The sequence below is a fragment of the Melospiza georgiana genome, chromosome 33 (genome assembly GCF_028018845.1).
Source record: "Melospiza georgiana isolate bMelGeo1 chromosome 33, bMelGeo1.pri, whole genome shotgun sequence".
Classification (NCBI taxonomy): domain Eukaryota; kingdom Metazoa; phylum Chordata; class Aves; order Passeriformes; family Passerellidae; genus Melospiza; species Melospiza georgiana.
In genome coordinates, this window is record NC_080462.1 from 1 (window position 1) to 116,884 (window position 116,884).

Here is a 116,884-nt window from a genome sequence, read left to right on the forward strand (position 1 = left end):
AGCTGGACATCACTGTTATGAGATTTATAGTCCTTGCAATTAAAAGGGGGACATGCATCTGGGGAGCTGGACCCCACCAGAGGGGATACATCCTGAGAAAAATTAAATCACAATAGTGTATAGAATTGCAATGTAAAAATCAGGAATAGAAACTGCTGATGAGTAAAAAAATTGGAATAGAAATTGCTGAGGAAGCTCATGAGTACCCCTATAAATACCTGTAAGCCTCAACTATCGGTGTGCAGAGGGAAAACTTCCCCCACTGTACCCAGCACTGGATTGCTCGTACTTTACCATATTAATTAATAAATTGATTGCTGCTTGAGTATTGGCCTAGTCAAGCTTCTTATTGATAACACTTCTGCCTGGAACATCACTTTCTGAGGATGGCACTAATTCACCAATTCCTCAGCTCATGGCGCCGTGCTGGGCCGGGCTCTCACAGGAAGGCTCTGCAGAGGAGCAGCAGGTGTGTCTCGGCACCACAAGGAGCTCTGGCCACGCCAGCAGCCTGCCCAGGTGCACGGGGGATGTGTAAAGCACTGGGGAAGCAGTGAAGGAGAAGGAGCAGGGCTAAATTCCTCAAGAATCATGTGCACAGAACGCCAGGGCCTCCCTTCCTGCACTCAGGCCTCCCTGCTTCACTCATTCCCCAAAGAGTCAAACAAGACGTGTCCCGATCTCCCTGGTGCAAAGCCAGCAGCACAAGAAACCTTCTGGTGTTTCCAGCCCTGCAGGAAGCCCCCAGAGCTCCCCTGTGCCTGTGTCTATCAGGCAGAGAACCTCTGGTGGGAGAAAGGCCTCAGGACCCTGCTCTGGACAGATTTTGCTCCTCACACACACGTGGAGCAGCAGCTGGGTCTGTTTGTTGTGTTCAGTGCTGCCCTGGACGTGGAGCTGTCGGATGATTCCTTCCCCCCAGAAGATTTTGGCATCGTCTCTGGCATGCTCAGCGTCAAGTGGGACAGGATTGCTCCTTATCTTTTCATGTTTGGAAATTTCTGCCAACTCTCTCTCTTGCCCCTGAGCATCCTGCAGCTTCATCCTGTCTTCGTTTGCTGTCCCTGAAATTCCTTCCAGAGCCTGGACAGGGTGCCAGATCCAAACCCCTGCTCTTCTGGATGGTGCAGTGTAGAAACAAAGTTCCTTGCAGACAGGAGCAGGTGCTGGGGTGGTTGCTGTGCCTGTGGAGGAGCAGCTGGGTCAGCCTTGGCTGGCTCTGGCTGTCTGTGACCACGAGCACTCACTCAGATCTGTCAGCAGCACTGACTTTTTCACCTGGCTCCTGCTTGCTCTTCCCCATCTCCTCCCTTTTCTTCCTGCAATGCAGCAGTGTTCCTTGACATCCAACTCCCAGAGCCAGCAACGTGTCCCACACCGTGGTTCTGCGGCCTCTCAAGGCTGGGTACTTCAACTTCACCTCTGCCACCATCACGTACCTGGCACAGGAGGGTGCGCAGGTGGTGGTAAGTGCCTGATTTGTGGGATCCCTGCATGTGGGGGTGTTCACAGGGGTCTGAGGAGGAGGGACTGTTGACTCCATGTTTCAGAAGGCTGGATTTATTATTTTATTATATATATTATATTAAAGTATACTAAAAGAATAGAAGGAAGGATTTCATCAGAAGGCTGGCTAAGAATAGAAAATGAAGGAATGAATAACAAAGGTTTGTGTCTTGGACAGAGAGTCTGAGCCAGCTGACTGTGATTGACCATTAATTAGAAACAACCACATGAGACCAATCCCAGATGCACCTGTTGCATTCCACAGCAGCAGATAACCATTGTTCACATTTTGTTCCTGAGGCCTCCCAGCTTCTCAGGAGGAAAATCCTAAGGAAAGGATTTTTCATAAAACGTGTCTGTGACACCTGCAGACACACCTGACTGTGCTGCCAGAGCTGCATGGTCGAGGTGATGCATGTCTGTGTTGCTCTCAGCCTGCCCAGCTCTGGAGTGAGCAGGAAAGGTGGCAAAGTCTTTCCCCTGCCTTTTCCAGGTTGGCTTCACCAGTGCTCCTGGGCAGGGAGGAATCCTGGCTCAGCGTGACTTCGACAGGAGGTTCTCCCCTCACTTTGTGAGTACCTTTCCATGGACAATGGAAAAGTGCAGCAGGCAGCTGCAGCCCAGTGTGGTGGCTTCCTGCTTGCACATGGGGTGTGTGGCTTGGCCTGCAGTCACCTGGAGAGCTCAGAGGGAGCTGGAGTTGGTTCCTGTCAGTTCTGCAGAGAACTGTCACAGAAGCGGCTGAGTTTCCATCCCAGCTCCCTGTGTGAAGGAGCTGCACTGTGGCATTTGAGGCAGAAATTCTGAGAGCAGAATCTTAGAAGCTCCTGGGCTGGAAGGGACCCACAAGGACTGTGGAGTCCAACTCCTGGCCCTGCAGAGACAACCCCAGGAATGCCAACCATGTGCCTGTCAGCCCTATCCAAACTGCTTGGGCTCGTGTCAAGCTCGGTGCTGTGGCCACTTTCCTGGGGAGCCTCTTGCAGTGCCTGGGGGAGCATCCTGTGGGAGAAAGAGCCTTTTCTGAATATCCAGCCTTTAATGCTGCCTGTCCTGACACAGCTGTGTGTGCTCCCTTGGGTCCTGTCATGGTCACTGAGGGCAGATGTCAGCACCTGCCCCTGTGCTTCCCCATGTGAGGAAGCTACAGACAGTGTGAGGTCTCTCCTGCCTCTCCTCCTCTGACCTCATTGCTCTAAGATTCCCCTGGTCTGGGTTGTTTTGACTTTTCCTTTAACAATTTCTCCCTCTAGCTGGACTGGGCAGCGTTTGGCGTGATGACCCTGCCCTCCATCGGGATCCCTCTGCTGCTCTGGTACTCGAGCAAGAGGAAGTATGACACCCCCAAGAGCAAAAAGAACTGAGCAGAGCCCAATGCCAGCAGCAGCAGCAGCAGCCCAGAGCTCGGGAAAGGACACCCCCAAACCCCCAAGAAGAGCAGCTGGGTTGGGATCCATCCCCTGCCAGGTGCTGCCTGCCTGGTGCTTCAGCCCTCTGGGCAAAGGATTCGGTGGCTGCAGCAGCAGCTGTGAGGTGTCCTCTGTGTTCTAATGGAGAAACAGCAAAGAGAACAAGCAGAAGTCCCAAACTGCCTTGTCCAGCCCCTCTCTCGTGTGCAGCTGCAGCAATCTGAGCAGTGCAGTGTGCTGGTGCCCAGAGGGGCCTGTCTGTGGGGCTCTGCCCCCTGTGCTGCCTTCAGCACCCATTTGCCTGCTGCAGTTTTCTGCAGGGTGTCATATCTCAGCGTCCCCTCCAGGTGCTGCCTGCCCTGTGGGACAGATATTGCTCTGGTGACGCCACAAACCTGATTTGATCGAGGATGTCACAGCTGCTGCTTTCGATGCTGTTCTCTGAGCCACCAGCCTGCCCAGGTCCATGGTGGCCTTGTAAAGCCACGAGGGTGGAGTGCAGGGAGGAGGATCAGGGATAAATTCCCCAAGAATCAGGTGCACAGGCTGGGAAACTCTCCCTGCGCTGGGGATGCTCTGCTTACCTACACCCACCCACAGCCCCCTCCCCACGACAGGCTGCAGCTTTCTGCTGACACTGGATCAGGACATGTCCTGACCTCCCTGGTGCAAAGGCAGTAACAAAACAACCCTGCTGGCATTTCCAGCACTGCAGGAAGCTTTCCCTGCGCCCTTGTTCCTCAGGCACCTCCCTCTGGTGGGAAAAGGGCCCCAGGGCCCTCTTCTGTTCGCATTTTCCCCTTGCACACACCCAGATGAGCAGCCCACGGGCACCAGTGCAGGGCCCTCTCACTGCTGTGTGTGCTGGGAAAACCCTTTCACTGGAGGTCCCAGGCTGTGCCAGCACCTCTTCCTACAGCCACTTTCTTCTTTCCCTGCTGCTTCAGGCAGAAGTTCTCCAAGCTGCAGACAATGAAATGCGGGACAGAAGTCCAATCCCTGTTGGCCACTGAGGCCACTAAACCATTCTCTCTCCCCTCTCACCCAACCTCACTGTGTGGTTTGCTGCAGCCAGGGCAGCTCCTGGCAGTCTTGAAGCACTGATTCCACACCTGTCCTGGCTCTTAGAACCTCAGACCCTTTTCTGTGGAGCAAGAGCATTTTTGGGAACTGTTTCATTCCCCCCCAGTGAGCCCCTGTCTTGGTGCTGCTGGTCAGTATGTGATGGCTTTCAGGCCAGAAGAAATCCCACAGCTCCATTGCCACCAACACAACTGTGTTCTGGAATACTCTGCCTTGGGTAAAGGAGCGGGGAAGCCACACAGAAAGGGTTCCAAGAGGGTTCTGTGGTTGCTGGCTGGGTCTGAGAGCAAAGAAAGATAGGATTTTTGGCATGGGGGTTATGGGGACAAGATGGAGGAATCTGGGCGTGTCCAGCCTTTCTTCTTCTTCTCCATTTTCTGCAGTGATGTTGGCACTTTGAGATTGGTTTAGAGTAGAAGTGCACTGTCTAACATAGGTGATAGGTATTGGGAATTAAGTGTAAATTTGTTATATTTAGAATATAAGCTCACTGTCTAACATAGGTGATGGGTATTGGGAATTAAGTGTAAATATGTTGTACCCTTAGTTTGTAGCATAAAAGGACAACACAGAGAGTGCCTGTGGCTGCCTTGCTGAGCAGATCTCAGCTGGGCAGAAAGAAAATTTTGTAGATAAGAATTAATAAACAACCTCAAGACTGAAAAGTGAAGAGTCCAGACTTGTTCTTCATTTGCACGGGCCGAAGCAGAGGCATCCTGCACATCTCAGGGCAGCAATTATCAACACAACCCGAGACTCCTGTGTGTAGTTTTGACTTTGGTTGGAAAGAGACCCCAGTGCAGCACATCTTCCAAACGTGGCTGGCATTGATTCTGCATTAATGGTCTCATATCCAGTGTGTGTGTCCCAGCAGCATCTCTCTTGGCCAAGTGCAGATGTCTCTCCTAACTGTGTAACACAAAAACCCTTAATCAGGATAAAACTGTGTATTTTGGGGGAGAAAATTTATTGGTAGCAGTTTACAGCTGTGCAAGTTCATTTAATGCAAAAGGACAATCAAAACTTCTGTCATAGGAGCATTTTTACTGGGTGTGTATAACCACACACACCTCTCTCCTCAGGATAAAGTGAATTACTGAGATTTGTTCCTCATTTTACTCTTTAAGGTTTTACACTTCAGTTCCAGTTTTACTGTCCAAGCAAGAGTGGTGTGCAGCAGCAGTGCAAGGACTGGAGCTGCTGGGGGTGGGGATACCTCCCCTTGTTCTTGCAGGGGAGGAGTTTCTTAATTTTGAATGGGATTGTTAAAAATAACAATCTGCTGGTCAGAGCTGTTTCCCTTGTTTTGTGCCTCTTTGGGAGGCTGGGGTGAGATTATGTCTGTTGGGACGTCTGAATGTCAGAGTGGGAGGTGGGCAATGAAAGAGCAGGGGTGAGGAGGATGAGGGGATGTCCACCCCCAAAAGGTGCCTGTGGTGGTTTCAACAACAAATGAGGAGCTCAGCTCCAAACAAGCCACTGTCCTTCCCCTCCTGCTGTCAAGGGAGGGACAGTAAATCAGAGATGATTACTTAAAAATAACAATTTATTAAAGAATAAAATCATAAAGCAATGGAATGAGACATACACGACGGAAAGAAATTTGTACAGAAATAAAGGAAAATGTTTTAACCAGCAAAAATCAAGGTGTTTAATAGTTCCCTTGTAACAAAGAGAAAATGGCTGCTGCTTTCCTTAGCAGCTCTTGTGGCCCAGGAGGACAGAGGGTGGTGGTGAGGCTCTCTTGGCTTTTCCTCCCTGGAATTAAAAAACTGTGGTGTCAGGGGCTTGTGGAGTAATTCTGATGGTGGATGGGAGGTGCTGGCATTGCCTGGTGAGCTCCAGAGCTGCAGCATCAGTTTCCCTGCTCCCTCTCAGTGACAGCAGCAGAGTTTTGGCACTTCCCTGCCTCTTCCTGCCCTTTCTGCAGCAGCTGGGCTCTCCCTCAGCTGGGTTGGACTCAGCTGGGTTTGGGCTCTTCTGCTCTTGGGGCAGGAAGGAATTCCCAGTGGGGGAAGCCAGGCCCTGAAAAATGCACCCCTGGCCCCACAGGAAGATCTTTCTGTCCTTGCTCCTCTTCTCTGGGAGTAATTCTTGGATGTAATGAATTTTGGAGGCAGTATCTAAATTTCAGGGGTGGTTACCTCACAGAGAATGAATCTGGCTTTTGTCTGCGAGCAATCCTTGGGTGTATGGAATTTTGGAGGTGGAATCCAGTTTTGGCTATGGGCTCCTGAATGATAATGACACCATAGGAAGTTTTCCTGTGATAAGTGGAAGTTTCAGACCAGCCCTGACTTAGCCTCAGATTTTGGTTTAAACAGTTTAAATTTAAGGGATCACTCTGGACTGCAAATTCTAACAATGGCAAATCAGATCTATTTATAAAAATTAGTTATTTATCACACAGACAAGAGACAACAGATGAAAGATCCTAATCAGAATTACTTACTACACAGTAGAAAACTAAAGACCTACTAGTAGATTATAGCATAATATAAAACAGTGCACTATATCAAGGTAACTGTATTAAAGCTAGCAGAAGAAATAGTATTGATTAGGAGGCAAATGTAACTTACCACCAAAATGGCAATAATGCACAGAGATTCCTTCACTTAACCCCTGGGGAGTAATTGTGAAGCAGGTGTCTGTACTCACAAGAGAAACTCCACACATTTCCATGGAAATGCATAGAAGATTTGTGAAAGTTTGGCGTGGCTTTTAGAGTTTGTAAAGTGAGGTGTCTGTCAGCCAAAAATCTGACTTACATTGCCAGATCTCACTTCAACAGTAAGATATTTATTGGCATTTGGGGGATGCCAGAGCATTGTACCAGAATAACTCCAGACAAAACAGCTTTTGACAGTCCTGTTTCAGTTATCTGACTGTTAACAAACAATAAATTGTTTGTTAGCCCTTGTGGGAAGGTCGGACGCCCTGCTATGGAAGGAAATGATGTAGGCCTGAAGTTTCATGTTGTCCTAGGTTGCAAGGCAATGTGTATTCTATTTGCCACCTGTTAGTGGTGGGGCAGTTATCTTCTGTTCATTGGGCAGGTTTCTTTATCTCTTCCACAAACCAATCCTCCCTACAGGGACACATCTGCTGTTAATGGGCCAGTGAGTGTCACTGCATGGCTGATAAAAATTACAGCATCCCATGGGGAGATGCTCTGCCCAGAGGGAGGAGCCAAGCATTCCCAACTGCATATAACCTGAGATTTTGGGTCACCAGCACAGCCTTTCCACTGGATTCCCAGAGGAGGAGCTGCCTTTTCCTCTGGATCTTTAGAGGAAGACTGCACCTTTCTACAGGATCCCTGCTCCAGCAGAGCCACCCCTGACACTGCAGGAGGGCTGCAGCCACAATTCCAATGGGACTGCTGCCAACAGCCTGACCCACAGGGTGTCAGGTTGGGTTCTGACTCTGGCAGTGTTGGTTTGGTTTACTGCATTGGGGTTTTTTTTATTTATTTTCTTCCCTAATAAAGAACTTGTCTTGGTTTGGAAAGACAGGAGTCTGCTAAGGAAGGCAGGAGCCTCCCCTGAAATGGAGAATGTAAACCCTCCCCAACCGTCCAAATTGCTATAAATTTTAAATTAAGGGGCTCTCAGGCAAAAATATGGGAACAGGAAATAACAGTTCTCTAATAGGGAAGAAAAATAAAAGGACAAAATAAACAATGCAATGCCCTAGAACAACACTGCCAGAGTCAGAACCCAACCTGACACCCTGTGGGGTGTTGGTGGCAGTCCCATTGGAATTGTGGCTGCAGCCCTCCTGCAGTGTCAGGTATGGTTCTGTTGGAGCAAGGGGGATCTGTAGAGAAGGATGTATTCTTCCTCTGAAGATCCAGTGGAAGAAGAGACAGCTGCTGTTCCTCTGGGGAATCCTGTGGAGAAAGCCGTGTTGGTGTCTCAAAAACCTCAGGATTATATCTGGGTAGCAATGCTTGGCTCCTCCCTCTGGGCTCACATCTCCCAATGGGATGCTGTAGTTCTTATCAGCCATGCAGTGACATTCAATAGCTGTTATCAGCAGATGTCCCCTCCTGAGGGAGGTGTGAATGTGGTCACTCAAAGACAGAGATAAGGCAAACTGCCCACTTGACAAAGATAATCTGCCATACAGATGGTAATGGAAAACATCTTGCATTGCAATCTGGAACAGAACTGTTATTCCCTGCTCCCATATCTTTGCCTGAGAGCCCCCCTTAATTCCAATTTTATAACAATTTGGAGGGAGGGGTTTCACAGTTTCCAGTTCAGGGGAGGCTCCTGCCTTCCTTAGCAGACACCTGTCTGTTCAAACCAAGACACAGGTGTAGATGAGAAGCAGCCCAGGGGAGGCCAAGGCCAGCCAGACCCATCTGTCCTGGCAGCCTTCACCTGGGAGCACTTCTTGCATGTGTTGCATTTTGGAGGTGGAACCAAAATTTCAGCCGTGATCTCCTGGACAAGAATGGCAGTTCTTTTCCACAGGAAGTGAAGCACATAGCCCCAGTGTTGCAGGGCCAGATGAGAGGAAGCCCAGAAGAGATTAATGCCAGGCAGACCAGTCTGTCCTGGCAGCTTTTGTCTGGGAGCAATCCTTGGATGTACTTCTCGTTTGCTTTGTCTTGTGAACCCAACCTCTGACTTACCTTGCACACCCATCCCCTCTGTCCTGACCTGTCTACTGCTTTCATTCCTGGCCTTCTCCTGCAAGGCTTGCCCCTCCTTGGATTTGCCTTCCCATGCCTACCCCAACCTTGCATTTCTTTGAGGACCCCTCTGTGTTCTTCCCTTGCCCTTCCTCCACTCCACTGCCTTGCACTGCCTTGCTCACCCCTCTCCCAGGCTTGACAAGAAAAGGGCTCTTGCAGGTTTTACTCCTGTCCCTGTTCCACATTGGTTGTTTTTCTGGGGGAAGAGGGAGTTCTGTAAATCCAGAAAGTCCTTTGCTGTTTGTTTTTCATTTCTTCTCCTTCCCCACCACATTGTCAGAAGAAATGGACTTCTCCATCCTGTCTTTGTTCCCTGGGCTATGTGGTCTTCTACAGAGGCTGCCATGCTGGGTGAGGGGGCTTCCCTGCCACACTGTCCTTGGACAAGGGACAAAGTCCAGTCCATCTTGGAGAGGGGTTTCTCTGACAATTTTGTTTTCATTGTTTCTGGGGAACTGTTTCAGTCCTTGCTTTAGAGCCTTTGTATTTTTTGTTATTGCTTTTTCCTTATTAATTGATGCTTTGTTTTTTAGTAAACTGTTTTGTTTTTTTTTTTTACTTTTATCTTCTCACATTTGCCTCTCCTTCTGTTGAAAGGGGAGTGCTTAAAACTCAAGGAGAGGGTGGCTTGTTTCCCAGGCTCCACCCCATAAATAGTCTTAAACTAAGACAAATTTGGTGCACAGCTAAAGGGGCTTGAGAGAGAAAATTACAAAATATATAACAATATTGTCCAAAACATTTGTGTATTGGGTACAGAACTCCCTGCTCACTGTGCTTCTGGTTATATGGATAACCAGACTAACTTTGTGTATGTGTTTGTACCTCTAGAGCCATTTGCCCACCATGGTGGATGTCCTTTTTCAGATCAGGGAGAGAGAGAAACCAAGGTTGCTTTGCGGATACACTCTGTGATATCCATTTATGGAAAGTCAACATCAGTGGCAAGGAAGATCACTTTGGGTGTGTTTTCACTGTTGTTTGCCTGTCCTGGTCTGGGGCGCTGCTTCTGGGGGTTTATTAATGATTGCACCCAGCCTACTGGGAGAACAGGAGAGGATGATTTTCCCCAGCCTTTCACCTCCTTCTCCCCTTGCAGGTCTGACACATCACTTTTTGAGAATGTTGACTTCCCTCAGGATGTTAAAAGACACCATAATTTGTTGCTTCTTGTGGAGCAAATACAAGTTTCCACACATAAGGGGCAAAGTCCAAGAAAGCCTCTTTTCCTGGCAGACATTTATCTATGTGAGATGCAGCTGAAAACTTTTTGGTTCAGAATCTGACTACAAGAGTGACAAAATGTGATGGTACATAGATGTGAGAAGGAAAGTGCATGGCACTGGTGTGTCTTGACAGAAGCAGTGTGCTCTGTGGCTCCTGTGCTGGCTCACTGTCCTGTGTGAGGAGTAGATGGGCATTTCACCCTCTGGGAGAATGAAAATGTGTGATGTTACACAGAATGAAGAAGGAGCTTGCAGAGCACCATGGCTGTGCCTTGGACCACGCCAAGGACCATTGCAGTGTCCTTGTGCGTGGCTGCCACTCAGCTGCCTGCCCCATCCAAGTTATCAGTGCCAGGGGGAAGGTCTACCACAGCTGCCTGTGCTGATAAATATTCCTAACTCAGCCCTGTGTGGAAACAATTCCATTTGGCTTTAGGCTCTGGGATCCAGGGAAGGTGGTGGTTGGGGTAGCCAGGAAGGGCACAGGAGGATGAGCACGACGGGTGCTCCCTGCCTGAGCCCAGGAGCAGCAGGGGTGTGCAGCCCTGGTCTGGAAGCTGGGGCAGGAGTGTCCAGCAGAAGGAACCAAAGAGCTGCTCACACCTTTTTCAGCAGCAAAGCATATTGTGATGAGCGAGCCCAGCAATGCATAAGCTAAAAATGAATGTGGCTGACAGTCTCATGCTACAAAAGGCCAATCCCACATTTTCACAGAGAGGATTTCTAGCACACCCCCCTAAGGTGTGGGAGTAGATCTTTCCCATGACTGGGGATGCCCCCCAAGGTTACACCTCAAGGCTCAGTAAGAGATTTGCCCACATTTGCTGATGGAGGTGAGGAACATCAATCTCTGCTTAAAAACTGAGGTTTTCTCTAGCTTTAATGAAATTGCTTCAATATTGTTTCAAAAATAGAGCATTATGCCAGAAGTTACAGCTACCTGTCCTGTGTACTAGATAATTCTGACTAAGTTCTCTTTGTCTAAGCAGCATCAATATTGTAATAGAATTCAAGAAATTATTTTATTTGTATAAATATATTTGGTTAGCCATCCTTAATCCCACAAGACAAAGTTGTATAAAGGTAGGGTTACATCTGTGTTCCTTTAGAGATAAACCTTTGACCGCATCTGGGCCTGGGACTGGATTTAGCCACACCCAGGCTCCTCTATGAGGAGTTTAGAAAGCCAGGGCATCATTTCTGCACCTTGTGACACAAGCTGAGGGCTTCTCTAATAAATTTTGTCTGAAGCTCCCATCCTGCCTGTGACAAAGAGGGAGGTAGTTCATCAGTAATCAGTGTTAGAAAGTTACTCAGTGTGGAGCAGTCACTCTCAAATTCAAGGCAAGCTGCCCTGGATATCTAAGTGAAAGCTTCCATGCTAGCTGCTCCACAGTCACAACTCTGAAAAATACCAATAGGTTAGTTACAGTTAAAACCTACACACAGTTTTTATACTGTACTTGCAGAAACATATTCAAGGTGTGTGTTTGCTGTGTGGCCTACAAAGCACAAGGAGCCAGCTTGTGATAAAGGAGGAAAAGTGGAGTGTCATCTCTGCCCAGTTAGACATTCAGTTTTGCCCCAGTTCCTGCAGCTAATACTGCTCTAGGCTCAGGAACTGGATGTGGGATAATTGCCCACAATGATTGAAGGGCTGTGAATTCTGCTTTTACAGACTGAACTTCATATTTGGTTTGTGACACCAATGACGGGGTTCCAGTGCTATCCCCCCTAAATGAAGCACAGGAAATCATCAAAGATACCTAAAATGCAGGAACTTGATAATATGGCACTAACAGAGGATGTAGAAGGGGAGAATGCAGAGTGCAGGACCCTACTGCATTGTCAGGGGTTGTTATGTAAATGGTCATTTCTAGATTAATAGGTTGCAGTCCCAGCACAGAATTCATTGGTGTAAGCAATTCCACTTATTCTAACTTTTTGGAAAAGACATCATCTGAAAGAATTTCAGTCCTCACCATGTTTTATACTGGAGATACAGTCACAGTATTTCAGCCTGTAATTCTCTCTGTTTCTTGCAAAGCCCAAATTACAGCTTTAATTCATTTTTCCATTGGGTTATAATGTATAGCAGAGCTTAGTAATATCTTGGACCAAAATCCTAGAGATTTTTTCTGACTCTTCAGCCCAGTTGTCTGCCACAACCCCTGTAAGATTTTATCACCTAGAATTGTTACTTTCAATTCAAAAGGGTTTCCTTGCCTAAGAGTGTGTAATTTGGCTTGCTCAATCCAAACTTTTTTGCAGGCATCAGAGGCTTCTTCTTCTTTCTTTGTCCACTGCCAAACAACTTTCTTCCTGGTCCATTTCTGCTGTTACAGCATTTACCACAGTGTCTTGCTGTGAGGTGAAGGGGGGTTGAAAGAGAAGAATTTTAGTGTATAAGCACTGAGTTATGTAAATGATTAAACATTTTTGCTGTTAAGTTCCTATTTATTTCTGATCATGGGACGATAACTTGCACAAGATCGTTCCACATTTGTTTCCCTGTCACACATCAGCTAAGTCTTCAGTTTCGCCAGATGATTTTCATTCACCACCCGCACAGCTGGTTCCAAAATTAGAGCCCAAATTTCCCATAAGGTACTTGCTAGGACACCTCTAGTACTGGTAGCACTGTGGTGCCTGGTGTAATCAAGTCTTCAATGAAACAGGCACCTCTCTCAAAAGCTGTATTTTGATATTTGTAGTTACTGCTGCCCCATCCAGACTAGATGCTGTAATTAGAGCGTGAGCCATCCCCGTCTGCTGCAGGGAACTAAAACCTCCTGGAACATCAGCTTCTGAGGGATGGCACTGATTCATCAATGCTGTTAGAACTGCTGCCCTTGATACAGCATGGGAGTGGCAAAGTCCTGCCAAACAGGACCCCTGACCCCACTTTGTCCCTGAGCACATCCCCCCTACAGCTGATCCTTACTGCCTATAGGACTTAATAGATTTTTGCACCAATTAATAAGTGAACAGACACAGCCCCACTATTCCAAGCTCACAAAATCTATTATCAGTTTGTCTTCTCCTCTCTTCTGCTGATAGATCTCCAAAAATTACATGTGTAAGTGCACCCCTCCATCCAGGAGATCCCTCCATTTGTATTAGAGGTTGTGCTTCTACCACCTTCCTTCCTGCTAAATCTGGCTGAAGCTCAGCCTTGGAGTCTGAGGACTCACTCAAGACTTTTCCATCCCATTCCTCAGGATCCTGTGAATACGATTGGGAAATGGAAATCTTATTTTTCTCATATCTGTGCCTTTGCTTGTGAGCAATATGTGGCACCACATTTTGCTGTTCTACGCTGCACTGCTGCTCATAGCAGCACTGTGCTGGAGTTTAGATCTTGTGTGATTGTCTTTGCATCTTGTAAAGTCCTGACTTCCTCTTCCAACTCTCACATTGCTCTGCAAGGCTGTAACTTCATGGTCCAAAGCTCTAAGAAGCAGCTAGCAGCCATCTCCACCTGCCCACTGACTTGCAAGAAGGCTTTGATGCCCTTCAAGAGGGCACACACACAGTAAATATTCGTGCTCTGGATCTTTAAGAAGAGACAAAGGAAGTTTCAGCCCCTGGCTACAGCTAATCCATACCTTATCCACAACTTTGGATTGTGGTGTTTATGGGAGATGTGGATCTTTGAAGTGCATCAAAGTAGGTGACTGGCACCTGAGGATTCACCTGAAGATGGATGGATGGATGGATGGATGGATGGATGGATGGATGGATGGATGGATGGATGGATGGATGGATGGATGATGGATGGATGGATGATGGATGGATGGATGATGGATGGATGGATGATGGATGGATGATGGATGGATGGATGATGGATGGATGGATGGATGCAGGGATGGATGGATGGATGGATGGATGATGGATGGATGATGGATGGATGGATGGATGGATGGATGGATGGATGGATGGATGATGGATGGATGGAGGGATGGATGGATGGATGATGGATGGATGGATGATGGATGGATGGATGGATGGATGGATGGATGGATGGATGGATGGATGATGGATGGATGGATGGATGGATGATGGATGGATGGATGGATGGATGGATGGATGGATGGATGGATGGATGGATGCAGGGATGGATGCAGGGATGGATGCAGGGATGGATGGATGGATGATGGATGGATGGATGGAAGGAATTACTGGATTGGCAAGTGCACTGTTGTTCCTTTTTCATATTGCTTCTGCAAAGGTGTAGATTCATCAGTGTAACTGATCAGTGGGATCAATCTTCATGTAAATCACAAGGAAACACTGGGCAGTGGGCCTTGATCAATCAGTGGGATGGGAGCAGTGTAAATAAAGGGCCAAAACTTTTTACTGTGGAAGAAAAAAGAATGGTGTTAGAGAAGGAGAAAGAAGAGGGATGGGGTGGAGATTCAGGGGTCTTTGCCTGAATTGCTATCTGTTGACAGAAAGGGGTCATTATAAGAGGTAAATGTTATGATGGTGGAGGATTTTGACAGTGAGGGAAGGGGACCAGGGGAAAATATCAGGGCATGCCCAGTTGCAACTCTGGTTCCAGTAAAGCTGGGGAATGGAGCCACATCTTCAGAAGTAACTGGCTGCAAGGGCCTGCTGAGGAAAGTTCCAGTACAGATTGTTGGGGCAGCAGGAAAATGAGCTTTGTGACCACTCCGACCACCCATGGCATGTATAGTTGGTGACACTAAAACCAACTAGTCCATTTCTCTATCCATTTCTATATATGCCATCAATGACCCCTTCCCTTGCTGGAATGAGATATATTTTTTAACTTAAATGCACAAAACCTTAAATCTTTTCTGAGAATACCATGGAGCTTCACATTCCACCTGAGACAGGCTGGAAAGCTCAGATCTGCCTGTTAGTGTGTAAACCATCAGAGGACATTGGAGAAAGTGTTCTGGATGCCATTTGAAATACAGTGATCTGCATGGGCCATGGAAAATGAGGTAAAGCAAAGAGAAAAAGCTCAGAACCAGAAGTTAAACCCTTAAGAATAAATAAATATCCTATAAAGACAGAAGCACAAAAAGGTCTGGAACCATGGACAAACACATTATTACCATTTGGCATACTCAGACAATGTCAATCTGAGTTTTAGATGCCTTCCTCCAGGTTTCAAAGAAGCCTCATTCTCAAGAGTGCAGATTAGTACAAGTTTAAGAGCAATCAAACATACATAGATATACACCCAAGCATACTAAATCCCTATGGTTTGTTAACCTCTGTGCTGGAAACAAACTCTTATTTTACTGTTTTGGCCTTAAAGGATATTTTCTCTTGTATCCCAATAGATGAGCAAAGCCAAACAATCTTTGCCTATGAATGAGAGAATCCTGTGGCTGGAAGAAAGATGCAGTGGGAAAGGATGCAGCGTTCCCTCAAGGATTCAAAAAATAAGTCTACTTTATTTGCTGGTTTTGGCAAAAGAAGGAGAGAAATGGAAAAAAAGTAACGGTGTTCTTTTACAGTGTGTAGGTGACATCCTAATCGAGGCTGACAAGGAACAAACCTGTTTGAGAGTGACCTGCTTGAAAGCCTACAGAACTTTTGGGACTTGCTGAAATTTCCAGAAAAAAAGGTAAGATTAATACCTTAGCTTTAAGGTACCAAAGGGACAATGAGCTCTGGGTGAAGGAAAAAAATAGTGATATTCCAAATTACAGCTCCTAGGACTAAAAGGAAACTATCAGGGGTTTTGTTAGTGGCAGGATTTTGCCCCATACAAGTTCTGTATGGGGCAAATAGCCATAACTTGTATGGACTAATAGCCATAACAGTATGGACTAATAGCCAATCCTTTTTATTTTTCAATCAAAGGTCCTGAAGAATTCCTGGAATGGCCCCGACAATGTTGCACCAGTTTTAACACCATAAAGGATGCTCATGGAAGCACTGGCTTAAGGCCTTCCAGAAACAACTAAACTCTTCATGATGTGTGTAGAAAAGGCAACAAGTAGCTTTTGTTGTGTGTGACACAGCTTCTTGGAAGTTGGGAAAGGCCAGTGGCCTCCTTCTCCAAGCAACTGGATGGTCAGCATGCTTCTGGGCCATAGCAGCCAGCACCCTAAAGATGCAGGAGGCACAGAAATTCACTTTGGGATGATCACTCACTGTGCTGGTCCCACGTGCCATTGCTGCCTGTTCGGAATCCAGAGGGACATCACTGGATCTCTCTAAGCTGACTGGCAAAATACCAAGCTGTGCTAATGGACCAGGGAGAGAAGTAGTCATGTGTGTGATATCAACCTCAAATGAAGCCATTTTGCTCCCTACTGAGAAGCAAGAACCTTTTCAATGTGACTGGCTGTACACTGTGGAGCAGTCAAGATGCCAAGATTTAAGGGATGAACCTTTACAGGAACCAGGTAAAAACTGTATGTGGATGGCAGCAGATTTGTGGATACAGGTAAGTTAGCCCTGGTGGGATGGAAGAGATCAGTGGTATCTCTGAGGGTCTGTGTCAAGGACTCCCAGGACGGCATTGACCCACAGAGCATCACCCTGTGCCCACAAGTCTCCTGCCCGCCACCAATTCTTGGGCATCCAGCTGCCTGACCTGTGGAGCAGCCGGGTTTCAGCACCTGCATCACACCCAGCTGCAAAGGCAGGAGCCCCCACAGCCTGGGGACCCCCTCCCCAGAAAATTCCCCCCTGACATCCCCATTTTCCGCAGGGCTGTATTGCAGCGACTGCTACAAAACCCTGAACAACACCTGCTCCGTCTGCATGGCCCCCCTGAGCTACCCGGACTCTGGGGATGAGGAGCTGTGAGCAGAGGGGTGCTGGGAGCCCACCCGAGCCTGGGGGGCTGCAGGGGGTGTGGGAGGGGGGGCTGCAGCCCAGCCCTGCCCTCTGTGCCCCCACAGGGACTCGAGTGAGGAGGAGACAGCAGGGCTGGGGGTGGTTGTGTGAGGGCGGCGGCTGCTGCAGTGCACTAAGGACATCATCAGGGGCTGGAGGGTCCCCTGCAGAACAGCTGCCCAGCTGTGAGCCCAGCTGTGAGCCCAGCTGGAGGAGGTGGAAAAGAGTGAGGAGAGGGATGTGGGCAGCAGTGGGGTCAACAAGAGCAGATTGCTCTGCGGGTGAGGGCTGGCTGTGGGGTGGCAATGCCCCTAGTGCTCCCCAGCACTGGGAATGCTGGATGCCAGCGCTGCACTCCAATCTCCCAGGAAGACTTCAGCTACCATCAGCAGGCCAAAAACAGTGAAAGAGAGGGCAAGGGCCCAGCGACAGCAGGACAGTGCCATGGGGCAGCAAAACCTCGGGTCCAGGTGCTGGGGTGTGCCTGGAGCCAGCCCCACCAGTGCAGCAGAAGCTGAGAGCCACTGGGTGGGGAAGGGCTGGTGAATAAACCACCTGGTCCTCAAGGCACCTGAATCCTGCTACTCTGAGCTGGCATCCACCATTCCATGGTGTTCCTGACCTTGTGATACCCCTGCTCCTTGCTGCCCCGGCTCCATCCCTGCTGTGACCCCAGCATCTCAATGTCCCCAGCCCCATCTCCACACCCACTGTGCCTGCAGCCCCTACACATCCCTGTCCCCAGCCTTTATGGTGTCCCCAATCCCACCCCTGTGGTGCCCCCAGCCCCATGGTGCCCCCCACCCCTCGGTGTCCCCCTCCCCACACACGGTGCCCACTCCCCATCCCCATCCCCAGCCCCACAGTGCCCCCAGCCCCGAGCTCTTCCAGGGCAGAAATGCAGAACATGCAGAATGGACAGACAGCTGGACGCGGGGGAAGTCCCTGCTTCTCCGTTTATTACCAAGCAGCCTTCGTTTAAAAAAAAAAAAAAAAAAAAAACAAAAACAAAAACAAAAACAAAACACAGACATACAGACAGGCAGAGGCGGCCCGGCGGGGCGGGGGCCGCCCGCCCATGGTTTTTGTTTGGTTCCTGACACCAGAGAGGTTCAAGTAGCCGAAAAAGGTTCAAGTTCACCATAAGGCACTTTAAAGCCATGACGGGAGCAGAGCCCCCCCGGCCCCATCACCCCTGCGGGCACCCCATGGCACACGTGGGGGCCGGGCAGCGCTGGTGGTTGGCAGCGGAGGGGCTGTGGGGGGGAATATATTACATCATCTTTTTTTAAATATAGATAAAACTCTTATTTGTAGACAAATAGTGCCGGTCCCCTCCACCCCCGGGGAGGCTGCGCCCTGCGGGGGGCATGTGCAAAGGACAGAGGGGTGACCGTGGGGGCCCGGCCACCCCAGGGAAAGGAAGGGGGTCCCACAGGGCCGGGGGGATTTCGGAAGGGGAAAAGGGTCCGGGGGGGGGCCGGGGCTGCCCCACACCCGGGTGGGCTCACCCGAATAGTGCAACCAAGAGAAAGCAGCCGGGAGTGCAGGGGCGAGGGGGGCTCGCCGGGGGGGGGGCTGCTCGGAGTGGGGAGGTGGGGACAAGCTATGCACAGCGTAGGGCAGTGCCCCCCTCCACTGGGGAGGATCGGGGGGCTCTCCCCACCTGGGGGGGGGCCTTGGTCCATGGGTGCCCCTGCCCGGTCCTGGCACCCACGAGGGGTTTGGTGGGGGGGACATCCAAGTCCCGATCCCCCCATCATCACCCGCCCTGGGCATGACCAGGTGGGCCCGGGCACGGTGGTGTGGGGGGGGGTGATAGGGGCCCCCCACCCCCTTGTGCAAATCGGCCGAGGGGATTTTCCCCCTTTGCATAACTAGGAATGAACCGTGACGGGAAAAACAGGAACAGAAACCCCAGTGGGCACGGCACAGCTCGGCATGGAACGCCACGACACCTGCCGCCGCCGCATCGCCCCTACGCCGTCTCCACCGGCACGGTGCCGTCCGGCTGCGGCCCTTCCTCACCCTCCTGCTCCTCCTCCTCCTCCTCGGGCTGCCCTGGAGCCCAGTAGCGGGCAATGGAGAGGCGCAGCCCCTCCAGGCGCCCGTTGGAGAGGTCGAGGCCTGCGGGCCCGGTGGGCGGCGGGGCCGGCTCGTCGCGGCGGCGGCGGCGCGTCCGCACCTCCAGGCAGTTCTGGCCCTTGAGGTGCCGCTGGAGGTGGTCGTCCTTGGCGAAGGCCTTGTGGCAGAGGTAGCACTCGTAGGGCCGGGCGCCCGTGTGCAGGTGCATGTGGTTCTTCAGGTCGTAGCTGTGCAGGAAGCGGGCGCTGCAGTGCTGGCAGGAGTAGGGCCGCTCACCCGTGTGCTTCCGCATGTGGATCTTCAGTTTGTCGTTCCTGGAGGTGGGACAGACAGGGAGACATTGGCGTTGAGGAGCCAACATGGCATCCAACCACCAGGGGGAGGGGAATGGTGCTGGAATCCCGAGAGCAGGGGGGCTCTGTGGGACACAGGGCTCTGGGTGCTCTGTGGGCACAGGGCTCTGGATGTTCCTCAGGGCTCTGGATGCTCTGTGGGGTGCAGGGCTCTGGGTGCTCTGTGGGGCACAGGGCTCTGGGTGCTCTGTAGGCACAGGGCTCTGGGTGCTCTGTGGGACACAGGGCTTTGGAGGCTCTGTGAGGCACAGGGCTCTGGAGGCTCCGTGGGCACAGGGCTGTGGGTGCTCTGGGGGGCACAGGGCTCTGGATGCTCTGTGGGCAACAGGGCTCTGGATGCTCTGTGGGGCGCAGGGCTCTGGGTGCTCTGCAGGGCACAGGGCTCTGGGTGCTCTGTGGGCAACAGGGCTCTGGATGCTCTGTGGGCACAGGGCTGTGCAAGGCACAGGGCTCTGGGTGCTCTGTGGGGCACAGGGCTCTGGAGGCTCTGTGGGCACAGGGCTCTGGATGCTCTGTGGGGCACAGGGCTCTGGGTGCTCTGTGGGCACAGGACTCTGGGCACTCTGTGGGGCACAGGGCTGTGCAAGCTCTGTGGGGTGCAGGGCTCTGGGCACTCTGCGGGGCACAGGGCTCTGGGTGCTCTGTGGGGCACAAGGCTCTGGGCACTCTGCGGGGCACAGGGCTCTGGGTGCTCTGTGGGGCACAGGGCTCTGGATGCTCTGTGGGGTGCAGGGCTCTGGGTGCCCTGTGGGGCACAGGGCTCTGGAGGCTCTGTGGGGCACAGGGCTGTGCAAGGCACAGGGCTCTGGGTGCTCTGTGGGGCTCAGGGCTCTGGAGGCTCTGTGGGCACAGGGCTCTGGATGCTCTGTGGGGCACAGGGCTCTGGGTGCTCTGTGGGGCACAAGGCTCTGGGCACTCTGTGGGGCACAGGGCTCTGGATGCTCTGTGGGGCACAGGGCTCTGGGTGCTCTGCGGGGCACAGGGCTCTGGGTGCTCTGCAAGGCACAGGGCTCTGGGTGCTCTGTGGGGCACAGGGCTCTGGGTGCTCTGTGGGGCACAGGGCTCTGGATGCTCTGTGGGGCACAAGGACCATTGCACGGCTGCATGGCTGGCTGCTGGCAGGGGGGATGCTGTCCCAGGCTGCTCTGGCAGTGCTTACATAGAGCAGAAGACTCCCCTGGGCCTGCACCACAACCATGAGAGACGAGGTGCTATGGGTGCCATCAGGTATCAGGCCTTGTGTGATCTGGCAGCACTCACAGAGCGCAGAACACCCCATTGACCTGACTTCACCAGCAGCTACGGCAGAGGGACAGCACCAGGGATGCTCCTGGGTGCCTCAGGAGATGCTGCTGGCTACCCCAGGCTGGTCTGGCAGTGCTTACGTTGTGCAGAAGACTCCCCTGGACCTGCACCACAATCGTGTCAGGGCTGACAGATGAGGTGCAATGGGTGCCTTGGGTGATCTGGCAGCACTCACAGAGTGCAGAACACTCCACTGACCCGACTTCACCAGCAGCTACAGCAGAGGGACACCACCAGGGATGCTCCTGGGTACCTCAGGTCAGCCCAGCAGCGCTCATGAGGTGCAGAAGACCCCACAACCCCACTGCACCACAACAGAACTTACAGGGGGTGCCATGGAGGATGCCACTGGGTACCTGTGTTGGTGTCCAGAGCACTCACGGGATGCAGAAGACGCTCTGAATGTGCACCCCACTGGCAGCACTGGCAGAGGGGTGCTGTGCAGTGTGCCATCAGTTTGATCTGGCAGCACTCAGGGGATGCAGAAAACCCCATGAACCATGCCAGGCCTGTCGCCAGTCCCTGGTAGGACTGGCACAGGGTGGGGGTGCCATAGGGGATGTCATTTGGCACATGTCAGGCAGGGAGAGCCCATCCAGCAGCACTCAAGGGATGCAGAAAACCCCATTAACCCTGTGGCCAGGCCCTGGTAGGACTGGCACAGGGTGGGGGTGCCATAGGGAATGTCATTTGGCACATGTCAGGCAGGGAGAGCCCGTCCAGCAGCACTCAGGGGATGCAGAAAACCCCATGAACCATGCCAGGCCTGTCGCCAGTCCCTGGTAGGACTGGCACAGGGGGGTGGTGCCATAGGGGATGTCATTTGGCACATGTCAGATGGGGAGAGCCCGTCCAGCAGCACTCAGGAGATGCAGAAAACCCCATTAACCCTGTGGCCAGGCCCTGGTAGGACTGGCACAGGGGGGTGGTGCCATAGGGGATGTCATTTGGCACATGTCAGATGGGGAGAGCCCGTCCAGCAGCACTCAGGGGATGCAGAAAACCCCTGGTAGGACTGGCACGGGATGGAGGTGCCATAGGGGATGCCCTTTGGCACACCTCAGGTGGGCAGAGCCCATCCAGGGGCACTCACCGTGTGAACCGGACCCCGCAGACCTGGCAGGCGAAGGGTTTCTCGCCCGTGTGCGTGCGCATGTGGCGGGGCAGCTTGCCAGCACCGTGGATGACCTTGTGGCACACGGGGCACTCCTGGGGCATCTGCGAGCGCCTCTTCCTCACCAGCTTGTCGGGGCTGTCCAGCCCGGGCGCCAGCGACTCGTGGTGCAGCGAGCTCAGGTACGCCATCAGGTCGGGGTCGATGGGATCCTCGTCAGAAGGTGCCTCCTCGGGGGACAAGGGGGGCTGGTAGGGGAAGGGGAAGGAGTGTGGGGGCAGCTCCTCTTCCTCAGGCAGCTCAAAGCTGTCGTAGGGCAGGGAGAGCCCCTCGGGCAGAGGGGGTGAGGGCAGCTGGGAGGAGGGCAGCGGGGGGCTGACGGAGCCTTCGGCCTCAGCTGCGGGCGGCGGCTCCTCGGCGGCGTGGTTGTTGAGCTGGGCACCGCGGGCCTGCAGGAACTTGCGGGTCTTCTTGCTGCGGCGCGGGGTGGGGCGGGGGGGCGGCGGGGCAGGCACCTCACCCTCGGGCAGGCTGGAGAAAGCCTCCAGGTAGCGGCGGGCGCGTTCGCAGTCGCCGTCATCGGGGCCCGGCGCCTCCAGGCCGCTGCCCTGCAGGATCTCCACGCAGGCAGCGATGACACAGGGGATCTCCAGCAGCCGGGCGGCGCGCAGCACCTCGCCCATGTTGGCGCTGCTGATGGTCAGCGTGGCCGTGTACGCGAACTCCAGCAGCGCTCCCAGTGCCTCCGGCCCCACAAAGTCCAGCTCGCAGACCTCCTGGCCCGGCCCCGGCCCGGCGAAGAGCTTCTTGAAATAGCGGCTGGAGGCAGCCAGGACGGCACGGTGGGTGCGGTACTCCAGCCCCTGCGTCTTGATGGTGACATCGCAGAGCAGCCCCAGCTGCCGCTGCTCGTTCAGGCAGCTCAGCAGCTCGCTGCTGTGCTCAGGGAAGGGGATGCCGATGAGGTCGTCCTCTGGGCTGGCCATGGTCCTCACCTGCGGGAAGGACAGGATGCTGCTTGACTGACAGAGGAACAAGCTAGGAGAGAGCACTTGGAAGAAACACTGCAGCTGGAGCGTTGCTGCCATGAAGCCAGGGCACAAGGAACGCTGTCTGTGCTGACAGAGGAACAAACTGGGAGAGAGCACTTGGAAGAAACACTGCAGCTGGAGCGTTGCTGCCATGAAGCCAGGGCGCGAGGAACGCTGTCTGTACACGCTGGGTGGCACTGGGGTATCAGTGGGACACGAACTGGGGCAGGTTTGGGGCCCAGGGTCTGTGCTCAGTTCCCTCCACGCTGTGCAGAGGTTGGTGGGTGTGGGCCCCCTGCCACAGGCCCCCCACCACAGGCCTCCACGCTTCCTCCACTACCACCAGCACCCGGCCGCCTGCGCCGCCACAGCAAAGGGAGAAATCTCAGCGTGGTGCCTTTGAACAGCAGCGAGGTGCAGCGTTTCCTGTGCCAGCCCACCCACAATCCCCCCCAGCCCACCGCCACGGCCCAGCACAGCCTCTGGCTCCCAGCAGCCCCGTCCTGGGAACACGGGCCTCGCTGGCAGAGGCATGGTGGGCGGGCGAGCGCTGGGAAGAGCAGCCCGAGGGCCAGGGGGCCGCCCCGTGGAGCCCAGCTGGGCTGGGAACAGGGGCCACACTTCCTGCCACGGCAGATTAGGATCAGCACCTGTGCCACCGGTTCCTGCCCCCGCTCCTGGTCGGGACTGGGCCCCCTCCCTCCCCCCTGTGCCCCAGCCCGGGGCCACTCCTCGCCCAGCCAAGCCCAGCCTGCACCAGTCAGGCCTTTCCCACGCTGCAGCTGGCAGAGCTTGGCCTCAGCGCTAAACCCAGCACGGCTCACACTCCCACTGTGGTGCCCGTGGTGCACCACCAGGGACACACGTGCTCCTGTGCAGCCAGCACAGGTGGGAAAGGGGAGCCCGTGACCCTCACAACCTGCAGGCAGCAGCGGCAGCTCCAGGGCTGCAACCTGCCCTGTGATAGATACCATGCCCAGCTATGGCCCGTGTAGCCAGCACAGGTGGGAAAGGGGAGCCTGTGACCCTCACAACCTGCAGGCAGCAGCGGCAGCTCCAGGGCTGCAACCTGCCCTGTGACACTGGCACTGCTGGGTGACAGTGGAATGGGAGTCCAGCACCTGCAGCCTGGGGGAGGCAGAGGCAGATACCACCTCTCAAGTTGTGCCATGGTGGACAGCAGCATGTGGCACCGGCCATCGCCAAGCCGTGCCAGGCAGCACTGAACCACGCCATGCCCATCCACCCCAAACCCACCAGGCCATGCCAAACCACACTGTGCTGGCACTGCTGCGTGACAGTGGAATGGGAGCCCAGCAACTGCAGCCTGGCAGAAGCAGGTACCACCTCTCGAGCTGTGCCATGGTGGCACCGGCAGCATGTGGCACCGGCCATTGCCAGCCATGCCAAGCAACACCGAGCCACACCAGGCCCACCGGGCCGTGCCAAACCCCACTGTGCTGGCACTGCTGCGTGACAGTGGAATGGGAGCCCAGCAAGAGCCTGGGGGAGGCAGAGGCGGGTACCACCTCTTGAGTTGTGCCATGGTGGACAGCAGCATGTGGCACCGACCATTGCCAGTCATGCCAAGCAACGCCGAGCCACACCAGGCCCACCGGGCCGTGCCAAACCACACTGTGCCGTCGGCAGGCGGGCGTGGGGGACGTGCCCCCTCTTGCCCATGGAGGGGCGGCGCGGGCGACGGCCCCCGGCGCAGGGGCCCAGCCCCAAGCCGGCCGCTCCCTGCGCTTGGGCGGCCGCCAGCTGGGGCTGCCTCGGCAGGCAGCTGGGAACGGCCCCGGAGCAACCGGCTGCGGAGCCGCCCCAGCCGCTGCCGAGCAGGCCCGACCGGCAGGGCAGGCGGCAGCCGCCCCTGAAACCGGGAGCCAGCAGTGCCGACCGCCTGGGATGCTGGCGCCAGCAGCCACGGCCAAGCCCCCCTGGCTGGCAGGAGCCCATCCCGGCGCTGGTTGAGGTCCCCTCTGCCTGCCGAGGTGGGGGTGATCGGATTAGGGGTGATTAAACCATCAGGGCCCCCGGAGCCAACAGGCAGTGACAGCCCCCGGTGGGATTAGGCAGGATTAGCTGCAGGGGCAGGATTAAGCAGGGGGGTAAGTATCCCATGCCACAGCTTGGGCAGCTGGAGAGGGATGACAGGGATGGGGCACCTGCCGTGGGTGGGCCAGAGCCCCACGGACCCCCAGGACTGTCACAGGGAATAGTCACGGGATGGGGTGGCAGTGTGTCCTCCAACACTGCCTCCCCCAGTGATGGCACCAGGACAGCCTCCCTTCTGCCCTGGTCCCCACGAGAAACCTGGGCACAGGGCATTTACAAGACTGATGGCACCCACTGGGGGTGTCTGGGCACAGGACAGCAGCTGAGACCCCATCACATCCCAGCAGGTGGCACGGTGCTCTGAGGGACGGGCACTGCCCTCACCACGTCCCGGTGCAGATGGACACAGCCTCAGCGCTGCCAATGTCACAGAAATCACCAGCAGAGCTCTGCTAAGGCAGCTGGGACCCCACGGGACTCGGTGCCACCAGACAGAGCTGCAGGGCTGTGGGGCAGGCTGGGGGCGAGGCGGCGGCGGGCGGGCAGGAGGGGGATTTTCCATGGCCCCAAACCGCCCCTTTACGGCTCCTTTGCTGACACCCCCACCCCCCCGCACATCCTCCTCACTGGAGCGAAGAAATCACATGCTGAGCGGCTGCTGTCGTCGAGGAGATCACCGCAGTGATAAGGAAATGGCAGAGGATGAGGTGTGAGGGGACAGGAGCCGCCCCCGGGCCCCCAGCATTCCCAGGCTGCTGCTGGAGGTGATGGCCGGGAGGACACAGGTGGTGATGCCCATGGCCTGGCCATGCCAGAGCTCCCTCGGTCACCTCAGCGCTGTGGCTGGGCACGTTTTGGCTGAACTGAGGAAAGGAAAGGGGGAGCTGCTCCCCGTGCTGAGCTGGCTGCCATGCAGGGCGGGTGGCAGCAGGAACAATGTCTGCCCAGGTCACCCTGACATCCCTGTGCCAGCCCAGACTGCCTGGGACAACCACGGCCAGGCTCCACCCATGTGCCAGCTCCTCTGCGAGAGGGGTCCAGGCGCCCAGGCAGGGCCATGGGCAGCGGGATGGGGTCCCTGCAGTGCCCCTCCTGCTTGTGTGCCATGCCACCAAGGAGGGATGGCACCTGGGTGAGGGCACAGCGCACTGGGCCCAGCTTGGGGACGGTGGGAGGTGGAAAGGGGTGTCCAGGGGGGATCTCCCGACATGGGGAAGGAGAGAAGGAGAGCAGAGGTCCCAGTGAGCACCGTCCCCACCCTGGACTGCTGCCAGGAGCCCCTGCTTTCAGTCCCAAGAGTCACAAATGCTGTCGAGGGACTTCACAGCCCCATGGGGAGAATGAGTCACCCCGGAAGGGGAGCGCAGCGCGGAGCTGCCCCGGCCCCTCACCCCGTGGGGCCCTTCACCCTTTGGGATCCAGGACGTGGACCCAGGGGTCTGGGCTGTGCAAGCCCCCCACCCTGCTGCTGCCTGGAGCCAGCTGGGAGCAGCAGTGGCCCTGGTGCTGATGGGCACGGTGTGGATGGAGGGTGGTGTAGGGCTGAGCAGCCCCTCTGTCTGCCCAGCAGGGAAGGTGGCGGCCGGGGTCTGGCTCAGCTGGTGACCCTGTAGCAGCACATGCTGAGGGTCCCAATGCTGGAGGAAGTGGGGAGAGCAGCAGTGCTCTTTGAAAGAAGAAAAGAACAAGTAGAGACAAAAGGAAATGGTTTGGAGATGAAAGAGGATAAACAGTCCCCCACCCCATAGCGCTGAGAGCGAGCCCCATGGCACTGCTGAGGCCCCCCGACACTGCCCAGCTCACCCAGGGACAGCCACCAGCACTGAGAGGGGGCTGAGCACCCTGGCACAGGGCTGCCTCAGTGCCCAGCCAGCACTGCACCTGGGGCCAGTGCCAGCCTGGCACAACAGCTGCCACGGAGGCTGGGCACAGGGCATCCCTGCCACGGCGCAGCAGGACTGGTGGCGTTGCCAGAGCCGCTCCTGGCATTTGTAGCAGGGAAAGAGGAGCAAAGTCTGCATCTCACCCACCCAGCCTGCTGGCACTGTGCTGGCATCCTGGCCCCCTCCTGCCTCCAAAACCACCCCACTGCCACATCCAGCTGCCTGGCATTGCCACTCTAGGGTGTGGGCCCTGCTCTGCCAAACCAAAGTGACCCAGATCTCGCCACTCGTCCCATCCCACCCCATCCCATCAGCAGTGAGGGCAGCGTAGGGCTCAGGCAACACCAACGTCCCACAGCCTGCTGGTGTGAGGCACCTGGCCCAGATCTCCCAGTGCCACACTGGGTCCCCACCACCCTGGCATCCACCCCAGCAGCAGTGACGGCAGGGCGGGTGTGTGGCTCACCTGCCCCGTGTCCCGGCGTGGCTCCGCGCTCGTGGCGGCCCCGCTGGCGGCCCGCGAGTGGCAGGGAGGGGAAGGCAGGGTGCTGGTGCTGTGTGAACTTGGCCCCGCTCCCCGCTGCACTTGAGCTCAGGATCCCACCTCAAAAGGAGTCGACGCCCACACCCCGGGTCACGCACCTCCCAGCCCCGCTTCCCAGAACACACACGGCATTAACTCTTTGCGGCCGGCGCTGCTGCTGCGCCGTGGGGCGCCAACCCGGAACGGGGCAGGGGGCATCCCCGGCCCACTCCCACGGGACAAAATCCCCAGCGCCTCTAGGACAGGCAGCCATACCTTCGACACGCCTTCCCCACCTCTAACAAGGTCTCCGAGCCGTCTGCCCCTGCCCCCCCGTGCCGTGGCACATCAGCCGGGCCCTCCTCACCTCCTCGTGTGCCCCAAGGCAGGGCGCTGGGTGCTCGCCACTGGCCATGGCCGGCCCAGCCGGGCTGCCAGGGCGCCTGTGCTCGGCGGCAGCAGGGCAGGGCTGGGTGCAGCATGCTGCAGCCTGCCCGGCCAGCCCTGGAGCCACCCCCCGGCCCTATGGATTCCTGTCCTGCTCTCCCCTTGGAGCAGGTTCCCGAGATCCCCGTGGGGAATGTGGGGAGCTGTGACGGCCCAGCTGGGCTGTGCTGCCTGACCCTCTGCGCTCCCTGGGCAGGGGCACTCGTGGGCTCCCCAGGCCAGGCTGCACATTCATGCAATGCCCCCATAATTACACCCTCGGTGTCCCCAGCTAAACAGCAATTAGCAGCCCGGAGAGCTCGCCCCACACCCCACCACCAGCACCAGCACCCGCCCAGGCAACCCACGCCAGACCGGTCAGGGGCACCGGCACTGTGGCACCCTGGCATGGCCCAGCGGGCCCCAGAGCTGGGGATGTGTGCAGCAGGCCAGGCAGAAAGGGGAAGAGCCCCACAGCAAAGCAGTGGGACAGCAAAGGGCTCAGCCCCAGCAGTGCTGACGGAAGGAGCTGGGTTGTGCAAGAGCTCCTGGGCAGGCAGTAGAGACGGGCAGAGGGCATCAGCAGCGTGCCCTCCATGGTATCCCACTGTGCCATCCTTGTGCTGGGCAGGAGCCAGCTGTGGAGTGCAGGCAGCACACAGCCAGCACAGGGCTGTGGGCAGCACTGTCCTCTGCACTGCCACAACGCTGCAGGCTGCTCCAGAGGGGGGCACAAAACAGGGCACAGCCCTGGACAGCGTCCATGAGAGGGAGGGAGGACAGGAGGGAAGGAGGAGGGCTGTGGCACCTGCTGCCAACCCTTCCCCTGCCCTTTGTTCCCCATAAAGGAGGGGAATGGCGCCAGTCCCCCCTGGCCCAGGTGTGCCAGGTGCTAAGGGCGGGAGATAAGGTGGGCGAGGCGGGCAGGGAGGGGCACGGCACGGCATGGGCACGCAGCCCTGAGTCAGGGTTCCTGCTGGTGGCCAGGATGGGGTGAGTCACCGTGGCCCCCCCACCCTGGGGGTGTTGCAACCACCCGGGCGCTGGCCACAAACTGCTGCTCACCCTGGCTGGGGGGCACCAGGCTGGGGGGGCAGGTGGGGAGGTGCTGGCCTTTGGGTAAGATGGGCTAACCTCTGTGAGTCCGTCCATCCATCCATCCCTTGCCCAGTGTCACCAGTGAGGGGACATGGCCTCATTCCAGCTCCTCTTCCAATGGCAGGATGGGCAACCCCATCTCCTGCATCACATCCTCTCACAGAGCAGCAGCACCCTGACCTGCCAGGACAGATGTGGCCTCTGTGTGTCACCTCTGGTAATGGCTGAGGCACTGGTGGAAGGAAGGAAGGAAGGAAGGAAGGAGGGAAGGAAGGAAGGAAGGAAGGAAGGAAGGAAGGAAGGAAGGAAGGAAGGAAGGAAGGAAGGAAGGAAGGAAGGAAGGAAGGAAGGAAGGAAGGAAGGAAGGAAGGAAGGAAGGAAGGAAGGAAGGAAGGAAGGAAGGAAGGAAGGAAGGAAGGAAGGAAGGAAGGAAGGAAGGAAGGAAGGAAGGAAGGAAGGAAGGAAGGAAGGAAGGAAGGAAGGAAGGAAGGAAGGCTGGCTCTGCCAGCCACCAGCCTGGGACAGGCTCACCTACCAGTGGGCCTGCTGGCTGGCCCCAGGGTGAGCTGGCTCTGGAGCTGCTGGCCCCGCAGCACAGTCACGGGAACCCCTTGGAGGGCAGCCAGACCCCCTGGGTCCCACTGTGCTGCACAGCCCCGAGGGGCCCCCCCAGCTGGTGGCACCTCCTACTCAACATGCAGGGTTCATGTCCTCACAGCACCCCGGGGACTGAGCATCCCCAGTGGCACAGGCTGTGCCCCCAGCGCTCCATGCTGGCACCAGGGTGGCGCTGCTCCCGGTGGGGTCACCTGGCAAGGACAGTGCCAGCCCACAGCCCCCCCTCCACACCCTCCAAAATAGCCCGGCTTCCGCCCCCACGGCAGCTGCCTGCTGCCAGCTCCCCGCTGCCCACGGCTGATCCCGGGGAGGGAAGGGGGGCAGGAGATTCTAATCCCCCCCAGCCCCAGCCCCCCCGAGCCCACAGAGCACCGACAGCCAGGCCGTGCCCGCCACAGCCCACAGAGTGGCACCGAGGAGACCCCCGGCAGCCCTGCAGCGAGGGAGGGCAATGCCCCAGGGCTGCACAGGGCAGCCTCTGTGGAGCCCCTCTGTGGAGCCCCAGGGCCCGCCGTGATGTCCACACCACACCAGCTGCCCTGTGCCACCCCAGCAGGGCACAAGGGTCTCCTCCCTTCACTTCCTTGGCCCTGCAGTGGGGCTGGCAATGCTCCTGTCACCTTTGCTATGGCTCCAAGCCCTGATGGTTGCCCAGGGGAGGGGAATCAAAGCAAAACTGCTGGGGTGTCTCTGTACCCAATGAATGTCAGCCAGCACAGCCACATTTTCCACCCTGCTGGCGTTCGGTGTCGGCAGTGCCTGGCAGCCACCGTGCTCGGGACCCCGAGCCTGGCAGCAGGACCCCCTTACCCACTCCCCACTCCAGCTGCTGCCCACGGCGCCTGGGGACATGGCAGAGACAGCTGGGCAGAGAGGAGCACGCAGTGCAGCCGAGGCTGCCGGGAGAGGCCAGAGCTCGCCTGACCTACTTCTCCTTCCGCATCACCTGCTTTCATTTTCCCTCACCCGGGCTGGTCCCCCTGCCTGCCCAGGGCTCCATCAAACCATGCCAGAAGCTCTGGGGATACAAATCACCATGGCTCCCACCGCACCATCCCGCATGCCAACCGACCTGCCCAGCCCCGGGCACACGGCGTGCCCGGGTGCACCGAAGGTCACCGGCCACAGCCCCGGCACCACCGCCTCCCTCCCCTGCCTGCATGGCTACCCAAGCGCCATCTTCCTGGCACGAAGCGAGTTTGACGGGTCTCAGCCCAGCCCCTCAGCGGGTCCTCTGACCGCCCTGGGGCTTCGCTGGGGTGTGGACATGCAGCTCTCGGGGCACGCCAGGGACGCCGGTGCTGCCACGGGGAGCCAGGCGGGCGCCAATCCTCCAGACGGGGCGGCCGCTCCCACCGGCACCCTGCCTGCTCCCGCCGTGGAGTTACCATGGGAAGGCAGCGCTGGTGGCGCAGGGGGAGCGCAGGCTCCCGGGGGCTCCCGCCAGCAGCCCACACTGCTGCCAGGAGAGATTTCTCCCTGGTTTCATCATCCGCCGCCCGCCCTGAAGGAGAAGTTCCTGCTTCACGCACGGGGCAGCAGCCGCCCCTCGAGGGCTGGGGGTGCAGCGGGGGCCGCGCTGGGGCCGCAGCCCCGCCGTGCCCCTCCCGCCCCCGTGTGCTCGGGCCTGTCCCGTTCGTGCCACGTGTGCACTGAGGGTGCACGGCAGCAGCTGGCAGAGCCGCGCTGCCACAGCCTCGGGCTCGGCCCCGCAGCGCTGGGGGCAGCCCGCGCCCAGCCAGGGGGGCTCGGGGGGTCCCCAGCACCCGACACGGATGCGGCCCCCGACACACAGCTGGCACCTCCGCACCCGTGCCCGGCACAGACGCGCCTAGCCCCGCTCTCTCTGCTGTGCCAGTTTCCCCTTCTCCATGCGCCCACTTTTAAGTTGCCGAGCTCAGTCCCTCCCTCCCAGCACCAGCATCACCACCGAAGCCTTGAGCGGCGGCAGCTGCCACGTGCCCCCGGTAGTGCCCCCGGTAGTACCGGGGATCCCAGGCTGACCCCGTTCCTGCCAGCCCGGCTGTGGTGGGGGAAACTGAGGCACGGTGCGACTCACCCCGCGACAAAACCGGCGCTGTGTCCCCTCGGCAAGTGAAGGCAGGCACGGATCGAGGGCGGCTGTGGCCCAAGACGTGGATCTGCTCCGGCGGGAGGGTAAATACCGCACCCCGCCCCGGGCAAACAGCGGCCGGGGGCAGCCAGCCAGGGGGACGAGGACAGGTACGGCAGGGCTGGGCGCACGGGGCAGAGTCCACCGGTGCTTGGCAGGTGCTACCATGACACCGATCCCGGGGGACCACTGCACAGCCGAGGAGAGGCACCCACTGCTGCTGCCAGTGCACCAGGGCCGGGGCTCACCAGCGTGGCACAGCGTGCTGGGACACTGGGACACCTTCCAACTCTACCAGTATGGGTGCAGAAGGGACTCCTTGAGTTGCCTTCCTCCTGCAACGGTGCCGTCCCCACCCGGTGCGCCAGGCACGCCGCCAAGCTGCTCACCGGGTTGGGAAGGGGGGGTGGCAGCACCCGGTCACCCGTGGGAGACCTGCGGGGGACCCTGGCTGGATGGAGCAGCACCGCAACAGGAGCACAGCGGAGCCTTGGCAGCCGCCCCGGCACGCAGCGGGGACCTGCCGATGTCACCGATTTCCCGCAGCCCCGTGCGCAGGGACCGGGAACGGCCCACGAGTGACACCCCCCGCCCCATGGGCGACGTGTCCACCGGCTCCGGCGGCGGGTGGGGACACGGGGGCCGTGCGGCGATCGCGTGCCAACCGCGCCCACCCGCTGCCCGCAGCATCCCGAATCAGCGCGACTCACCGCAACCGGGCGGCAAAAAGCGGTCGCCGCGCCGGTCCCCGTCCCGATCCCGATCGCGCTGCCGGTGGGTCGGTACCTCCGCGCAACCCCCGCCGGTGGGTCCGTCCGCTCCCACCCAGTGCCGCTCACCTGCGCACCCCGCCCGAGCTACAGACCGGTCCCGGAGCCACGGCCCCGCCTCCGCCTTCACCTGCCGCCGCCGCGCCCCGCCCGCCCCCCGGCCACTGCTGCCGCCGCCGCCGCCGCCGCCGGGGCTCCAGGAAGCGCCCGCCCCCGCCTCCTCATTGGGCAGCGCGCCGGCGGTCACGCGTCCCATTGGTGGAACGCCCCGCCCATCAGCCCCGCCCCACCCCCCTCGGGAGGGCGGGGGTCTTGCGGGCCCGCGGGACCGGGGCGCGCGGGCGGGGGGCGGCTGAGTCAGAGGCGGTTAACGGGATCGGGCGGGGGTCGGGCCCCGGCCCGGGCAGGGGAGCACGGGACGGCCCCGCCGCGGCCCCCACCGGCGCCGAGTGCGGTGCCAGGCGCCGAGCGCGCCCCGCCCGCTGCGGCCGCCGAGTGCCGGGGCCGGCACGGCACTGCCCGCTCCGCCCCGCGGACACGGGGGGGCGGGGAACCGGGCATGGAGGTGGGGGGGCGGGGGGGGTAAGAACCGAGAAGTGCGCACCGAGGGAGAGTTTCGAGTGCCGGGCACGGGAAACCGTGCGTAGAGTGAGGTACGGGGGATGGAGAATCAAGCTCGGGAACCGGGCACCAAGGAGCGGACACCGGGGTACTGGAGTGCCGGGCACGGAGGGATGGAGAGGTGGACACGGAGAACGTGGCACGGCAGGGCGCGGCGCGGGGAGCAGCCCCCGGTTGTCGGCGGCGCTGGAGCGGGGCGCGGCGGCCCCCAGCGGGGTGGCTCCTCCGCAGGTGCCTGGGCGCGGGCCCCGCGCAACCTGTTTGGCCGCTGCCGGCTCACAGGGAGGCAGCGGCGGCCCCGGGGCTCACCTCGGCTCACCCCGGCCCCCCCGCGCCTGGCTCCGAGCGCGGCCACTGCCCGGCGCTAGCGGAAAGTGTGAGGAGCCACCGCCGCTCCGGGGCTGCCAAGGCAAACACGGCCCCGCGCAGACGTTATGTCAGTGGGCGGGGGGGCCGCGCCGGGGCACCGAGCCGGGGCCGAGAACGGGACCCCCACCCCCTCGCCAGGCCCCGGTACCGGGCACCTGCTGCCGCGCCTCGCCCAGCCGCCCGCTTGGCTCTTCCCGGCTCCGTCCCTCTGACCGCGCACCTGCATCCCCGTGCGGGGTACCGGCCCGCCAGGCTCGGGACTTCCGCGGGGCGGAGAGGGGAACCCGCAGAACGACCTCACCCTCGGCGCGGCTGCCACCGACCCCCGGCTCCATCGCTCCCCGCCCGTCCCCTCGGGCCACGGTTCGCCATCGCCGCCGCTCTCCGCCGCTGCCCGCGGCTGTGCTCGCGGTGATTCTCTGTCCCCGCTTCCCCCGAGGCGATGCCGACGGTGCGGTCGCACTCACCTCTCTCGGCGGGGCCGGGAGCGGGGCCGGGCGGGGGCCGCGGGCTCAGCCGGGCCGGCGGCGTGGCAGGAAGGACCGGGTGGTCATCGCGGCCCGCGGCAGCCGCCTGCAGAGGGCACTGCTGGCTCCCGGAGCCGAGCCCCGTGGGCGGCACCGATACGCGGAGGGACACGGCGGTCTCTTGGTGCCCGTGGCACCGTTTATTTAGGATAAAAACAGCAGACACGACTCGGGCAATCCGGGATCCCCTCGGCTGCGCTTGCTCGGGGCTCCCCGCATGCTGCCAGAACGGCTGAAGGAGCCCCCGGGCCTGGGACCGAGCTTAGGTAACCCTGAACCTGTCCCCACCCCGGGGGTGCTCACCTGTCCCCCCCATTGCACCTGCCCTGCACCTACCCAGATGTGCCAACCTTACCCCACACCTATCGCGATGTTCTAACCTATGCAATACCTATCCGGATGTTCCAACCTGCCCTGCACCTATCCAGATGTTTTAATCTGCCCCACACTTATCCAGATGTTCTAACCTGCCCTGCACCTATCCAGATGTTCTGACCTGCCCCTCACTCCAGCTGTGCTCACCTGCCCCACCTCCCCCCCCCCAGCTGTACCAGTTCACTCCCATTCCCCTTGTCTGTAGTTACACCTAGACCCACAGCTTCCCCTTCCTCCCCATTCCCTCTCACCTCCCTTCTCTCCTGCTCCCCGTGTCCCCACCAGCCCTAGCTGCCACCCCCCAGGCCTGGCCCTGACAATGGGGACTCCTGCCTCATGCTCTGCTTTTTTTACAAAAATAGATAAATTAATATAAACTTAAACATTAAAATAATAATAATAATAATAAAAAGATATTAAATAGTGTCCTGTGTCACTGAGAGCCCCATGGCTGGGCGAAGCAGGTGCTGGCAAGGTGGTGAACCCTGCAAGAGGGGCACTGCATCCAGTCAGCACTGAGGCACAGAGTCCCCAGAGCCAGGACAATCCTGCTGCAACACAGCCCTGGAAGACACAGGCTGAGGAACAGTAGAAGGGCCCCCAGCTCGTCAACCTGCTTTGGGAGACCTCCCTGGCACCCCCCCACCAGCTCCACTCTCAGTGTGGCTGGTTCAGCAGGACCTCAAGCCAGCACGGGCAGGAGGTGATGAACTGCCGGGAGTAGCAGGGTCCCCAACCCTTGGCAAAGCTGATGCGGATACTGTGGGGGTCCCAGGGCCCCTCCCCAGGCAGCTGCCAGCCCCCTGTGCCCCCTGCCCGCTCATAATCGAACACCTTTGCCGAGTAGCCGGGCAGCACCTTGAGGACAGGCAGCCCGGGGGGGCTCAGGGTGGGCGAGCTGACGAAGATGGGGTGCTCGCTGCGGTTGTAGGCCCACACTCCCCCCGGCTCCTGGCTCAGCTGCAGCCCCCGGCCGATCTTGCCCCGTGCCCGTCGCACGGCGCAGCTGCGGTAGGCGGCGGGCAGCTGTGCCAGGCAGAAGCCGCTGCCCCGGGGCAGCTCGCAGAAAACGTTCACCGACGCCTCGTGCACGGCGTACAGGCGGCCCACGCGCGTCCGGTACTCCCAGTAAGCCAGTTTGCACCAACAGCCGTCCGTGATGGTGCTCCATGAGAGACTGGTGTCTGGCAAGGGGAGAGCAGAGCTGTCACCGGCAGGATGTGACCGAGGCAGGCAGCTGCAAGGGCCAAGGGGAGTGGGCACAGAGGGCGTGTGAGGACAGATAGACGGACGTGGCACACCAGGGATGCCTCAGCGCAGAGTCCTGCGCTGGGTGTGAGCCTCTGGAGCTGTTCCCAGTCCCCCGGTGCCGTGGTGAAGGGCTGGGGGAGGGCTGTCAGGGGGGTTGGTCCCTGAGCGCAGGGGAAGGTGGGGCAGTGGCAGCTGGTGGCCTTGGTGGCCAGCAGCCAGGCGGGAGCTGGGGCTGTGTGCGTCAAGGCACATTGTGTGTGTCCCCATAGGCAGCGCTTCCTCCAGCAGGGAGCCTGGCGCTGCCAAAAATAACAGCAGCTTCAGTGGCGGGGGGGGCGTCTGGGCCAGAGCAGGAACCCCTCATCCCCTGTCGGAGTCTTTTCCTCCTGCTGGGAGTGACTGCTGGCTCCATTCCCTGATTTTCATGTTCTGTCCCCTCCAATCTCTGCTCCTGACTCGGGGGTTCAGCCCTGCCCAGTGCCCTCCTGCCTGCCGGGCGTGGCAGAGGGCTGTGCCCTGTGCGTCTCCCCAGCGTGCCGGGCCCAGCTTACCGCACCAGTCCCCACCGTCGTAGCTGAACTCCATCAGCTGGGGCTCCTCTGGCCAGGAGGGACCACAGGATGCCTTCAAGTACGGGGGTGGCGGGGTTTCTGCAGAGGAGAGAGAAGGAAATAGGAGGCTGGGAGTGCATCCTGCCCCCCTGGAGCCCTGAGGCAGCCCCAGAGAGCAGGGTCAGAGCCTGGCTGGGCGAGGCAGCCTCCAGCGTTGCCGCCGGCACTCACCAGGTACAGCCAGGCGGCTGAAGTGATGGGGGTTGCAGCACAGCCCAGCCAAGTCCCCGCAGGCTCCCTGGCCCCCAGCACAGTAGCAGAGGTGCTTGAGCTCATGGGACTGGTGGAGGTCAGGCCAGCGGAAGAGACGACAGAGCAGGACTTGAGGGGGGAGCCCCTGCTTGACCCCTCGTGGGTCCCCCCGTGGTGCCAGAACGCAGCCGGACTCCCAGGCGCCCCGGCTCTCCACCACCTGCACCAGCAGCTCCAGCTCCTCATCCTTCAGCTTCTTGAAGAGAGCGTGCACCGCTGGCTTGAGGGCAGCGGGGCCGTCCTCGGGGCTGGCTGCTGCACAGCGCTGCCGCCACAGCCTCCGCACCAGCCCGGCTCGGCGCGAACGGAACATGCCGTGGTCGTGGGGACCACCTGCAGGATGGAGATGCATCACCCCCCATGCCCTCAGAGAGCTGTGGCTCCAATGGGGTCCCTGTGCATCTTTCTGTGTCCACCCAGATCCCTGGCAGGGCTGTTCTGCCTGGATTTGCTGCTGGCATCCCCACCACGAGGGCACGGTGCTGGCATCCCCAAGGTCACAAAACCAACCCACACTGCTGGGGAACCTGCCTGTGCTCCTGCCCACAGCACCCACCCGCTCCCCTCTCACCCCCTGGCTGTCTGTACTGGGGCTGGGGAAGGGGTCCCTGCACAAGAGGGGCTCACTCACGGTGGGCAGTGGAGGTGGGTGAGAGGCTCCAGGGCACTGCATGGGGCTGCGCTCTCGGGGCGGCCGGCACTGCTCTGCCCGTCACGCGTCACTGCCTGCACTTTTTCCTGTGCTCTCCCCTCCCCCGGACCTTCCCGTTTGGGGAATTCATTGATTTCCCTCATCCCAGCCAGCCCTGGGGCTGAGCCACCGCCAGGGCCAGCACATCAGGGCTACCACACCAGGACGTGGCACAAGATGCGTGGGCTGCAGTGGTCAGGGATGCCCAGCACGGTGCTACCAAGGCAGCCAGGAGCCCGAAAAGCACCACAGACAGCAGTGCACAACCACAGGGCAGGGTCCAGCTGAGAGCTGATCTGGGCAGGGGGGACACCACAAGGCAGAGTCTTTGCAGACCCCATCCCTCCTCATGTCCTCACAGGGACCATTGCAAGGACCACCTAAGCCCCTCGTGGCATTTTGGACAAGGGTTTCTGCTGCCCCTCAGATCCTGAGCTGGCCGGGGGCCCCCCCGCGGGCAGTGGGTGAGGGTGGGAGCCTGCTCCACAACAAAGGAGCTAATGTAAACGGGACCCTTATCCCGCGCCGGGCCAGGCTTCCTGCTCCTGACTTCCCGCCGAGATAAGGGAGGCCACGCTGGCGCCAGCGCTGCTGCCGAGGACGGGGCACGCAGAGCTTCCCCTGCTGGGGCCAGGCAGCAGCACAGGCAGCAGTGGGGCAGGGTGGGCTCACAGACCTTTGCTGCAGCTCACAGCCAGGCTGGGCTCATTGGAGATATTCTGCTCTAGGTGCTTCCCACAGAGTGAAACAGGAGCAGGCAGGAGTGGGGGAGCAGGCAGGAGATGCAGGCAGCCCCCCACTCTTGCCCCTTGGCCCCAAGGGATGTGAGGACACTCAGTCCTGGACAGGGGCAAGGGGTGTGCTGGAGTGCCTGAGTGCTACCCAGGGCTGGGATCAGGAGGTTTGGGGACACACACACACACACACAGAGTCACACAGACATTGCCAGAGCTCTGCCCAAACAGATGCAGCCAGTCAGGCACTGCTCAGGTTTATTGGGGTCTCTGATCAGGGGGAGCACAGGCTGGAGCAGAGTCTCAGCGCCACAAGTCCATCAGCTCCATCAGCACAGGGCAAGAGGACAGTCCTGGGGAGGGGAGAGAGGCACAGGGGGTAACAATGCACTGACCAGCGCCAAGGCCACACCCTCTCAACCCCCAGAACTGCCACAGCCAGGCTGCCTCCCCTCAGACACCACAGCCAGGCCCTTCTCACTCCAGGAGCACCGTGGCTGGTTTCTGTCACCCCCAAACACCACAGCCAGGCCCCTGTCACCTTCCAAGCACCATGGCTGGTTTCTGTCACCCCCAAACACCACAGCCAGGCCCCTGTGACATTCCAAGCACCATGGCTGGTTTCTGTCACCCCCAAACACCACAGCCAGGCCCCTGTCACCTTCCAAGCACCATGGCTGGCTTCTGTCACCCCCAAACACCACAGCCAGGCCCCTGTGACATTCCAAGCACCATGGCTGGTTTCTGTCACCCCCAAACACCGCATCCAGGCCCCTGTGACATTCCAAGCACCATGCCAAGTCAAGCTGCAGGCAGGTCACTCACCCACAGCACCAGGGCAGGCAGGGGCTGACGGGGTCCTGGGACACTCCTTCCCTAGTCCAGCAGCTCACGGATGCACCAGCTGCAGAGAAGGAAGTAGAAGCATTTCCACAGAAGCCGCAGCAACCAGGAGCCCAGGCGCAGCCCCAGGGAGGTGGCAGTGGGTGCTGGCAGTGCCAGGGCCTGTACCCGTGCCACCTGCTGGGGGGCACCCTGCAGACAGGCTGCCACGCTCCAGAGGAGGCGCATGGCCCGTGAGGAACCAGCAGGATCTGACACAGTGGGAGAGGCAGCAGCGCTGATGTGTGGGGCCCTGGCAAGCACTGGAACCTGCTACGTTCTCTGCATTTCCAAAACTCCCACAATAGTGGGTGCAGGGACAGGGCACAACCTGGGGACCCTTTTGTTCCTCCCGCTCCTGCCCCATGGAGCCCTCAGGGCTCAACAAGACCACGTGCCAGCGCAGTGCAGACTGCAGCAGGTTTATTTAGTGCTGACAGGCAGCAGCTTTATTCAGTGTCACTCTCAGCAGCATTCCAGGGGAGGAGGCTCCCAGAACATGGCCTTCACTGGCGGGAGGTGCGCTCCTCTTCCTCGTTTTCCAGCTCGTAGGCAGGCCTGTAGCTCTCCCGGCCCTGAGCATCGGTGCAGCGTAGGGCTGGGTTCTTCTTTGTGTTGGTCATGCTCCCCAGGGATGTGTAGCTGTGGAGGGAAGAAGCAGCTGCAGGACTGCAGCCAGGGCCACTGGCTGTGCATGTGAGAAGGGCAGCACTGGGCACTCACCCCCTGTCATAGAGGATACAGTAAGGGACAAAGAGCTTGCGCAGGAACTCCCAGATGTCCCGGTAGGTCCAGTCCTGCAGGCAGAATTGGGCAGGGATTGAGGCAGAGGCAAAATGCTGCTCCCTTGAATCCCAGGGTAGCAAACCAGACCTTCCTAGAGAGCACCTGGGAGAGCCAGGTGGTCATGAGAGCACCACCAGCCCTCCCAGCACCTCCCCAAACACAGGGCAACCCCCCCAGCAGGCAAGAACGAGCCCTGCCCAACAGCTGCCAGCAGCATCACTGCAGCAAGGGGCACCCACAGCTGCACAGAGGGGCAGCAAATACTCTGGGGCAGTGAGAATTGTGAGAGAAGCTGCCCAGGATGGGGGTGGATCACTGCTGGTTCCCAGCCCCATCAGATCCCCCTGGCAGGCCCTGTGGCGACAGCTCCAGCCCCACAGCAGGGTGGGCTCACAGGCCACGTACCAGCAAGGGGTTCACCCGCATGTAAGGGGGCCAGTCGGGGTCTGTGGCACACATGGGGGTCAGGGTGCGTGAGTAGGGATCCGTGCGCCGCGTTCCCATCAGGACAGCCTCCAGCTGGGGCTGCTGCTCCTTCAGCTGGACCAGGGCCTCCCGGATGGAGCCCTCCACGGTGCAGAGCTGCACCCCGTACCTGCAGGGGCAGGGTGGGCAGCTGGCTGCAGGCTGCACTGCACAGCCCCCGGGCAGCCGCCCACCCCGCTGCGCCTCCTACCTCTGCACTGTTGCCTGAATGAACTGCTCCATTTCAGGGAATGGGGACACAATGCGGATGTAGAGCACCTGCAGCTTCTCCTTCCTTGCTGGGAGCCGCCTGCAGAGAGACCCAGTGCAGCTGGACTCTGACCCGTGGCAACTGGAGGCAAGGCGGCGTCCAGATCCGACCAGCTAGAGCCCAGGAATCTGCTCGTCCCCCAGGGTGGAGCAAGCAAGAGCCCCAGAGCCCTGGCCAGGGTCTGCAGGACCCCTGGGCCTTGCCCCAGCCTGGAGCCCCATGCGTGGGTACCTCTGCACTGCAGCATGGACGAGGTGCAGCAGGGCTGTGCAGTCCTTGCCCCCGTTGAAGCCCACGCAGAGCTGGACCAGGCTGTACTGGTCCAAAGCCTCCTCGATGGTTCTCAGGGCTGCTGCCACCTTCTGCCCCAGGGCCGAGCCTGCCAGGACAGGACAGTTGGTGCCTGCCCAGCTCATGTTCCCTTAGCACGGCCCCAGGGCACTTCACCCTCTGGTACCACAGCCAAGAGCTTGTTCAGCCCAGGGACCTGGGCCACAATGTGACAGGGATCATGAGGGCACTGAGGAACTGTGGCACTGCAGCTACTGCTGCACACTGTGCTCTCAGAGCCTGCCACCACCAGCTCTGAGGTTACAGGTCCCATTCCCACCTGTATGGGATGAAGCCCACTGCAGCTGCAGCATGCCTCAAGTCTCCCAGCACACAACAGGCAAGCTTTGCTGCCAGGCTGGTGTTCCCACTGCCCCGGCCCTGCTAGGCTGCACAGGAGAAGCACAGAGCTGTGCTGCAGCACCTCTTCCCAGTACCTGACTCAGCCAGGCCATAAACCTCCACAGCTGCTGGAGAGACACAGTCTGTCACCAACGGCACGGCAACACCCGCTGGCAGCTCCCTCATCAAGAAGCCATACGCTTCCTCCAGGTCCTGCTCTGACTCTGAGTCCAGGGTCAGCTTCACACGGTAGTAATTGCTGGTCCAGTCTGGGTACGAGCCCAAGCTGACACGGCCCCGGAAGGCGGCATCAGCCCTGTCCAGCACCGGCGTGATGAGCATCTCATCAGAGGCCACGTAGACGGTGCGGGAGTGGAAATGGGTCTGCTTGCTGCGGAAGAGGTGAGCGAGGCCATCCAGGGCCCGCTCCATCAGCGCCGGGATGCCGGGGAAGATGTACACATTGCGCACACTGACCAGCGGGTACTTGAAGGCGCTGCCCGTGCGCCCGTCCGTGCCGTAGTTGAGGCGGGAGGACTCGGGGATGCGAGCCAGCTTCATCTCAGGGCACTGCTCCTCCGTCTTGCCGAAGAACTTGTGCACCAGCGCCACCAGCTCGGGATGGAGGACGACCCTCTCCCCGAAGGCTTTAGCCACGGCCTCGAAGGTCACATCGTCGTGCGTGGGGCCGATGCCGCCCGAGGTCAGCACGTAGGTGAAACGAGCAGCAAAGGCGGCCACCTCGCTGGCGATGGCCTCCACATCATCGGGCACCACGGAGATGCGGGCGACGCTCACGCCAAGAGCCCGCAGGCGCCGGCACATGAAGGAGGAGTTCGTGTCCTGCGTGTAGCCCTGAGGGGACCGCAGACGCCCGTGACAGCGGAGCGCCGCAACCCCACACCCCAGCCCGCCCCATGCCCGCAGCCCAGGCCCGTCCCCGGCCGCACCTTGAGAATCTCATCGCCGATGATGATGATGCCGGCGGTGCTGGCGGGTCCCTGGGTCAGCGCTGCTGCCGGGCTCGAAGCGGCCATGAGGCGGCAGGCGGCAGCGCGCAAAGGCCCGCGCACCCTCCCCGCAGCGCGCAGCACCCCCCACATGGAGCCGCCCGGGCACCTTCGCACACCGCGACACCGCCCCGCACGCTCATAGGTCGGCCCGCACGTCAGTCACACGGCCCCGCCAGATCCCATTGGCAGAGAGGCGGGACCTGCGGGGACGGAACCATCGCAGGGCCCGGGAGAGGGGGGTATCGGTGTAGCTCCATCCACGGCCGTGCCCTCTCCGGTGAGCCCGGGAGGCTCCCCCAGACCCCGGGCAGCCTCCTCGGGAACCCCCGCGGGACCAACTCCACGGGACCGGACCCCTTCGCCCTCCAGCCCAGCTGCCCCCGGTACTGCAGACAGACAGCTCCCAAACATCACTTTATTGAAGCTTTGGAGGCATCGCAACGGGAAGGGCCCTCGGAACCGGGACCGAGCCGACAAAAAGACGCTCAGGCAGCGTCGAGGGTCAGGGGGTGAAGCCCCCGAGAAATGCCGAGAAGGAGGAGGAGAAAGGTGTTTCCTCAGAGTGGAAGGACTGAGAGCTTCGGCAGACCAGGGGCCACTCACTTTTCTGGCTTCTTGGGCAATGGCCGTCGGAAGAGCAGGATGTGAGGCTCTGCGGGGCAAAAGAGGGGGTCAGGCCGGGCCGCCTGGGCGCCACCCGCTCCCCCGCGGGGCTCACCTGGCTCGTGGATCATGTAGTGCACCCAGCCCTGGCTCTGCTGCACGCCCAGGTTCCGCCACTCCGACTCCGACAGCAGGTGGGTCTTGGGCACCAGCTTGGCGATGTCCTTGGGCAGCATCACGTGCCTGCAGCCCCGCACCTCTCAGTCAACACCGGGGCACCCCCAACACCTCCTCATTCTCTACCGGAGAGCTGTTACCGGCACCAGCGCCGTGACCCCATACAGAACCCTCACGGGGACCCCCTGAGTTACCAGGATAATTCCCCTCTTGCCTCACCAGCGACTCACCCCCCGCTCCCCTCCCACTCGCGAGCCGTTAATCCTACACTACCGAAGCATTTCCCTCCCTCACCGCAGCAAACCTTAACCGAGACCCCCGCATCCTTATCAAGCGGGTGTTACCGGCACCCCTTCCCCGCTCCTTACCGGTACTCAAACTCCTCATCGTCGTACTTGTCCGAGTAGTAGATCTGTTTGTGCGCCATGACGGGACAGGCCCACCGTGCCCTCCCTCGGCGGCCGTTGGCGCCCCCCGCGGCGCTTTCAAACACCGCCGCCTCGCGCTCCCATTGGCCAGCGCCGCGCCGGGGGCGGGGCGGAACGGCCGCCCATTGGCCAGCGCGCGCGCGAGGCGGCGGGGCCGCCGCGCCGCTTCCCGCGGGCCGGGTGCGGCCGGTGATTGGCTGTCGTGGGGGTCACGTGGCGCGGGCGCGGCGGGGCCCATGCCGGAGGGGCGCGGGCCGGAAGTGAGTGGCGGTGAGGGCGGCGGGAGGGGGGGGGGGGGGGAGCGGCGGAGAGCGAGGCCCGCGCGTGACCGATGGTGCCCGGTGAGCGCGCGCCGGCCGGGGCGGTGAGGGAGCGCGGACGGAGGAAGGGGTGGGGGGGACCCGCGTTAAAGGCCCGGGACTCCGGGCCAGGCCCCGCCGTGCCCCCCCCCCGCGGCCGCTGTGTCGCCGGACTGAGGCCGCACCGCTCGCCGCCGCTTCGCCGCCGCCGCTTTCCGCGGAACGAGTTCTGGGGGGTTCTACCGCCGCCGCCGCTGCCCGTGCTGTGAGGGCCGAGCCGCCCTTCGCAGCTGCCTCGTTCGCCCGGTGTGGGGCAGGCCCAGACCAGGGGGCGGAGGAGCCGGTGCCGCGCCGTGCTGAGACCGGGGGTGACCCACCCGGTGTGGCGGCTGCTGCCTGTGCCTCGGTGCGGGAAGGACACCGGCTGTGGAGGCGCCGCACGGTCTGGGGACAACCCCGAGCCTGGCACGACCTCCGGCAGGGACGGGGCCCGCCTGGGGCTGGAGGGTTCCTCGTTCTTGCCGTGCTGGGCGCTGCCCTCCCGCCCTCTGTGCCTCAGAGTAAGGCAGCAGCGAGCGCCTGGAGCGTACCCAGCTGCTGTGGAGCTGTGTGTGTCTGCTCTCCCATCGGTTCTTGCTTCTCCCCTTGAATCTCTTAGATGGGGTCACCCACGCAGAGTGTAGACCACGGACACGGCTCCCAAGGAGAGCTGACCTGGGCCCTGCTTGCCACGTTGGCGCTGCAGAAGTCTGTGGGCAAAGGGCATTTCTTTTCCATGCTTGCCAGCCTGTGCCAGAGGGGCTGAAGATGCCATCTCCTCTCAGCCAAGCAGGGCTTGAGGATCCACCCACTGTCCTTTGGTGGGGGGAATCCCCTCTGGAGCTGTGCAAAGCAGTGTTCCGTCCTCGGGAGGGACACAGATGGCCTTTGGTAAGGCTGAGCCCCCTGGCTCTGGGTCCAGGTGCTCCTTCCCTGCCACCAGCCTCGGTGTCCTGGTCACCACCTCTGCTTGGCAATGGTGTGGTGCTGCAGGGGTCAATCTGCACAGCCAGGGCCAAGCACAGCCCTTCTTATCTCACTGCTTTCCGAGCTGCTGGTGACAGCTGGCATGGGCAGATAAAGGTACAAGTGCTGCCAGGCAGTAAATCATGGCTGCTGCCCTGCCCTGCTCCACCAGCCTCGGCTGGGCAGTGGCAGTGAGAGGAGTGGGAAAAGAGCTTTCCTTGCCTTGTTTTCCCCTCACAGAGCTTCCTGCCTCTGCCAGCTCACTCCTTGTAGACTCTTTCCATGACTTTTGTCTTCACTGGTCCCCTGGGAGGAAGGGACACAGCCCTGGGGGCTCTGTGTATAGTTTTGCATCAGGGTGGCAGCTGAAGGGGTGCAGGAGGGGGCAGCTCTGCCCCCCTGGTTGCCTTTGTTCTTCCTCCTTGTGTGTGGCTTTCCTGTACTGGTTTTTGGGCTAGACAGGGTCACAGAGTGACTCTAGGCCCCCAATACCATCTGAACCAAGCAGTGCCAGGCTCAGCCTGGTGCTCCTGTCCCAGCACATCCCATCTCCATCTTCTTCCCAATGGCAAGAAGGCAACTTGCAGGTTTCTCCTACTCTTTGTGCCGGCAGCGTGGCACGGCAACCACAACCCCAACCACCTGTGGACAGCATGGAGGAGCAGGGTCTGCCTCTTGGCACCGTGGCCACCTCAGCAGGCTGGGACAGGGCTGCCTAACTCCCTGTTTGTCCCTGAACCACAGGTTGGAGTGCCAGACGAGAGGGGCTCTGTGTCTGCTCCCCGCCCGGGGCCCGCCCTGCCCTCCGCCGCCGATGGAGTATGTGGTAAGGACCTCGGTGGAGGGCTCAGTGGCTTCGGTGGTGGATCCTGCCTGCCTCCTCTGCCTTCTGGGAGGTCTCCAGCCTCTTCCCCACGTCTGCACTGGGATCTCCTAACCCCCTCTTCAGAGTGAAGGAGAGTAAATGTTGTTCGGTGCTGCTGTGATGAGTGGGGGAAAAATCAGCTGTTGGCTGGATTTGAGTGTTTTCCTTTGCTTCCCCCCTGCCTCAGAGGTTCAGCATTGGACAGAGGGGGTCTCCTGCCCAGTGTGAGGTTTGTATGTGTGGCCACCTGCACCTTGCTGTGATTTCTTGCCAAACCTCTGCTGTGTTCCAGGCCTCTGACTCGGCTCCCAGTTTTTTCCCAGGGAGGATGTTGGTAGCAGAGCCCTGAGCATCCCCACTTTGCTTCTCTTCCTTGCCCCAGCTGCTGTGTGAATTCCCAGTCTCAGGTGCCTGAAAGTGGTCCACATCCCTCTGTTCCTCATGATCCAGATCTTTCTGTGGTGGCAGGGCACATGGAGCAGGACACGTCCCCAGAGCTCCTTGGGGGCAGCAGCTCCTGGCATCTGCCTGGCAAGGGGCAGGGCTGCAGCATGGGGATGGGACTGCCTGTTGAGGCAGGGCTGGTGTTCGGTGCCTTTGCACATCTCCAGGTTTGCCTCGTGCACTCAGAGCCCGCTGAGGGGCAGCTCTGATGTAACACAGCTCTGATGGGGCTGGGGGGCTGTGATGGCAGCACCTCTGGTGTCCAGGAGCTGCCATGCATCTTGTAATAGGCTCTTACAGACTGGCTTCGAAGGTTCTGACAAAATCAGGAGTTACTCTAGCTAATAAAAGCAGAGATGTGTCTGTGACCGTGTTCACAGGGGTTTTTGGATCGGGGAAGAGACAAGGATCTGACTCCATGTTTCAGAAGGCTTGATTTGTTATTTTATTATATATATTACATTAAAACTATACTAGAAGAATAGAAGAAAAGGTTTCATCAGAAGGCTGGCTAAGAATAGAATAGGAAAGAAAGTGATAACAAAGGTTTGTGGCTCAGCTCTGTCCAAACCAGCTGGGCTGTGAATGGCCATTAATTACAATCTAACATGGGCTAATCAAAGATCTACCTGTTGCATTCCACAGCAGCAGATAACCATTGTTTACATTTTGTTCCTGAGGCCTCTCAGCTTCTCAGGAGGAAAAATCCTAAGGATTTTTCATAAAAGATGTCTGCAACAAGGTGTCTGAGCAGGAGCTCCAGCTGGGAGGCTCATGAGCCCTTTGCTGCCCAGAGGTGATGGCAAAGGGGCCAAGGAGACCCTCCTGCCCCCTTGCAATTCCCTCCTGCTCTCATCCTGGGGAAGCATCAGGGCTCACAGAGCTGCCGTGCCAGGCAAGCCCAGGCCCACATCAACCATTCTGTCCATCGTGGGCAAACCCCAGTGCTCTGTGGCTCCCCTGGCAGCAGGGCTGCACTGGCCCCTCACCGGGCCAGCAGCTTCCTGCCTCCGGGCTTCCTGCTTTTCTTTAGAGGAGTGCTGCTGCGGCCACAGGAAGGTCACAGCTCTGACTGAGCAGCCAGGGGCCCCCGGAGGGGACAGGCAGTGTGGAACAGCCAGCACGGGCTCCCTGTGCCTGTGGGACCAGGTGGCTGAGCTGGGGGACATGGCCAAGGAGCTGCTTCAGTGATGGCCCCACTGATGTGTGCTACAGCCTCTCACATCACAGAAGTGGCAATTTCCAGCCCTGTTGTGGCTTTCCCTGACCCCATGGCAGTGTGTCAGGCTCTCTGTGCCTGTGGGACCAGGTGGCTGAGCTGGGGGACATGGCCAAGGAGCTGCTTCAGTGATGGCCCCACTCGTGTGTGCCACAGCCTCTCACATCACAGAAGTGGCAATTTCCAGCCCTGTGGTGGCTTTCCCTGTCCCCATGGCAGTGTGCCAGGCTCTCTGTGCCTGTAGGACCACCGTGGCTGAGCTGGGGGGCATGGCCAAGGAGATGCTTCAGTTACAGGCTCACATGGTGCCACAGCCCCTCGAATTACATGGGGCAGTTTCCAGCCCTGTGGTGGCTGTCCCTGTCCCCATGGCAGAGTGCCAGGCTTTGTGGAGTGGGGCAGGCAGCTGCCGGTGCCAGGCAGTGCTGGGGGAAGGCTCCAAGCAGGGAGAGCCTTTTCCTTGGCCTGGGTTTACCCAGTTTTGGTTCGCGGACAGAGCACCTGGTGGTTCGTAAGGATCTGGCTTGTGATCCTGGGTTCTGTCTGAACTCCTTGCCCCATCCTAGAGGGGATGGGGGGAACTCTCGTCCCTCAGTGGGGCCGGGGCTGCGGAGGGCAGCACAGTCGGGCTGGCCCAGGTTCCTGCTGCGTGCAAGTGCGCCGAGGGTGTGACAGCAGGGGAGAGCTGCCCCTGAGCCCCCTGATCCACAGGTGGGAGTTTCACCCAGCTCCCCCACGCTGAAGGGGCCAACTTTTCCTCCCCCCCGGCGCGTTCCTGCCGCCCTCTCCCGCTAGCTCCGCCTGCGACCTTGATTTTTCTGCTCCAGATAAGCGCGGCGTCCCCACCCCTCGCCGGGAGCCCCTCCTGCGCTGCCGCCCCAGCCCCAGCCCCAGCGCGGGCGGGCAGAGCCTGCCCCGCCGCCCGTGAGTCAGCACAGCTCTTCCGATCGGCCGCAGCCCCTCCGTCTCCGCTCCCGGCAGGAGCAGCCGGCATGCGGGAAGCAGCAGCGATTCGCTGCGGCCTCTCCCACGGGCTCCCCGCCGCGGCTGGGGCTTTGTGCTGAGCCCTGCCTTACCTGTGTCCTGCTCCCGGCCGTCCTCTGTTCTCCCAGCAGCCCTCCAGGCAAGATCTGTGCTGTCAAAGGACTGCACGTCCCCGTATTGCAGGAAGCTGCGAGCGCCGCTGTCATCTCAGCATCGCCGCTGCTCCCCCCGGCAGAGCCCGGCAAGCCAACAGCAGCTGCTCGCCGCCGGCACGTGGGTTGGGTGGCGCTGGCTGCCACACAAGGACCTCGTTCCCTCCTGGACAGTGCTCGAAGCAGGGCTGGGATGGGCTTGGATGCTCTCTGTGTCTGCCTCATCTCCGGGCTTTAAATATTCATGCTTTTGATTTCCTCTTAGCGGGCAGCGGCGCAGGGGCTGGAGCGAGCTGTGGGGAGGAGGAGGGTGGCCGTGCCGAGCCCAGCAGCAGGGCAGAGGGAGCTGGAGCTGGATGAAGACAATGGGTTTTGTTGCTTGAGGACCTCCAGGCTGAGCCCAGAGCGTTCTGAGCTCCCCTCCCTGTGCCAGCAGCTCCGCGGCCCCGTTTCCTCCCGGCTGTGGCGCGTTGCTCTCAGTCTGAACGGATCTGCACATCCTTCTGCTGCTGATCACGACTGATCAGCTGTGCCAGGCAGCCCCTGGACCCGCTGCCCGGCGTGCCAGGCCCAGCTCTCCCTGCCAGCCATGTGGGGCTGGCGTGGATCTGGCACAGAGTTCAGCCAAGGCTTCTGCTTGGGGGCAGCTTCGCGGCGGCTGCAGGCACTTGGACTCTCTGTGGGGCCCCTGTGAGGCCCAGCTGGCTGCATCCACCCTACTGCCACAGGGACAGGGCGCCTGTGGCCCTTCTCACCTGCCTCCAGCATGGATCTCCTGCAAAAGAGCAAATACAGCCACCTGAGGAACGAGTCTGTCTCCTCTCCGGAGGAGGCCGTGCCAGGCCTGCTGCCCTCCCCAGTGGAGTCCCTTGCAAGCATGCAGTCTCTGCCTGATTCCCTGTCCTCCTCCCTCAGCCACGCTGCACCTCTCGTGGAGCTCTCACCTGACTTGGAGGAGAGCCCTACCACCCTCTGCTCCTTCTTCCCCAAAATGGCCAACCTGAAGCTCTCCAATCCCGCCAACTTGCTCAGCTTGCGGGGCTCTGCAGCCAGCAGCAGCCCAGGGGAGCCTGGCGCCCCTGGGATGGCAGCACTAGTGCCAGGGGGTGGTGCCAGCTCCGGCTCAGGGAGACCTGTCACTGTCTGTTCCCAGGATATGAACAAGCTGAGCTGTGGGAAGAAGACGCGGGTGGAAGGCGGCCAGCTGGGGGGTGATGAGTGGACCCGCCACGGCAGCTTTGTCAACAAACCCACCCGTGGCTGGCTGCACCCAGATGACAAAGTCATGGGCTCTGGGGTCTCCTACCATGTCCGGGTGAGTGCTGGGGACACTGGGAAAGGGCACTGTGGGGATTTGGGGACCTCCTGGTGGGAGGATGCACCAAGATCTTTGGGAAGGGTGGGGGACAGGGCAGTGGGATTCCTGGGGAAGTTACTGCTGTGAGCTGGGGTGCTTGGGGGACAAACTCCATGGCTGGCCAAGCTCACCTCGCTCTCTTGCACAGTACATGGGCTGTGTGGAAGTGCTCCAGTCCATGAGGGCTCTGGATTTCAACACCAGGACACAGGTGACCAGGTGAGCTCTGCCTCTCCCCCAGGGGCTGCTCATTTTGGGGAGGGCTGAGGAAGTTGTCTGGGCCTTTCAGTGGGGGCCAGGGGCTGCTGCAGCCCATCAAACACTAATTCCAGTGCACGTTGCCCACCCAAAGAAACTCTCACTTTGCCTGAGAGTTTCCTCTTTGTCACCCTGTCTCTCCTGTGCTGATCCCTGTGTCCCCACTGTCCCGAGTGCTGTGTTTGTTTGGGGGGCTCTTGGGGCAAGGCAGGCACTGTGGGGGCTGACATTTCACTGCATTCCCTGCAGGGAGGCCATTGGGCTGGTATGTGAGGCTGTGCCTGGTGCCAAGGGAGCCGTGAGGAGGAGGAAGGTGAGGCCTGGCTGGGAAGCTGCTGGGGGAGTGTTTGTGGCTGGTTTGGGCACAGAGCCAAGGACCAGATCCCAGCCCAGCTGGCAGTGCTGTGCTGTGCTGCTCAGCCCAGGGCTCTGATCTCCCAGCTGAGGCTTGGGGCAGAGCCACTGCTGAGGACAGGGTGCCCATCTCTGCTGGCAGCAGTGGGATGTGCCCCGTCCTCCTGCTGCTGGGGAGCCCTTTCTCTATGCCACCATTTGCCCCTAGCCCTGCAGCCGCTCCCTGAACTCCATCCTGGGCAAGAGCAACCTGAAGTTTGCAGGCATGCCCATCACCCTGACCATCTCCACCAGCAGCCTCAACCTCATGGCCTCAGACTGCAAGCAGGTGAGAATGGGGAGGGCTTGATTTGGTTTGGACAAGCAGGAATCCTCATGTAACTCGGATCTTGCTGGGGCAGGGGGTGCCCCCAGCCTCCCCAGGGAATGTCTGCATGGGCTGTGAGATGAGTGCTCACCTCCCCACAGTCCCTGGGGCTGAAGAGGTGGGAGGAATATCCCATGTGCTTTGTGGGATCTCTCCTGGAGACTGTGAGACCCAAATCCCCTTGATCTCCTGGTTTTGACCCCAGTCCTGCTGATGTCCCAGTCCTTTTCCTGGTGGTCTGTGGCTCATAACCAGGGCTCTGGAGGATTTTGAGCCCCCATGGCAGGTCAGCCCCGGGGAGGAGCAGGATATGCCATCCCTGGGTAGGTGACAAGGCTTTCCTGGCTGTATCCAACAAGCTCTCCACCTTGCAGATCATCGCCAACCACCACATGCAGTCGATTTCCTTCGCATCAGGGGGAGACCCGGTGAGTACCTGCAGGATCCCCATCCGTGCCCTCTGCCCAGTGCTCCCCAGCTGCCCCGGCCTCACTGCTGCTGTCTCCCCCACAGGACACAGCTGAATACGTTGCCTACGTTGCCAAAGACCCCGTCAATCAGAGAGGTGAGGGTGCTGCAGGGGTCCTCGATGCCAGAGCCCCACTTTGGAGGTGTTCAGGATCAGCTCAACGTAGGGGGGAGCTGGGTGACCCCTAAAAAAGCTCTGGGGTGTACAGGGCAGGCTCAGGGGTGGAGAACCTCGGTGCTGGAGTTGCACAATCCCAGCCCTGTGTTTCCTACCCAGCCTGCCATATCCTGGAGTGTCCTGAGGGCTTGGCCCAGGATGTGATCAGCACCATCGGGCAGGCCTTCGAGCTGCGCTTCAAGCAGTACCTGAAGAACCCTCCAAAGCTGGTGACCCCCCACGACAGGTCAGTGTGACAGTGTGTTCTCTGGGGCTCTTGGATCAGGGAAGAGACAAGGATCTGACTCCATGTTTCAGAAGGCTTGATTTATTATTTTATTATATATATTGTATTAAAACAATACTAAAAGAATAGAAGAAAAGGTTTCATCAGAAGGCTGGCTAAGAATAGAATAGCAAAAAATGATAACAAAGGTTTGTGGTTCAGGCTCTCTGTCCGAGCCAGCTGGGCTGTGATTTGCCATTAATTACAAACATCCAAGATGGGCCAATCACAGATGCACCTGGTGCATTCCACAGCAGCAGATAATCATTGTTTACATTTTGTTCCTGAGGCCTCTCAGCTTCTCAGGAGGAAAAACCCTAAGGAAAGGATTTTTCATAAAAGATGTCTGCGACAGGTCAGAGCAGGGTGGTGTGACTAGGAGGAAGGTGGTTCTGGAGAGGGGATGCAGCCCTGGCTTATCTGTGCTGTGCTCCCCCAGGATGGCAGGGTTTGATGGCTCTGCCTGGGATGAAGAAGAGGAGGAACCAGCCCCAGATCACCAGTACTACAACGACTTCCCTGGCAAGGAGCCTCCCATTGGGGGGGTCGTGGACATGCGGCTGCAGGATGGGGCAGCTCAGACCCCAAATCACTTGGGTGCCACACTGGTGAGGCTCTGGGCACGTCCTCTTGGGGAGGCACCACCTGATAAGGGAGATGTAGGGAGCCTGAGTGGGCCATGGGCTCTGCTGAAGGTTGTTTGTGTCTCCCTGGTGTCTCTGGGGTGTGGGGAGCAGGAAGGGGGGTGAGCAGGAAAAGGGGATGGGGGCTCATCTCTGCCTCTCCCTGCAGCCTGTTGGCCAATCCGGTGGGGAGTTTGACCCCCAGAAGCAGCACACTCCTGCCCAAGGTAATGTGATGGGTGTCTCCATCCTCTCCCATGGACCCCCAGTGCTCTGATGGGGGGGGGGCCAAGGTGGGCTGAAGCCCACCCTGCTGACCACAGTGCTCCTGCTAGCAGGGAGAGAGAAGTACCCAGCTCCAGCAGGCACAGCTGGGCGCCCAGATCTCTTTGATGACCCGTCCTACGTCAACGTGCAGAACATAGACAAGACAAGACAAGCTCCAGCTGCCAGCACCCCTGCCACAGCCAACGGCAGCACTCAGAGGGACCTCTTTGACATGAGTGAGTCAACAGCCAGGGCTGTGTAGAGGTGGCTCTGGGATTGGTCATGGTCCCCCTGCTCTGAATTAGGAGTCTCCTCGAGCCAGGTCTCATAAGCTCTTGGAGATTTATATCACACCCAAGATAGCTCAGCTATCTTAGAAGGCATAAAAACAGCAGGATGGCTTCTGTGGTAGTGCTGGAAACAAAATGTTTCAATAAAAGGCAAAATAACAAACTCTTTACAGAGAAAAACCAATCCAAGTACAAGAAGCCCTCCTGCCCCTAGTAAAACAAAAGCCCCTCACAAAAGCAATTCATTTCTTTGTTCTCTTCTTTTTCTAGTAAATTGCCCAAGCAAGACTTTTTAGCTCCTGTCCAGTTAGCTATCCTTAAGTTTGAAGTGAAGTTCTCCAAGTCCTACGAGATGCCTTTTAATGAAAAAGAGAAACTTCTGGGCTTATTTTCTTTTTAAAGGGACAAAGGATAATTTTGTCACTCCCTCAACAAGAGGCACATTCCTACAAAGCTCCTCTGTCGTTGCAGAGCCCTTTGAAGATGCCCTGCGTGTGCCCCCCTCTGTGCCTGTGGGGCTGCCCCCTGCCCAGGTTGTGGCCTCCATGGAGGAGCAGCTGAGGAGGGAGCCCTGGTACCATGGCAAAATGAGCCGCAAGGAGGCCGAGAAGCTGCTCAAGGTCAACGGGGACTTCCTGGTGAGGGAGAGCACCACCACCCCGGGCCAGTATGTGCTGACTGGCCTGCAGGGTGGGCAGCCCAAGCATCTGCTGCTCGTGGATCCCGAGGGAGTGGTGAGTCCATGGAGGGGATGGAGATTGGGGCAGCACGGGGTGTCCTGGGGGTTACAAGAGCCACCAGAGCATTGGGGCTCTGCACTGCTGGACTGGCTTTGGGGATGGGCAGAGCATGGGTTGGAGCCTGCAGTGCCAGCTCTGTGCCCAGCCCGTGCCATGCAGGGTGGTAGCTGTGGCCTCACGTGGGCACTGACAGCAGCCTGAGCACCCGTTTTCTGTCCCCTCAGGTGAGGACAAAAGATCATCGCTTTGAGAGCGTCAGCCACCTCATCAGCTACCACATGGACAATCACCTGCCCATCATCTCAGCCGGCAGTGAGATGTGCCTGCAGCAGCCCGTGGAGAGGAGGCTGTGAGCGCCCAGGGCACCCCAACGCGCAGCCTGCGCCCTGTTCCGTGCCCCAGGGAGCCCTCAGACTCTCCAGGTGCTCCACCGGGACTGAGCATGGACTTGCCTGAGGACAGGGCCTCTCTCCTTTCACCACGTGGAGCTGGTGGCCATGGGGGGCTCAGGCTGTGAGTGCCTGCAGGGTAGGGAATTGTTCCAGCCTTTGCAGAGCAGCTCAGCTCCTACCAAAACCCAGCCCGTTCTTGTGCTCACCAGCACGGGCTCAGGACTGGCAGGGCTGAGCCCCCCTGAGCCAGAGGCAGCCTGTCCTTATCTCTGGCCCCTGGGCCAACGAGGGGGCCCGTGGGGGGCTCGGCTCCCCCAAGCACGAGGCCCTCGACTGTACCGGATCACTTTACGTGTTAACTCTGTGCCTTGACCCCGCAGGTCCCACACTCTTATGCAAGGGCAGGGGCTGGTTACAGAGCCTCCCCCGTGCTCCCAGCACCCTGTACCCCCTCCGTGACATGCTTGTGCTCCAGGACACGTTGCCACCATGTCCCCTTCCCTCCCTGCCCGTGCCGGCTGGGCAAGGGCAGCTCCGGGCAGCCCCGGGGGGTTGGCGGGAGGACCCCCCTGCATGCACAGTGTAACTCCCCCAAGCCAAAGCGCAGCCTCGCAGCCCCTGCCCCGCTATACCAAAGGAACTGGCGGTTGTATTAAAGTTGGTATTTCTCTAGGTCCTGCCTGGTGTCAGCTGGGAGGGGTCGCGGTGTGAGCTGGTCGGGTGGTTCCCCCCCTCCCCCGAGACCTCGTTCGTGGTTTGTCCCGTCTGGTCACCCCAGCCCCCCCATCGCGCTGCATTTGGTTTGGTCCGACTGGCGGGTGGGGCGGGAGCCTACGGTGATTGACGCGTCTCGCGCACGTCGCTCCGCCCCTCGCGCGCGCTGTGATTGGCCCCGCGCGGGTTCCGGTTCCGCTCGGGCCATGGCGGCGACGCGCGCGCTCTGAGGGCTATGGCGGCCCCTCACGCAGAGAAGCTGGAGGGAGCGGTCCCGGCCCCGCCGGCCCCGCCGGGGCCCCCGCACCCCGCGGGCAGCGCTGCCGCCGGCGGGCCCGGCCGGAAGCAGGGCAAGGCAGGTGAGCGCAGGGGGGACCGGGAGCGGAACGGGGAGCGGGGTGGGTGAGGGTCTCCCCGGCTCCGCTGACGCGGCCTTGCTTGTCCCCGCAGGGCTGCAGATGAAGAGCCCCGAGAAGAAGCGGCGCAAATCCAACACGCAGGTAGGGCCGGGCTCGGGGCGGCGCGGGGGCCGGGGACGAGCCGCAGCAACCCTGACCGCCACCTTCTCCCCGCAGGGCCCTGCCTACTCGCACCTCTCGGAGTTCGCCCCGCCGCCCACCCCCATGGTGGATCACCTGGTGGCTTCCAACCCCTTCGAGGATGATTTCGGGGCCCCCAAGGTTGGGGCGGCGCCCGCCCCGTTCCTGGGCAGCCCGGTCCCGTTCGGCGGTTTCCGCATGCAGGGGGGGATGTCGCCGCAGGTGCCCCCCGGTTACGGCGGGGGTCCCCAGCCCCTGCGGAGGCAGCCGCCGCCGTTCGCCCCCGGGCAGATGGGCCCGGCCTTTAGCATGCCCCCCCAGAATCCAAACTACGTGCAGCCGGGGGGCTTGAGCTTCGGCGGGCAGCCCTTCAGCCAGCCCCTCGGACAGAACTTCAGCCCCCCTATGGGGCAGCTCATGCAGGGGCCCGTCGGGGGCTTCGGGCCCATGATGTCCCCCACTATGGGGCAGCCCCCGCGGGGGGAAATGGGACCGGGGCCAGCCCTCAACCCCCCCGGGGGACCAGCGGTGCCTCAGCGCTTCAGCCAGCCCAGCAACCTCTTTGGACAGTCGCCCATGCAGCGCCCCGGGCAGAACATGCCCCCGCTGCCCCCCACGGCCAGTCCCTTCCCGGGGGCGGATCCCGGCTTCCCCGCCAGCAGCGAGGAGGGCGGCAAGAACCCTCCCGCCAGCACCTTCGCCCCGGAGCAGCACTCGGGCTCGCCCGCCACCGTTAACGGGGCACAGCCCGGCTTTGCCCCCAACAGCGGCGGCCGCGGCGCCGGCACCCCCGAGAGCAACAGCCTCCCCCTGCCGGCCCCCGGCAAGGCCGGCAGCGCCTCGGGCCACCAGCCACCCCCGGGGCTCGTCTACCCCTGCGGGGCCTGCCGCAACGAGGTGAACGACGACCAGGACGCCATCCTGTGCGAGGCCTCCTGCCAGAAGTGGTTCCACCGGGAGTGCACGGGCATGACCGAGAACGCCTACGGGCTGCTCACCACCGAGGCCTCCGCCGTCTGGGCCTGCGATTTCTGCCTCAAGACGAAGGAGATCCAGTCGGTCTACATCCGGGAGGGCATGGGACAGCTGGTGACCGCCAACGACGGCTGAGCCGCCCTTCAGCCGCCATGTATAGCTTTCCCCACACTGATTTAGGACCAAACATCCGTTTTTTGTAGCTGTCGCCCCTCCCTGCCAGCCAGAGAGCCGCTGCTATGCGCTGGCTGTGGCTGCTCACCGGGCACTGCCTGGCACCGGGACATTCCAGGGGACCGGGGACGGTGCTGGCCGTGCCGGTGTCAGCCCTTTGCTGTGGCCCCGGTGTACCGGCTCATTGAGGGCTGCGGCTTCCTGGTGCTCCACAGTGCTGCCCCCCTTTGGGTCTTTACCCTTGCGGGGGGCATCTCCCGGGATGTGCAGCGCTCCTGGTGCCCCCTTCCACATTCACGGGACAGTCCCGGTGTCCCCTGCTCCGGTGCTCGGGATGCTCCCGGTACCCGCTCCCCAACCCCAGCTCCGTCCGTTTTAGCCAACCGTTAATGGAAATTTTTGTACCGTCGTTATAAAACTCTGAAACGCGCGTGTCGGTGTCTGTCCGGTACCGGGTTGGTGGGGGGGGGGTGCCGGTGTTCAGTAGCGGCCGCTGGCCCCGCCCCCTCCTCGCGACGCTGCGCCGCGGGCTGTGATTGGCTGCCGCTGTCACGTGCGCGGGGGCGGCGGCGGCGGCCCCGGGGAAAGTTCCCGGCAGGACGCGGCGGGCGCAGGTACCGGGAGCGGCGGGAGCGCTGCCCCTGCCGGGCCCAACCGGGGCCGAGACGGGGCTGAGGGCGCGGGCACAGCTCGGAGAGGCCGTGGGGAGCGGAGAGGAGGGGGTTGTCAGCTACCGGGCCGGTTCTGAGTCCCGGACGGGGAACCGGGAGGGGAAGAGAGGGGCGGGGGCTGCTCGAGAGCCCCGTCCGGTGCTGCCGGTTTGCTGTGGGGCGGTGGGATCCCGACCGGGGCCGCTGGTTCCCCCACTCCGGGCCCTGAGGCTCCCGTCCACCTGCTGGGTCGCATCACCGGCTAAAAATACCCCGCGGCGGCAGCTGGTGGCGGGGGGGAGCAGCCCAGAGCCGGTGCACCGGGACGGCTCCCAGAAAGCCTCCTAGCTACAGGCCGGAGGGACGGGCTGGCACCGGCACCGTGGCTCTCCTGGTCACATCCAACCCGTCCTGGGAGCTGAGTTGTGTCCCGCTGTCTGTGTGTCCGCCCGTCTGTCCCCTTGCAGGTAGCGCTGGACTGTCCCTATGGCGGAGAAATTGGATTCCCGAGATTCAGAGAGCAGCTGGGTGCTGGCAGGCAGTGAGGTGAGGGCTTGTAACCCCCAGAGCAGACCCCCACTGCTTGAGATCTCCAGGGCCACATCCTGACCCAGTGCCTTGGGGGCAGCCCCCCAGAGCTGGAGACCCCTGGGCACACCCCACAGTGCCCACCTGGGGCTGCAGGCAGAGTGGGCACATGGAGGTCAGGGCTAAAGGGGTCTCCCTATGTACCCCCTCCCCCAGGGTCTGCCCATTGACACGGTGGGCCCAGAGCAGGACTCAGCCTCCCACGGGTCTGATGATGAAGAACCGGAGGAGGAGGAGGAGGATGAAGGCACCCAGGACACAGTCACAGGCAGGCAGCCACCAGGGGTATGGGGCAAGCCTGGTGTCATCTTCCTGGTGTCTCATGACCTTGCTCTGCCTCTCTCCAGCTGTGACTGCCAATGGTGCCACCACCGCCCCCAGCCAGAGCTTGTGCCCTGAGGGCCGCGAGCAGGGGGTGAGTCAGACCGGAGGGCTGGGGCTGAGCTGGAACTGCTGGGCTGCTCCCCACACAGGGATACCCCAGTGCCTGTGTCTGCAGGAGCCAGAGCAACGTGAGGACTCCAAGGCACGGGCAGAGCCTGCCCTGGATGGCTCTGCAGAGCCCAGCGTGTTGGAGGACGATGAGCAGGAGGAGCTGAAGGCTGAGGCTGAGCCACAAGCCCGCCCTGACACCCCCGCAGCAGGTCAGGCCTCACAGGGGGCTGGCCTGGGGGAATCTCTGCTGGCAGTATTTAGGTGTAGACCCTCCCTGGAGGTTCCCCCATCTCCCCTCTAGGGCCAACAACAGAGGACATGTCCTGCACCAGCAGTGACGACAACATGGAGGGGCTGCGGTGGCGGCCGGGCCACAAGCCCCGTCCTGAGCCCGCCACTGTCACACCTGCCCCACAACGGGGGACACCACACACTGGTGATGACGGGCTCAGTGTGAGCACGTACCTGCTGGGGGCCTTGGCCGTGGTTGTTGTGGGGCTGCTGATCATCACTGGTAAGTGGGGTCCCAGTGGCCAAGGCCCCAAGGGACAGGATGGGGTCCAGATGTCCCCTCATTGTCCCCTCCTCTCCCCAGGTGGTATCTACGACGTGGCTGACGGTGAGTAGAGGTGACAGCCCACCTGGGCAGGGGGACATCACACAGCAGCCTGGACATTCAGACCCGTGTCCTTCTCTGCAGGCCCTGTGGAGAGTATGGGGAGCTGGGACGTGGCTGCTGGGGAGCAGGAGTCGCTGCTGTCCATAGACAGCAATGTAAGGAGGGGTCTTGAGCAGGGCTGAGTGTGGGCAGAGGGTGTCCCCAACGCCCCCAGGGCTCCCAACCTTCCTGTCCTCCAGGACTCCCAGCAGCAGCAGCCCCCTCTGCCCGACGATGGGGGCACGCAGAGCATGCAGTCCATGAGCCAGCTCCTGGACAAGCTGGCCAAGGAGAACCAGGAGATCCGGCTCATGCAGGCAGAGCTACAGGTTGGTGCCCAGCACGTCTCTGTGCTGCATCCCAGTGCCACTCTCCCGCTGCCACCTCTCACAGCCTCCCACCCCTGCCCCAGGCCCACAAGGAGGATCTGCAGGCGCTGCTGCACAAGAGCCAGGGCGAGGCGGCGGCGGCCGGGGCGCAGCAGCAGAGCCTGGCCACGGAGAACGCGCGGCTGCGCACGGCGCTGGAGCGGGAGGTGACGGCGCTGCGCCAGGCCCAGGCTGAGCTGCGGCGCCTGCAGGCCACGGGGAGCCCTGGCAGCCCCAGGGAGCCACGGGCAGAGCAGCAAAGTGCCACGGGCGTGCCAGGGCACGGCAAAGCCGCGGCACGGCGGCACGGCAGCCTGGACTCGCTGCGGCAGGAGCTGGCGGACACCCTGGACCGTGTGCGGGGCTCTGGGGATCTCAAGGGGCTCGTGGAGGAGCTGAGCGCCCTGGAGCAGCACCTGGCCCAGGTGCTGGAGGCAGACAGGTCCTTCTCCACACCCTGGAAGAAGCCATCCAAGGTGGAGAAGGAGAGCAAGTGGCACAAGCAGCATGGTGCCAGGGGATCTCCCCACGAGCAGGAGAGGAGAGAGCAGGGCAAGCCCCACAAGAAGGAGCCCCGAGCCCCTCGTGAGCACAAGGCAGGCAAAGCCTGGGGGAAGCCATCTCACAGCCACCCCCGGCACGATTCCCATGAGCTGCCCTGGCTCAAGCGGTACCGGGCACCCCAGGGCTGCTCTGGGGTGACTGACTGTGCCCACAAGGAGGGCCGGGAAGTGCTGGGGGTTGCCCTGGAGCCGGTGCAGAAGGTGCAGTTCCTGCAACTGCTGGAGAGCTTCATGGGGCAGCTGGGCTTGGGGAGACAATTTGGGAGGCTGGCACCGCAGCTCGATGGCGCCTTCAGGGCTGACGGTGTCTTTGCCCACGACCGCCTGCGGTTCGTGGATTTTGTGGATGATGTGGAGGATCTGCTGGAGGATGTGGCGTGGCAGGAGCAGGGTGACAAGAAGGCAGCTGACGGCTTTGAGGAGTTCATGCTGCAGCACTACAGGGGGTGAGCTGGGGTGGGCAGTGCCAGGGGTCCCCAGGGATTCCCTCCCACTGCTGCCCATCACATTTTCCCTTCTCTTGCAGCGCCTCCGGGAACATGTGGAGCCAGAGAGCCCCAAGGCAGCATGGCACGCGTGGGTAGAGCCAGGGGGGCATTTGTGTGCCAGCCCCCCCACACAAGGGCTCCCCACATGCTGTTTATGGGGTCTAGGGGTGCCCCACACCCTGTAGGGCCACGTAGGGCCACATCCCTAACCAAATGCACTGTGTGACGCTGCACTGCCACCTTGAATAAAGTCACTGCTGGGCAGAGCTGTGTAGATGTGGGGAAAATGGGGCTGGGGGAAAGGGAGGTGCTGAGAGAAGAGGGCTGGAGAAATGGGGGTTCAGAGGTGGAACAGGGCGTGTAAGGGGAGAGCAGAGGGGACTCAAGTGCTGTGAGCAAGGAAGGTGCTGTGGGAGGGGAGGAAGGAGTGCAGGGAGGAGGAAGGGCTGCTGTGGGAGAGGGGGTGCTGATGAAAAGGCAAGGCAGAGAGGAATGTGGTGTGTTGGAGGGGAAGGGGGTTCCTGGGGGAGAAGAATGGGTATTGGGGGCACTGGGGGAAATTTATTTAGAGAAGGAACAGTGAAGAGGAGAGGGGGGTGCTGGAGTAAGTGAGGAACAGTTGAAAAAGTGGGGTGCAGAGGGGACATAAGGGTGTTGAGGAGGAAGGGTGCTCGGAGAGAAAAGAGGCTGCTGGAGGAAATAGATGCTGGCAGAAAGCGGGGCGCAGAAGAGGAGTAGGGATTGTGGGGGGAAGAGTGCTGGGGAAATGCAGATGCTGGGAGGAGCAGGAGGAAAGGGAGCATCAGAGGAGAATGAAGGGTGTGAGGAGGAAGTGAGGGCGCTGCGGGCAGAGGGGCAGAGAAGTGCCCGGGGTGCGGGATACCGGGGACAGAGGGATGAGGGGTGCCGGGGTGCGGGATACTGGGGCCAGAGGGGTGCCGGGGTGCGGGATACCGGGCCCAGGGAGGGCAGAGCGGTGCCGGGGTGCGGGATACCGGGGACAGAGAGGTGCCGGGGTGCGGGATACGGAGGGCAGAGGGGTGCCGGGGTGCGCGGTACCGGGGGCAGGGAGGGCAGAGGGGTGCCGGGGTGCGCGGTTCCGGGGGCAGGGAGGGCAGAGGGGTGCCGGGGTGCGGGATACCGGGGGCAGGGAGGGCAGAGAAGGGCCGGGTGCGCGGTACCGGGGGCAGGGAGGGCAGAGGGGTGCCGGGGTGCGCGGTTCCGGGGGCAGGGAGGGCAGAGGGGTGCCGGGGTGCGGGATACCGGGGCCAGGGAGGGCAGAGGGGTGCCGGGTGCGCGGTACCGGGGGCAGGGAGGGCAGAGAAGTGCCGGGTGCGCGGTACCGGGGGCAGGACCCGCCGTGTCCCCGGGGCAGCCTCGCTGCGGTGCGGGCTCTGCCCGGCAGGGGGCGCCATGAGACGGGCGGGATGCCGGGGGCGGGGCCAGCAGGGGCGTGGCCAAGGGCGTGGTCGGGGGTGTGGTCAGGGGCGTGGTCGGGGGTGTGGTCAGGGCGTGGCCGGGGGTGTGGTCAGGGGCGGGGCCGAGGCGCCGATGGCGGCGCCGCGCTCGGTGCTGCTGCTGAGCGGGAAGAGGAAATCGGGGAAGGATTTCGTGGCCGAGGAGCTGCGGAACCGGTACCGGGCCGGGCGGGACTGGGGCCGGGCGTGTGGGCGGGGAAGGCGCGGCGGGCGGGGATGGTACCGGAGCACGGGGAGGCCGGGACTTGGCCGAGTGGAGCCGGTGCCAGTGCCCGTCCCGCTCACTCCTCTCCCGCAGGCTGGGCCCTGATGTCTGCACCGTTCTGCGCCTCTCCGGGCCCCTCAAGGAGCAGTACGCCAAGGTACCGAGCCGTGGCACACCCGCCGAGCTGTGCCGGGACATTGCCGTGCTGTGCTGTGCCATCCCACGCTCGTACTGTGACACACAGTGCCACACCATGCCCGAGCTATGCCAGGCACTGCTGTGCTGTGCTGTGCTGTGCCATGCTCACACCGTGCCACACCATGCCCGAGCTATGCCAGCCACTGCTGTGCTGTGCTGTGCTGTGCCATGCTCACACTGTGCCACACCGTCCCGAGCTATGCCAGGCACTGCCGTGCCATGCTGTGCTGTGCCATGCTCACACCGTGCCACACCGTCCCGAGCTATGCCAGGCACTGCCATGCTGTGCCGTGCTGTGCTGTGCTGTGCCATGCTCACACTGTGCCACACCATGCCCGAGCTATGCCAGGACACTGCCGTGCTGTGCTGTGCTATGCCATGCTCACACCGTGCCACACCATGCCCGAGCTATGCCAGCCACTGCTGTGCTGTGCTGTGCTGTGCCATGCTCACACTGTGCCACACCGTCCCGAGCTATGCCAGGCACTGCCGTGCTGTGCTGTGCCATGCTCACACTGTGCCACACCGTCCCGAGCTATGCCAGGCACTGCTGTGCTGTGCTGTGCTGTGCCATGCTCACACAGTGCCACACCGTCCCGAGCTATGCCAGGCACTGCCGTGCTGTGCTGTGCTGTGCCATGCTCACACCGTGCCACACAGTGCCACACTGTCCCGAGCTGTGCCAGGCACTGCCGTGCCGTGCTGTGCTGTGCCATGCTCACACCGTAGCACACCGAGCCGTGCCGTGCCACACTGAGTTGTGCCAGGGCATGTGCTTGGCTGTTCTCTGCCTTCCCTGCTGCTCCGTGCTGTGCCATCTGATGCTGTGCCATGCTGTGCCATGCTGCACCGCACCACGCCATGTCAGGACATGTTGTGCCATCCCACGGTCACGCTGTACCACGCCGTGCCAAGCTGCGCTGTGTTGTGCCATCCCATCCCTGTGCTGTGGCGTGTCACGGCAGCCGTGCCATGCCATGCCATGCTGTTTGCCCAGGCCGTGCCCACTGATCCCTCCTTGCCCGCAGGAGCACGGGCTGGACTTTGAGCGCCTCCTGGATGCCAGTGCCTACAAGGAGAAGTTCCGCCAGGACATGATCCGCTGGGGCGAGGAGAAGCGGAGCGCCGACCCCGGCTTCTTCTGCCGGGCCGCGGTGCAGGGGGCGCTGCAGCCGGTGTGGGTGAGCACCGGGAGGGCACCGGGGGCTCTGTGCCAGTGTGGGTGAGCACTGGGAGGGCACCGGCGGCTCTGTGCCGGTGTGGGTGAGCACCGGGAGGGCACCGGGGGCTCTGTGCCGGTGTGGGTGAGCTCTGCAGCCGGTGTGGGTGAGCACCAGGAGGGCACCGGGGGCTCTGTGCCGGTGTGGGTGAGCGCCGGGAGGGCACCGGGGGCTCTGTGCCGGTGTGGGTGAGCACCAGGAGGGCACCGGGGGCTCTGTGCCGGTGTGGGTGAGCACCGGGAGGGCACCGGGGGCTCTGTGCCGGTGTGGGTGAGCACCAGGAGGGCACCGGGGGCTCTGTGCCGGTGTGGGTGAGCTCTGCAGCCAGTGTGGGTGAGCACCAGGAGGGCACCAGGGCTCCTGTGCCATCGTGAGTGAGCTCCAGGAGGGCACGGGGACCCTGCAGCCGGTGTGGGTGAGCACCGGGAGGGCACCAGGGGCTCTGTGCCGGTGTGGGTGAGCTCTGCAGCCGGTGTGGGTGAGCACCAGGAGGGCACCGGGGCTCCTGTGCCATTGTGGGTGAGCACCGGGAGGGCACCGGGGGCTCTGTGCCGGTGTGGGTGAGCTCTGCAGCCGGTGTGGGTGAGCACCAGGAGGGCACCGGGGGCTCTGTGCCATTGTGGGTGAGCTCCAGGAGGGCACGGGGATCCTGCAGCTGGTGTAGGCGAGCTCTGGGGGTTCCCTGATGCCCTGTGCCGCTGTGGGTGAGCTCCAGGAGGGCATCGGGGCTCCTGTGCCATTGTGGGTGAGCTCCAGGAGGGCACGGGGACCCTGCAGCCGGTGTGGGTGAGCACCAGGAGGGCACCGGGGGCTCTGTGCCATTGTGGGTGAGCTCCAGGAGGGCACGGGGACCCTGCAGCCGTTGTGGGCGAGCTCTGGGGGTTCCCCGATGCCCTGTGCCGCTGTGGGTGAGCTCTGGGGGTGCTGCAGCCGTTGTGGGTGAGCTCTGGGGGTTCCCTGATGCCCTGTGCCGCTGTGGGTGAGCTCTGGGGGTGCTGCAGCCGTTGTGGGTGAGCTCTGGGGGTTCCCCGATGCCCTGTGCCGCTGTGGGTGAGCTCTGGGGGTGCAGGGGCTCCCCGGGGGCGCAGGCCAGGTGCTGATGATGGAGCCCTGTGCAGGTGGTGAGCGACACACGGCGCCTCTCAGACGTGGAGTGGTTCCGGGCCGCCTACGGGGATGCGGTGCAGACCGTGAGGGTGGTGGCTACTGAGGAGACGAGGAAGAGGAGGAACTGGGTGTTTGTCACTGGTGAGCGAGTGCCTGGTGTGACACCGGACCTGGGGCTGCTGCCTCCGCTGCCCTTCCTTGGGAGCAGGAGGCTGGGGATCAAGGCTCCCACCTCTGGGCTGTGAGGCTGTGGCGGGGGTGCAGACAGACACATCCTGACCATCCCTGGGGCCTCCCTGGGCTCTGTGCCACCAGGGGTGGACGACGCCGAATCTGAGTGCGGCCTGGACCAGGGAGTGGCCTTTGACTGGGTGATCACCAATGACGGGGATGAGGTGGCCCTGGGCGAGCAGCTGGAGGAGCTGGTGCAGTCTGTCCACAGGAGCCTATAGCTCCATGTCTCTCCACTGGGGCTTGGGGGCTGCATCAGCCCCCCAGCCCCTCATCTCCACCTCCTGCTGATGTTCCCTGTTCTGGAATAAAGCTCTGACACTGAGAACCACTGCCACGCTGGGCCTGTGTCTCATTTCTGGGGAAGGGACACACAGGTGATCCTGCCCCACGGTCACCATGGGTTTCCCAGCTTTCAGGGGTCAGAACTTCTGTCCTGCAGCTCTGTCCAAGCTGGGGTCACCAGCTGGATGTTCCGTGGTGTCTTTTAATAAGGTTTCTAGCAGCCAATTCCCTCCAGATTATCTGCTTCCCAAACTCCTACACTCACATCTGCTCCTCTCCTGCAACAGCTGGGCACGGCAGGGGCTGGGGGTGCCTGGGTGGGCTGGGGGTTTTGAGGGGGGATTGGGGCCCTATATAGATCTGTGTGTATATATCCCATACTCTGGCTCTACCCCGACCTTGGGGACACCGTGGGACACACACACTGTGCCCCCCGTCCGTGGGGTGACCCACCCCGGGATGGGAACACCTGCTCCGGCTGCCGCTGGTAATCCCCGGCCTCTAAACGGATTAAAGGGATCATATCAAAGGAGGGGGGATGCCCGTGGGGGAACCCAATGGGTTAAACAGATTTGGGGTCGTTCGGGACTCGCCCATCGGCGCAGCCCGGTGCACTACAAGTCCCGAACGACCCCGCAGAGATGCAGGAGCCGGGGGTGTGATCTGGGGGGGGAGATCCAAAGCGGGGAGCGGGCGGGGATGATGTCAGCCTGCGGGGAGCCCCGGCGTGGCCAATGGCGCTGCGGGGCCGGGCCAGCGGCAGCGGCGGGGGCGGTGGCGGCGGCGATAGCGGCGAGAGCAACGGAGCCCATTCATGATCCAGCGAACGGCGCCGGTGGCGAGTAAAGCGGACCCGGTGCCCCGCAAAGCGGCGCCGGTCCCGCCGTCATGGAGACATCGGGGCATCTCCACGATTCGGGCGTGGGGGACTTGGAGGAGGACGGTCGGTGTCCCTGCCCGTTACCGGGGGATGAACGGTCACCGCCGCCGCCCTCCGCGCTGCCGCCGCTCCAGCACAGCCTGTTGCACTCCTCGCCCGGGTCGCTACGGGCCCCTCCTCCTCCTCCCGCCGCCCCCGCCGCCCTCCACCCTTCCTCCCGCCACGGCAGCCAGCTCAACCTCGGCGACCACCCCGCGGGCTCCGGGGTGCCGAGCGGCAAGCACCGGCAGCCCAGCCCTCTGGTTCACCGGCGGGACAGCAACCCCTTCACCGAGATCGCCATGAGCTCCTGCAAGTACAGCGGCGGCGTGATGAAGCCCCTCAGCCGGCTCAGCGCATCCCGACGGAACCTCATCGAGGCCGAGCCGGAGGCGCAGCCCCTGCAGCTCTTCGGTGCCGGCGAACCCCCCGAAATTGTCGTCTCACGAGAGGACAACCATGCGCCCGCCGCCCACCGTCCCAGCCGCCCGCCCGCCCGGCCGGCCCCCAGCACCTTTGCCAAGGGGCCCAAGCGCAAGGCACAGAACATTGGGTACCGCCTCGGGCACCGCCGGGCACTGTTCGAGAAGAGGAAGCGCCTCAGCGACTACGCGCTCATCTTCGGCATGTTTGGCATTGTCGTCATGGTCATTGAGACCGAGCTCTCCTGGGGGCTCTACTCCAAGGTACCGGCGGGGCCGGGGGTGTGCGCGGGGCTGGCGGGGTGAACGTGGAGCCATTTGCCCCATCTGTGCCCCGGGGTAAATATGGAGCTCCTCTGGAGCGGAGGGATGTTCCTGGGGACTGGAGGGATGTTCCCGGAGCTCTCTGTAGTGGATGCCGCAGCCACAGGTGTTGGGCAGGGTGAGCACCCGGCTGGAGGTGCAGGAGCTCTGTGCTGGTGGTTCCGGCAGCAGCAGGCACCGACCCACTGAGGTTTGTGTGCCTGTTGCTGGCATGGCACTGCACTCCTCACAAGCACTGTGCCCCCGGCCGTGCAGCGAAGCACCCCCTCTCTCCTCCTCCTCCTCCTCCTCCACACCCCTTCCTGCCTTTTTAAAATTTTTTTCGCCTTTTTTTTTCTTTTTTTTTTTTTTTTTTTTTTTTTTGCAGGACAGTGCCTTTTATTTATAATTCTCCCCCCCCCCCCACGTCCCTTCCAGCAGCTCCTGCTCCCAGGGCTGCGCTGGTTGGCAGCGATATGAATAACTCTTTGTATAGACATCTGTCATGTTATTTATACTTATCCAGAGAAGGGGGGAAGGCATCGGCACCCCCACCAGCACCCATGGGCGTCAGCGGGGCCGGCGCTGCTGCCGAGGGGGCTGGGGGGCAGCCAGGGGGGTCCCGGTGCTGCCCGGGGAGGGGAAGGAGCGGTGGGAAGGGGAAGGAGCGGTGGGAAGGGGCTGCTCCCCCTTCCTGCCGTGATCCATGGGCACTGTCAGCACGGGAGGGGGAGGAGGGAATGCATGCAATCGGGGGTCCCTGTGGTTTTGGGGACCCTGCTGCCTCCCCAGTCTGGTTTGGGGGGGTCCTGAGCCCCATCTTTGCACGGGTCAGCGGGCACAGGGGGGTGCAGGCGGCAGGTCCGCTGCTCTGTCTGAGGCAGGGGCACGCCAAGCTGGCATCCTCGCCGAGAAAGAAAGATGCTCCAAAGCCAGAGCCTTTTCCTGGTGGTTCCCGCTCCCCCTTTGGCAGGAGCAAAGCCAAACCAGCATCCCCCAGCTGCATCTGGTACCTGTTGAGCCGCAGCCGCCCCGGCAGGCTCCGTGCGGCGCCAGGGGGATTGTCCAGGCTCACCAGCAGAGCGCTGCCATGCTCAATGGCCCCAGCACGCCGAGCTGCTGTGTCAGCTGGGGAAGACCCCGTGAGTCAGCGCTGCTGCCATGCAGCAGCTGTGACACGCTGCTGCCCCTCTGTCACACCAACAATCGCGCTGACAGCCCCGGGCAGGCTGCAGGGGAGTCCCTGGCTCCGGCCTCCGCAGGCCCCTGGGCCAGGTTTGCAGCAGCTGCGTGAAAATCCCCCGGTGGGAAAGCAGAACTCGGTGGCAGGGCCGTGATCGCGGGTGTGGGAGTGCCTGTGGTGCAGATGGGGTGCAGCTCCAGCCCTGCCCCACGGCCCCAGCCGTGCCACCACGTGCTGCCAGGCACAGGGTGCCAGGGCTGGGCTGGGCACCAAGGGCACGGTGAGCAGGGTTTGCCTGTCAGTTGGCTGTGGGCAGCACTGGGCCTCTCGATTCTGCTGCTCCCACGACCCGTGTGCAGCATCCTGCCATCACCTGGTGCAGCAGGACGCGTGCCAGGGGTGCCAAGGTCCTTCCCCGCTTCAGCCCAGACCCCACGGTGTTTGCTGTGAGCATGGGATCCAGGAATGGCCTTTCCTGAGGGCTCTCCTCATGCAGGAGGCATTGGTGCACGATTGTGACACTCACCAGGTGCCCCACGCAGGGTTTGTGCCCCTGAGGAGGGTCTGGCCGGAGCCACCTTGGCACAAGGCTGCCCTTGGAGCTTGCCTGTTAATAGTAGTGTTTAGTCACAGCACTTTTCTTAGCACCAGCCATTATATCCACACAATTGCACAGCCAGAGCCAAGTCGTTAACAATGCGGAGCCGCCTCCACAGCAAATAGTCCCTTCTCTGCGTGCAAACAGCCTGTGGGGATGAGGAGCAGGGGGAACAGGGAGCCAAGGCAGGCCAGAAACAGCCCAGAGCCAGGCCAGAGCCAGCCCAGCACGCTGGGGTGCCAAGGGTTGGGTGCCATGGGCCAGCTGGGCCTTGGCAGGCCGGCTGTGCCAGGCCTCAGCACGCTGGGGGTGGCACTGAGGTGTGGCATGGGGGCTGAGGGGGGCTGGTTTGGGGGCAGCATCCCGGTGAGGGGCTGCCAATGCTCCCCATCAGTGGGGCTGGCACACACATGGGTTAACCAGCATCCAAAGGGAGCGCTGAATCCTGATTTTCACAGCCAGTTCAGCCATCAGGGAATCAGGGGCTGGGTTAATTTACATAAGATTAATTAGCTTCAGGGTCTGGTTGGATTTTCTGTGTAGATACCACAACACTGGGCTCGGGCTGGATGGGGCTGGGGCACTGGAATCTCAGAGGGGAGGTTGGGAACTGCACTCAGCAGAGCAGAAAACAGAATTAAAAAAGAGTTTTTGTTTATTTTTGCTGGTGGTACCAGTGGTGGCAGTGATGCTGGTGCTCTGGTGGTGCCCTTACTACTGTGTCAGGCTGCTCAGGGGGAAGCTGAAGCAGCACAAGAGCTGTTGAGGATGGGATAGCAGGGAACTGGGGGCTGGGTTAATTTACATATAATTAGCTGGAGGGTCTGGTTGGATTTTCTGTGTGGATGCCACAACACTGGGCTCAGGCCGGATGGGGCTGGGGCACTGGTGTTGCACATCGCAGAGGGGAGGCTGGGACCTGCAGAACAGAATTAAAAAAGAGTTTTTGTTTATTTTTGCTGCTGGTACCAGTGGTGCTGATGGCTCTGATGGTGCCCTTGCTACTGTGTCAGGCTGCTCAGGGGGAAGCTGAAGCAGCACAAGAGCTGTTGAGGATGGGACAGCAGGTTTTGGGGGGTCAGTATTTCCTTTGGGGTGTGGAGCCCACAGCTGTGTGCCCCTTAATGCCCTCGCTGCTTTCCCCCTGCAGGACTCCATGTTCTCCCTGGCCCTGAAATGCCTTATAAGCCTCTCCACCGTCATCCTGCTGGGCCTCATCATCGCCTACCACACCCGGGAGGTGCAGGTAGGTGCTGGCATCGCCACTGAGGGGCTGTGGGGTTTGCCAACCGCCTGTGAGTGGGGCACAGCACCTGAGCTCACATCCTGGAGCATCCTTCCTCTTTGTCAGGGTCCTGGGGGGCAGTCCTTGGTCTGTCTGGGCCCCAGGTGCTGGGCAGATATGCTGGAGGAGACCACAGCCAGGAAGGGCTCGAGGCAGTCAAAGTGCCAAGGAAAACCGAGAAATCCTTTCCTAATCAGGGCTGCACACTCTCTTCCTCCCTGGGAAGTTGAAGGGCTCCCAGTTTGTTCCAGGAAGGCTCTGCTTCCCTGTGCCTCGGCACAGTGCCAGCCCGCTCAGGGCCTGGGAGGAATGAATCACCAGGCAGGAGAAGGAGCATCCTGGGCAGGGATGTCAAACCCCCAGCCCTGAGTGCACCAAAACCCCACCTTGTCCCTCCTGGGGCTGGGGGGCTTTGCCACGGAGGGGTTGGCAGCAGCATCCCACTCCCTGTCTGCCCCCACGGGGACCAAGCCTGGGGGACGTTGAGTTGCTCAATGCAAATATTTGAGAGCTCTGCTTGTTGCTGCAATAATATTTACCCCAGGATGACGGTGGCTGGGGTCAGCAGGGTGAGCTGTGCCCTCCCTGCTCGCTGTTTCCTCTCTGCTTGTTGTTGCTGGCAGGGATTTGGGCAAACACAGCATCCACCCAGGCAGCACACAGGTCATCCCACATCTCCTGCCCTGACCAAAGTGCCACTGCTGTCCCCCTGCACCTCACCGTGATCCCAGTGCTCTGCCAGGCCACTCACACTGGGAGCAGGGAATGAGATAAGTGTGACTTGATCTGCTCCAAACAAAGTGGTGCTGGCTGCTCGTTGCCCTGGGTGTTATAAAGTGTGATAAAGAAATTGCTGATAACCCAACAGAAATCGAATGGGGCTGCCAGAGCTGTAAATCCTCAACTTCTTGTACCTCTTGGCCAAGGTGTGTTCACCTGGCCATGGCACTTGTCAGACCTCCCAGCCTATGGGAAACAATCAGCCTCTTCCCTCAGGATTCCCTCTTCCTCTCTTGCCCAGAGGAGCTGCCTCATCACTGGAGGTGTTCAAGGCCAGGCTGAGTGGAGTTTGGAGCAGCCTGGGGTAGTGGAAGGTGTCCCTGCCCATGAAAATGGGTGGAATGAGATGAGCTTTAAGGTCCTGTTCGACCCAAACCAGCCTGTGATTCTATCATCCTACTAATTGTGTTAATTAGTCCTTTGAAGGCCTTCCTGTGCCTCAGTTTCTCTGGGGCTGAGGCATCACTCAAACCCCACGTTATACCACAGCAGGTGAAGGAGAGCAGTGCTGGCAATGCTGCCAGCTCCTGCCAGGGTGTTCTGGAGGGGCAGAGACTCCTCATCCCTGTGCTTTGAGTGCCTGGAGCTGCTCAGGCTCTTGGTGAAACTTTAATCCTCATGAGGCGTCCTGGTAGCTTTTCTTGGCCTTTGTTCTCCTGGAGATGTAGTGGCTCTTGCTCCCTCCCCTGCTGGAGCCAGGGATGCTGCATGTGTTGGGAAATGCCCCCCTGGGTACCACTGAGCCACTCTAGGTTTCCATGGAAACCCACTTTGATGCTTTACAGGTACAGAACAGAGAGGGGCTGGCTCAGGCTCGGGGGAATCCTGCCCAAACCTCGCTCCTTCCCCTCCCCGGCCTGTGGCAGTTCCCCATCACACAGGCAAAAGGCTCCTGCCTTTTCCGCCTGCTAATTTGTTTATTTTAACACCCTTTTCCAGGAAGGAATAGGCTGTCAGCTTGCTAAATGCCTGAGGATCTCCCTTGACAGCTTGGAGCATTTTTGTAAACAATTTCTCAAACAAAGCAGCTAAAAGGAGCAGAGTTTTCCCTACAGAAAGGGAGGTGGCTGGGACAGCCACACCGTGAGTCAGCCCCGGTGGCTCCTGCCATCCCCGGGGAGAGCCCCAGATGCCAGGCTGGGCTGGCACAGGTGCACTGGGGCCTCTGCAGGGTCGTTCCTGGGCTCACGGCCAGCTGGGGTTGAGCTCCCCACTCGCCCCTCACCCTCTGCCCAGCCCTGGCTCTGTGAGCGAGCCAGCGCCGCTCCGTGAGTGAAGGATTGAGGACATTGGACAATGGCACCTCTGCCACATCCCCCCCTTGGATCCCTTCCTGGTGCTTTCTTTGGCAAGTGCTGCTGGCAGAGAGGCCCTGAGCGGGTCCCTGCTGCTGGGTCACACCAGGGAGGAGCCAATGGCAGCCTCAGCACTGCCCCTGCCCAGTCACCTCCCTGGGTGACTCGCAGGGCTCTGGTGGCATCCCAGAGAGGCCAGCTGAGCTGTCACCTCCCCGGCTCCTGCAGAGACCCCAACTCCATCACTGAGGATGGGAGAGGAGCTGCTGTACCCAGGATGAACCGTCAGTTGCCATGACAACTGGATCCCATCTCCGCCAGCAGCTGGATGCTCCGACTGTGCTGTTCACTGCCCAGATACTGCCCTGGCACTCGGGGTGTGCCCACTGTCAGCGAAATCAGTGCAACCCCAGGGGCAGGGGGACTGGGGTGACTCATGCTGGTGCTCTGTGGCACCATGGCTTGCCCATTTCTGTGGCCTGGATGAGGGGGACGTTTTGGGAGGTGGGCTCCTGCCAGCCAGATTTTGAGCCTGGGTGCTCAAGGCCGGGCACCTTAAAAGTTTTGGTGGCCATCCCTGGCACACACCAGCAGGGCAGCACAGAGCTTGGTGGTGATTCATTCCCATGTTTTTCCTCCCCATCCATCCCCAACGCTTCTGGCTGAGCCACACCCAGCTCCCCTGAGCTCTGACCCCCAGATCCTGTGGAGGGAGGGTCAGGGATGGCAGTGGGCAGGTTGTGGGGCCTGTGTGGTGACTGTTTTGCATCCTGGCAGCTCTTTGTGATCGACAACGGAGCTGACGACTGGCGGATAGCGATGACGTACGAGCGCATCCTCTACATCAGCCTGGAGATGCTGGTCTGTGCCATCCACCCCATCCCCGGGGAGTACAAATTTTTCTGGACAGCTCGCCTGGCCTTCTCCTACACCCCATCCCGGGCAGAGGCCGATGTGGACATCATCCTGTCCATCCCCATGTTCCTGCGCCTCTACCTGATCGCCCGGGTGATGCTGCTGCACAGCAAGCTCTTCACCGACGCCTCCTCGCGCAGCATCGGGGCGCTCAACAAGATCAACTTCAACACCCGCTTTGTCATGAAGACTCTCATGACCATCTGCCCTGGGACAGTGCTGCTGGTCTTCAGCATTTCCCTCTGGATCATCGCCGCGTGGACAGTGCGTGTGTGTGAGAGGTGAGCGGGTTTGGGGTGCTCGGGGGTTCGGGGTGTTTGCCATGAGCTGGGGCTGGGGGTTTGTGGCAGCTCGGGTGCTCAGGGCTTGGGAATGCCTGGTGGTGTGGGGTGCTCAGCTGTTGAGGTTTGGGATGCAGGGAGGTTCAGGCTGCAGGGAGGTTTGGGATGCAGGAAAGTTTGGGATGCTCAGTAGTTCAGGACACGAGCATGACGAACAGCAGTGTGGAGGTTTGGAAAGCTCCACGGTCCAGGATGTGCAGCAGTTCAGAAATGCACAGAGGTTTGGGATGCAGGGAGGTGTGGGATGTTCAGTAGTTCAGGACACGAGCATGACAAACAGTTTGGGATGTGGGGAGGTTTGGAAAGCTCCACAGTTCAGGATGTGCAGCAGTTCAGGATGCAGGGAGGTTCGGGATGCAGGGGGGTTCAGGATGCAGGGAGGTTCGGGGTGCATGCAGGTTTGGGGTGCATGCAGGTTTGGGATTCTCAGTAGCTCAGGACATGAGTAGTTCAGGACAAACAGCAGTTTGGGATGTGTGGAGGTTTGGAAAGCTCCACAGTTCAGGATGTGCAGCAGTTCAGGAATGCACGGAGGTTCAGGATGCAGGGAGGTTTGGGATGTAGGGTGGTTTGGGATGCTCAGTAGTTCAGGACACGAGTAGTTCAGGACAAACAGCAGTTTGGGATGTGTGAAGGTTTGGAAAGCTCCACAGTTCAGGATGTGCAGCAGTTCAGGATGTGCAGCAGTTCAGGAATGCACAAAGGTTCAGGATGCATGGAGGTTCAGGATGCAGGGAGGTTTGGGGTGCATGCAGGTTTGGGATTCTCAGTAGCTCAGGACATGAGTAGTTCAGGACAAACAGCAGTTTGGGATGTGTGGAGGTTTGGAAAGCTCCACGGTTCAGGATGTGCAGCAGTTCAGGAATGCACAAAGGTTCAGGATGCATGGAGGTTTGGGATGCAGGGTGGTTTGGGATGCTCAGTAGTTCAGGACACGAAATAACAAGCAGCAGTTTGGGATGTGTGGAGGTTTGGGAAGCTCCACGGTTCAGGATGTGCAGCAGTTCAGGAATGCACAGAGGTTCAGAATGCAGGGTGGTTTGGGATGCATGGAGGTTTGGGATGCTCAGTAGCTCAGGACACGAGTAGTTCAGGACAAACAGCAGTTTGGGATGTGTGGAGGTTTGGAAAGCTCCACAGTTCAGGATGTGCAGCCGTTCAGAAATGCACAGACGTTGAGGATGGATGGAGGTTTGGGATGCAGGGTGATTTGGGATGCTCAGTAGCTCAGGACACGAGCATGACAAACAGTTTGGGATGTGTGGAGGCTTGGAAAGCTCCACGGTTCAGGATGTGCAGCAGATCAGGATGTGCAGCAGCTCAGGAATGCATGATGATGTGCAGCGGCTCTGGGAGCTCAGCACTTTGTGGTTTGGGATTCAGGGCAGTTTGGAATTCTCAATGGAGATGTGATGTCCCAACAGCCTGGAGGAGGGGGGTGTTGGGGCCTCAGTGGCGGCCTGCACTGAGCCCTGCTGTCACAGATGATAAATGGCACAGGCAGGAAGCAGAGCAGGCTCAGCCCTGTCCTCACAGGTCCTTGTGCAAGAGAACATCTGTGAGAAGCCCCAGGAGCACGAGAGGGGGACAAGGAGAGTGGCGGGAGCTGGGGGCTGCCTATGGGGAGGGCCCAGAGGTGCTGATGGGGAGTGACAGGGCCTGGCTCAGGCTCCAGCATCGCTGCAAGTGACTGCCATGACAACACTGTGGTGACATACCCACGGCTCGATGGCATCGCGCCAGCGCCAGCGTGCTCAGCACCGGGGTTGCTGTGGCGACCAGCCTGGTGGGTATCACTGCACCTCCATCTCCCGGGGACCTGCCACCACTCTTTGTCTGCTGAGGGAGCCGGGGGGCTGTGCTGGTGGCAGCCCAGGGCTGGGCCCGGAGGTTTTCTCCACAGGCTGCCAGCAGCACCTGGCAAGGGAGGGCAGGTCCTTCACGAGCTGCCCTGCTGTGGCAGCTTTGTGTCATCCTTGGAGCTGAGGTGTGAGGGATCACAGCAACTGGCACCCCGGGGTTACCTGGGACACCCAGGTTGCTTTCAAAGTGAGAGGAAGGCCATCCCCCTCCTCCTCAGGGTGGGACCCGTTGCTGTGGTCACGCTGCAAAGGGGCATTAGGGCAGCTGGAAATGCTGTGGCGGTGGCGTGGGACGGCACACTGAGATTTTATGAGCTTTTACTGCCTGCATTTGCCTTCCTGCCTCCCTTAATGATGCTCTCCTTATGAGCTGGAAGCTCAGGCACTGCCTAATTGTGTTTGAGAAATTGTGGTTTGTGCCTCCTCAGCAGGGAGCAGGAGGACAGGCACCCAGGACACGCACAGGAGGGTAACCCAACCCCTGCCAAGGCTTGGGCTGCAAGATGCAACGAAGAACCCTCAGGAACAAAAACTCCCCAGAAATTATGCAGACGAGGCACTGCAGATCATTGGCAGTTGCCATCACCTCCCTCAGTGTACAGAGAGAGGCAGAAGAGAACCCAGGTGGGCTGGAGATGCGTCAGTCCTGGGGGATGCAGGACTGGGGGAACGCAGAGCCCCTGGGACACGCTGCGTGTGTGAGGGATGCCACATCCCTGGGGGATGCACCAGCCCTGGGGGGGTCACACAGCTCCCACAGGGGCTACCCAGGACGTGCCCCCCTGTCCCCACTGCCCACTGGCACTGGAAAACAGTTTGCTGTGGTTTGCAGCACCATTCCCTGGGCAGTTTAGAGGTGGTGGTGCCTCTCCAAGACGTGGTCCTGGGGCTGGGCTGCCACATTTTATTGGAATATTTACCAATCCAGCCAGACAGGACGTGCCTGAGCTTGTCTGGCCCTTGGTGCTGAACCAAAAAGCAGCAACTGTGGTGTTTCACCCCACAGACACTTTGGGCTGGCTGGATTTGTGGTGTTTCACCCCACAGACACTTTGGGCTGGCTGGGTGTGTGGTGTTTTACCCCACAGACACTTTTGGCTGTGGATTTGTGGTGTTTCACCCCAGAGACACTTTGGGCTGGCTGGGTGTGTGGTGTTTCACCCCACAGACACTTTGGGCTGGTTGGATTTGTGGTGTTTCACCCCACAGACACTTTGGGCTGGCTGGATTTGTGGTGTTTCACCCCACAGACACTTTGGGCTGGTTGGATTTGTGGTGTTTGACCCCACAGACACTTTTGGCTGTGGATTTGTGGTGTTTCACCCCACAGACACTTTGGGCTGTGGATTTGTGGTGTTTCACCCCACAGACACTTTGGGCTGGTTGGATTTGTGGTGTTTCACCCCACAGACACTTTGGGCTGGTTGGATTTGTGGTGTTTCACCCCACAGACACTTTGGGCTGGTTGGATTTGTGGTGTTTGACCCCACAGACACTTTTGGCTGTGGATTTGTGGTGTTTCACCCCACAGACACTTTGGGCTGTGGATTTGTGGTGTTTCACCCCACAGACACTTTGGGCTGGTTGGATTTGTGGTGTTTCACCCCACAGACACTTTGGGCTGGTTGGATTTGTGGTGTTTCACTCCACAGACACTTTGGGCTGGCTAGCTGCTGCAGTTGGATGCATGGAGACAATTCCAGGCCTGCAGGAGCTCTGGTGGTGCTGGGATGGAGCTTCCCCCCATACCAGGGGCTGCTCCTCAGGTTTCCCTCTGTGGAGAAGCTCTAAGGTGATGGTGAAGGAAAGGAGTCGGTTCTGATGGAGGGTTGGGATCCAGAGCTTTATTCTCTGAGTGCAGCACCAGCTCCAACAGAACTCCCTGAGCCCGTGGTTGCTGCTCCTTTAACCCCAGGGAAGGGGCAGGGAGCCACCAAGCAGGGACAAAGGGACAAAGGACACCTGGATGGCCCAATGCCCCCCCAGGGGTTTGAATGTGCCAATACTTTGGGAATTCCAGGACTGACAGACAGTGCTGGGAGGGGAAAGCAGAGCTGACTGACACACCTGGGAGGGAATTATCAGTGAGGAACCCGAGGTTCTGAGCTAAACCCTACAATCACAACGCAACAACGGCACCGAGCCGCGCTCTCCGTGGCTGTGGGGGCGGCAGCAGCATCCTCAGCATCCTCAGCATCCTCAGCATCCTCAGCATCCTCAGCATCCTCAGCATCCTCAGCATCCTCCCGTGCGCCGCGGGGCCGCTCCTCTCGCTGCTAGGCAACCTCGCCCGCCGCTCCGGTGTGCCCGCCCGGCCCCACGGAGCAGACGTGTGCCCCAGCGTGTGCCCGGAGCAGTGCCCGGAGCCCCAGCGTGTGCCCGGAGCCGTGCCTGGAGCCCCAGCGTGTGCCCGGAGCCCCAGCGTGTGCCCGGAGCCCCAGCGTGTGCCCGGAGCCCCAACGTGTGCCCGGAGCTGCCCGGAGCCCCGATGTGTGCCCGGAGCCCCAACGTGTGCCCGGAGCCCCAGCGTGTGCCCGGAGCTGCTCAGAGCCCCGGTGTGTGCCTGGAGCAGTGCCCGGAGCCGTGCCTGGAGCCCCAATGTGTGCCCAGAGCCCCAGCGTGTGCCCAGAGCTGCCCAGAGCCCCAGCATGTGCCTGGAGCCCCAGGGTGTGCCCGGAGCCCTGATGTGTTCCCGGAGCCCCAGCATGTGCCCGGAGCTGCCCAGAGCCCCAGCGTGTGCCCGGAGCAGTGCCCGGAGCCCCAGCGTGTGCTTGGAGCTGTGCCCGGAGCCCCGATGTGTGCCCGGAGCCCCAGCGTGTGCCTGGAGCTGTGCCCGGAGCCCCGATGTGTGCCCGGAGCCCCAGCGTGTGCCCGGAGCCGTGCCTGGAGCCCCAGCGTGTGCCCGGAGCCCCAGTGTGTGCCCGGAGCCCCAGCGTGTGCTTGGAGCAGTGCCCGGAGCCCCAGCGTGTGCCCGGAGCCCCAGTGTGTGTGCCCGGAGCCCCGATGTGTGCCCGGAGCCCCAGCGTGTGCCCGGAGCTGTGCCCAGAGCTGCCCGGAGCTGTCACACACAAGGCAGGTGCTGTGGGTGATGCTCAGGGCTCCAGAGAGGTGAGGGTGGCTGTGTGCAGGTCAGGGCATGGCACAAAGTGCCTCGGACCCTCTGCTCTGCAGCCCAGAAAGTGGTGCTGCTGTCTGAGCAGGCGGCCCCTCTTTCTGCCCAAGAGTTGATAGACCAGGGCCAAACTCTCTGGTTTATCAATCTTGCTCAAAGTGCTGCTCAGTGGAGAAAATGTCCCTCTGTCCAACAGGCCTTGAACCCCCCTGTCCAGCATGATGCTCCCTCAGGACATTCCAGCCTGTGGGATGAGGTGGGCTCAGCTCTCCTCAGGACACTGGGTGGGAGAATTGTGTGTGCCCCACTGCTGGCACTGGAATTTTGGGGAGTTTATGGGCCCTAACTCCCATAGAGCCCACAACCTATCTAACTCTGGGAGAATTGTGTGATAATTCCACTGCTGGCACTGGAATTTTGGGGATTGCCACTGAGGTTATGGGTGCTAACTCCCATAGAGCCCATAACCTATTTAATTCTGGGATAATTGTGTGTGCCCCACTGCTGGCACTGGAATTTTGGGGAGTTTATGGGCCCTAACTCCCATAGAGCCCATAACCTATCTAACTCTGGGAGAATTGTGTGATAATTCCACTGCTGGCACTGGAATTTTGGGGATTGCCACTGAGGTTATGGGTGCTAACTCCCATAGAGCCCATAACCTATTTAATTCTGGGATAATTGTGTGTGCCCCACTGCTGGCACTGGAATTTTGGGGAGTTTATGGGCCCTGACTCCCATAGAGCCCATAACCTATCTAACTCTGGGAGAATTGTGTGATAATTCCACTGCTGGCACTGGAATTTTAGGGAGATTATGGGCCCTAACTCCCATAGAGCCCATAACCTATCTAACTCTGGGAGAATTGTGTGTGCCCCACTGCTGGCACTGGAATTTTGGGGAGCTCCACTGTGGTTATGGGTGCTAACTCCCATAGAGCCCATAACCTATTTAATTCTGGGATAATTGTGTGATAATTCCACTGCTGGCACTGGAATTTTAGGGAGATTATGGGCCCTAACTCCCATAGAGCCCACAACCTATCTAACTCTGGGAGAATTGTGTGTGCCCCACTGCTGGCACTGGAATTTTGGGGAGCTCCACTGTGGTTATGGGTGCTAACTCCCATGGAGCCCACAACCTATCTAACTCTGGGAGAATTGTGTTATAATTCCACTGCTGGCACTGGAATTTTGGGGAGCTCCACTGTGGTTATGGGCCCTAAATCCCATAGAGCCCATAGCCTATTTAATTCTGGGGTAATTGTGTGATAATTCCACTTCTGGCACTGGAATTTTGGGGAGCACAACTGAGGTTATGGGTGCTAACTCCCATAGAGCCCATAACCTATCTAACTCTGGGAGAATTGTGTGATAATTCCACTGCTGGCACTGGAATTTTGGGGAGTTTATGGGCCCTAAATCCCATAGAGCCCACAACCTATCTAACTCTGGAGTAATTGTGTGATAATTCCACTGCTGGCACTGGAATTCTGGGGAGGCTATGGGCTCTAGCTCCCCTGGCCAACCCACCCTCCCCATGGCTGAAGGTGCTTCCTCCTGCACCAGGACCTCATTTGAGTCTCCAGCTGAGGGAAAAACATTTCAGAAGAGGAGAAAACCCAACTGCTCTGCGAGCGATGCTCTTGGAGCTGGGATTGCCAAAAGCTCCATCTGTTTTCCCTCTCCAGATCCTGTGAAGAGGCTGGGAGAAGCCTGCCAGGGAGAGGCAGGAGAACAACCATCCTGCTCATGGTGGGGTGAAGGCACTGCCTGCCCCTGCCAGCTCAGGGCTGAGTTTGGCTGCCAGGGCTCAGCACCACGTCCCTGGGAGCTGTACCTGCCTGGCTTGGCTGTGCCTGCCCAGCCCTGGGAGCTGGAGGCAGCTGGGGCTCCTCTTTGTGATTTCTGGAAGAGCCACAGCCAGTCTGGGACAGCCAGAGTGGTCATCACTGACCTCACATCCCCAGCAGCAGGGACCTGGAAAATCTGCAGCATTCCCAAAGCTGCAGCCACTCCACATGTGCCGTGTCTGGAGTGTGTGGGAGCTGTTCCTGTGCTCCTGGAAGCCAAGGCTGTGCCAGAGGCTCCACAGGACCCATCCCCAGCAGTTCTGCTGGCAGCTCTGCCCTCTGGAGTGCCACAGCACCACAGGGATGCAGGGGGGATGCCAAGGGTGAGCTGCTGTGGTCAGGGCCTTTGCAGAGCCACAGCTCTTTGTCCCATCAGCACCACATGGCACAGGGGACACACAACAGCACTGGGGTGTGGTGACAGCTCTGACTGAAAGCAGAAGCCCTTTCAACCGAGTTTGTGCTCTCATTTTGTCCACGTGGGTTTTCCAGTGCCAGAAATTGTGCAACCACTGCAACTGTGGCGCATCCCACCGTGCTGTTAATCCTGTGCCCCCATTCCTGCCCCATCCACCCCTGTCCCCTGCTGTGACACTCATGTCCCCATCTCCCTGGCAGGTACCACGACCAGCAGGATGTAACCAGCAACTTCCTGGGTGCTATGTGGCTCATCTCCATCACCTTCCTCTCCATCGGCTACGGGGACATGGTCCCACACACCTACTGTGGCAAGGGAGTCTGCCTGCTCACTGGCATCATGGTAAGGGTCGTGCTGGGCTGGTTTCCCTCCTGTGGGCTCTGTCTGTCTCCATTTCAGGAGGAGAGGCCGCTGGAATTTACCAGGGGCTGTTTCTCAGCTGTTTTGTCAATGTGCAAGGCCCAATGACTTCAGCTCTGAGGTCTCACAGCCTGGGAGTTGATGGAGCTGTCTCAGCTGATGGATTTGGGGTGGATTTGGGCCCACACTCAGGAAGGGTGGAGTCAGGGAGCAGAAGGGCACCTGAGCATCCCTTGGCCATCCTGGTCCACACCATCTGGTTTCCACTGCTCATCTGCCAGGGCTTCCTTTCCTTCTTAGCCAAAAGGCCACCATTCTCCAGTGCCCCCAGAGCACCTGCCCCCATGAGCCCACCACGAGATCTCCTGGCTTGTGGGGCTTTCCTTTCCCTTTCCCTTTCCTTTTCCTGAAGGAGCAGCTGGGGGCTCCTCACAGATGTTCCCCAGCCATCAGCTCTGCCCACCTCAGCTCCAGGCCCTGGGGATGGAGCCATCCCTCCTCCCAGCTAGGGCAGACCCCATGCCATCAGCTGGGGGGGCTCCACCAAGAGCCCCCCCTGTATTTTCTGCAGATCTTTGATGTGTCTTGGATGAGGCCAGATGCAGCAAGGCTGGTGTTGCTGGTGGGAGAAAATCCCTGTGGATGGGGGTGATGCAGCAATTGCCAGCAGAGGAGGAGCTGCTGGCTCAGCTGAGGGGGTTCCAGGCTCCCAAAACTCTTCCCCAGCCAGTGGTGACTCTGAAGTGAGGCCCAGTACAGCCCCCCACCCCTGGGAATGGGGACCCCCACGCCCTCTGGGGTTGGAGGCTTTGCTGGGCACTCAGCACCAGGGGTAATCACCCATCCAGGAGCAGAGGGGTGGTGGCAGCCAGAGAGTGCAGCAGGACCTTTGAGGACACTGAAGGATTCAGGCCACCAAGTTAATTAATGACTCTTTGAGGACAGAGAGCTTGCCAGGCTGGCAGCACTCTGCCAGAGCTCTGGGGGCAGGCAGGGACCCAGCTGGGATGAGCAGGGAGGCTCTGGCAAGGACAGCTCAGCACAGATGTGCACTGGGAATGCACATCTGGCCCTGATTGCTGGCATAAGGGAGCTCCCAGCTGCACCAGTTCAATTTAGGGTCCTGATTTGGGGCCCTTTCTCTGCTCTCACTGGCGTTGCCTGGTGTTTCCCCACTGCTCTCCCAGCCCAGACCTCTCTTGGGAATGGAGGGCTCTCCATCCCACAGGGCTCTGGCACAGGGCAGATCTCTGGCACAGGCTCCTCACCAAGCACTGCTGACCTTGCCAATAGCCCTGGCCTCTCCCATTAATCACAGAGCCCTTCACCAGCCACCCAAGGACACCCAGGCTCTGTAAGATCTTGTCAGGATAACAGGGAGGACATGTAGCTTTAGTCATCTGCAGATTTCAAGGGTGAGGGTGGGAGTGCTGGTGTTACAAACCAGAGACAAACTGTGCTCCCCAACTGATGTCCCTGCACAGGGTGCTGGATGCACAGCACTGGTGGTGGCTGTGGTGGCCAGGAAGCTGGAGCTCACCAAAGCTGAGAAGCACGTCCACAACTTCATGATGGACACACAGCTGACCAAGAGGGTAAGGTGACATGGGGGCATTGCTGTGTGCCAGGAGCTGGGGGTTTGGGCCACCGTGGCAGGAGAGAGGTGTCAGCACGTCTGGATCTGTGGGAACCACAGTGGGAGAAGGTGCCAGCATCTCTGAGTGAAGGTACAATGGGATTTGGGCCACTGTGGCAGGAAGGAGATGTCAGCACGTCTGGATCTGTGGGAACCACAGTGGGAGAAGGTGCCAGCATCTCTGAGTGGAGCTACAACAGGAGAGGAAGGTGTTGGCACCTTTGAGGGTAAATCCTGTGGGTACCACTGCTGAGGAAGTTTTCCAGATGCTGTGGATGTTGCACAGGCAGCAGCGTTACACTGAGACAAAGAGCAGCAGCTGTCTTCCAGGGATTGAGGTGATTTTGGGAGCACACTCCCTCCTCTTCCAGAGCATGATCTCACTCCTCTTGCTGTCAGGAAGACAAGTGGATTTCAGTGATTTCAGTGTCCACCACGGATAAGAACCATACTGTGAGGCTCCTCTGAGGAGAGCCTGCAGCAGGGTGTTCGTGGGGTCACCAGAACTGGTGTCACATCCCTGGGAGCGTGGAGGAGCTGCAGGAGGTCGCTGGTGTTGGCAGCCTCACCATGGCAAAGCATCAACAAGCCAACAGTGGGTGTCACATAATGGGCTCTGCTCTGTTTTAGAGGGGATGGTGGCAAAACAAGCATCAGTGCAGCCCTTGGAAAGGCAGCTACTGGTGTCAGCACCTCTGGATCTGTGGGAACCACAGTGGGAGAAAGTGCCAGCATCTCTGAGTGAAGCTACAACAGGAGAGGAAGGTGTTGGCACCTTTGGGGGTAAATCCTTTGGGGGCTGCAAGCAGGGCACGCACTTCACCCCAGAGAGCAGAGCCCCAGCCAAAGCCCTGACACCCCAGGAATAGTCAGGAACCTTGGTGTGACCAGGCTGGGAGAGCAAAACAGCTGCTGAGCCCCTCTGCAGTGCCATTGATGGGGATCTGCAGGCTCCAGGCCAGGCACAGAGCAGCCAATTGCTCCTGGAGTGAGCAGCTGAGCTGTGCTTCAGGCACAGAGCTGCAGAAATCACATCCCAGCACCAGCAGCATAACTGGGACCTGCTGGCCTGGGACCTGCCAGGATTCACAGATGGGTGCCCCCCTGTCCATCCTGCCCAGCAGAAGCTCCTGCTGATCTCTCTCGGGAGGTTCCCAGCAAAGCAATGGAGAATATGTTAGAAATTCTGAGAAAGAGCCTGAAATGCAGCATTTCCCCTGGCCTGCAGGCAGCTGGTGGAGAAAAAACTTTGTTTTTTTTTTTTTTTCTTGAGGCTTATGGTACAACTTTGTGCGTGGGCAAAGAGCCAGGACTGGGATGTGGGTGCAGCAGGGGCCAACAGCTCTGCCCTCTCTTGCTGCTTGAAGTGCTCAGCATCCCCTGGAACAGCCCAGGAGAGTCTGTGGGTGCAGAGCCTCTCTCCAGCTGGGGCAGGGGATGTGCAGCACTGGTTCAGTGTCTCTGAGGTCCCACATGCCTGGGGACCTGCAGCCACTCTTCCTTTTCAGATCAAGAACGCTGCAGCCAACGTCCTGAGGGAAACGTGGCTGATCTACAAACACACCAAGCTGCTGAAGAAGATCGACCACGCCAAAGTCAGGAAGCACCAGAGGAAGTTCCTACAAGCCATCCACCAGTAAGAGGCTGTGCAGGGGGCTGGGGGCAGGCTGAGCTCCAGATAAAGCAGGATGGTGTCCCTGGCAGGGCTGTGGGGGCAGTTTTGCCTTGCCCCAGATGCAGGCAGGTGCCCAGATGCAGTTTGGAAGAGGGGAGGGAGTCCAGCCACGTGCTCTTTCCTTCCCCCCAGGTTACGGAGCGTGAAGATGGAGCAGAGGAAGCTGAGTGACCAAGCCAACACCCTTGTCGACCTCTCAAAGGCAAGTCCCACAGGAACCCTGTGGCTTGGCCAGACTCGGTGTTTCTCCTCACTCTGAATAACTAAAGCAGACTTGGCTGACCGCAAAATGCTCCGGCTCTGTAAATGTCAGCAAGGAATAGCTGCTGTGGGATGGCTGCCCTTGCAAAGCAGGAGATACACATTCATGAGCCAGAGGTTCCCTGCAACCCTCTTTTTGCAAGGGGTACCACTGCTCAGCAGCACAGATTCAGCAGAGTTTCCTTGCTTTGATGGCCAGGGATGAGCCAAACTGCAGTGGCAGAAGCCTTGGAGAAGCTGGGGTGGGCTGAGATGGGGAGCTGAGCCAAACTGCAGTGGCAGCAGCCTTGGAGAACATGGGTGGAAAGAGATGGGGCAGCTCTCAGGGATAAAGGGGTGAGCTGAGACAAACTGCAGAGGCAGAACCCTTGGAGAATATGGGTGAGCTGAGACGGGGCAGCTCTCAGGGATAAAGGGGTAAAGGGGTGAGCTGAGCCAAACTGCAGTGGCAGAACCTTGGAGAAGCTGGGGTAGAAAGAGATGGGGCAGCTCTCAGGGGTAAAATGATGAGTTCTGTGGCGCTTACCCCTCCAGCCACGGTACTAACTGTCCCCTGTGTCTCCTGCCCAGATGCAGAACGTGATGTACGACCTCATCACAGAGCTAAACGACCGCAGCGAGGACCTGGAGAAGCAGATCAGCGGCCTGGAATCCAAGCTGGAGCAGCTCAGTGCCAGCTTCAACTCCCTGCCCCTGCTGATGGCTGACATGCTGCGGCAGCAGCAGCAGCGCCTGCTCAGCGCCGTGCTGGAGGCCAGAGGGGTGGCTGTGCCCGTGGGCACCCCCCAGACACCCCTCTCTGAGAGCCCCATCGGGGTCAGCTCCACCTCCTTCCCCACCCCTTACACGAGCTCGAGCAGCTGCTAAAACACAGCCCCTGAGCCCTGCTGGGGACGGGGGAAGCGTTTCCACACGGATCTGTGAACTTCCCTCTGGCCCTCGAGCCGCTGCAGGAGCCTTCAGCTGGAGCCAGTAGTGGGACCAGCAGCGCCCGAGCGCCGCTCGGAGCTTTGCCAACGCCTTGGTTTGGGGAATTGCATCCCTCTTCAGGTGCCTCTACACGTGGTGAAGGAAGGGGACGGAAGGTGATGCCTTGGGCCGGCCTGTGCCGCGGCGTCCGGTGGCAGAACGGGAAAAAACCCACGCTCAATCTCAGGTCTTCACGTTTGAAAACAAAACAAAACAAACAAAGCAAAACAAAACAAAACAAAACAAAACAAAACAAAACAAAACACCGAGTCAGAAGCACTGAAGCAACGGAGACACCGGAGGGAGAGGTTTTTTCTCCCTGGGCCCCCTGCTCCTCTCAAGATTGCCAAACCTCGCCAGGCAGGTGCCAGCGTGGGGAGGTTGGTGATGAAGGCTCTGGCTGACGCTGCCCGTGCTCCATTCCATCTCCTAGCCACAGGACAGCCCCCTCACGCTGACAGCTGGGTGACAATGTCTGACTGTGACCTTCCTGTGGAGTTCTCTGGAGCTGTGAGTGTTTTCTACCCAGAGAAGAACAATGGACGCTTCTTCTTTCTGGTCCTCAGTGTCATATTCTGCCTGGAGACAATGCCAGAGCCAGGAAAGCAGTGCCTACAGCGTGCAGGGCCACGCAGGGCTGTCCCCAGCCCACGTGTTGGTGGCCAGGGATGGGGCTGGCAGGCCAGCTCGGGCACTGAGGGGGTCTCCAGGTGCTCACATCACTGCCTGCTGGGAGCCTCCCAGCATTCTGCAAAGCCAGTGGGCTCTTTGCAGCAGCCTCAGAAGTGCTGGATGAACACCCCATCAGCTCCAACTGTCTCCACTTGTGCTGGGAACATCCATGCCTGAGCCCAGCTGGCAATGTCCAATCCACCAGGATCAAGCAGGAGCTCGCTGGCAAGTGATGTGGTAGCAGGGGCAGGTGCTTCATCTGTTTAAAACAAAGCCCACGGCCTTCGTGCCACTCCTGCTGGGTTTGGTGGAGGGCAGCAGCACTCTCTGGCACCGTCTGGCACAGGCGCTGCTGCCCATGCCCGCCAAAGTGCAGCACCTCAGACCCCATTTTACTTTTTTGCTGGTGTTCAGCTTCCTGAGGTACCCTTGGCATCACCTGGCTGCTTCTGGAACCAGCCACTTTCTGGTTTGCTTTCACCATTTCTCCCTTTTTCCTCCTCAGTTCTGCCCCAGTGTCACGCTCTGGCTTTCCTGCATCCTTGCATGGAGCCATGCCAGGCTCTGACTTTGGGGCTGCTGTTTGCTGCTTTCCATGAAAACTCAGCAGAGAGAATATTTCTATATTTTTTAAACAGATGAAGTAACCGTGTAATGACTCTGCAATATTAATTACGCCTCACCCAGCAGTGTCAGTAATTGTAATCAGTCACTGTGTTACTCCAGGTATACTCAGCCTGTAATGCTCTCCTTTGTAACTTCTTCCCTTCCATAAATAATGCTGGATTTTGTGCACACCTAGGGGTAGAGACCCACCACCCTCCTGCAGCACCACCCCTACCCCCCCAATGCTGAAGCATTTCCTTGCTGCCAGTGGTGAGAGGTGGCTCCACTCCCTGTGCCCTGCAGCTGGAGTCACATAGGAAACAAGCAGCAATTAGTGAGGAGTGCTGCCCCCATGCTGGCCCTAGGAGGAGGAGGAGGAGGAGGAGGAAGGCTACAAAATGGGATCCCTGTGCTGCAGAGGTGTTGGGAGCAGGGGACAAACACACTCACCCCTGTTGCCTTCACGTGCCCATTGCTGCTGGTCCTTGGCCAGTGGGAGATCCCTGCCTTTGGGGAAGAGCTGCTCCTCCAAGCTCTTGTAATTGGTATAATTAATATCCCACGGATGGCTGGGGATTCACTGCTGCCTTGGAAGCCCCCCGTGATCTGTTCTCAGCCCTGTGTGCCTGTGGGTGCCCCCCTGCCCATCTTGCCCTGCAGAAGCTCCTGATGATCTCTCTCAGGAGGTTCCCAGCATAGCAATGTCAGAAATTCTGAGAAGGAGCTTGAAATGCAGCATTTTCCCTGGCCTGCAGGCAGCTGGTGGAGAAAAATGCTTTCTGGGCTTCAGGATAGGAGCAAACTGCCCCTGGGATGGTGCTGTGCGTGGGATGAGGTGTGGAGATGTGTCCTGGGGCAGCAGAGAGCCAGAGGAAGTATTGATCCTTAAAGATCAATATTGCCAGCAGGAACCAGGAACCTCCCTGCCAGGCACACGATCGAGTCTGGGAAATCCAAAAAGTGAGACAAGAGCAGGAGCTGCCAGCTGCAGGCCCCAGGGTGCTCAGGACCAGAGGGAGAGTGCTGGGATTGCAGCTGGAGCAGGAGCCCCTTGCTCTGGGGCAGAGCAGCTGCTGCTGCAGTGGGATTTCAGCAGGGCTGGGGCACTGGGTCCCTGTGCACCCCACAACCTTCCTCCCCTGGCCTCATCTCAGCACAAGCTGCAGTGCAACCACCCCTGTGCCTGTGACCTGGGGTCTGCACTGTGTGCCCTGCACCTCACACCCTGCAAACTCCACATCCCACCCCTTCACCCCCCATTCCATAGCCCTGAATGCCCACACACACCTATCCCACCCCTGCATCCCCCATTCCACACCCCTGAATGCCCATCCCAGCCCCCAAACTCCATATCCCACCCCTTCACCCCTCATTCCACACCCCTGAATCCCCATCCCAACCCCAAAACTCCACATCCCACCCCTTCATCCCCCATTCCACACCCCTGAATCCCCATCCCAACCCCAAAACTCCATATCCCATCCCTTCATCCCCATTCCACACCCCTGAATGCCCAAATCCCACATCCCACCCCTGCACCCCTCATTCCACACCCCTGAATGCCCAAAGCCCATATCCCACCCCTTCATCCCCCATTCCACACCCCTGAATGCCCAAAGCCCATATCCCACCCCTGCATTCCCCATTCCACACCCCTGAATGCCCATCCCAACCCCCAAATCCCACATCCCACCCCTTCACCCCATGCCAGTTTTAGCAGTAGCCCTGACCCATCGCTCCCAGCACCAGACTCCACCATGGCCAGCAGTGGGACCAACCCCCCTCCAGCCCTGCTGCCAGGAGCCCAGAGCCCACCTGAGGCCACAGGGGGGGCAGGAAGGGTGAGCAGCCCCCAGGGCAGGGCAGGGCAGCCCAGCATGCCCACCCTGATGGCAGCTCCTGGTCACCAGCGGCCTTGGCTGGCACAGCCCCGGTGAAGAGCTCCAGGAAATGCTCCCCAGCCGGCCCAGCCCAGCCCACACACCTGAGATGATCATTTTGGGTGCCCTTAGGGACATCAGGACAGAGAGAAGAGATCAGCAGCCAAGGTGGAAGAACAGCACAAGAGGAAAACCGCAGAGATGCCGACCTCCTGCAAGCTGGGAATTGTCTGATCCCACAGCCCAGTGGGGCCAGTGCCCCTCCAGGACCCACCTGACCCAGCCAGTCCCATTTTTGGCACAGCCTTGGGGGCTTTTTTCTGCTCCACGAGTCTCCCTCCTGCTCTGCCTGCAAGGAACTATCCTAGAAATACCAGAAAAATTCCACAATCTCTCTGCAAACTCATGGATCTTTCTGTCCAGACTTAAGGAGCTTTGACCTGGGTTTGCATCTTGCCTCTGTACTGCTCGCTTCTTTTTTTAACAATAGGGAAAGGTATAATAGTTTATTTTAACTATGAAATATATTGCTATATTATGATGGTTATGGTAACTTTCAATTATGGTTTTGTACCCAACACGGTTGTTAGCAGGCAGCAACGCCAGGCTGCTGCCAAAAATGTCTGTTTCTGAGTACAGCTACTACTGCCAGTGAGGATGGGGCACAGGGAGAGGTGCAGAACCCGAGCTGTTGTCCTTCATCACCCTTGTACTCATTTCCAGTGCTTGGAAGCTGACCTCTGGCAGGTCTGGAGCTGATCTGTGTGCAGCCCAATGGCACCAGAGCTTTGCTTCTCCCTACAGAAAGGTCAGGGTTTTTTTCCTTTTGTTCCCAGTTTCTGGAAAGCCATTTTGCCCCAGGCTGCCTCCTCCAGCAGCAGGAGGGACTCTGCTCTGCAAGAGTCAAAATTCCCCTTTTCCTCCAGGCTTTGTTTCCTTTTTACTTTGTGGCTCTTGAGAAAGCAGTGCTGCAGAGCACATTTTCATAGAATTATGGAATCGTTGAGGTTGGAAAAGTCCTCTAAGAACATCAAGTCTGGCTGTTAACCCAGCAGCACCACCAAGCCCACGTGCCTGAGTGCCACAAACACAAATCTTCTAAATTCCTCCAGAGATGGGGACTCCACTGCTGCCCTGGGCAGCCTGGCCACACTTACACACCAGAAATTTTCCCAATATCCAACCTAAACCTCCCCTGGCAAAACTTTCAGACATTTTCTCTTGTCCTTTCACTTGTAACTCGGGAGAAGAGACTGGGACATGTCCAGTTCACATTTCACACCCTGCCCTGGGAGCTGCAGCTTTTGTTCAGCCTCAGGATACGATGGCATAGGAGGACAAAACCCTGGGCATGAAAGAGAAGTGAGATGAGGTTGCAGGGATTGTTTTGTCTCAGCCTTCCAGCTGGGAACAGGCTGCCCAGAGTTGTGTCTGCCCCATCTCTCTGGAAGGGTTCAAGGCCAGGTTAGGTGGGGCTTGGAGCAACCTGGTCTAGTGGAAAATGTCTCAGCCCATGGCACGGGGACTGAGATGAGCTTTAAGTCCCTTCCAGCCCAAACTGTTCTGTGATTCCATGATTCTGTGATTCCATGGACTCCCTGAGCCTCAGAGAGCATCACTTCCTTACCTCCTGAGCTGCTGGACCTGATCCCTGCTGGATCAAAAGTCTTAAGCTGCTCTTTGACAGCCACACTTTGTCCTGGCCAGTTTTCACAGAGCATGGTGTGTCAGGGAATGAGCAGCACCTATGGAACCAATTCCTGCTGGTTTTGTCCAGAGAAAGTCCAAAAGTCCCTGCACTGCTCAGAGCTGCAGTCACTGCCATGCTGCCACTGTAGAGCTGTGCTGGCCTCACCCTTCCAGGCCAGTCCAAGCCAGCAGAGCCCCAGCAGCAATGAGCTGCCATGAGGTCTGGATGCTCCTTGCTGGACCCCAGACCTGAAATCTCCCTGCAGAAACCAGCTCTGATGGAGGAAAGAGGCTGGTTCTTCTTCTGAGAGGCCAGGGCTGAGCCTCTGCTACTGCCAGGGGATTCCTGGTCCTCTCCCTTGGGCTTGTCCTGCCCAGCACCTCCCAGGCAGCCCAGAGCCCTGTGCCTTGGCCACCAGGTATGTTTGCTGGGGGGCAATGGTGGTGATTGCTCAGCAGTTTGGGAAGATTCTGCTGCCAGGCTCTGCTCTGAGCTTCTTCTCACCTAACTCCAAGCTCCCTCCTAAAAGGTATCCAAAGGGTCTGAGGTTGTAGAGAGGGGATTTAGCAGGAGAGAGAAAAAGCTTCCAAAGCTTCTTCTCCATGGCATTAGTTATTTCCCTATGGGATGAGCCACCTCAGAGCCCCACGAGGCACCAGGCAGGGCTCCAGAACCACCTGCCCCAGTGGGTGCTCTTGGCTGGGGGCCCCGGTGCTCTGTGCACCCAGCTCTGCTCCTTCTTCCACCCAAAGTGTTCTTCCCCCCACTGGGGTCTCAGCACTGCCCATGCACCTTCCAGTGGGAGCTGCCTGCATGTTCTCTGTGGTCAGGATCCAGTGCTGGGCTTTACCTTCCTCCCTCAGGGCCGGTCTCTCAGCTGGAGGACAGGAGTGGGGGCTGGCCCGTGTGACAACAGCCCATCCCCACAGCATTGCCATAAACCCGAGCTGTACCCAGAAACAGGCATGTTTTAAACTATGGCTTTAACCTGTTCACTGTAAAAAGTGCCTTGGACTTTAATCTGAAGAGGTCACTATCTAGAAGTATTTACCTGTGCGGGTGTGTAAGGATGCAGCTCTGTGTGCAGAGTTACACACACAAATATATGATCTATACGTACAGCCACCAGTGCCTCGGAGCCTCTGTTCTGCAAGCTGCAAAAGCTCCTTCCTTTCTGCCCCTGGAGTGATGTTGGAGGCATTCCTGACCCAGGGATCCCTTGCCAAAGTGAAACAAGGGTTGTGCTGGGTGCAGGGATTGCCCTCAGCAGTGCTGAGCTGTCCCGTTCATCCCCAGGAAGCAGCTTGGTGCTCCTCAGGGTCTGTCTGCACAGTTTGGGAATCCCCCAGGGAAGGGATAAATCCCTGTTCCCTTGTGCACAAAGGTCACATCTCTGGACTCCCCATGCCAACCAAGAGCTGTTGGGCACTTTGTAAAACCAGGGGGAACCCCCAGATGTTTTGTTGTATGGCAGTGATGAGGGGTTTTCCAAAAGGATTTTTGGTTCCCCTGTTCTTGGGCTGAGGCTCAAGAAAGGAGTGGAGGAGGTTGGTGCTTTTTCCTCTGGCTCTGCACTGAGGCTCCTCATGCTCACCCAGCTCTGCTCAAACATCAGAGCTGGGCTGCTCCCTCCAGTTCATCCCTCTCTAAAAAACAAGGATAAAAGTTGTCTGGGGTGCAAAGAGCACACAAATAACTTTCCCAAAGTGAATGCATTGGTTGAGATAAGGGGAAGCTGGACTCTTTCCACTCTGGGCCCAGCAATGGGGCACTGCTTCAGCTCACTCTGAAGATGGCACCCCAAATTTCATCCTCACATTCATGCTGGGAGGATGGCAACAGAAACAGCTCCCCCAGCTAAACATGGTGTGGTGGAGCCAGCAGAGGAGGAGGGAGATGTGCAGCAGCTGAACTGTGATTAATCAATAAATCAGGCTTTTTTAGTTTTGAGCTAATACCTCTAAATCCTAAAAATACCTCCAGCAGCCCGGGGGGCTCTCTGATAGGTGATTAAACCCTTGGAGCTTCATTTCCAGGATTAATGGCTTAGAGCAGCAGAGCCCTGCTGTACAAAGGCAGCTCTAGTTCTGATACTGCCCATGAAGGCAAGGCAGAATATGTTCATCTTTATGTGCAGCATGAAATCTGTTTTAAATAATGGCCCAGGATTAAAGTTTCTCTGAGCAGAAAGGCAATAATGGCCACAGGGTGGATCTCCACCTCCCTGTGTCTGCCCTTTGCTTTCCCAGTCCCAGGGGTGAGAGGGAGGAGGAGGAGGGTGCTGTTGGTGTGAAGGTCTGGGCACCTTTACCCAGCCCAGTGCAATGTGCCTGCATCAGTGCTGGCATGTGCAGAGACAGGAGGGGAAGTGCATTCTGAAAAAACGAGGGCAAAAAAGGAGGGGAAAAAAAATTAAAAAAGCTGTTGTTTTGTTAAACAGTTCCTTACAGATAGAATTTTTAAAAACAGTGGGGAACTACTGGCCTTCCACAAGGCAGAGGAAAATCCCAGGCAAACTGGCTCCACGGGGCACAGCTTTGAATCAGCATCTGCCTGCTGGGAGTGAGCAGATGTGGGAGGCAGCTCCTGGGGGCGAGGGAGGGCCAGGCAGGGAACAGGGGCTTTGGACCAGGCAAGTGTTCTGTGCTGAGCTAAGGGCTCTGAATGCTGGCATTTCCCCAGTCAGGAGCTGGGAGTCACTCCCTGCAGAGAGGCTTCTGCTTCCCAGGGGATGGGGTGGGTGGGGAGTGAGCAGGAGAGGTGGATTCCAGCTGGGCAATGCAGGTCTGGTGCCCAGCTCCTCAAGGCAGGAAGAAAATAATTCAGGAAAGCCTCTTCTGCACTTGCTGCAGAGATAAAATGAGGTGGGGACCTGTCCTGGAGCTATTTCCATCTTGGCTGTGCTGCTCCTGCTCTAAGGTAAAATTGAGGCTGCTGTGCTGCTAATTCACCTCGCCAGCCTTGGTGCTCCTGGCACAGAGGGGTTCATTGATTCTTGTCCTTTACCAGCAGTGGTGTCAGGTCTGCAGCCAGATGAGAGAGGGTAACATCAGCCAAACAGCTTGGCACCATGAAATCTGCTCCTGAGCCCTCACAAACCCACACAGGGCTGCTCCAGCTCTTGCTACAGACCATTCCAACGGGATCAGTTCACTGCTGGAGCCCGTGGCTGTGCCAGCTCCCCTGCCCAGTGAGGAGAGCACGGCTGGGATTCCATGCAGGGGCTGGGAGGATGCTTTTTCCCTTCTCAGCTTCCTGCTCAGCCACAGCATTTGCATTTCAGCTTCCTCTTCTCTGCCTGCAATTCCTGAGAGCACCTGCAAAGGATGGAGCTGCCTGATGAGAGGCCAAGCTAGACTTAACAGCATCTGCGCCCCTTTACATGTTAAACAGATGGAAGAAGCCATCTCAGTTCCCCAGAGGCTGCTGGCCTGGTGCTCCCACCATGAGAAAGGTTTTTCAGCAGGGATGGGCTAGAAAATGACATTTTGCTACTCAAATTATTATTTTGGGGTTTTCTGCTGGGCAGCAGTCACTGTGCTGGAACAACAGCAGCCATCCCAAGGCAGTTGGTGCTGGGGGCTTTGCTACAAAACCCACAGACAGGTGAAGCTGTCACTTCATCCTCTATGACATTTCAATAGAACTAGCAACCCAGGAGAAGAATTCAACTCCTGGAGAAGCTGTGAGGGGACAGGAGAGCCCCCACAGCCACCCTGCACCAGGGGAAGCCCTTGCACACGTCACAAGGACCAAAGAATTAAAACCATAAGGTGGCATTGCCAAAAGCATTTGAGGAGCAGGGGACAAGGTTTGAACATTGCCAGCTAACCTGTACCAGGCAGTGCAGAGCCTGTTTTCATGGAATCACAGACTGGTTGGAGCTGGGAGAGACATGAGAACTCATCTTGTTCCACCTCCTGCCACGGGCAGGGCACCTTCCACTAGTCCAAGTCTAACTGGCCTTGAGCACTGCCAGGGATGGGGCAGCCACAGCTGCTCTGGGCAGCCTCTGCCAGGCCCTCCCCACCCTCACAGCCAAGAATTCCTTCCCAATATCCCATCTAACCCTGCCCTCTGGCAGTGGGAAGCCACTCCCCTTGTCCTGTACCTCCACACCTGCAACCAAAGTCCCTTTCCAACTCTCCTGGAGTTCATTTAGGCACTGGAGAGGGTTCTAAGGTCTCTTTGGAAGCTTCATTTCTCCAGGCTCTCCCAGCCCAACTCCAGTGCAGAGGTGCTACAGCCATGGAAGCATCTTCATGGCTTCCTCTGGAACCTCTCCACAGCTCCATGTCCTCATGTTGGGGGCCCAGAGCTGGACACAGCCCTGCAGGTCCCCAACACAGGCAAGGTTTTGAACATCCATCCAAAACTGAAGAGGCAAAAAGCAGAGAAATCATTTCACTGCAAACGAAGCCGAGCTCTTTCTCATTTTAAAAATAACTGGATTTGTGGGAGAAGCGGTGAGCAGTTCCCAAGTGAGGTCAGGCACAGGCACAGAAATCCCTGTGAAGTCTCAGTTCATCCCAGCCAAGTCCCTTGCTGCAGCTCAGTGTGCAGCAGACACTGACATGCTCGGCTCTCCTTCATCCTGCTCTTGCTGCCTCCAAGAAAGTTGTAGGAGCTGGAGTTTGCCTGAATTCCCAGGTGTGGAAGAGGCACTGTCAGCTCCACATGGCTCCCTGAGGTTCCTCTCCTCCCTCCATGCCAAGCTGTGCTGGTACAGGGCCAGGGAAGATGCTGCTTTCTCCAAAGCTGGCACTGAATGCTGCTTGAGTGCAACAGGTTTTGTTCTAATTAAAGAGGAATCAATTAGGCTGCAAGATATTCAGCCACCTGGTGCTTCTGACTATTTTTTCCTCCTCCTTCTCTTTTTTCCTTAACATGCTGCTGCTGCCTCCAGGGAAGCCATGAATGAAGCAAGCCATGTTCCAGTTTCTTGCATTCTTTTAGATTAAAAAATGCTGTTTGGGAGGAAATCTGCGCAAGCCAGCCAATGACAGTGCTGTGCATGTCCCTGTGATCTGCAGCTGGCATCTCCTCTGCCATCCATTACTCCCTCCACTCAAGCCTCCTGTGTCTCCAGCAGCACATGGCACTGACTCCATCAGCAGTCAGCTTGTGCTGCATGAAAAAAAAAAAAAAATCATCTGCAGCAATTAAAGAAAAAGCAGTGGAAGAGGTGTAATGGGATCTCATGGGAGGCACAAAGGAGTCCTACATGCAAGGAAGTCCTTTGGAGATCCAGCTGTGCCAGGCTTTTCCCTGGGAGCTGGTCCTTTAGAATCTCTCTGTGCTCAACAGCACATAAATCATGAGGAGAGAGGAGAGGAGAGGAGAGGAGAGGAGAGGAGAGGAGAGGAGAGGAGAGGAGAGGAGAGGAGAGGAGAGGAGAGGAGAGGAGAGGAGAGGAGAGGAGAGGAGAGGAGAGGAGAGGAGAGGAGAGGAGAGGAGAGGAGAGGAGAGGAGAGGAGAGGAGAGGAGAGGAGAGGAGAGGAGAGGAGAGGAGAGGAGAGGAGAGGAGAGGAGAGGAGAGGAGAGGAGAGGAGAGGAGAGGAGAGGAGAGGAGAGGAGAGGAGAGGAGAGGAGAGGAGAGGAGAGGAGAGGAGAGGAGAGGAGAGGAGAGGAGAGGAGAGGAGAGGAGAGGAGAGGAGAGGAGAGGAGAGGAGAGGAGAGGAGAGGAGAGGAGGAGCTGCTGCCTTAGGCAGCTTTGGAGTTTGCTGAGCATTGAGCTCCAAGAAAAAGATGGGGTCAGCAAGTACCTCAAGCAACACAGGTAAAAATCAGGCACAGGAGGGGTGCTCAGTGCCAAGGGAGCAGTGGTGGAGAGCTCTGTCCTCAGTGTGTGTGATGCTTTTACCCTCAGGTCAGTGCTTTTCTCCTCAGGGCAATGCTTTTCCCACCCATGGCTCTGCCTCAGGGATGGACTGTGAAATCCCTTTGACTCGTCTGAGCACATGATAAAGCCCCCTTGCAGCTAAATCAGATTTAATATTAAATATGAAAGGGCAAAAAGGGGAGCCTGGGCTTGGATGGTGATGTAAAGGTCACAGAAGGGAGTATTAATGCCATGTCAGCTGACGTGTACTAGGAGGATCTTTGAATTCTGGCTTTAGGAATGATTCATTAATTCAGCTGATTGACTCTCTGGAAACGTCTGCATCAGATGTGCCCAGAGCAGTGAAAGGAACCCCCTTCTCCTCACTGATCCCCCTCCAAGAACAAGCTGGCAGCTTCAGGATGTGTCTAGGATCCCACCTGACCTCTGCAGCAATTCTTTAGCCATCACCTCAGCCAACACCTCTGTAAGGGACAGGCTGACCATGGAGCCATGCCAAAGAGACATTTGGGCAGCCAGTCCTCCACAGCTCCTTCCCAAGCTGAAGGAGCCCCTGGCCATCCCAGCACTGGGAAGGAGGCCATTCCAGGGGAGATTTGGCCACACGTGCTGTGACGGCTCTAAAACCACACAAAAAGAGCCCCTGAGCGTGAAAAATGCCAATCACCTGTTTTTAAAATTTTAAAATAGTAAATAAAATAGTAATAAAATAAAATAGTAAATAAAATAGTAATTAAATGGTTATAAAACAGTAATATAATTAGAGTAATAACAATTTGGACAATTTGAATTAGGACAATATGAGACAATAAATACAAAGAGTTATGGATGACCAGGTACCCCTTTCTGGGCAGCAGGAGACTGAAAAAGGACCCACGTTCACAAAGGATTAACTCTTAAAAACAACAGCCTGTTGCATATTCATACACCTCATACATGATGCATAAATTCCATTCAAACACAGGATTCTGTCTGGTCATCATCAACTTCTTCCTCTGAATCCTGACAGCGCCTTTGAGGTGGGAAGAAGTTCATTTCTCCTGATAAGAAAGCAATAAATTCATTTTCTCTGAAAGATTCAGGTGTCCTGTGGCTGCTATCTCACTGCAAGTCCTTTCTTTAAAGAAACTATCCTACATAGCACAGTTTCTATTTTAACATTTTTTTATAACCTAAAACTCTATTTAACACTCTACTTAAGAGAATTAATACGGCATTACTTTCTAACACAACACATTATCACATTCATTTGAATATTTGAGAAAAGCCAATCATAAAATACACATTTTTCACACGAGCACCCAAGAACTCAAAGAGGAGGTTGTGCTCATGCAGCGTGTGGTGCCTGAGCCTCAGCCTGCCTTCTGCCTTTTTTCAAGGGTACCTTTTGTACCAGACAGAATAAAACCTGTGCTGCTTCCCACCCCTGCAGCTGCCGTGGGAGTCAGCCTTGCTGCCTCCTCCTGCTGCAGATGTGCCAGGCCCAGCTGCCTTTCCCTCCCTGCTGGCCTCCACTGCAGCATGCTGCCCACCCCTGGGGCACACTGCTGCCTCAGGTGGGTGAGTGCCACGCAGACAGAGGTGCCAGGACACCCCCTTCCCCCTCTGATCCTCACTGGGAGCTCTCAGCGTGAGGATTTGGAACCACAGGCATGGCAGCTGCTGGGGCTGTAGCAAAGCTCAGGCTGGCTCCTTGGCTGGGCAGCAAGGTGAGGGTTTGTGCAATTCCCTGGAGAGCTCTGCTGCTTCCCCAGCTAGCTGGGAACCTGTCTGTTGGGAGCAACAGAGAGCAAAGCAGAAAAAAAGGACCTTTCTGGAAGCAGCTCCTTGCTCTGGTGCTCATACCAGGGCCACAGGCTCAGAATGGGGCAGCACCTCCCAGGTATGACCTGCTCCATAAAAATCCACTGGAAGGAAATAAAGCATTTTTCCCTCCTAGGGGAACGGATGCTGTAGGGTTAGGAAGATTTTCCATGTCAGTTCCCAGCTGTGCATGTGCAGACAGACCGGAGAAAGTGCAGCACTTAGAAGGACGTGGGAACCAGCTCAGCCCAGCTCCTCACTTCTCATATGAGGAGCCTGGAGTGTTTGATGGGAGCTTCTGCAAGGGGGCCAAACCCTAATTGCACCTCTTAGCAGCAGTGTGAGAGCACAGCCCGGCCCTGGGGCAGAGAGGGGATCAAACAGCAGCAGAGCAGGTGATAAACCACCACTCCCAGGGCTGCCTTCCCTTGGAAACCACCATCAGCTGACTAAGAAGCACAAATCTCTCCTGCAGGAACAGGCTGTTTGCAAGAGCAAGGAAGTGATATTTTAGAGTGTCTAATAAAGGAGCTTAAAATGAAACTCTGCAGAACAATAGCCTGAGCTGGTAACTGGCACCCGAGCAGAAAGTCAGGCGGGGGAGCTGTGCCACAATTTATTTCCTCTCTTTTCCATTTCATAAGAGGGAAGCAAATCCAAGCAGACACCTGAGGCATCTCCAGCTGATGCTGGAGCTTTAGTGAAATGCTGCCATCCTGCGGGGAAGCCTCTGCTCAGCCTGGGGAACATGGGAGGTTTGGGGCAGCCCCCAAAGAAGCAGGGGAGCAGGATGAGACTCAGCATCCAAGTGCAAATAATGGAGCTTTTTCCACCCTGCACCAAAATCAGCCAGGCAGCCTCAGGTAAGCTAGTTATCAGCTCCTTATCTCCACCACAAAATGAGTGTTTTCCCCATGCCTGCAGTCTCCAGGGGCTGCAGGAGCTCCTGTCACGGCCAGGCAGATGCCGTGGCTGTGTTAATGCTGGGACTTCAGCAGCTGGAGGTCTCCTGCTCTCCCAGCCCGTTCCTATGGAAACAGGTTGGGAGCCTGCCAATTTTCCGTAAAGAAGGAGAAAGGAGAAGGAGCTCGTGTGGATGAAGGGCCTGTTTGTCAGGTTTGGGGTGTTGCAATTCTAAAGGATACACGGCCCAACAATGCCAGCAGCAGAGGATTTCATGAGCAGCTATGTCAGTGCTGGAACCTTCCCATTCCATCTCCACAGCAGCCAAGATGAATCACATCACTGAGCCTGGAGCAAAGCTTGGGAGGGATCACCAGCAATTAAAAGAGGGTGGAAAAAGGGGAAAAAAAAGAACAGATTGAGGAGTGGGTAGTTGTGTGCTCTGTGTGCTGTTCAGTGGAGTGGAGGGGAGACACTGCTGATGTGCATTGTGACCCCAGTGTTTGCCATCAGCCTCGTCCCAGGGAGGAACCTTTGTGCTCCCAGACCCTCCAGGAACAGATGTGACAGCTTCAGTGAGTGTGAGGAGCTCTTCTTTAGGCAAGGAGTCTCTCCATTACAGAAAAAAACCCCTCACCAAAACCACACTATGACACAGAAGCCCCAGAATCTCTAAATCCAGAAATAATCTGAAAAAAAAAAATCCCCAAACCCTGAACAATCCACAACTGAACACGAGCAGCAGCTGAGCCTGGCAATTCTGGGGTCTGACTCACCATTTCTGCACCCTGCCACTACTCCAGATTCATTGAAATGCCTTGGAAAGCTGCAGGGAAGAGCCCACAGTGGGTTATGGTCCCACCTAAAGGAACATCCAGCTGCCACTCCATTGGGACACACAGGGTGCTCTGAGGAGCTTGTCTTGGTATGTTTTGCCCATTCATGGACAAATGTAGGAAGATGGGCTCCTAAAATTCACCCAGAAGCCATGGCCAACCCTCCTGGCTTCCTCCACACTCACCACTCAGGCAGAAGAGGGTCTGGGCACTCCCAGATGATGATCCTGCATGTGATAGTTGCTCGCTGGTTGTACCACAGCAGCAGAATTATAGAATTGCAGATTTGCTGAGATTGCAAAAGCCCTGTAAAACCACTGATTGCAGTTATTGATTCCCCATCACTGTCAAGGCCACCACTAATCCATCTCCCCAGGTGCCACATCCACTCAGTTTTTGAACACTTCCAGGGATGATGGCTTCACCAATGCCTCTTCCAGTGCCTGATCACCCCTTCCCTGAAGAAACATCCCCTAACATCTGATCTAAACCTGCCCTGTGCAGCCTGAGGACATTTCCTCTTGTCCTGCCACTTGTTGGCTGGAACAAAAACCTGACCCCCAGGGCTGCTCCATCAAACAGGTCGGCTCCCAAGCTGAGGAGGTCCCTGGTGTCAAGATGACCCTGAGGTGTTAGAAAGTCTCTTTTTCCCGGCCCCAAGACTGAAGAAGAAGCCGAGCTTTTCAAGTTCTGCTTTTCAAGCTTGTTTATTTTTTCCTATCTATAACATTCTTTCTCTGACCCACCGAGGTCTGTCTAGCAAGTCAGTCTGTGGCACACTGACCACCGCAGAGGTGGTGTTAGCTTTTTATACTAAAATGTACTAAACGTGCATTATTTACAATAATTTCCCAGTACCTATCACCTATGTTAGACAGTGTGTTTCTACTCCAAACCAATCCAAAAGTGCCACCATCACAGCATAAGATGGAGGACAAGAAGGAGAAAGGCTGGACACGCCCACATTCCTCCATCTTACCTCTTGAACCCCCATTCTAAAAACCCCGTAATTCTACTTTTCCACCCTGTGGAATTCACTATCATTCTATTCCAACCCTCGTGGCTTGTAACTCTTCGCACAACGTTGGTAATTGTTTCCATGGGTTAAAATCAAAGGCACAGGCGTCCTGAACTCCGTGCCAAGGTCTCTGAGCCCCCTGCCAGGGTCTCGAGTCCTCCAGGGCAGCCAGAGGAATATCCTGAGTTTCCACACCAAGCCTTTTGGTTATGATCCACACCCACAGGTACAAATACCACAGTGCCCACTGCCCAACAGGGGCTGCTGACAGCTGGAACGGCGGTACCGGGGCAGTGCCCGCTCGGATCCCGGTGCCAGCCGGTAAATGACACCCGGCTGTCATTTGACAGCGCGGTGCAGCAGCAGGCAGGAACAGTCTGTTCTCTGCCGGTAATTTTATAATTTCATAACTCACACGGTCCGGATGGTGACTGCCCGGGAAAGGGAGGATCCACCGGCAGCAGGGCTGCGCCTGCTTTGGGATCACGGAGGGGAACGTGTCCATTTGTGTCCGTTTGTGTCCCTATGTGTCCGTTTGTGTCCATTTGTGTCCGTTTGTGTCCCTATGTGTCCGTTTGTGTCACCACGTTTCCGTTTGCCTAGAAAGAACCTCGGACAGGGAGGGATGTGACTTGCTGCACCTCCGGCATTAAAATAATGGATTAAAATGGGGGTGAGGGGCGTCCCACAGGAAGCCTGGGGTGAAAATGGAGCCCCGCTGGGAGACGTCAGTGAGGGGCACAGGGGATAAGGAAGCTCCAAGGGAGGAGAGAGCCACGCCACAGACACAGAGCCCATAGGAAATGGGTGTCCCAGGGGCCTTGGGGGCTCAGGGAGGAGGGGAGAAGCCCCCTCAGCCCTGAGGGCACGGCGGGGCCGGTGCCGTTCGGTGGCGCTCAGGGCGCATGCGCGGCCCGGGCCGGGGGAACGCCGTGTGAGCCGCACGGGCAGCAGCGCCTCAAGCCACCGCTCCCCGCGGCACAGCCGGAGAGGCGCTGCCTTTCACCCGGGGGACTGGACGGTAGTGCTGCCTCTCCAGGAGAGGCCTAACTAAGCCGAGCCCCGCCGGGCCCGCAGCACCGGCACATCCGAGCGCTGCCCGCACCAAACATGGCCGCGCTGGGACCTGGGGAAAGATGGTTGCCGCGCGGCTCACTGCGCAGGCGCCTGGGGCTCGCGTGCGTCATCAGCGGGCGCCGGCAGCGGCGGCAGCGGCGGCAAGGTACCGGGGCGTGGGGAGGGGGCGGCCGCGGGCCGGGTTCGGGCCCCCGTGGGTATTTCCGAGCCTGTGTGTCCTGCAGCGGCCGCGGGCCGGGTTCCGGTCCCCGTGGGTATTTCCGAGCCTGTGTGTCCTGCAGCGGCCGCGGGCCGGGTTCGGGCCCCGTGGGTATTTCCGAGCCTGTGTGTCCTGCAGCGGCTGCGGGCCGGGTCCGGTCCCCGTGGGTATTTCCGAGCCTGTGTGTCCTGCAGCGGCCGCGGGCCGGGTTCGGGCCCCCAAGGGCCTGCGTGTGTCCCTCCGGGCCCCCGTGTCCCGCAGCGGCCGCCGGTCCCGGTGGCACCGGGGGCCCGCGCCGCACAGGCCGTGGTGCGGTCTCCAGCGGTGTGACCGTGTCCGGGCTCCCCAAGGTCCCTGTCGGGACCGGCTTCCACAGGGCGGATATAAATAAAAGCCTCGACTCCCGGCTTTCGGTGCTCGCTGCCCTGTCTCCCAGCCCACCCTCCGGGCTCGGGGGCCTCGTCCGGTGCCGCCACTCCCGCCGTGGGTGCGGGGGAACGGGGTTTGACGCGGGTGCAGGCAGCAGCCGTCCTGCCGCGGTCCCCGGGTGCTCTTTGGGGTGTAGCTGAAGGGGGCCGGCGCTCCCGGGCAGGCGTTCCCGGGCAGGTGCTCCCTCAGCCCGCTCCGGTGTACGGACCGGGACCCCGTCCCGGCGGTGCTGCAGCGCCACAGGGAGCGGCGGAAGGAGCTGCCCTGCCCGGTTCCCCTTCCCGCCGCCGGAACGGACCCTGCTGATCGCTGCCGAGGCCCAGAGCCCGGCCGGGAAAGGCCCAAACCCGGCCGGCCCCCGCTGCGAGCTCCCGGGGCGGGGCGGAGCGGAGCGGCTGCTGCGGGAAACGAAACTGAAACGGAGCTCGCAGCCATCTTAGCGCTGTCCCGGTGCCGCTTCTGCGGCTCGGCCTTTCTTTTCCTCCCCCTGTATTTTCTCATAAAATAATTTGGCGTGCGGATGAGACTGAGGTAAGAGCGGTTTTGGTTTTTTTTTTTCTTCAAAGTCCTCATCCTGTTTTTGCCCTGCCCTTGGCTCAGAGAGCGCTTGTAAAACGGGGTCACTGAGCAGGGGGCAGCAGTGGGACTCCCTCGGAGCTGGGGAGGTGGAGACCTGTCCCTCTTCACTCTGCCTTCCCCGTGTTCGTTGTAGAAATAAATCCTGGTAAAGGCAGCCGAGTGCAGTTGTTTAATGGAAATGAAATTTAAGTTGACCTTGAGGTGTTTGGTGAAGATGGGGAGCTTTATGAAGATGAGACTTGGATCAGAAAATCTGATCTTTGTGACGAGAGATGCCGTAAGGAGGTCAAGGAGGAGAAGGCAGGATGTGAACCCGGCAGTGTGTGTATCATGTTCCTCGTCTTTATCCTCTCAGTTTTGCAGCAAGCGTTATCAGAAAATTACAATATGCTGGGCTGGATTCCTTACTTTTAAAAAGAATATTAATAGTTTAGTCTTAGCCCTGTACCCTGGGGAGGCAGCACGACTTTGTGTGATAGAGTGAAATTTGGGCTATAATGGAAAAAAAACTTGTTGTACCATTGCCAGCTGTACACCTATCCAGTTTCTCTGCATGTTATCACTTTCATTCCCCTGTCGTGTGATGTTTTGCCTTTACAGGTCACATAATGTCCAGGGAGGAAAAGACACTTGTCATTTCTGCCTGTTTTGGCCACGAATCTGAAAATAATTGTGAGCTTGTTTGTGTGACGATGCAAGTTGCTCCAGCTCCTTGTTCTCCTTTACCTCCTCATGCCCCCATTTCTCGGGTTGCAAAGTAGGTCTGAGATTCTCCTCTCCCTGCAGGCAGGACACTGGAGCTCGCTGTGTTTCAGGAGTGCATCCTGAGCAGGCCACCCAGCCCCGTGCTGGAACCGAGCCTGAGAGGAACAGTGGCAAAGCTGCTTCTTGGGATTGATTTGAACTGCTGGGCAGTCAAGAGTTTGCCGTTTGTGTTTTTTACAGGACTGATTTAGACTCCTAGAAAAGTAGACAAACAATTGACGAGCGAGAAGATGCTTGAAGTGCCTCAGCAGGCGGGAAGCTGTTTAAACCGCGTTTCTGGAATGCTGTCTTTGCGAAAAGTGTTCTTTGTGAAAATGCTGTCTTTGTGAAAAGGTGTTCTGAGCCGCTGTGTTTTCTCTCCTCAGGGCGGGAGAGTGCGGAGTGAGTGGCAGCTCCTGTCCCGGCTCCGCAGCAGCCTGGCTCCCCCGCGTGTCCCAGCAGTGCGCTATGAGCAGAGGCACCGGGCGAGGCAGAGGCTCCTGTCCCACCCAGCCGAGGCACCGCTACCCCAGCACTAACCGAGGTCCTTTTAACCACCCTCGTACCCTACACGAAACTAACCAGGAAAGCTTTTTGCGCCAGTGCTTCCTAGCAGAGCAGGACGCTGAAGTCTCTGTGTTGCAGGGACAGGGATCACACAAGGAGTGGCGCACCAGAGGCGGGCGGGCTGCGGCACCGGCTCCTGCAGGCAGAGGTCAGCCCAGCGCTGCTGGCCGTGGCTTCTTCTCCAGCCAACACCCGCGGCTTGGGACTGTGCCTCGCTACTGCCCTCCGCAGCACCACCGGCAGGAGAGCTCCAGGAGAGAGTCTGATGCTGTGAGGCTGAATTTTCAGAGACTGTCTCTTGCTGGGCAGAACTATGAAGGAGAAATCCTGAGTGTTTTCAGGCAGCTCGGGGAGGGGAGGACTTGCACGGCTCATGAGCTGGCACGTAAACTTAGAACTCAAAAGAAAGAGGTCAACCGTGTTTTGTATAAACTCCTCAAAGAAGGCAAGTTGCACAAAGAGGGAGAGACGCCACCACTGTGGAGGGTTGCCAGCCCTGGTTCAGGGAGAGATAGAAGCCCCACTGACCACAGTGCCACCTGCACAGATCCAGCAAATTGTGAGAGCAGAGGAGGAGAGCGGAGCACGTTTGGCTTGGGAGACACAGAGATGGCTGAGACAAAGGAGAAAATCTGCAACTACTTGTACAGTGTGGTGGAAACAACAGCTCTCAATCTTGCCAAGAACATTGGGTTTTCCAGAGCCAAGGATGTTAATGCATTTCTTAGTGCTCTGGAAAAGCTGGGGGATGTCCACAAGCAGAATGCAACTCCACCACGGTGGTCCCTGACAGACAGGAAACGTGAGAGGATGCAGATGAGGATGAAGGCCAGCACAATAATGCAGATGGCAGATGCCACACCTCCTGAGTCAGGTCTTCCCTCTTCCTTTGTCCCTCCACATCCCCTAGAGGTGACTGCAGCTTCACCAGCAGCAGTGAAAGAAGAAGAAGAAGAAGAAAGTGCAGAAAATGGGCAGCAGCCTTTGGGGCAGGCTGGTCAGGGCAGTGCCAGTGACACAGAGGCAGATGCATCTGAGGACACTAAGCCTGACTTCTCCAGTTTGAATAATTATGATAACTCAGAAAACAGCACGTGGACCACAGATGATATCCCAGATGATCTGAATGCTATCAGCAAGCAGCCTGATAAGTCAGAAGGCATCATGAATTCTCAGTCTTCCCCCAGTTATTCTGCCCAGTTTGAAACTGCTTTGCCATGTACACCTGTAGAGAAACTGATGGCTTGTCAGGAGAAGAACCCAGTGAGTGGCCTTACAGAATATTCCCAGTACACATACCAACACTGTGATTTTGTAATGCTGGAGCAGAATGGACCCTCTCATGAGCCACGGTAAGAAAATGTCCTGCCTTTCCTGAGCTCTTTTTCCATAAAATGATTTGACTTTAACTAAATTCACCCACTCAACTGTCCAGAAGGGGCCTGCTATTAATGTTTCTTTCATTTCAGAAAGATTAGCCTAATTGATTCCTTGCATCAGCTTAAAAAATAAAGCAAGGCAAAAATTTAACCCTAGATAGCCCAGTTTTGGCATTCCTCATTCTGAGCAGAAAAGATGGGATTAATTTCTTCACTAGGTCCCATCTCAATGAGTTGCCTTCAGTTTGACCATATGGGGGAAACTGGTATTTCTGAGGTGCCTCTCAAGATGCTGTCACCCTGGAAATGGTGTAAAGGGAGCCCAGAACAAAGTTAAACAAGGTGGCCCCACTGTGTACATTTCTGTGTTGTAGCAGGTCAGAGCCAATTCTCTGAGCTGAGCGTGTGGCATGACACTGCAGTTGGCTAAGTCAGTCTCTGGAGTCCCTTGCAGAATCGTGGCTGTTACTGAGCATAAGCAAGACCAAGAAAATCTCCATATGTGCCACACTGGAATATGTCAGTAGATCTGCTAGACAGGAAAATTGGCCTAATTTCTAAAGATGGAGTCCCAGGGTGTTGTTATTTTGCTTTGGGTTTTTGTTTTGTTTTGTTTTGTTTTTAAGAAAGAATCTGAATGGATTCAGCACCATGATCCCTCTCCAGATCTGGTTTTACCCACTCTCCTTGGAAGCAGATTTCCAGGGCTGGAGGATGGAAGATCAACTTGTTTGTTAGAGGTCACAGGAATGGGGGAGGCAGAAATGTCAGAAGCAGGAGGTTTATGTGAGGCAGCACCTTTCAAAGAGAATGCCAGAGGCAGGAATGACCCCTGAATGACCAGGTGCAAATAAAACAGTGCAGGCTGCTTATGAGCTTTCTTATTCCTGGCCAGGAGCCACCACAGAGCTGCTGTCTGCACACAGCCATTACCTGCTCCAGGCACCTGTGATGGAATACAATAATTCATCCTGTTCTTCAGAACAAAATGTGGAGCTGCTCCTCTATTGTGAACAGCTCTGGAAATGTAATGATGTAATATAGCCTTGGTATTTTTGTCTTCTGCTCATGGGAGCCTGGATTTACTCTCCCAGTTGGGAGCTGGCTGTTTCTTCTCTGAATTCCAAGAGCAGCCTGCTCTTGGAGCAGACCACACTTCTGCTTCTCACTGTGCCCCTTTGGTTTTCTCTTTCAAAGGTTTAAGTTCCAGGTAGTGATCAACGGGCGCCGATTCCCACCAGCAGAAGCAGGGAGCAAAAAATTGGCCAAGCAGGAGGCAGCAGCTAATGCCATGAGGGTCCTGATGAGTGAAGTGGAGAATGGAAGGCAAGGTGGAATTAAGTGTGAGGAGCCATTACCCTCCAACAGCTCAGAACCAGACCTGGTGAGTCCTGTTTTCTTTACTTTGTGAGGCTGCTCAAACACTATTGAGTCTGACCCTGATTTCCTCCATCTTCCTGCTGTAGCCTTTGCAGCTGGAGCCAGAGCTGTCATCTGCAGCAGCTCCCCTCAGCCTGCTTCCTGGGAAGCACCCTATCAGCATATTAATGGAGTATGGTCAAAAATCAGGGAACATCATTGAATTCCAGCTGCTCTCTCAGGAAGGCCCACCTCATGATCCTAGGTATGGCTTGTTCTTTCAGCTTTGAGGGAGGCTGGAAATTGTTTCTTCACTCTCCTTCCCCTTCAGCTTGCTGCCCACATTGCTGGATTTGTCACTGACCTAGCTGAGTGCTTCTCTTAGCCAAGGATTCTGGGCATGATATCTAGTTCCAGAAGGAGACCCAGAGCAATGCCCTTTCTCAGAGAAAGGGTGCTGCTGCTTCTACCAGAGCAGGAGGGGGTTCCAGTCCTGTACCCTTCCTGGAGGTGCTCTACTGGAAGTGTTTAAGGCCATCACAGTAGATTTTAGTTGGAGATAACCCAGAAGGATTTATCTGGAAGTGGGACGTGGGGATAATAACCAGATTGAGACACCTATGGTTAACACTTTTCATGTACTATAATGTCCTGTCAGGTTCAGCTACTGTGTGAAAATGGGTGACCAAATTTTCCCTGCTGTGGTAGGAAACAGCAAGAAGGGAGCAAAGCAAATGGCAGCAGAAGTTGCTGTGAAGATCCTTTCTGGAGAGTCTTTACCCCATGTCTTGCCTGAACAGGTATAAAGAGCTTTTTTATATGACCCAAGTGTTTGGAATTGGGTGTCCCCCCCCTTATATTTCCTATTCTGCTGGATTTCACCCCACAAGGTCATGTGGGGCTGACGTTTCCTGCACTAAATGCAGCTGCTCAATGTTTAACAGTCTTCTCCTGTCTAACTCTGCTCTAGCCTGTTGTGAAGCCCCTCAGTGACCAGTCCATGCACAATATTGCCACTCCAGATGAATCCAAAGCAATGAAAACAAAGGGTGTTGGGGAGCTTATCAAATATCTGAACGTCAATCCTGTCAGTGGCCTGCTGGAATACGCCCGTTCCAACGGGTTTGCTGCAGAGTTCAAACTCATTGACCAGTCAGGACCTCCCCATGACCCCAAGTAAGTAGCAGCATCTGGCTGAAGGAAGTTTTGTGCTGCAGAAAGTTCAAAATAACTGCTGCCTTTTGAGATGGCAACAGGGCTAGCTGCTGCCTCTGCCAAATCTTGTCCCTCTGATTTCCTCCTCTCTCCACTTCGAGAAATGTAAAAAAACCAAACTGCAATCCACGTGTTTCTTTGTTTCTTTGTAGGTTTGTGTATCAGGCAAAGGTTGGAGGCCGCTGGTTCCCAGCTGTGACTGCACACAGCAAGAAGCAGGGCAAGCAGGAGGCAGCTGATGCAGCTCTCAGAGTCCTCATTGGGGAATCAGAGAAGACCGAGCGCATGGAAGGGATGAGCATCACTGAGGTGAATCTTGTGCCAAATCTGGGCTTGTGTGATAGTGCTGCCTGTCCCCCTCCTCTCAGTCCGACCAAAAAATGCTTTCAAAATCAGCTGAGATCACTTTGTTCTTTGCAGATGTTTATAACCTGATGTGGTTTTTTCCTGAAGTGGGTTAAATGTTTCCTCAGGCATACCCTTCTGTCCTACAGGCCTCTGCTTTAGGGCTAAATTATTATCAGATTCTTCCACAAGCTACTAAAATATGTTCCTGTGGTAGAGTAGGAACATGCTTTTTTTTAAATTATATTACTTTTTTATTATTTCTTTGTGCTGCATTAAAAATTGTGTGTCTGCTCAAAAAATTCACGCATCAGTTAAACACAAAGCCCTGGTTATGTCAGGATGGCTGTCCCAAACTTGGGCTGATATAAATCACACTTAGAGTGTTGTGAGCTCTGAAAAGCCTCATTCCAGGCAGCACAACTGAGCACAGCAGCTGGGGCTCTAAATAACAAAGCCATCAGGGAGGATTTGTCAGTCAGCACTGCTGGAGGAGATGGCTTGGTCTGTGCTGGAATGACTGTGCACTCTCCTCACAGGCAGCCAGAGGAGCAATTCCTCCAAAGCCAGGAACAGATTTCTTTGGCTGAGTCTCTGCAAATAGGGAGGTTGGTTTTGTTCCTTCTTGCTCAGGGTTTTCCCTGGCATTCTCAGGAGGCCATTCCTCAGCCCATGTTGTTTGCTGCTGTCTCTGACATGGCTAAAGCAGAGCTCAAAACCTTGGAGGTTTTTCCAGAAATACCTAAAAGAACTTCACCCGCCCCTTGACACAGCACTGCCCAAAGCTCAGGGTTTTCTGTGCCTTCTGCTTGGAAAGCTGGGAAATAGGAGTTTCCTGTAAGCTCTTGGAGATCTATTTCACACCAAGATAGCTCAGCTACTTTAAAAGGCATAAAATCAGCAAAATGGCTTCTGTGGCAGTGCTGGAAGGAAAAGAGTTTTAATAAAAAGCAAAATAACAAAACTCTTTACAAAGAAAAAACAATCCAAGTGCAAGAGGCCCTCCTGCCCCTAGTAAAACACCTCATAAAAGCAATTAGTTTCTTTATTCTCTTCTTTTTCTAGTAAATTGCCTAGGTGGGACTTTTTGGCTTCTGTCCAATCAGCTATCCTTAAGTTTGAAGTCCCCAGGGTCCTCTGAGGTGCCTTTTTCACCTAAATGAATAGTTAAACTTCTGGGCTTATTTCCTTTTTAAGGAGACAAGAAGGTAATTTTCTCACTCCTTCAACAAGGAGCACATTTCTACAAAGCTGTGCTGAATGATGATAAAAACCTGTGACTGACCAGAGTCCCGACACATGCTGGGTAAACAATTCTCCAAATCACATTCCAAAGGAGCAAACCATTGAGAAGCTGAGGCTTTCCAGGAAAAGAAATCCTGGTGAAGGGATTTTTCATAAAATACCCCAATGAGACTTGAGCTGTGTGGTGTGACCTGCTCATGTCCTGTGCTGTTGTCCCATCCCAGCTCCTTTAAGTTTGAAGTCCCCCAGGTCCTCTGAGGTGCCTTTTTCACCTAAATGAAGAGTAAAACTTCTGGGCTTATTTCCTTTTTAAGGAGACAAAGGTAATTTTGTCACTCCTTCAACAAGGAGCACATTTCTACAAAGCTGTGCTAAAGAGAGTTAGCTCACCCTTGAGTGTGGTCACCAAGTTGCTGTGAGGGTCCCCAGGATGAGGTGAGAGATGAGACTTGACTCCAAGTTCTCAGAAGGCTGATTTATTATTATATGAGATATGATAGTAAATGAAAATTATATACTAAAACTATACTAAAGAAAGAGAAAGGAGACATCAGAAGTCTAGAAAAAAATGATGATAAAAACCTGTGACTGACCAGAGTCCTGACACATGCTGGGTAAACAATTCTCCAAATCACATTCCAGAGGAGCAAACCATTGAGAAGCTGAGGCTTGCCAGGAGAAGAAATCCTGGTGAAGGGATTTTTTATAAAATACCCCAGTGAGACTTGAGCTGTGTGGTGTGACCTGCTCATGTCCTGTGCTGTTGTCCCATCCCAGCTCCTTTAAGTTTGAAGTCCCCCAGGTCCTCTGAGGTGCCTTTTTCACCTAAATGAAGAGTAAAACTTCTGGGCTTATTTCCTTTTTAAGGAGACAAAGGTAATTTTGTCACTCCTTCAACAAGGAGCACATTTCTACAAAGCTGTGCTAAATAAAGAGTGTTAGCTCACCCTTGAGTGTGGTCACCAAGTTGCTGTGAGGGTCCCCAGGATGAGGTGAGAGATGAGACTTGACTCCAAGTTCTCAGAAGGCTGATTTATTATTATATGAGATATGATAGTAAATGAAAATTATATACTAAAACTATACTAAAGAAAGAGAAAGGAGAGATCAGAAGGCTGGAAAAGAATGATGATAAAAACCTGTGACTGACCTGAGTCCCGACACATGCTGGGTAAACAATTCTCCAAATCACATTCCAGAGGAGCAAACCATTGAGAAGCTGAGGCTTGCCAGGAGAAGAAATCCTGGTGAAGGGATTTTTCATGAAATACCCCAGTGAGACTTGAGCTGTGTGGTGTGGCCTGCTCACACACATGTCCTGTGCTGTTGTCCCATCCCAGCTCCCTGTGAGTGGCAGCACCCTGCACGATCAGCTGGCCATGCTGAGCCACCAGCGCTTCAGCTCGCTCACCGCTCGCCTCCAGCACAGCCTGCTGGGCCGCAAGATCCTGGCTGCCATCATCATGAGGAGAGGAGAACAGGGCCTGGGAGTGGTGGTCAGCATTGGAACAGGTATGAGCAGCTCCTTCAGCACCCTCTGAGCTCCCTTCATGCCAGGTTTCCCTGTCAGCCGTGGTTCAGGAGTGGCTGTTGCTGTAGGCTTCCTGATAGAGGGTACAGAACGTTCCCCAGGCTCGCATGGTGTCATGAGTGATCTGGTTAGAGAGAGAGAGAACAAAGCAAATGTGCCTGCAGCTATATTGCTCTTAATCTTTGCTTGCATTGCTGTGTCCTGCTCTGTGCAGCAGAGCATGGGTTCCTTATGTGCACACAATCCCCCAGTTTCTCCCAGCTGCACGTACCTTATCTCCCTCTCTGCTGTGCTGCCAGGCTTCTACCTGGGGTGATGGGCTGAAAAACCCTCAGGAAGGTACAGTCCCCCAAAACTCATGGCAGTTTAAGTCTGTCTGTCCTTAAGTGGCATCCCTTTATTTTCTTAATTATAGAATTTGCAGGGAAATCCCTGACAAGGGGAGAGAATGATGAGAAGGATTCAGTCTAGTCAGAAGGTTAATTAATTACTTTATTATACTATATTACATTACATCTAAACTGAATCTACCAAGCACTCAACTCTGCACACAACTGCACAGAATCTTGTGACTCAGCCCACAGTCCACACACACACACACACACACATATGCTTGGCCCTGATAGGCCAAGGAAACAAAACACCATCACTCTGGGGAGACAGTCTCCATATTGCATTCAACTTTGGCACACACAGGCACAGCAAATAAGATAAGAATTGTTTTTCCTTTCTCTGAAGTTCAGAGAAAGTGAATCTCAGAAATATTCTTGGGAAGAATTGTGCCTTGCTTTTCTCTGTGAAGAGAAACGTGGTGACATTTAAGTGCTTGTGACAGTGATTTAATAGGCAGGGTGCTCGTGCTGGTGCTGCTGGTCAAGAGCCCAAAGAAATAAGATTGCCTTCCTCTGTCTCTGAAGCCATCTTGACTTTGATACCTGCCCTAGTATTTAGTTCTTTGTTTGTTTGTTTCAGGTAATCGCTGTGTTAAAGGAGAAGAGCTAAGCTTGAAGGGGGAGACAGTGAATGACTGTCATGCAGAAATCATTTCTCGAAGAGGCTTTGTGAGGTGAGAAAAGGGGAAACTCAAAAGGAAAAGGAGAGGGGCCTGCCAGGAGCTGCTCTCCCATTCTGGAGGGGTGTAGCTGAAACACACCCCTTGATTTTTGCTGTGCTGAGGGATGCTGTGATCCTCAGACACTGTTCACTTGTGTTGTTGAATAAAGGGAAGTTATTTCTGATAAGAAGGGGCCATACCTGAATGATGCCCAAATAAGAACTGAATGGGAGACTTGCCAGGAGCCCAAGGGCTGCATCTGATGTGCTCAATGTTAAGGCTCCTGCTGAAGCTGCTGGGCTGATGTACAGGAAGCTCTCCAGCCTGGGGACAGCTCCTGCCACACCAAGCCACTGCAGGCTTGTTCTCCTGGCCTTTCTGTAGAAGGATTTATGAAAACATACTGCATATGTTAGCTTTGATAATTAACATGTTTTTCAGAAGCTGGAAAGGGTTTTCCCCTTTCTACACAACTAAACTGCACAATTCTTTTCTTCCTCTTCCCCTCCCACATTCACTGTGGCACCTTTTAGTTTTTGAAACCTAAAGTGAGATGAAGCTGGACTGTTTGGTTAACATCTGTCCTTCAGTTATGAACAAAAAATCAGCTGCTTCCTCCAAGCCTTTGTGTGCTGCCATTGTGCTCTGCATTCCTGAGCAAGGGGAAGTGTTGAGGGCAGGTCCCTGGGAAGTGATGAATCAGGATTGCATCTTGCTTACTGTCTGCTTTCAGCTGTTAATCTTGACAGCAGTGGCTGCTCTGGCACAGCAGAGTGAACTCTGCCTCTCCTTGCACAATCAGCCCCTGCACAGGCTCTGCTCAAGGACTGGCTGGGAGGCTGCAGTTTTTCTTTAGTCCTTGACACAATGTTGGAGACCTCAGGGTTTTCCCTGGCCAGAATCAGCCATAAAAGACCCATCATGTGTGAACAGATCGTGGGCTCCTTCTAATACCACTTGAATTCAGCTGCCTGCAAGGTTGTTTACTTTTAATGCAAACTTGCTGCTGACTAAAGGTGCTGGTTAACAACCTTGAAGTCTTCTTCAGACTGGGATCAGATGCATGAGAGCAGCACCTGGACAGGATCCTGCTTTTCTACTGCTTGTCCTCTGCATGGCAGAAAATCTGCTGGATTTTTTGCCCTTTTTGTACATCAAGCATTGCTGGCTTCCCAGGCATCCTGAGCCACAGCTCCTGGTGTCTGCTCTTCCATGTGGCAGGGATGGGTGGTGTGGGACCCTGCCTGTCAGTTGAAGCACTTGTTGTCTGAGAAGCAGAGCAGCCTTTTGACAGGATGGTGTTTTCTTTTTTTCAGGTTTCTTTACAGTGAGCTGATGAAGTATGACCCATCTAATCCTTCCTCTGCAGAAGAGAGCATTTTTGAGCAAGCAGGAGGACAGAAACTCAAAATAAAGAGCAGTGTTACCTTCCACCTCTATGTCAGGTTGGTGAGGGGGTTGAATGACTGGTATCAGCAGCACTGTCATGCCCCTGGCCCTGGCTGTTTCCTTTACAGTCAGGGCTAACCAGGAGGGTTTTTTTCTAGCACAGCACCATGTGGGGATGGAGCACTCTTTGATAAATCCTGCAGTGATCAGCCAAATGAGATGGGACAGCCCCAACATCAGCCTCTCTTTGAGAACCCCAAGCAAGGCAAGCTGCGGACCAAGGTGGAGAATGGTGAGTGCAGTCACTCCCTGCACCATGGGGTGGCTTCAGTCCTCTCCTGGGAGCCTTTCTGGTGCTCCAGAGCTTCCTTTCCCCTCTCTATGTGCTGCTGTGGGATTTGAAGCATTCAGGAACCAGGAGAGGTAGATGGAAGGTTTAGAGAGAATCCCTTTCCGCTTCCCAGGAAGGCTTTAGAGAGAGTCCCTTTCCCCTTCCCAGCCCTGCCTATTGCACGGCCATGCTTTGTGAAGTCTGATGCAAAGCTCAGATCTAGGTCTGTGTCCTGCCTTTCAAGCAAAGTTCTATTCTGCTTCAGCCATGTTGAAAATTACTCATCAGTACCCAATACTGAATGCCAGATTGTTCCCTGAACCTGGTGTCAAACTCGAGTTCACTCTGGGTTATCCAGAAGTTTCCCAAGCAGTTGCTGATGGGGTTTTGATTTATTGACTATCTGACACTACACAGAAAAGCTTTTTTCTTCTCTGGTGCAGGAGAAGGCACCATTCCTGTGGAGTCAAGTGACATTGTGCCCACGTGGGACGGGATCCAGCACGGGGAGCGCTTACGGACCATGTCCTGCAGCGACAAAATCTTACGCTGGAATGTTCTGGGCTTGCAAGGGGCATTGCTGTCACACTTCCTGGAGCCAGTTTATCTCCACTCTCTGACACTTGGTGAGAAACCCTCTGTCCTCTCAGGGTAAAACTAGGCTGCAGTGCCAGATCATCTGATGGCAAAGTTGGTTTGTGGAGGGTGTAAGAGTTACAGATTGAAATGTCTTTCTTGGCAGAAGAGCTGTTTGAAAATGCAAAGGGAATCTATGGGTTTTAAGCTGTGGGTATGGTCAGTGTCTCTGCAAAGTTCTGGATTTTTAGGAGGCACGTGTGATCTAGGAGAGCGAGACAAAAACTGCATGTTTGTGTCTTGAGTGAGAAGTGTTGCAGTCTTCAGACCCACGATACACATAGCTATGCTGATCCACATGCTGTGAGCTTTCAGGAGCCTGTGAGCAGTGCTGCAAAGTGTTTTTGGGGTTTGGCCAGTCCATCACTGCCATCCTGTTTCCTCACACCTTCACCTCTGTCTCCACAGGTTATTTGTACAGCCAGGGTCACTTGACCCGTGCCATCTGCTGCCGTATGGAGAGGGATGGGAGCACTCTGAAGGAAAAGCTCCAGGCTCCATATCACATCAACCACCCTGAGGTACTGCAGCTGTGGCACTTCTTCATCTTTGCCTGTGTGTTTGGGGGTCCCTGAGGTGCTCTGCAGGGAGGCTCATTGTGCAGCAGCCCTCCAACCAGGGGCAAGAATTAGTGACCAGAAGCACAAAATCACACAGTCAAGGAGTTGGAAGGGACTCACAATGTCTCAGGAGGTCTAGCTCCTGGCCCTACACAGGACAACCCCAAGAACCTGCCCTCTTTGTGTCACCCCACAGTTTAGGGGTTACTGGCAATGTCTTAGGCTGGAAAGAAGGACACTGAAGTGCTTCTCTAGCCTTCAACTCAGTAAGAACCTTTTCCTTGTGGCTCTGGAAAGTTTGGGATGAGCTAAAACTGTGAGGGATGAAAGGGGCAAGAGGCTGAGGCAGCAGGACCAGGCTAAGCTTCCTTCCTGTGCAGGTTGGGCGAGTCAGCGTGTACGACTCCGCAAGGCAGACGGGCAAGACCAAGGAGTCATCAGTGAACTGGTGTCTTGCTGATGAAGGCGAAGTGGAAATCTTGGATGGCACCAAAGGGAAAGTAGATGGGTAAGAGGAGCCTTTCCTGACACTGCCTTTTCCTGCCACTGCCTGGGGGAAGGGGGGCAGCTCTGAGGTGGGGAGTACACTCTGCACTGTTACAGCACCCTGTATAGTGGATATTTTTGCCCCCGATGAGATGCATCTGACTCTATCTTATCAGAAGGCTAATTAATTACTTTTTTATACTATATTATTCTATGCTATATTACATTGCATCTAACTGAATCTGCCAAGCACTCAACTGCACAGCATCTCCCAACACACACACCTGTCCCTGATAGGCCAAGAAAACAAAACACCATCACTCTGGGTAAACAATCTCCATATTGCATTCTACTTTTGCACAAACACAGGCACAGCAAATAAGAATTGTTCTTTCTTTCTCTGAGGTTCAGAGAATGTGAAACCCAGAAATATTCTTGGGAAGAATTATGCCTTGCTTTTCTCTGTGAAGAGAAACGTGGCAACACCCTACACATGGGGAGGGTTGGAGAGAGGAATTTTAAACAGGGCATAAGCCAGCACTCCTGAAGGAAAACAAAATGTTGCCTTGCCTGGACCCTCCCACTGAGCCCTGCCAAGCCCAGAGCTCCTCCATCATGGGATTTTCCCTGCTTCTCTTGGCTCTTCTCTGTGTCCTGTCCCTCATTGCTGTCACTGTCTTCCTTCCCAGTGTGAAGCTGGAGGTGTCTCGTGTGTCCAAGAGGAAAATGTTCGCCCTGTTCCAGCAGCTGTGTGCAAAGCACAACCGCAAAGACCTGCAGGGTTTCTCTGTGTACTCAGATGCCAAGGAGGCAGCCACAGCTTACCAGGCAGCCAAGCAGAGCTTCTTCAGCACGCTGGAAGAGCTGGGCTACGGCAGCTGGATCCGCAAACCCCAAGAGGAAGAAAATTTTTCTGTCCTTGACGTGTAAGGAAGCGCTCAGCAAGGACTGGGGGGTGAATGTGCACAGGCTGTGCAAGGCTGTGCTCATCCTTCTTTCACCACGTTTTTGGAGTGGATTCAGGACTGTGCAGTGCTGTCCTCGTAGACCTGGCTGCCTTGTCACTGTCACTCAGACCCTGTGTTTTTAAAATGTGCATGTAAATGATTCTCCTGTTTTTTAAAGCAAGGGCAGGCTCAGTCCCCGTTTGCTTTTTTATAGTTTTGTCCTCCCCGTTTATTGTTTTTTAAAGAAGGCACGAGAAACCAGAGGAATTTTCAAGACTGTGATCTTGAAACCTTTGGACCATGTACTGCAAATCCCTCTGGCAGGTTTTGAGGCAAATTTTCTCCTTTGAGATTAAAAAAAAAAAAAGGAAAACTCAGGCTGTTTGAGTGTTTTTCTGTGTCTCTATTGGAAGATGACTGGCAGCCCAGCCAAGCTGGGACATGGGACTGACCTCTGCAATGTGCAGCCATAGGACCAGCATGACATTCTGCATTAATAACAAAGAAGAGAGTTTCAGCATTGTTGGCCATGGGTGTGCTAATTCCTGCTGAGGTGAAGAGGGGGCTGTGGTGGGGTTTGGAGAGGGACAGAGATGAGTTAGTGTGTGCTGAATGGTGAAGGGAGCCAGGTGGAGTTTGGAATTGAGCCTCTTACCTCAAGCCCAAAATGAGGAGCCCAAGGCTGGGAGCAGGACCCCAGCTCTGGCTGTGGATCTCCACAGCACAGCCAGGCTGGGGCCAAGCAGGGTCACCATTGTCACATGTCCACCCTGCCTGCAGCTGCCCGTGGGCATCCACTGCCAGGCAGAGCTGTGAGGGGAAGGAACTGCCTTGGCACCCAGCCAGAGCAGGGCTGGGGGCTCCTCTGTCTGCAGCTGAGGCTATGGGGGCTCCTGGTGTGCTCCCCACACCCTCCCAATACTGACAGATCTCCACCCCCCATCCTGCACTCGCTGAGGCTGGGCCAACAGCAGAGTTGGCACAGAGGTGGGATGAACTGGGACAAGTCCCTGCCATGGGGCTGCTTGAGGAGCAAAGCTCTTAACATTGAGGTATTGGGGTGCACCCCTGAGCTCCAGGAGCAGCAGCTGCAGCAGCTGGGATTTCTCTG

General features: G+C 57.7%; 11 protein-coding genes across 19 annotated transcripts; 7 read left to right on the top strand and 4 right to left on the bottom strand.

Moving 5' to 3' along the window:
• Positions 1 to 774: 774 nt before the first annotated feature.
• Positions 775 to 3,226, top strand: LOC131095337 (translocon-associated protein subunit beta-like; the record flags this gene model as incomplete). Its single annotated transcript, XM_058043025.1, has 4 exons — positions 775 to 977; positions 1,358 to 1,466; positions 2,000 to 2,077; positions 2,760 to 3,226. Coding segments are annotated over 4 exons (501 nt in total), but the record flags the coding sequence as incomplete, so codon positions are not given.
• Positions 3,227 to 18,362: 15,136 nt separating this feature from the next.
• On the bottom strand, positions 18,363 to 32,289 carry ZBTB7B (zinc finger and BTB domain containing 7B). Of its 2 annotated transcripts, none has more exons than XM_058043023.1 (3): positions 32,204 to 32,289; positions 21,594 to 22,609; positions 18,363 to 19,156 (listed from the first exon to the last, which is right to left on the bottom strand). In XM_058043023.1, the coding sequence occupies exons 2-3, from the start codon at positions 22,598 to 22,600 to the stop codon at positions 18,736 to 18,738; spliced, it is 1,428 nt and encodes a 475-aa protein (XP_057899006.1). In that variant the 5' UTR covers positions 22,601 to 22,609; positions 32,204 to 32,289; the 3' UTR covers positions 18,363 to 18,735. The 2 variants fall into 2 exon arrangements, with proteins under 2 accessions (XP_057899006.1, XP_057899007.1); XM_058043024.1 differs by lacking the exon at positions 32,204 to 32,289 and adding an exon at positions 27,053 to 27,089.
• Positions 32,290 to 33,767: 1,478 nt separating this feature from the next.
• Positions 33,768 to 37,215, bottom strand: LOC131095321 (mothers against decapentaplegic homolog 6-like). The gene is made up of 4 exons (XM_058043000.1): positions 36,772 to 37,215; positions 36,060 to 36,473; positions 35,829 to 35,927; positions 33,768 to 35,210 (listed from the first exon to the last, which is right to left on the bottom strand). The coding sequence occupies exons 2-4, from the start codon at positions 36,451 to 36,453 to the stop codon at positions 34,684 to 34,686; spliced, it is 1,020 nt and encodes a 339-aa protein (XP_057898983.1). The 5' UTR covers positions 36,454 to 36,473; positions 36,772 to 37,215; the 3' UTR covers positions 33,768 to 34,683.
• A 333-nt stretch (positions 37,216 to 37,548) lies between these two features.
• Positions 37,549 to 41,749, bottom strand: FLAD1 (flavin adenine dinucleotide synthetase 1). Of its 2 annotated transcripts, XR_009115844.1 has the most exons (8): positions 41,592 to 41,749; positions 40,737 to 41,496; positions 40,201 to 40,348; positions 39,910 to 40,008; positions 39,639 to 39,828; positions 39,171 to 39,244; positions 38,391 to 39,089; positions 37,549 to 37,918 (listed from the first exon to the last, which is right to left on the bottom strand). XR_009115844.1 is itself a non-coding variant. In XM_058042994.1 (7 exons), the coding sequence occupies exons 1-7, from the start codon at positions 41,742 to 41,744 to the stop codon at positions 38,954 to 38,956; spliced, it is 1,560 nt and encodes a 519-aa protein (XP_057898977.1). In that variant the 5' UTR covers positions 41,745 to 41,749; the 3' UTR covers positions 37,549 to 38,953. The 2 variants fall into 2 exon arrangements, 1 of the variants encoding a protein (XP_057898977.1); XM_058042994.1 differs by having other exon boundaries at positions 37,549 to 39,089.
• A 306-nt stretch (positions 41,750 to 42,055) lies between these two features.
• On the bottom strand, positions 42,056 to 42,905 carry CKS1B (CDC28 protein kinase regulatory subunit 1B). The gene is made up of 3 exons (XM_058042996.1): positions 42,803 to 42,905; positions 42,373 to 42,500; positions 42,056 to 42,306 (listed from the first exon to the last, which is right to left on the bottom strand). Exons 1-3 carry the CDS (start codon positions 42,859 to 42,861, stop codon positions 42,254 to 42,256), a joined length of 240 nt encoding a protein of 79 aa, XP_057898979.1. The 5' UTR covers positions 42,862 to 42,905; the 3' UTR covers positions 42,056 to 42,253.
• A 192-nt stretch (positions 42,906 to 43,097) lies between these two features.
• SHC1 (SHC adaptor protein 1) lies at positions 43,098 to 54,044 on the top strand. 4 transcript variants are annotated; one of them, XM_058043015.1, is made up of 13 exons: positions 43,098 to 43,122; positions 48,984 to 49,145; positions 49,336 to 49,406; positions 49,695 to 49,758; positions 50,008 to 50,127; positions 50,541 to 50,594; positions 50,680 to 50,731; positions 50,912 to 51,038; positions 51,517 to 51,685; positions 51,870 to 51,927; positions 52,036 to 52,203; positions 52,729 to 52,991; positions 53,222 to 54,044. In XM_058043015.1, the coding sequence occupies exons 1-13, from the start codon at positions 43,099 to 43,101 to the stop codon at positions 53,348 to 53,350; spliced, it is 1,461 nt and encodes a 486-aa protein (XP_057898998.1). In that variant the 5' UTR covers position 43,098; the 3' UTR covers positions 53,351 to 54,044. The 4 variants fall into 4 exon arrangements, with proteins under 4 accessions (XP_057898998.1, XP_057899000.1, XP_057898996.1 ...); XM_058043017.1 differs by lacking the exon at positions 43,098 to 43,122 and adding an exon at positions 43,164 to 43,203; XM_058043013.1 differs by lacking the exon at positions 43,098 to 43,122 and having other exon boundaries at positions 43,810 to 49,145.
• A 355-nt stretch (positions 54,045 to 54,399) lies between these two features.
• Positions 54,400 to 56,215, top strand: PYGO2 (pygopus family PHD finger 2). Its single transcript, XM_058043011.1, has 3 exons — positions 54,400 to 54,462; positions 54,554 to 54,603; positions 54,679 to 56,215. Exons 2-3 carry the CDS (start codon positions 54,562 to 54,564, stop codon positions 55,750 to 55,752), a joined length of 1,116 nt encoding a protein of 371 aa, XP_057898994.1. The 5' UTR covers positions 54,400 to 54,462; positions 54,554 to 54,561; the 3' UTR covers positions 55,753 to 56,215.
• Positions 56,216 to 56,347: 132 nt separating this feature from the next.
• Positions 56,348 to 59,802, top strand: PBXIP1 (PBX homeobox interacting protein 1). Of its 2 annotated transcripts, none has more exons than XM_058043001.1 (11): positions 56,348 to 56,405; positions 56,909 to 56,987; positions 57,186 to 57,297; positions 57,377 to 57,444; positions 57,514 to 57,673; positions 57,766 to 57,978; positions 58,060 to 58,083; positions 58,165 to 58,238; positions 58,323 to 58,451; positions 58,535 to 59,499; positions 59,580 to 59,802. In XM_058043001.1, exons 2-11 carry the CDS (start codon positions 56,928 to 56,930, stop codon positions 59,635 to 59,637), a joined length of 1,863 nt encoding a protein of 620 aa, XP_057898984.1. In that variant the 5' UTR covers positions 56,348 to 56,405; positions 56,909 to 56,927; the 3' UTR covers positions 59,638 to 59,802. The 2 variants fall into 2 exon arrangements, with proteins under 2 accessions (XP_057898984.1, XP_057898985.1); XM_058043002.1 differs by having other exon boundaries at positions 57,529 to 57,673.
• Positions 59,803 to 60,954: 1,152 nt separating this feature from the next.
• PMVK (phosphomevalonate kinase) lies at positions 60,955 to 64,314 on the top strand. The gene is made up of 5 exons (XM_058042625.1): positions 60,955 to 61,175; positions 61,318 to 61,381; positions 62,451 to 62,603; positions 63,761 to 63,890; positions 64,065 to 64,314. Exons 1-5 carry the CDS (start codon positions 60,955 to 60,957, stop codon positions 64,199 to 64,201), a joined length of 705 nt encoding a protein of 234 aa, XP_057898608.1. The 3' UTR covers positions 64,202 to 64,314.
• Positions 64,315 to 65,050: 736 nt separating this feature from the next.
• Positions 65,051 to 87,003, top strand: KCNN3 (potassium calcium-activated channel subfamily N member 3). Of its 2 annotated transcripts, XM_058043057.1 has the most exons (8): positions 65,051 to 65,870; positions 68,841 to 68,936; positions 71,828 to 72,246; positions 79,751 to 79,892; positions 81,395 to 81,505; positions 83,055 to 83,182; positions 83,354 to 83,423; positions 84,053 to 87,003. In XM_058043057.1, exons 1-8 carry the CDS (start codon positions 65,154 to 65,156, stop codon positions 84,347 to 84,349), a joined length of 1,980 nt encoding a protein of 659 aa, XP_057899040.1. In that variant the 5' UTR covers positions 65,051 to 65,153; the 3' UTR covers positions 84,350 to 87,003. The 2 variants fall into 2 exon arrangements, with proteins under 2 accessions (XP_057899040.1, XP_057899041.1); XM_058043058.1 differs by lacking the exons at positions 65,051 to 65,870; positions 68,841 to 68,936 and adding an exon at positions 71,256 to 71,427.
• Positions 87,004 to 100,629: 13,626 nt separating this feature from the next.
• Positions 100,630 to 116,129, top strand: ADAR (adenosine deaminase RNA specific). 2 transcript variants are annotated; one of them, XM_058043045.1, is made up of 15 exons: positions 100,630 to 100,923; positions 103,116 to 104,648; positions 105,873 to 106,059; positions 106,142 to 106,299; positions 106,693 to 106,834; positions 107,005 to 107,210; positions 107,402 to 107,558; positions 110,180 to 110,351; positions 111,343 to 111,436; positions 112,741 to 112,869; positions 112,972 to 113,105; positions 113,588 to 113,770; positions 114,189 to 114,301; positions 114,721 to 114,848; positions 115,516 to 116,129. In XM_058043045.1, the coding sequence occupies exons 1-15, from the start codon at positions 100,838 to 100,840 to the stop codon at positions 115,754 to 115,756; spliced, it is 3,663 nt and encodes a 1,220-aa protein (XP_057899028.1). In that variant the 5' UTR covers positions 100,630 to 100,837; the 3' UTR covers positions 115,757 to 116,129. The 2 variants fall into 2 exon arrangements, with proteins under 2 accessions (XP_057899028.1, XP_057899029.1); XM_058043046.1 differs by lacking the exon at positions 100,630 to 100,923 and adding an exon at positions 101,688 to 101,937.
• Positions 116,130 to 116,884: the final 755 nt, after the last annotated feature.

Bases quoted from the DNA above. Each gene is read 5' to 3' on its own strand.
- ZBTB7B (XM_058043023.1), bottom strand. From the start codon at position 22,600: ATGGCCAGCCCAGAGGACGACCTCATCGGCATCCCCTTCCCTGAGCAC. The intron at 19,157-21,593 runs GTGAGTGCCCCT...TCCCACCTCCAG, and splicing joins TGCGGGGTCCGGTTCACACG to GAACGACAAACTGAAGATCC.
- LOC131095321 (XM_058043000.1), bottom strand. From the start codon at position 36,453: ATGTTCCGTTCGCGCCGAGCCGGGCTGGTGCGGAGGCTGTGGCGGCAG. The intron at 35,928-36,059 runs GTGAGTGCCGGC...TCTCCTCTGCAG, and splicing joins CAGCCGCCTGGCTGTACCTG to AAACCCCGCCACCCCCGTAC. The intron at 35,211-35,828 runs GTAAGCTGGGCC...TCCCCTTGCCAG, and splicing joins CGACGGTGGGGACTGGTGCG to ACACCAGTCTCTCATGGAGC.
- FLAD1 (XM_058042994.1), bottom strand. From the start codon at position 41,744: ATGTGGGGGGTGCTGCGCGCTGCGGGGAGGGTGCGCGGGCCTTTGCGC. The intron at 40,009-40,200 runs GTACCCACGCAT...GTCTCTCTGCAG, and splicing joins GTCCATGCTGCAGTGCAGAG to GCGGCTCCCAGCAAGGAAGG. The intron at 39,245-39,638 runs GTACGTGGCCTG...TTCTGCCTGCAG, and splicing joins TGCGGGTGAACCCCTTGCTG to GACTGGACCTACCGGGACAT.
- CKS1B (XM_058042996.1), bottom strand. From the start codon at position 42,861: ATGGCGCACAAACAGATCTACTACTCGGACAAGTACGACGATGAGGAG. The intron at 42,501-42,802 runs GTAAGGAGCGGG...GCGGGGCTGCAG, and splicing joins GATGAGGAGTTTGAGTACCG to GCACGTGATGCTGCCCAAGG. The intron at 42,307-42,372 runs GTGAGCCCCGCG...TTTGCCCCGCAG, and splicing joins CTACATGATCCACGAGCCAG to AGCCTCACATCCTGCTCTTC.
- SHC1 (XM_058043013.1), top strand. From the start codon at position 48,597: ATGGATCTCCTGCAAAAGAGCAAATACAGCCACCTGAGGAACGAGTCT. The intron at 50,732-50,911 runs GTGAGGGTGCTG...TTTCCTACCCAG, and splicing joins AGACCCCGTCAATCAGAGAG to CCTGCCATATCCTGGAGTGT. The intron at 51,928-52,035 runs GTAATGTGATGG...TGCTCCTGCTAG, and splicing joins GCAGCACACTCCTGCCCAAG to CAGGGAGAGAGAAGTACCCA.
- PYGO2 (XM_058043011.1), top strand. From the start codon at position 54,562: ATGAAGAGCCCCGAGAAGAAGCGGCGCAAATCCAACACGCAG. The intron at 54,604-54,678 runs GTAGGGCCGGGC...TTCTCCCCGCAG, and splicing joins GGCGCAAATCCAACACGCAG to GGCCCTGCCTACTCGCACCT.
- PBXIP1 (XM_058043001.1), top strand. From the start codon at position 56,928: ATGGCGGAGAAATTGGATTCCCGAGATTCAGAGAGCAGCTGGGTGCTG. The intron at 56,988-57,185 runs GTGAGGGCTTGT...CCCCTCCCCCAG, and splicing joins GGGTGCTGGCAGGCAGTGAG to GGTCTGCCCATTGACACGGT. The intron at 58,452-58,534 runs GTTGGTGCCCAG...CCCCTGCCCCAG, and splicing joins TCATGCAGGCAGAGCTACAG to GCCCACAAGGAGGATCTGCA.
- PMVK (XM_058042625.1), top strand. From the start codon at position 60,955: ATGAGACGGGCGGGATGCCGGGGGCGGGGCCAGCAGGGGCGTGGCCAA. The intron at 61,176-61,317 runs GTACCGGGCCGG...CCTCTCCCGCAG, and splicing joins GCCGAGGAGCTGCGGAACCG to GCTGGGCCCTGATGTCTGCA. The intron at 61,382-62,450 runs GTACCGAGCCGT...CCTTGCCCGCAG, and splicing joins TCAAGGAGCAGTACGCCAAG to GAGCACGGGCTGGACTTTGA.
- KCNN3 (XM_058043057.1), top strand. From the start codon at position 65,154: ATGGAGACATCGGGGCATCTCCACGATTCGGGCGTGGGGGACTTGGAG. The intron at 72,247-79,750 runs GTGAGCGGGTTT...TCTCCCTGGCAG, and splicing joins ACAGTGCGTGTGTGTGAGAG to GTACCACGACCAGCAGGATG. The intron at 83,183-83,353 runs GTAAGAGGCTGT...CCTTCCCCCCAG, and splicing joins TTCCTACAAGCCATCCACCA to GTTACGGAGCGTGAAGATGG.
- ADAR (XM_058043045.1), top strand. From the start codon at position 100,838: ATGGTTGCCGCGCGGCTCACTGCGCAGGCGCCTGGGGCTCGCGTGCGT. The intron at 107,559-110,179 runs GTGAATCTTGTG...GTCCCATCCCAG, and splicing joins AAGGGATGAGCATCACTGAG to CTCCCTGTGAGTGGCAGCAC. The intron at 113,771-114,188 runs GTGAGAAACCCT...CTGTCTCCACAG, and splicing joins TCTCCACTCTCTGACACTTG to GTTATTTGTACAGCCAGGGT.